Raw genomic sequence first — 130,939 nt, forward strand, 5'->3', positions numbered from 1 at the left:
ACACACAGTGAGTGTCTTCATTCAAACTGCGTACATCATTTTGCCAATACCATCTATAGACATAACCATAAATCTACAAAGACCAAAGACTTTGACATATCACAAAGTCAGGATCATGTGATCCTCTAATGTCTGACATACTTAAAAAATAGAAATTAACATGTTAAAATACCCTTATTTTAGAGACAATAATTGCCTACTTGTGTGCAGATGGCAATGAGTTATGGATTCCATCATGACATGTAGATGGGCCATCTGCTGTACTTGAAGGGAAAACTAAGCTGTTTCTAGAAAGGTTTATAAAGTGGTATCCCCAGACAATTTGTGGAAAATGATAGATATATGAGACTCATGGGTTTTTTTTGAACATTAATTTCTAGCCTTTGAAATTTCTTTTCATCTAGAATATTTGAAGAAAAATGAAGGGTTAATATAGTCCTTTGTCAGCATCACACCAGGTTAAAATCTATATGAATATAATTTTCACTGGTATCAACTCAAAGTTTCAGTTGGATCCCAACTGTTTCATAGATCAGGGCACATGGGGAATACTATACAAATTGACAGTGATGGACCAATAAATAAACTAATTAATTAATACTTTTAAATTACATCCATGATAGTTGCCTCACGCGATTTTTATGTGCCCACCATAAGGTGGAGTTTATTATGTTTTAATGTCTGGCCGTCTGTCTGTTACCATTTTCATTTCTGCACTATAACTAAAGTTGTCCTCCATCTACAATTGCCAAACTCTCTGAATGGATTGCACTTTGGGGTAAGGAAGGATTTTAGGGTCAAAGGTCTTGGACATAGTCAATGCTACAAAAAAAATTAGTTTTCTAACAACTTGAGTTCACCATCATCTACAGTTACCAGACTGGATAAATTGCACTTGGGATAAGAAAAACATTATCAGTTTGGGGGTCAAAATAGAATAGGTTATGGTCACTGAATGAAGAAACCTGTTTTCTTCACAAGAGCATTAATTTTTCTTTACATACTTGTACCAAACTTTGTGATTGAAGAAACCTCTCAATTTTGGGGTCGAAAGACCAAAGATAATGATCCCTTGCTGAGAGAAGAATAATGTTTTTAACATAAAATATTAGTTGTAGACCACATACCTTGGCAAGTTTGTGCAGGCTTGTGTTTGAGATATGGAAGAGGCCTATTTATTTTGAGGTTAAAGATCAAGGTCATTGTTGCTAGAGAAACAGTGGACTTTGCAGAATAATTATTGTTCTTTTATAAGTTCCTTGATCAAACTTTTTGGGTGGCTTGTATATAAGGTAATAATCAAAATTATAGATGCTGGAGTTAAAACGTGAAAGGTCATGATCATTTTTAATAAATATAAGAAAATGATGGTTTCTGCACATTAAATTTAGTGTTAAGTGCCTTCATAGGGTAGGGCACAGTTAGGGGTATGCTATGCCATTTGGTACCTTTATTGTGAATGCTGCGTTTATCATGTTTTGTACAGAATTTTTTTTAAATGTAACATTTCATTAAGTTGAGCTATTGTTAAACTGTAGAGGTGAAACACAGTGTAATTGCATTACTGTATAATAAATAAATATCTTTATTTATTAATTTCTGTACCACAGGCTAAGTCATTTATTTAAGATTTCTTGAAGGGCTTGAAATTATTTACAAAATATAATCAATGTCACAATTCTTGATTGTTTTGAATTCAACTGATTTCAGAGAGTTTGTAGAAATCTTGAGTTATGAAGCAGCAATATTTGCATCAAGAGATAATTTGTTTGATCAAAGATGGTTGAAGAACACAAGAGATAATTTATCTGATCAAAGATATGTTTGAAGTACACAAGAGATAATTTGTTTGATCAAAGATGTGTTGAAGTACACAAGATATAATTTGTCTGATCAAAGATGTGTTGAAGAACACAAGAGATAATTTGATCAAAGGTGTGTTGAAGAACACAAGAGATAATTTGTCTGATCAAAGATGTGTTGAAGAACACAAGAGATAATTTGATCAAAGATGTGTTGAAGAACACAAGAGATACTTTGTCTGATCAAAGATGTGTTGAAGAACACAAGAGATAATAATGCTTTAGATGAGATTTAGATATACAGATTGATTTTAGTGACTTTGAGATAAGTACCAATAAACTTGATAGCAAGATGGTTTAAAATGTATTGTACGAGAATGGAATAAACTGTGTATTTAATGTAAGTTCATGAATTAGTATTAGCATCATTACACTATAAAATCTAGTACATTTTACGAGATAAATTTACAACTTGACTAAACAGATAGAATTGATGGGAAAAAATATCAGCTTGAAGCAGAGTATGGTGACTCAGTTTACAAAGTAGCTGTTTTTGTCCCACCTGCATATTAGTATGGTGAGATATCATAGATAACTTTGTAGGCAGCAGTGGCACCAGCATGAAAAATGCTAGAGTTTAAGTTGCATATTTTCCACATTAGTGGTTGGATTCACCTGAAATTTGAGGGTTTTATTGCTGTGGGGCTAAAGTTTGTGAGCTATAAGTTCCTGTATTGCTTGTCTAACCAGCTTAAGGAGAAACCTTGAATATCATTGTCAACAATGTTCAAGGTTTTCTTACTGTGTCCATGGGTGTGTGGGAAACATATTTGTCAAAATTTTTTATATGAGTTAATTTATTGTAATATGATGTAATTTTTTTGTAATATGATGTAATTTATTGTAATATGATGTAATTTATTGTAATATGATGTAATTTATTGTAATATGATGTAATTTATTCTAATATGTTCATGCCTTATTATGTTTATGGATGGGGAAGAACAACACATGGATGCATTGATGGCTGTTCTAGGTTGATAGTGTTCCTCAAAACATCAAATGACAAAGTCTCCACTGTATTTAGCTGTTTGTGGATGATGCTGATTATATATGTAATGATGACAATGGTTTTCTCTATAAGGAGTACATCATCCATATTTGCTGGCACATCACCATTATTTGCCCAATACTGAAAGTCCTTTATTACCAGATGCTTTCTATCAATGTTGGTCAAATTATGTTGAGCATTTTATTTTGATAAACTTGTTTAAATATTTTATATTTTATTAACAACTACCAGGTCAGCTAAAACTTAAAGCAATCATAAATCACAAGTACCAGTACTGCTAAAATCGAAAAGGACAAATTTGAATGATACATTTATTCCATTCAGTTTATTGTGATGATGATACATTGCTTAAAACGACAAGCTTGAAAATTGTGTTCATTTACTTAGTACATCTGTGAAAAACGTACTGAATAGTTTTTATTCATCTTTTTTTGTGCAATCAAGAAGACAAACAGTAAGACAGAGAAAACCTTTGTCTTTTTGTAAACACCAAATTACTACACTGTCTTTGATCTTTTATCCAGAATCTTTGTTAGATCAGCCACATCTCTCACAGCATGCACATATCGGCAGCACAAGTAAAATTTGGTAGTCATGGTAACAAATGGAATAGGAAACTTGAAATTATGTTAACTATGTAAAATTACATAAATGCCAATAAAAACCAGCTTGCTTAAGAGAAAATTAAAACATTTACAAATCTGCTTGATGTTTTCCCTTGACTTTAAGTAAAAAATCTTGCATGAATTTATGTGAAAATATCGTACTTCATGTTCATTTTTGTTAGGATGAAAAATGATCACATGATTAAATTATTTATGTCAAATGGTTAATTAAAATTATTATAAGTATAAATTTTCTTGATGAAATGAACATGAATATGGAGAACAAAAATTGAAATCTTACCATATTAAGTTACAGTGACCTATATTTGGTGTGAGAGACAGGGACAAAAATGAGGAATTGTATTGATGTAGCTGAAACAAAAGTTACCAGTGTTCTGTATTTGTTTTTGCTACGGTGATATAATACCGTTGAGACTGCATGCATATCATTAAGCCAGATATTTGTAGATGAGGAAGTAAATGCTTAAAATAAGAGGCCTGGGTGGATCTGATATCACTTGCCCTGAATACATTGATGAAACCATACATTTATTGTAATAAGGCAGTTGTATTGGCTTAATTCTAGGTATTTGGTGGAATTTTGTTGCATGTGAAATGTTGTTTAACTGTCCATTGATATATTTTGATTTATTGTACAAGGCAGTGTTTGGAGAAAAAGGCATACTTGTCAACTCTCACACAAGGAGGGTCTTTCCACGCCTACCTCCCAATTTCATAATATCTCCTGAGTTTTGCAGAGAACTCCTGATTATTACATTATGTCTGTTGATTTTCTTTCTCCTAATAAATTCCTACATAAATAGATACATCATATGCAATCCACAGTAGCTATGTTTTATTTTATCACATGTGAATATTGTTGTGATGAAATAATTATTATCACACAACAATGAATTTTTTTCTTAAGTAAATAGAATGCAAAGTATAAACATTGTTCACATAAATTTTTGTTTTTTCTTTACCACTGCAATAATATTAAAGTCTGGAAATAAACCATGACAGTAAAAATGTCAGTAATTAGTTTCATTCCAAAGAATGATCACTGTGAATGTTGTAGCATTTCCATTTCTACTAAAGAAACTTGAAAGAGTAAACACCTGGTTTTACTGTACTGTATATACAAATGTCAATTACCATCATTAAATTAAAAGAAGTAATGAAACCACATACCACACAGCATATTTGTACTAAAAAAAACTAATTCAGAATATATATGTTATTTAGTAAACAATGTTAAATGCCTTATGAGTTGACAATAAGGAAATAAGGTGGGATAAAAAATAGTTACACATAATTGGTAGCCTGAGACTGCATATTTAGGCACTGCTAGTTAAAACAAAATAGGGCATCATTTATTTTCCAATCAGTTAGTGATGCTTACATAACACACACCGTAGAACATGGTTTCTTTGAATTATGTTGGAGGGCCAGTCCATTTCACAAGATAATTTCAGTAATAAGGATTAACTGTTAATTAGTCACACTGGCTTTCTTGCTTGTTTACTAAAGACTAACTTTTAGCTATTGTGCAGTTTGGCCACAACTGATCAGAATATGAAATGGGTGCACATCCAGGGGGAAAATAAGTCACATCACAGGGAGAATCAGCACGTCCAATGAGAATTTCATGCATACTGGACCCAGAAGAGGCCTTAAAAATGCCACAAAAACCTCCAGATTTTAAGTCCCAATCTTCCTATTTTTTATTAAGTCTCCCTTCCTGGAGTTTGAAAAGTTGAGAAGTATGGAAAGGTTGTTTACATATTAATACCAATAGCTGTACCTGATGCAAAGAAAGTATTATTGAAGATTTTCCACCCAACTGCTATGGAAGTCATGACATTTTTAGCAGAGCAATCCTGGATTCAATTTTAGTAGAATGTATCCTAAGATATATTCATTGCAAGTTTGATTTAAAAAAGATATTGGCATAGTCAACTGAGAAATATTCCTACTGTGTTTGATCTAAATTGTCCAAGCTGGTTTTAAGAATTACCTTTACAAACAACACTTGAAGAGCAACACACACTGGACACTGTGCCATACCATGAACTTACTTGGTTTTATTGACAGAGAAGCAAAACACTGTGACCTTCTTTGGTCATTTTTATAATCTTAACTGATTGTGTGCATGTCAGGTTTTATAAAAACGCAGGAATTTGTGAATTAAAAACACAAATGCTAAAGTAATTGTTAAATCTGAATATTAAATGATCCTCAGTTCTGGGACTGGTTGTATGAGTGATCCTCTAATCTGAGACTGGTTGTATGAATGATCCTCTAATCTGAGACTTGTTGTATGAATGATCCTCTAGTCTGAGACTGGTTGTATGAATGATCCTCTAGTCTGAGACTGGTTGTATGAAAAATCCTCTAATCACAGACCAGTTGTATGAATGATCCTCTAATCTGAGACTTGTATGAATGATGCTCTAATCTGAGACTGGTTGTTTGAATGATCCTCTAATCTGAGACTGGTTGTTTGAATGATCCTCTAATCTGGGACTATTTGCTTGAATGCTTCAACTTTTGTCTTGTAATGTCTCTTATTGCTAAAATAGATGATAATTTCAGCAACAAATTGAAGTAATTCTACAATGGTCAGGACAGAAGCCCCAGTGAACAGTCCTAGTGCTCCACCAATATCTGACAGAAAACGTGTAGCCTGGAACATAATAATAATAATAATAATAACAACAACACAAAATAGAAGCCCACATGAACAGCCCTAATGCTCCACCAATATCTGTCAGAAAATGTGTAGCCTGGAACATAATAATAATAATAACACAGGATAGAAGCCCTCATGACAGTCCTTTATCTTCATAGTATAGGAGGACATACATTTTATTTGTACTTAATATTTTTTGTGTATTCACATTTTTCATGATTATTGATTGTAAGGGCCTACCTGACTAATGACATTCATGTTGTAAGCAACATAATGCATAGATAATATTTGTCAATCATTGTAAAGTATTTATTAATATAATTATTAATTGTAAACAAGTTTTACTTCAGTCTGAGTTATTGATAGATTTGATTCTGACCTTAGAAGGTTCCAGAAAGGAATTTTCCATTTTGATGATATTATTTTAGAAAATGGTAATTGTGACCTAGGTCAAGCAGAGGTGTATATAAAGTTGTTTACTTTAGGATTATTCATTCTAACCTTAACATCAGAAGTGGCATTAGTCTTATAGTTGTGTTCAGTCTTTAATTTGGGAGGATTTATTTATTTAAATTACAAAGTGCTCATTAATACATCTTGACCTATATGACTATTTTGGGATTACTGTGAATTTATTCAAGGACATTTTCAAGTAAATCATTGTGATACATCAAGACTGTGAACATGTCACCACATTTCAGGCTATTAGCATATCAGCAAATTTAATATTGGAATTCATTTGGAGCACCACTAGAATTCATTTACAATCCAATACATTTGGACTTGTGATAGAACTGTTAGGACTATTTGGGATTTAATTCACAATGCTGTTAGTTTGTTTTGAATTTTCACTTTGTATTATAGAGAAATTAATTGTTTGTTGAATTTTACAAAATGAATTTTACAAAACCTGTTGGTCTTTGCTCATTTTTGCTACTTAGTTTAAGACCATAGAGTCATAACATGCAACATATAATTGACAGTGTATGAGGATCTGCATTATCTTTGACAGTGTATGAGGATCTGCATTATCTTTGACAGTGTAGGAGGATCTGCATTATCTTTGACAGTGTAGGAGGATCTGCATTATCTTTGACAGTGCAGGAGGTTTTGCAGTATCTTTGACAGTGTAGGAGGTTTTGCATTATCTTTGACAGTGTATGAGGATCTGCATTATCTTTGACATTGTAGGAGGTTTTGCATTATCTTTGACAGTGTAGGAGGTTTTGCATTATCTTTGACAGTGTATGAGGATCTGCATTATCTTTGACAGTGTATGAGGATCTGCATTATCTTTGACAGTGTATGAGGATCTGCATTATCTTTGACATTGTAGGAGGTTTTGCATTAAATGTCTTTAAACAGCTGGGGATGATTTGCATGATATCTTTGACAGTGAAGGACGATATGCATCATATCACAAACTTATATGCTTGTGCAGAGTCATATTAGTCATATTTTTTCCCCCATGAAATGTGCAGAGATGATAATGGTGATAATAGTGGTAGTAATGATAATGATAATTAGTTATGTCAACATGAAATCAGCATCAACAGAAACAATAATATCATGTTCATGTCATTGCCATTGTTACCTGCTATCAAAGCCATAACGCATTAGTCTTTATGACAATAAATAGTATTATAAATTTAAAAAAACAAGTCACACTCTCTTCATGAGAAAAAGGGAAAAAAGTGAAAAAATGCCACAAAATCCTTGAAGATTTTTAACATTATGTTTTATAAAAGGATTCATCTAATGTGGACAAAGTGAAACTATATACTATAAAATTAATTAAAAGCATGGATTGATTCAGAGACATCAAATAAGAGATGTGAAATATCTGCTCTTGCATAAATTTACATAATTGCAACATGTATTTTTACAGTTACAAAATAATAGCAAACAAATGTTTCTTGGGGGTGGGGGTAAATATCATATATGCAGTTATCATTTGAAGGATTAAGAAGCACATCTATGTATCAAAATTACATAAGTTAGATTCAACCCCAAATAACTGACTCGTTATTAAAAATAACCCCAAATAACTGATTAGGTATTGAAAATAACCCCAAATAACAGACTTGGTATTGAAAATAACCCCAAATAACTGACTTGATATTGAAAATAACCCTAAATAACTGACTTGGTATTGAAAATAACCCCAAATAACTGACTTGATATTGAAAATAACCCCAAATAACTGACTTGGTATCGAAAATAACCCTAAATAACTGACTTGGTATTGAAAATAACCCTAAATAACTGACTCGGTATTGAAAATAACCCCAAAACCTGAACTAGTCAGACATAGTATCACATGCTCTGACCTGAAGAACTTTCTATCCCATTTTATACATTTATTTATTAATTTCAATTCCATGGAGTCAAATGCCCTTTGACAGAAATGATAATAAAACTACCATATAACAACACATTATAATTTAGATTTACATCAACATCACGAATCTGTGCATCTATAAATAACATAAGAAAAAAAAACATTGTATTGTTTTGTTTTCCATTCAGGCATCATCAAGTATTTCTTACTGAGATTTTTTAAAAGCTGCAATATTGTTGTTATAATTAACTACAATATGTGTTTCTAACAATGAATTGAAATTACTTTTAAAAGATTGTATTTTCTAAACATCTTACGACTACACCGTATCACCCTCAATGTAACGGGCTGGTCGAACGGTTTAACGGGACATTGAAGAACACGCTCAAGAAGCTGTGCGAAGGCCGCCCTAAAGATTGAGATAGATACATTCCTGCAATGCTTTTCGCATATCGGGAAGTACCCCAAGCAAGTTTAGGATTTTCTCCCTTTGAACTCTTGTACGGGAGGACCGTACGTGGCCCAATCGCCGTACTGAGACAACTGCGGACGGACGATCACGCTGTGGAGGAGGTACGCACTACCTACCAGTACGTCGCGGACTTGCGCAACAAACTGGAGGAAGTTTGTTCCCTTGCACAAGAGAACCTCAAGCGAGTGAAGGCGCGTCAGGCGAAAAATTACAACAAGCGCGCAAAACCACGCCAGTTTGAAGTAGGGGACAAGGTGTTGTTGCTGCTGCCCCAAGAACACAACAAGTTGCAAGTTTCCTGGAGGGGTCCATACGTTGTCACCGAGAAGGTCGGAGGTCAAACCTATCAGATACGGCTACCAACGAAGGAGAAATTGTACCATGCCAATCTCCTTAACAGATACCGGGAAAGAGAGACCATCAGCGATTTTGTTATCGCCACGATAGTCACCGAGGACGCCTAAGGCGATACGGAAGGTGCCAACACTGTTCTGAGCTGACCGTTAACGAGGGCTGAGATACCCTCGGACGTGGAGTGCGACCCCATGTTGACTGCGGTACAGCGGGAAGAGATTGAGATGTTGCTGGCCGGGTATTCCGATGTGCTTACGGAAATACCCGGGAGAACGTCGCTTGTCGAGTTCGGGTTAAAGCTGGTTGACGACCAGCCAGTCCAACGGAAACCCTACCCCTTGCCCCACTCAAAACGACAAGTCGTAAGGAAGGAGATCGAGCAGATGATTGCTCTGGGAGTAATCGAACCCGCCGACTCTCCGTACAGCACTCCGGTAGTCCTAGTGCAGAAGAAGGATGGCACCCATCGGTTTTGTGTCGACTACCGGAAGCTGAATCAGGTGACAGAATTTCAAGTCGAAATGCTACTTGACCCGGAACATATTTTCGCTTCTGTCTCGAAAGCGAAATATTTCTCCAAGCTGGATTTGTCCAAGGGCTATTGGCAAATTCCGGTAAGGGAGGAGAATAGGGCAAAGCTCACTTTTGCTACTCCCGATGGGACCTACCAGTGATTGGTCATGCCGTTCGGGGTACACAACGCGCCCAGCGTCTTTACTAGGATGATGCTGAAGCTGTTGGAACCCTTTTCGCGATAGGGGTGTCCACAACTTCATGGATGACCTCTTGTTAGCCACAGAGACATGGGGTGAACACCTTACTCTGTTAGCTGACGTTTTGGAGCGGCTACGTCAGGCGGGATTGACAGCTCGCCCTTCCAAATGTCACCTTGGGTTCCGGACATTGGACTATTTGGGACATACCCTGAGCCAAGGCACGCTGTCCCCAGAGATTTCGAATGTGGAGCAGCTGAGAAACGCCGCACGGCCCACCACAAAAACTGAGGTGAGGTCATTCCTGGGATTGGCCGGGTATTACCTGAGGTATGTGGCCAATTTCAGTGCGATTGCGGGGCCGTTGTCTGACCTAACCAAGAAACGGGCCCCGAGTAAAGTTATTTGGACTGATTCGTGTGAGCATGCTTTCCAAACGCTAAAGGATAGGCTTACATCCGACGCGGTTGTCCGTCTACCAGACCTGTCCAAAGACTTTGTGCTTCGTACTGACGCTTGTGACACGGGACTTGGAGCAGTACTACTGCAAGAGCACGAGGGTACACTTTTTCCTGTCGCGTACGGCAGTCGGAAACTGTCTGCTGCCGAGAAGAACTACTCCGTATCGGAGAGGGAATGCCTCGGAATCGTGTTCGGAATATCACGGTTCGAGCGGTACTTGTACGGATGCAAGTTCATATTGGAAACTGACCACCAACCTCTCGCCTATCTCGCGCAGGCGAAATTATCGAATGGATGCTTGATGCGATGGTCGCTGTTCTTACAGCAGTACCAGATGCAGATTAGATATGTGAAAGGAACCGAGAATGTAGGCGCTGATTTCATGAGTAGGGGCGCTGAAATGTCATAGATTGCTTCGTAGATAACCGTATGTTGTGTATATATTCGTGTCCGTAGTCAGCGTGTAGTGTCGCTATAATTTTGTTATTTTATTACGCGCAGTAACGCGCATTTGCATTTCAAGTAATTTGTTGAATAAAATCCCGATTTTATTCTCAAGCGTGGGGGGATTGTCACGTTTGCCTGCCCGCGATTACGTAAGTTAGGAACAAAGGAATGGATTAGCGCAATGAGTATGTCGACCCTGCACTGTTGTGGCGATTTTGTTTGTACAAGACCCCCCCCCCGTTAGGTGTTAACACTAGCATATAGATGTTAGAAGCTTTGTTCTGAGAACAAAGGACCCTCAACGCTGTCGTAAATCTCCCCGCTTTGACAGATGGCCTGAGGCTCGTCTGTTAATCTGGAGCGACTGGGGGTAGAATTGATATCCAATCAGAACTGAGGAAAGGTGGGGCCATCAATTCGAACCAGAACTTAACAGTCAGTCGGACTGACAACGAATTAGTGATTTGTAAGCCGTCATACTGGTAAAGCAGAATATACTCACTCCGAGGGAGCCACTCGTGATTTGGCGAGAAAACTCTTAGTACATTCTAAGGACAGAAAGCTTCGTAAAGGAAGCTTTTGGGGACAGACTAGTCAAGTCCCGAGTCTCAGAGAGACAGGATAGAAGTAGGCGGAGAACAAGCTTCGTTGAAGGAGAAATAGAGAACAGAAGTAGGCGGGGAACAAGCCTCGTTGAAGGAGAAAGAGAGAAAGAAAAGGAGGAGGAGAAAAGAAGACAAAAGGGGAAGAGGACAGGAAGAATCAGAGAACGCCGGAAGGAGGAAAGCAATTGGAATAGTAAACACAGATGAGTAGAAACCAAGTACAGGGGAAAGCCATCTCACACTATAATCACGTGATGAAATAGGTTGTCACATGGTCGAGAGGAAGTAGATTGGTTGAGAAATTAATATCGTTTAATTTGTATTAAATTGTTATTCTTTTGGATTTCACCTTTGTGTTCTTAATAATTTAATTGTCGGTATTGCTGACTGGGGGCTCGGAGCTTTACCTCTCTCTATCACTAATTTCACTTCCTACAAAAACGAGCCAGGGCGGGAATTCCACAATAATTCAAATAAATATTGGGAGCACCCCACTCCAACGCATAACAGTGAGTCACATAGAACTTCACACAGACAAAGCATTATAAGATGGTAAATTATAAGATGGTAAACAAGTCCCTTAAACCAGACAAGAGCATTATAAGATGGTAAATTATAAGATGGTAAAGAAGTAACTTGAACAAGACAAAGCATTATAAGATGGTAAATTATAAGATGGTAAACAAGTCCCTTGAACCAGACAAGAGCATTATAAGATGGCAAATTATAAGATGGTAAACAAGTCCCTTGAACCAGACAAACCATTGTAAGATGGTACACTAGCTAGATATTTTTTAACAGAGATGCGGTCAGGTGGGTATATCTTAAGATATAAGCATTTTGTTTTTGCAATGGAAGGTCACTTTTTGGAAGAAAGGATCATTTTGTTGTGTCCAAACAAATGATTACCAAGGACGAAATTTAGGATGCTCTGACTTTTGAAAATACAAAAGGATACAAGATCAATATTAATTAAAAGAAAATAAAACGTTTTTGGAGGTTATTTAGTGACCTAGAGGGTGGAGATGGGAGAATTCTAGATGAGTGGATAGAAAATACATAGAAAGGCAAAGGGAGGACACAAAGGGTGGAGGGAGATCTTTAGAGACTCTGTGTGTGTGTGTGTGTGTGTGTGTGTGTGTGTAGGGATACTCATCTATTTCCATCTGGCTGGTACACAGTATCATTAAAATACACATTACAGTATTGTATACCTCGTACAAAGGCTCCTGTTCTATTGATTCATAATTCAGATCCTCAAAGTAAATGACAACTCTCAGGAAATTATACTGGTACCTGGAAGAGAATAAATGTGACATTTAATTTTGGAATGCATTCAAAACAAGTTTTTAATTACTCTAACTGTATCATTCTGAATAATAGTACAAATTGCAGTCACAGTCTATGTAGATAGAGTGCTGACTCATGACCCAGTGGGTATGGATTTGAATTTTCTGCCCAAGTCAGTCAAATTTAGCCACTGTGGCATGTCTCTGGATATGACACTTTTGTCCACTTGCTTGTGTCCGACATAACCTATCAAGTGTTGATACACCACCAAAACAGTAATTAGCCCTACACAAATTCAAGGAAAAACTTGAAATATCTGGTTATCTCTTAACAAAATATTTCTAAACAAACATATTGTCATGTGTATATAATTTTGTATTGTGTTATTGACCTCTGTCCATAATTGAGGGTAGGAGTTTGGTGTACATGTCTAATATCATGTAGGGTAAACATGTTTACTAAGTTTGAGTTCTGGATACAAGTTTGATTCTGACCTTATAATTTTCTAGAAACAAATACTGTTTACAGTTTGATGGAAATTTCCATTGAGATGACAGAGTAGTGGGGATCTATATAAGACTGTTTATTGCTTATAATGTTCTAGAAATAAACTTTTCACCCTCATCCCTGGTTCTCAAAGTGTGTCTTAGGTTTTTATATTAAAGTGGATTGTATTAGGATTACTCGTTCCTACTTTATCATCCAAAGTGGAATAACTTGTATTGGTATGTTTTAATTTGAGAGGGTTTATTTATTTAAATTATTCACTGGAATTAGAAAGTGTTTTTTTTTTTTTTTACTTTAGGGTTCTATCATTATTTTGAGATTATTGTGATTTCATTCAAGGACATTTTAGATTATACCATCGTTATAGACACTATTCCTGGCTATTGGCACATTGGCTCATTCTAAATTGGAATTTATTTGCAACACCACTGGAGTTCATTAAAAATAATGTATACTTTTGGACTTGTGATAGCACTTTTAGGACAGGATGGAATTTAATTCACAATGCTGTAAGTTATATCTAAATTTTCACTGTATTATAGGAAAACGGATCATTTGTTGAATTTTACAAAACTTGTTGATTTGCACTCTTTTCAGTTACTTAGTTTAAGTCCATAGAGTCCTAACAATATCCAATATCAAAGCTAAATTTACAGACAAAATACCATCACTAGTGATTAGAAAGCAACCCATACTACCTTATGCCATAGAAAATAATTTGTAAAAGAAAAGGGTTTTTTTTTCTTCAATTATGAACATGTGTGATTCTTTTTAATTTTGAAGTGTTAATGAGATGCAGACACTGTTTAACATCAGGATGTTGAATGCTATGCCAAAGCAAATGGAATGGTCAGTTCACTTGAGGTTAGTAGCACGATTTGGATTATTTACCAAATTTTTTTTAACATTTTTTTCCTTTGTCACAGTAAATATTCTGCGTAGAATGTGATGCATATAATATATTAACATTTTGCTGGTAAAATGTTTGTAGCCAAAGAATGCTTGGTGTTTTTAATGTTTGGCTTGATTACATAAGTTGCATTTCAAATATTATATACTTTTGTCTCTATAAGGATGTTATTTTTAAAATGGACGCCCAGATTTTTCGATGATTTGCATGTAGGACTGTGGTCATGATCTCAGTGTGATTTAGTTTGGTGATTTACTGTCAGATAATTAGTCAGGCAAGGAAATAATTGGGTTAAGTCTATATCTGCTCAGGTCTTAATACATGTGGAAAGCACATTTACTAAGTGTTACAATCTTACACACACACACACACACACACACACACACACACAACAACAACAACAACAACAACAACAACGACAATATAAATGAACACTGAAAAAGTAATGAAATTGTTCCTGTTCATGTATTGTATCTACATATGCACACTGATGAACTTTGAATAGGGCAGTTCATAAAAATGAATTAAAAACGTAAAAAGAAACTGTTTAGTTATGAATTAACCCAAACTGCAACATGCATGGATGTGGAAGCATATATGCTGACTAAGGATAATTTAAGAGGCGACGAGTGTTAGGATTATTCACTGGAATTGCAAAGTACTCATTGGACTAAAATATGATTCAGGGACTATTGTGAATTATTCAGAAGAGTTCTGGACAGTGCCATTGTGATACATCAGGACTGTTGGTAGACCAGTACATTCGAGGATCTGAAATTCATTTGGAACATTCTGTAATAGAATTTTGTCAGTTTATTCTGGATTCAATTCGTAATACTGAAAGTTCCTCTTAGATTTTCATTTTCATTTTATAACTTTGATAATTAAATTATTTAAATTTTACAAAACTTACTAGTTTGCTTCTTTATGTTACTTAGGATATGACCCTAGAGTCGTGACGTATGGAAATAAGATATTGTCATTGTTTTAGGTACAAAATAAGGACTTTGGAATTATCGTAGCTGGAAGTTACAGTATTTATTTTCTCTTTAATTTAGTTCATCTTATATGACCATGCCATAGTTCATCTTATATGACCATGCCAGTGAGTGGTCCTCTAAGCTAATCTATCTTATCTAACACTCCACAGTGCTGTCCAATAATATACATTTACTGTACGACTTCTTGTAGTTTTGCTTTATTGGTCAGAGGTAGAAACATAACGACTGTTAAGCAAGATTGACTGACATAGTGTAAGCTGTTGATACTTACTCGTCAGCATGGGCTTCGAATGTTTTATTGTTCAAGTACTGGCAAGGTGTGCTCAAACTTTTGGCCGAAGTTGAATTCGTATTATTTGCCCGCTCACACATTTCCTGAACCAATACATTTGTCTGAAAATGTTAGTAAGTGGATTTTAGTACTATAACAAATGTAAATGTTCTCTTCAGTGACTGCTCTTGCATAGCAGTTATGACAGTAAAGGCGTAAAGTCTACTGAATGATGCATGTACAGTAATATTTTTTATTAACAAAACAATAATAATTACTTTCTTATAACTGCTTCAAAACCATTCAAGAAACTGACTTTAGTGTCTGCAAATCAGATATCAAAGAACAGTCAAACTGAGTTGTGTGTGTGTGTGTCTGTGTGTGTGTGTCTATGTGTGTGTGTGTGTGTGTGTTTGATTTTAATTTTTAACGTAGCTTTAACACTTTTTCAATCATATCGCTACGATGTCTGCAGCGTGGCAGTTTATGGTGATATTTAGCACTGGGGCATCATGCCGCAGACATGTAGCATGAAGTCTCACCCAGTCACATTATCATGACACCAGGCCGGCAAGTCCTAACACTAACCTCTTAATGCTGAGCGCCTAGCCAGGAAGCTGTTAGTACCATTTCTATAAGTCTTTGGTATGACTCGGCCGGGGTTCAAACCCGCGACCTCCCACATCCGAGACGGACGGAGTTAAGTGTCCAATATCGTATATCAAAGGACAGTCAAACTGAATTAATGTCTGATATAAAATATCAAGGTACAGTAATACATTGGTACGTATCTACATCTCAGATAACAGGGAACCATAAAACTGAGTTAAGTCTTTAAGATGACATATCAAAGAACAGTAAACACTGAGTTAAGTTACATATCTGGTATTACAGAACAGGAAATGTTAGTTAAGCGTTTCTGTATTAGATATAAAGAAATAACAGTTAAACTGAGTTAAACGTCTAATTTCAGGTATCAGGGAACAATCAAACTGAGTTAAGTGTCTACATATCATATATCAAAGAACAGTTTAAAAAATAAATTCAGGCATGATCGTACTGGTTAAAATTCATTTGATACATGCAATGTTGTGACACCAGCTGTAGTGAAACATTGGAAGTGCACGTGCTGCATGAATAATTGTCTCTCTTCTGCAAAACAAAAACAACTTTTTTATGTAATTTAATACATAAACTATATACATGTACTTAGTGACTGATCATATTTATCTATTGATCAATTGATTGTGTTGGAATATAGTGTCTCGTCACAGTCCATAATCCGCTACGCTCTTTTATCACCCGTGGCCGTTTGTACTGAAATTTCATCGTTTCTCATGAATATTTATAAACACGCTTAACCAATCACTGTGTGTACAAGTAAATTTTTCTTGTCAATGTGACCCAACATGACCTTTCAAACTGTTTGAATGGGCCTATCAAAATTTCTCCTCTAAGCAGTCGCTTATCAATCGATAAAACTAGCACTTTCATTGACGTGTAGAAGATTATTACACCGTGTTGTTGATGACGTAGTTGTGTTTATGCGTCCTTATGAATAATGAGGAAATCTGAGCACAGACAGCCACCAGTGACGGAGTGTAGCTATCGCCCATGATTACTGTAACAATAGAGATTATACAAAAGTTGCTGTATGCAAACAATTGCCCAAAAAACATCCATGAACGACTTTAAGCCAAGTTTCTCTTGATATTTTTTAAACAAAAGCACCATGATAATGCAAGACCATGATAAACTAGTCATGAAATCCGAAACAATATCATGACCGAAAAAGTAAATAAAGAACAAGATTGGTATATATATATATATATATATATATATATATATATATATATATATATATATATATATATATATATATATATATATATATATATATATATATATCACTTTACTGCAGACAGAAAGTCCGATTCCAAACAGCGCAAACTTATAAAAAAGTTGAAAAAATAATTTTGTAAAAATCTAATCAGGATATCTATAGATGTATATAAATATGCCTTAAAAATGTTCTGTGTTCAACTTAAGTAGTTTTTGCAGTCTTGCTATGGGATTACTGGGATTGATTGATGGACTTACATATGGATGGACAAAATTGTTAACAGACGGACAGAGCCACAAGAAGATGCAAACACCGCAAGAATTTAGTGTAAAAAAACAAAACATTGCAATCTCTGAGCCTATCTATAGAATGAACGGACAGCATTTCTTTGAAATAAGCAAAAACAATATGTATTGTGCTCAAATGAAATTATTAAATACCCTTTTACAATCGTAAAGATTGGAAACAAAATACAATTCAATATAACAAAAAGCCAAACGTTTTGCATTTTCTTCAATCAGGAACAAATTTGTTATAATGCAATTATGTAGAATTTAGTCAATTCTTTACCAAATAGTCTTTATTTGGCCAGCTCCTTCCAGAAATCGTCTTTTCAAAAACACTTTCCCTGCAACAAGAAAATATGTCGTATGCCGGTAGAAGTTTGCATGAAACGTACAATCGACACTTTCCCTTCCAAACCTTATCTTAATTTGATTACGCACCTAACTTGCCGTGAACACTTCCGAAATGCGAAGAGGACTCTGTAAGCTGTGGTATGTTTTAATCTAAAGCCTTTGCTGAACAGGTGAAATTGTCAAAATAAACACCTCCTAATACCCAATACTCAATAACTCTGTCTTTAGAATAGGCCTGGGGCTATAGTTTATTCAGTGGTTAGCATGACACAGTCAGGACTAAAACGGTCCAGGTTTAAATCCTAAATAAAACACTTTTGCTCAGGTCGGATTAAACCCATTGGTTAATAAGGCTATAGCCCTGTCCCTCATATTTTATATGCCTCCTTTCTACCTTCCATTCTTATATATAGTGCATACGCGACTCCCCCCCCCCCCATTAGCCCATCATAACCATAATCCGGTCCTTCTTGTATTGCTGTGTCGTAAAACAAAAAACCAGCCAAATCAGAATAGGCCTCTGTATGATTCCTTGTCCCTGATACCAACAACCTTTACCATGTTCACGTTGGCAATACGATCACTATAGTCTATAGTACTCCGTTGACTTGCTCCGCACTTTAAATTACACTCTACTGTTGAACTGGCTAGCTAGTGATAAAGCAACCAGTTAAAATAGGACAGGAATGAATAGTATGCTATACTGAGCACTGAAGTAACCCCTGCATTATAATAATGTAAAGAACAACATGATAAAAGCTGCATAATTGCGTTCTGAAAGAGATGGGTAGCGATGAAGTCTTCTTAGAATCTGAAAACTTTCATTTTTAGTTGTTTTTCAGTATTCATATTTTTGCCTAATATGTTAAAAGGTTAGAAAATCAACTATATATGTTAGGCGAACCATTGACGCTCAACACACAAGTCTTGACTTCGTTCTGCGATCAGAGTGTGCCGGCAGATCTGAATCTACACTGTTTTTTTTTTCTACCTATAATTTCAAACGAACACAGACCAGTCAAACTTTACTGAATATCTCAACTTGAGTATATACTCGACTCAAAATCGTGACACTACAGTTTTAAAATCTTCACACAGTAAATTTTAAGTCGGAAACCCAGTGTCTAAACCAAAAGGACTAGCTTATTTCCAATGTACTGGTTTCAATTAAGTGTTTGTTATATACAGGTTTTAAAGCATGATGTAGCAGTTAGGTGTATTAATATTCTGATTGTGTTGGAAGAGGAGCACCAACACGGCACACCAGAGTATGATCGATTAATTATTTGGTGTTTAACAGCACAGTAACACGGGTATTATATTGTGCTGCGGCTACTGGAAATGTCTTGAACATAGAGAAACCAGAGGTGAAAAATATCATTTTGCATTTAATGTTATTAAGAAGAAAATGCTTTTAATAGAAACGTGACTTTTTGTGAAAAATTTCAATTTGCGCTTTACAAGTACCCTTCGCTCGTGAAGAAACTTTCTTCATAAAAAAATTGTTTAGCTAATGCTATCAAGTAATTAGAGCGTACCCTAAAGAACATGTAAAAACGATAGATTATTCTTAAAAATCTTGTTCTAATTAATCTTCTTTCATGAAGATTCGTCCAGTATTTACAAAATAAATCACATATGTTCATAAAGATTCTTGTATTATTTATAAAAAGAATCTTTCATCAGAATTGTGTTTTATTACAGAAACAGAACGTTCTTTGCGAAAACCTTTCACCAACATTCAAAAGCATGTTTTTCTTGAAGATAGTTACATTCTTTGTGGAACTGAAGTTTTTTCTCTCACACAAAGTAACTTTAAAAGGCACGTTTGATGAAGAAAGCGACATTCTTCCTAAAAAGTGCACTTTTCACGAAGAAAGTAAACTTTTTCGTGAAAAAAGTAACATTTTTTGTCAATATTTTGTACCAGCTTGAACAGGCACTTTTCGTAAAGAAAATGACATTATTCCTAAATATTTGTGTTTTTTTTCTCTCGCAATAACAACCATTTTCGTCCAATTAGTAAAACAAATTCCCAGCAAGGCCTGCATCGAAGTACAGAAAGCAATTTTTTTCCACATGTAGATCCCTAGGTATATTTTTCATGATCATTACCTATTTTCACGAAAATGTAACTTTTCCACAAAGATTCTAAACACATTTACTGAAACTATGGTCATGCTACTATGCTAGATATATCTACCTATATCGTACCAAATCTGCATGTACTTATCTCATCCCATGTTTACTGAGTAAGTATTAGATTTCCCAAAAACTTGACGAACTACCATCCTATATTTACTGTTAAGTTTCAAAAGAAGAAAACAAATGTTAGTGGCAAGGGCAGACGTAAGTCAAATAATAAATTTAAAGCAGGAGTATGTTGTTCATGTTTAGCAGGCATGATTTAACTTTGTTTTCATAGTGGGAATAATGAGTATACGATTGTCAGAAGAGGAGCGTAAGTATCTTGCTGGTGTGTACACATGGGTGAGGTCGGATAGGTATGTTGGACTGGAGTCCGACAGTGAAATGTAGCACAGAGAACAAATTTTGTGTTTGATTCTGGATCGAATGGATAGCCAGGATAGGGTGCAGAACAGGGTGGGGGATGTGTGCTTTGATCGTGGTACTCTAAGGGTGATCTGAGCAGCTGTGTTGTGAACTTTTTAAAGTTTCTGGAGTAGATATTGAGACGAACCAGACATAACTGAATTTCAATAGTCCAGTCTTGAAAGTACTAATGAACACACAGGTGTTTTAGTGGCATCAACTGAAAGATATGTGCGAATGGAGCTGATGCGTCTCAGCTCAAGATATGCAGCCTTGCATATATTCATGACATGTTGGTGCAATGTGAGAGTACTGTCCAGAGTAACACCTAGGTTTCATACTGATTGTGTGAATTTAATGTTGGTGTTGCTGATATTTATTGTTTGAGGTAAAGGATGTGAATGAGAAATATCAGTGCACTAACTCATTTACATCTGAAAGAGATTATATTGCACAGTAGATGCATATTACAAGTCATACGGGTCATGTAAGCGTTCAGAACTGCTTGGTTTCTTCTGACATTGCCAAGTAAAAGAAGAGCGACGTGAAGCTGGTGCTGGGTTTGCCATCAAATCACAGCTAATAAACAAACTCTCAAATCTCCCAAAGGGCGTGAATGACATGTTAAAGTAAAGGAAACTTCCACTGTCTGGAAATAGACATGCAAGTGTCATCCTCGAATTTGCACCAAGTTTGATCAACCCAGATGAGATTAAGGGCAAATGTTTATGACGATATGGAGACTCTTGTCGCAGAAGTACCAAAGGCAGACAAGCTCCTCATCTATGGTGACTCCAGTGCTAGAACTGACACATACCACCACACACGGATCTGGTGAGATTGCAATAATGGCTATAGCAAATGCAACAACAATGGATTCCACATATTGAGGAAATGCTCTCAATTACCAACACAGTCTTTACCTAATTACCAACACAGTCTTCTGCCTGCCAAACCACAATAAGACGTCTTGGATGCACCCAAGCTCCAAGCACTTGCATCTCATTAACTATATATCATCGTCAGGAGACGAGACGTGCAGGATGTTCGAGTGACGAATACCATGAGAAGTGCAGAATGCAGGACTAAAAACTGGCTCATTGTCTTCAATCTCAATATCCAGGTTCAGCCTAGCAGACGACCACAAGGGAAAAAAAACCCCAAAAACTCAGGATCTCGAAATTGAAACAGGCTAATGTGAAACAAGTATTTGACGAAGAACTGTGCAGCCAACTAGGAACAATTGATGGGAACTCCGATAATGTCAAGAAAAACTGGACATCCCTCAGGTAGTCTGTGCACTCAGCTCCATCCAAATCACTTGATCTCAAGTAAACAACAAGACTGAGTTCATGAAAAAGATGCTGACATACGGAGACTACAATATGAGGAACATCAAATACAAAAGGCCTGTTTAAAAGACAGTGCTTCATCATCTGAGAAGGCAGCCTTCAATAAGCCAGTGCAAACTCAGAAAGTTGCATGACTCTTCGCTGTGCAGCAAAGTAGATGAGATTCAGTACTATGCAGACAAGAATAGCAGTGAGAAATTTGAAGACAAAGCACAGGACCACGGGCCACAGCATCTGGAATATCTCCAATACTGAGAATTGACATTATTGCACTGATTACTGACACAACTCTTGAACAACATCCTCAATCAACAATCGTCTATCAGTGAGGAAAGAAATGATAACTGCCCCAGGTGAAAATGAATACATCTCTTGCCGATCATCGGACGCTGATTGAAACTGAGAAATCAATTGAAATGCTGTCAAATGGCAAAAAATTGTAGCAGATGCTATACCAGCAGATGTCTACAAAACCAGAGGTTCACGCCTGGCACAGAATCTGAGTTAACTCTCCTAGTCAATAGTGGACGCAAGGAATTATGCCCCAGGAGTATATTGTCAACTTGTACAAGCAAAAAGGCAACATACAACCATCGGACATCTCCTTGGTGTCAATAGCCAAACATATCATTGCCAGATCTATGCTGAATCGCCTAGTGCATCACATTAAGGGCTCCTGCATGCGAGTCAATGTGGATTCAAGAAAGAACAAGTGAACACAGAGACGAAGCTTGCAACTCGTCACTTCTAGAAGAAAGGCCAGGAACAGAACTCCAACAGTAGGCGACACATATAGGCGTGACAAAACCGTTGACACTGTCGATCGTGGGGGCTTTTGCTATTTTATGGTAAAACTGGGTTGCACAGATTTAAATTCATCGTGATGGTTCCAAAATTCCATGAAGGCATGCTCGCTCATGTCGTGGAAGACCGTGAGTCATCTAAACCATACCTAGTCACCAATGTAGTCAAGAAATGCTGTGTGGTGGTCCTAACCCTTTTCAGTATGATGTTCTCTGCCATGCCTTCAGTGACTAAGACACTGTGATTTACATCATATACCAAAACATGGCAAGCTTTTCAAACTGAGTAGACTACAGGCAAAGACGAAGTTACAGGAAGTGACTGTTCTTGTTATCCTATTTGCTGACAATTGTTCCCTGAAAGCAAAATCTGAGTCTGACATACAATAGAGTATGGTCTATTTATATTTTGCTTGTGACAATTTTGGTTCCACAATCATTATCAAGCAGGTAGAGATGATGCACCAAACTGCACCATGAAAGCTTTACAGAGATACTAAGATAATACAGTAAGTAGCCAAACAAACCTGGCAGCGACAAGTCCACCTATTTCAGCAATACACTGTCACGTGCAGTCAACATCGAAGATGAAACCAACACGAGAATTGCTAATGTAGGTGTGGCCCTTGGCAGACTACGGTTAAATGCCTGGGGGCGCAAAGGTATTAGTCTGTCAACAAGACAAGGTCTACACAGTCAATTTGTTACCGACCCTGCTGTATGAATTCAAACCCTGAATGGTTTACAGACGAAATTTCAAGAAACTGAACCATTTTCACGTGGGCTGCCTGCGGAAACCGATGAGGAGAAGATGGCCGGACAGGATCCCAGACACCGATGTTCTCACATGGACAGACATTCCAAGCAGTCACACTCACCTGATGAAATCACAGATGAGAAGGGCAAGCCACGTTACCACAATGGCAGAAGAGCGACTAGTAAATGAGATCTTCTCTCTCAATAATCCTGGAAGGTCGTCATACACACGCCCTGAGAAACACATACCGCAAAATCAATGTTAAAGGACGTGAACATTTTTGGACCATGTCAACCTAACAGGGCGATCCTGTACAAAACTGGATTGAGCGCGCCACAATGACACAAAGAAGGCTGTATGTGTTGAAAACAGTTTGTGTTTGTACTATTCAGTTATAATTATTTATTGCGATTAGATCCTAATTCCTCTTTTCTTACTCCAGTATAGTACATTGCCACAACTGCAAAAGTTCATAGCGATCAGTAATTTTCATCTGGATGTTTTTGATGACATTAATAAGTGACGGTGCAGAGGATTCAACAATCAAGATTGAATAGAATTTGGTAAAATTTGGTAAGTATTACATTTTAGAACAACAAAATAATATTTAATTTAAGATAAGTAAATGCGCCTTCATGACCACTTAACAGGCACCTAAGCCTGACTCTGCTCACAAACATACGTTTTTCTAAATAACACAGCCAGTGCAATTGCTGTTTCGTAGTCGTTGTCAAAAGAGAGCTAACAGAAAACAGTATCTAATTGTTGTCGTATATCTCTGTAGCCTTCACAAAGCATATAATGATACCGAATGCGTGCAAATTTTCTTCATAAATATGCATAGATTTTTATGAATTTATTGTGTTACTTGTATCTGAAAGGCTATGAAACTGATGGAAGTGAATTTTATCAAAGTGAGGAGTGAAGGGCACTACAAATGCAATGATTTTTGCACTATGGACCATTATAAGAGGTTGTAACGTTACTGTCAATCATATTTTTTCTTTGTCATTTTATGTGTTATGGAAAACTGGTGAACATAATTAATTTGTATTTTTTTCTATATGCTAATGTTGACATAACTGATATAATAATACCGAATGAATACAAATAGTTATGTGAGACCTCAGCTTGATCAAAAGCCGTCTCCTTTATCCGTCTGTTGCATTTTATCTCTTTTACAGTTCAAAACAAGATTCCTCGATAAGATCCTGTAGATACATGGGAGTTTAAAAAAAAATTAAAATCCAACTTAAATTGACATCCCGTGGTCTTGTAAGTATGCGTGCCAGTACATAAACTTTTTAAGTAGCTTGTACACAAATTACACTTATGTTGTCTCCTTATCGTGTCAAGTAGTGAGGGTTTCCATCAAAGTTTGTAAATTTATTAACATGAGTCGCACGTTATGGAGATTTTATGAAGTTTCATGAACATCAATATCTATGCGAAAAACATTTTCTTCACGTAAAGTGTACAAGTTTAATGAAAAGAAATCAATGCACAAAAGAAATCAGAGCACAAAAAGTAAAACTTTAATGAAAATTAATATATATGCTTTTTATCGGTTCTTTATGAAGAATGTCACTTTCCTAAGGAAAAAGTGTCTTTCATGTCAATTCGCGACTTTAACGAAAACTAAAATTTTTTCATTACTATATATATATATATATATATATATATATATATATATATATATATATATATATATATATATATATAATCAAAACGCCACATTGATTTGGCTCTATCACGAAATTGCCTTTCTTCGCTCATGCATTTTTTAAAAAAATAGGAAAACAATATATCAGCTAATTCTCATGAAATTAACAAAGCATGACGCTATGCATGAGATTAGTCAGACCTGTACTTGTTATACTACGTACAAAATATTTGACAGTTGACTCGTAAGCTTAAGCTCACTTTGTCTAGAAAAAAACACCACCATCCCGAAAAAAAACCCACAAAAAACATGCATACATACTTGCAAGGTGGTGAGCAATCGCACTGCGGGTCTCCTTGATTAAATTCCAGGTTTACTCTCAACATACATGTTTTGTCTGTAAAAAAAAAAGACTGCAAGATATAACGGCTCCTCAACTTCTACTTTGTATATGATGAAAGGTGTTTGCCCATTGGATTAAAAAGAAATATTCGATTGGGCATACCACGTGTCCATAGTATCCTAATGCTATTGCTGACGTCATCCAGAAACTTAGCCAGCTAGAACTGAATATTTGTTCATTTTATATATGTTAAGTAAACGTAATTTTATTTTCTAAAATTATTAAGGCGAAAGAGCCAAAGGCTCGAGAGATATCATTAACGTAAATGACGTCGGCAGCTATAAGTTTTATGGGCCGTAATAGATAACGGATATCCGATTGAGATTCATAAATTTTGTGAAATGTATAGACAATCACCTACTTAGGATTCTATATTTGTTTATTTGATGCTTTTACAAATGTAATTTTCGATTCAGTTTTACTTTCGTGAATTAGATTATTGTATTTAGCTTCTTTTTGACCATTGAATTGAAAATACTTTTCATTAGTTCAATTAAATGTAAGTACGAAAAGAAATGCATCTTTGTCGTTTATCTGACTCTTTCTCTCTCTCTCTCTCTCTCTCTCTCTCTCTCTCTCTCTCTCTCTCTCTCTCTCTGTGCTAGCTCAGGAATGTAGAATAGGCCCGATGCACTTCCCGGTATGTCTACTTAAGTGGCGACTAATAAAGGTAACTGTTTTTGCCGTGTGATGCGTCATGTGATGATGTTTCATCTGAGAAGGTCTTGGAGTTTTTAAAACAGTGCGATTTATATCAAACCTGAATTTGTATTTTAAGGGTTTAACCATTTGCCATTATCTCTGTTTTTTAGATGCAGTTTCTTAAATTCAAACTTTATATAGACAGGGTTGCTGATCTTCAACCCCTCATAGGAGCTTAAAGATGACGCCATTCTAGCTGCACCAGCCAAGAGCATAAATGTTGGTCCAGGTTGGGGTAGCTGCAGTACTTAACAAACTAAAAAGCGGAAAAGGAGCATCACAAGCGAACCTCAGAAAGCCGGAGACGGGGACTGCACAGCGTAGCTAACCAATACTTTTTGTTCTGTGTGTGAGACAGGCGACATCCCTGATGACTTGAAATAAAGCATCATCCTGCCCTTCCACAAAGATAAAGATAAAGGCAGTAAGTGGCACTGAAGTCATTGCTGCAGCATTGCCATGCTATCTGTGAGACCTATTGGTGAAAGACTTTCCCCTGTAGTCTCCTAACCAGAGATTATTGAGACTACGCAGGAAAGAACAGAGTGACTGTACACCATGAAGGTCAACCACTTCTATATATTATACGCATTGACAGAAACCTGCAATAGTCCACCTTTGACTTCTTCTCACGATCAAAGAACACAATAACAAGGTCGTCAACCTAATGAAAACATCATTAGCTGCGTTTGAGTCAATGATGACTGTTCGCAATGGTTTCATATCAACAGCGGCGTTCGAAAGCAATTGCGATCGCCTCGTACGTTTTCTTGCCACCAATTGCCTGGATGCTGGATCGACCGGCACGAACACCACTGTGACACGATTTTGAGATACTAGCCTCGTTTACGTATCTCGTATCTGTCCACTCCAAAGCTCGTACAGCAGCGAATCAGAGATCAGATGCCCATCAAAATCGCTCGTCACTGCATGAAAGCCATGGACTGATAAGTCTGGCTATCAAAGATCAGCTTTGTTTCAAAACTCCAGCTGTATAACGGGTACATTCTACCAGTCTTTCTTTATTGTGTGGGCGCATGTACACTTACAGCAGTGATGGATAAAACGCTTAATACATTTTATCATTCGTGTATTTGCAGTATCCTCCGTTTCACACGCACGCAACATATCACGTCTGGAGAGGTCAGAGACAGAAATAAGTAACCGCCAGTCAGATATATCATCATGTCTAAACGCTTGCAGCTCTTTGGTCACATTGTCTGAGCATCTTCTAATATTGATCACAATCGTACGCTTAAAGCTGCAATTGGAAAACCAGCGCGGTGGTGGCAGTGCCCATTGGGAAGACTGCCCATCACCTTGCTCTCAATGGTGGAGAAGGACCTCTCTGAGTTAAACCTCAGACTTCACACCGGATGACAACAGGCACAAACTCGCATGTAAAGTAACGCTGCTCGGATGGCACGCCACTGACGGCGACCATGATGATATGCCTTTAAACCTCTAAATACATACATACATACATACATACATACATACATACATACTTTCTCCCTCTTTCTCTTTCTCTTTGGAGCCCTCGACTGCTGAATGCAGTGCTAGACTGGAGTGTGAAAACAGAACAATACAATTATTAAAATATAAACTACCATCATTAGCACAAGCAAGTAAATATCCATTGTTAAAAATTAGTTCATAGAGCAATTGTGTCCTATGTAAAGTGATTAGCATATTGCCTGTTCTAGCAGCAGGAAACACTGACATAATTCGCCTTTTATATTTGATAAACAACATGTCTTCCGGAAAGTTTAAAGCTGTTAAACACAAATGCATTATATTATTGGTGACCGGGTTTAATGTTTCCATAAAGCTGACCAAGAAGATCATCTTATCCTGGACTTCGAAAAATTTGTTTACACTGTCCTTCACGATGTTTTAAATAGAAAATTATTTCATTATGGAATTGCAGACAAAACCATGCGCTGGATAGACTGTTTATGTGTTCGAGAATATATGGAATAATCCGAACAGAGGACTGGATTAAATGCTTTCAGTTCTTGATTGGAATTGAATCATAAATTCGCCTCTCGCAGGTAAGTGTGTATACTACATTTGAATTCGAACCATGCATGGTACCAAGGTACTACACAATGGCATTCATGACCTAGTTCAGTGAGCAAGTAGTGTGTGTGTGTGTGTGTGTCTGTCTGTCTATGTGTGTGTGTGATTTGGATCTTTAAGGTAGCTTTAACAATTTTTCAGTCATATCGATACGATATCTGCAGTATTGCAGCTCACAGTGATGTCTTGTACTGGGGCATCATGCCGCAGACATGTAGCATCATGTCCCACCCTGTCACGTTATCCTGACACCAGACCTAACACTAAACTTTTAATGCTGAGCGGCTAGCGAGTCAGCTACTAACTCGCACTAACCATTTATGCCACTGTAACGGTTGTGGACATGAAAATAAACTCGGTATATCGAACTCACTGGAAGGTCGTTCTTCGGAAAATCTCAGGCAAATAAAATAGCTATGAGTCAGTTACTAGTGATTTTTAAATGGAACCTTCAAACTTAAGAAGTATGCCGAAAGCATTGTAAATTATCTTGTAGGACTTAGAAAGATACTGTAAAATATAACATTTAACTTTTTCAATAAATCTCTTATAAACTTAATAATACATATTGCCTTAAGCTACCCGCATAGACACTAAGATAACGTATAATCTTTATATGTCAGTTATATAGGTTGCTGTTAGAAATTATTTTCTAACTTTCCATACCAAAACACCAATTCATGATGTGTGTGTAAAAGATTATCAGCATATTTGACATTAATTATTACGAAGCTAAGGTTTTGGTGAAAGGTTTTTCATTTATTAGTATTTGCTAAATTCATTTATATTGTTACACGCAAGGGGTCTCACTACCGAGCGAAATTAAACATCTGCGCGAGTCTGTCTCTGACAGTCCATGTTTTTCCCTATTTCCAGGAACCTCAAGACAACAGCCGTTGGCTACTGAAAGGTTCTTGAACAAGCAAATACTACAAGAATAAATTTCTAACCACCTAATGACCACACATCACGAAACTCTAATTTCACACTTGAAAGTTTTTTCTTGTTTCACATTTACATGATTCCTCATATAAGCCTTTTCAAGCCGAATATTAGTACTTCACACCCTGAATCCAAAACACAATTCAAACATTAAATACAAAATATTATTCATGTCCCAAAGCACGTAACACGCACACCTAAGGATATCCACATAATTCCCCGTCTGAAGAAAGTAGAGAGGATCCATTTCTCGAAACTAACCCACGCTTTCAATAGTCTATTGAATACTATACATTATGACGTCTGCTCCAAGAAACTGGCAAATTACTAAGGTTGAGAAATATCCCAACACCGACTCCCAATAACGAATAAAAAATCATTAAAATCTTAGAAAGCTTGAAATGGAGACCTAAATAAAAATAGTACATACCCTACATTATATTCTCATCGTACTAGGCATTAAGTATTATGACGCTAAGACAATTCATTCAGTGACATGCACGCTTGTCCCTTTGACCTTAAACTCAAGGCCAAAGTCATAGAAAAGTTGTTTTAAGGTTTTGGTTGGAGTTATTTCGTTTGCATATATAGCCTAGACCTCCTGGTGGATTTTCTTCGTATTTGGAATAAATTATTATGAATCTATGACAATTCATTCTGCAACACGTTTTCTCGATCCTTTCATGTTTGGTTTATGGTCATAGTCAAAGAAAACCTGCCTTAAGTTTTTGAACAAAGCTTCATCAATTGCTTATATTTCTTAACCACTAGATGGGTTTTGTTTGATCGTTGGAAGAATCATTTGGACTTTAGGTTTAATCTTGTCTCGACATGCATGCCATGACCATCTTGTAGACATAAAAAATGCTGAAAAAAGAATACGTTCAAAAAGACGTTATTGTCAGATTGTCAGTAAAGTCAGAAACCAGACAAAAAAGCTGAAGAAGCTGCACTGTGCTCTTGCAGGATCACGAAGAAGTTGCGCAACGGCAGTTGACCGTTTCAGAACCAGGTAAAGGTTTCGAAACGGCCGTGTGCAACCATCGATGCCGTTTTGAAGCAGCACAAGTCGTCTGTGTCACTCATCCTTATAAACTCCACTTTATAGTTAAGAACCTTTACAAACAATAATTTATTAATAACTTCTAGGATATCTTGTTAACTTTTAAACATTTTTAAAATGAAGTTTACAAGTTATCTCAATCAAATATTTTATGAACTTAGTATTATTTATAAAAGAAAAGTAGATATTTATTTTTGTAAATTGTGATCTGTTATACATAACACTCGATCGATACTGATCCATTTTTTAAAAAAATGTTAATGGTTTCGTATGGAAAGCAGTCTTACCTGGTGCATAATGGAATGAGTATTACGAAAATAGCAAGTACGACAATATTTTTTTCTCTGTATATATTTTCACTTAATATTGTCAGGCGGCCTCTTGTACAATCCGGATAGCAGATAGCAATGTCGTACAATATATATATATATATATATATATATATATATATATATATATATATATATATATATATATATATATATATATATATATATAACACGCTCATGACAACAAGTCTGTCAAGTTATATGCACTCTACAATATTTTCTAAGTAACAGGAACAGTTAACAGATAACGTCGGCTACATAGACAGAATGTAGACACTGTAATTGCCTCTAAACAAAACTTAGTTGTGCTGCTTGATGGTGTCGAACTATCATTACTACTACTACTATTACTACTACTACTACTAATAATAATAATAATACCTGCGCCGTTATCGTTACAAACGCGATAATTCCGATCGTCAAAGTTAACTTCAGGGGACTCCGGCGGTGCACAGGCGCACTGATCAACTGTCTTCATTAGGCGGCAAATCTGCATGCATGCCTATAGAAAAATCAGAGACAATATGATCAGGTACTGTGTTAACTATGATTTTAATACCAATCTGTAGAACGAACTAGAATGGCTCAGTTAGGTCGATGAGAAACAAAGTGAATTATTATCTTAAGAGCCACAATGAACTGGCTTGCGCGCTAAATTATTGAAGACGTAAAGCGGGTCACTCTAGTGGGTATCCCATGTTAAACGGTGTAAACAATTCACGATGCAAAGGGTAATTTTAATATTATACAACCATCTTGATTTTGAGTCAATAATAGTGTAATAGATTGCACTGCTTTTGCGGCAAAATGTGGACTTTTATGCCCTATAACTGAAATGTCATGTTATGTTTTGCTTGTTAAATATATTGACCTATCCAGCATCCCGTTGTCTACTATCCAGGTTACTGTCTGTAATGACCAATACTCCTAACAAACTAGCTAACACCCGGTTTATTACTATCCAGCATGCAATGTGTTGTGACCATTACCTCTCACATAGCACAGAACAATCCTGATTAATGTCCCTACCCTCCTCAACCCCTCTTTTCCTCAACAAAACTAACAAAGGAATTCCTATACATCTTAACACAGGAGTTACTCTTTTCGCCAGAAAACAGTACAAAGAGTAACCGAATGTTAATTCCTTCTTGTCATATAATACCAAAACAAAAAATGGTGGCCTAATTTTCTGTCTTTTTTCCCACCACGCTAGTAAAATCATGAGAATAGTAGAAAAGAGAGGGTAGTGAATGGTAGGGACATTATGGACATGTTCTTTAATGTTAAAATCCCCTTATTCTCTCTGTATAATTATTATTATGTTTAACATGGGATAGGCCATTATCCTGGAGTGACTCACCATACTACTTAATTACATTCCGTGCAGAATATTTTCAAAATAGCTCACGCAAGTAACTTATTTATTTTCTGTGCGGTATTTACTTTTTTCGCGCTCACAATTTATTTTTTAGTGTGCAGGAATTATTAATTTACTGCGCGCGAATCAGATATTTGCGCACGCCATTTATTATTGTCAGTGTATGATCTCTAACTTTTGCGTGCAAAGGTTATTAATTAACGTGCGAAAATTGTTGTTTCTCTGCGCCTGACTTATCTATGTCCCGCGCAAGGTTACGTTGCTTATCAACTTAGCGCGTTCGAATATATTTATTTCCACACTGCAATTAATTTTTTCTATGTGTGCTATATGTTGGCTTCATTTTCACTCAATATTTGTCTCCGTCGTCAGACAAAGCTTTTTCAGTGAGAAAAATGCTTTGGTTAAATATTTATCACTGTAATCAGTAAAGGTTTTTCAGTGAGAAAGATGCTTTGCTTCAATGTTTGTCCCTGTAGTCAGGTAAAGGTTTTTCAGTGAGAAAGATGCTTAGGTTAAATATTTGTCTCAGTCGTCAGGTAACGGTTTTTCAATGAGGAAGATGCTTTGTTTGAAATTGTGAAACTTTATAAGTCGCATTCGCAAATTGATAACTTAAGCGCAACTTCTAAGCTCCCCGCTCGGGAAATGAATAGCGGCCGCAATTGACAAACTCGTATCACTTTCTCGCAATGAATAAGTCGCGCGAGAAAATTGATATCCTTCTCTCTGTAATTAATAACTGATGCATGGGTATTCAAGAACTCCCACGGGGAAGATAAATGAAAGGTTATGTGCGTGATTATTGTTCCCACGGAAAAACAAATAATTTGCACGAGCAAATAATTAATTCCCGTGCGTGACAATATTAATTTCCATTTAGGAATTACAATATTCTTGGAGCTTTATATATGAACCACCGTATTAGAACGAAAATAATTTATCAAGTGTCCCAAGTAAGCCATAATACGATATCATAACTACAATAAAGTGAAAGTGTTAAACATTTGTAGCGATACATTTATATTATAGAGCAAATGTATTTCGAACTGAATAGTTTCTACGATTATTATTCATTTGGAGATAATTGGGTTTACAGGGATGGCGAGTATCATTGTTTTTGACATATTTGATCTTACAGTTTGTGGGATTATCGCTGATATGGAGATAATTGATTTCAAAGTCAATGCAATTATCATTGCGTTGGAGATAATTGGTTTCAAAGCTTGCACGAATATCATTCGAGATAATTGATCTCAATGTTTCAAGTAAAATCTCAGTCTAAATATTGAAGGTAGTGTCAAGTAAAAGCTAGCTGTACACAAACAAGCAGACACACAAGACAAAAGAAAACAAAACGAAAACGTCATGTCAATTAAAGATTAATATGTCCTTGCAATCCCAACTACAGCATAAACTACAACACATGACCTTTAACAGCTTTGAATCCCAATTACAGCATAAACTACAACACACCACTTGTATCCGCTTTCAATCCCAATTACAACATAAACTACAACACACCACGTCTAACAGCTTTCAATCCCAATTACAGCATCAACTACCACACAACACTTCTAGACGCTTACACAATTACAGCATCAACTACCACACAACACTTCTAGACGCTTACACAATTACAGCATCAACTACCACACAACACTTCTAGACGCTTACACAATTACAGCATCAACTACCACACAACACTTCTAACGCCTTACATACCTGAATAGTGTAATGATATTGGAACTTCTGCAGAAAATCTCGTCCGTCTGTACACTTGCCATATGGTTCAGAAAGCCGAGAAACGGACACCTATGACATATACAGTTAGTTTCAATATTCACAAGAATTGGGATACTAGTTTAGACGATAGACAACTTGGGAAATGTGATTTTCTTTTTCTATATATTTTAAGATTTGATATGAATACAAAACTATCACAGAGTACCTTACTTCCTGAATTTGCGAGATGGTATAATTAAAGAGACGACAAAATCAGATTATGACCAAAATCTAAGAAATGGAATTATATATTATTGCTGCACAAATTACGTGTTCCCACTCTGGATAAGCAATGCACAGCGTAACATAAATCAATTAAATATATTATGAGCCTAATCGTTATTGTTAATTACTTAGTTTAGACATATTGTTTTGCTTAAATGTTTTAAAAAATGGGACCGGACTTCAATTCTCGCAATTTAGAATAAGTCCTTCGCCTACAATTGATGAGAAATTTTTATGGATAACTGTATTTACTTAATATGATTTCATACAATTACACGTAAACATTTATTATTCAGGTAAATTGGGCATGAGATAATAAACAGACAAAGAAAAATCAATACTTATGATCGTGGCCGATATTTTACAAGATTACAAGATCACATACACCAAAATGAATACAGAGGATAATCAATAGCTAATACTGAAGAACGTTATGTTTACCAATGTGACAATAATTAATTGAGCAGAGAAATCAAATTTGGAATACTTCTTAATTACATAAAGTATTTATTAACTTTAATATAAACTGAGCGCAAGCCAAGTAAGGTAATATTAACATTTGCCGAAACATCAGATGATCCATATAACAAAATGTGTAGTCATTTATACATAGAGCTGATTTAAACTTTAAAGCAATTTCCTAAGCTGTTAATTAAAGTATTTGTAAGTAAATATGTGATTATATGTATTTTCTCTATACTCATACACGAACATACAATGGATTGTATTTCAAATGATTTTGATATAAAACATTATGTACGTCACTACAGCTAATTCCAGTATGCAGAATAGATAATTTGCTGTTACTAATTAATAAATGGACAGGCACTTGTGTTGTCTTAGCTTTTATTTTACATCGGAAGATAGGATAGTTACTATCACCTTTCATTGACTATGAGAGTGAATTTCAAACACGAATAAAAGGTCAATTTATTTCGAGTCTAGCATTAATACTAATAAATGTATTCCTATGTTTAAGATGATGCCTGTTTGTCTCACCAACCAGTGGTGGTAGAAAGTCAACGAGATAAGAAGAGACACAGAATAAATTATTATAAAAGTAACTTAGTTTATGAAACTTCTGTATATCTGTCAAGGTAGGATAACAAATTTCCTTATACATCTTAAGACACGATACTCTTCTAGTAAGACCGGTCACAATTCTCCCTAATTGTAGTTTTTCTACTTTAATCGAGTCTTAAGTGGAACAACCATCCTTCCTTTGCAACGTAAGCGTATTCCAGGAAGGAGCGTATGTATGTAAAATACATCCAAAAGTTTTCGACTATATTTATACTTAAGTCTTATCAAGGCCTCTTATATTTTAGGTCGACATAAATAAGTTGTCAATATGTTTGATCCAGTTGCCTCGACTACTAAAAGTTGCGCCAAAATGTTTATGAAAGTAAGCAAAAGAGAAAAATTCGTTTCTGAACTTTAGTTCAAGAAATGGATTCTAGCTTACGCGGGAATGAAATTGTCGCGTGTGTAGTTGGATTGAAGTCAACCAACCACTGCTTTGACCTATCGCCAGTGGTTCGTAAAGCTGTGCTCAGAACATATTCCATTTCGTAAATAACATTTGATGAATATTCCAGTGAGCAATCATTGGCAAAGAATTTCTTTACACAGAAGGGAGGTCGTCGCGTCACAAAAGCTGTTTGGAGTCTATTAGATTGGTAGTCAGAAAAAGGAATCAATAAGAGAGCTATCAATGCCATTGTAATTTAATTTATACATTAGACCCTTACGCCAAACACGATTAAGTGCTTTAGTAGACTTAGCAAAAGACTACAAACGTTATCCTTGTTATCAAGCGCAGTACATATACTGTAGTACAAATCTATGAGCTGAAATACTGTAAAATTGCCACGAAGAAATCCGAATAATATTATCGGTATTAATGCTAGTTGAATATAAGATCATTTTCTAAAGGTGGTTGTAGAGATGTTTAAAAATTATTCTTTCCATTATTTTCACAACTCAATATGGAAATTGGCCTGTAAATTAAACCATCGCTGGCACGTAATTGCATCACTTGCGCCATTTTCTATCTAAAAAAATGGAGACACTTTTTTGCAACAAGAGACACATTGAATAGGATGCAGAGTGATTTGATAATTTGTTTATTTGCGCATATGGTATTTATTTTATTGGCACCACACGTCTATAATTTGTTGATCACATTAATAACGTCTTGTTGTCTCATTAATATATTAGTAGACTGACATTGGTTTCATCTACCTTCGGTGCAGCAGTCAAAAAGGAATTAAAACATTCTGGACTTTTTGCATTGAAAAATGCTGCAATTAACGAACCATTCGAACTCCTGCTCCTAAACGGAGGCATTGAGGTTGACAACTTTTATATAGCAAAATGAAGCACAGTTCACCAGTGATATTTTACTCGCGCCGCGAAGCCCAAAATAATGCTTTAAAATATTTCATCAATGGACAATTATTTAATATACTTTATTTTGGCTCAAACACTGGACAGGCTTTCAAAATAATAGGTCTATAGATTTTTCAAAGTGAGGTGAACAAAGGTATTTCAGACTGAGGTATACAAAGGTATTGCAGCGCTTGTCCATTTCAGTAGCTTTTGACTACGTCAGAGTCCTGCATAATATAACGAGTTGTATTAATTTATTGAAATTCAAAATGTGACTGAGTTTATGGATCTTTTAAAACTGATAACGTAAAATTGTCAAAATTTACAATTGTATGCCTTTCCTGACATCTATTTCTCCATGACTAAAAGTAACATTTTTTTGGATTGTACTTGAATGAACCACGAGGATGAACGCTTAGTAAATCAACACGTCAGATAAACAAATGTGGATTTCTACACCATGAAAATATTGTAGCAGGCCAAGAACGTAAAAACATGCTTAGATGAATTCTCAAATCAAAACCGTAGGTGCTTCAGAGGAAAATAAATAAATGTCAAATATGTGTGGCTGGTAAATAGGAAGAACGTTTGACAATGAATAAGCCTGAAAATGTTGAATCAGCCTCATGCGTCACAATGGCTGAAATCCTGAAGGGAGTTACTTGGAGAGAATAGACGAAAATGTGTCCACGTGAATTATTAGAGAAAGATAATCAGGACCAGTTGAATTGATGCACATAATTAAGGCAACAGTATTTTATCAAGAGCGTTAAATTAAAACGTAGATGCTATTGTATTTTTCTCTCATGGGGTTTCTTTCTATCAGGAAAACACGACTGACATAAAATTAACTTTCTTTTTGTATTTGCCCTTCGCGATACAATATTGATAACGGATTATAGTGTGGAACTTAATCTACAGATAAGTTCGAAGCAGTGACCCAAAAACTATTCCATTATTTAGTATTCTGTCCTCAAATGCCTTATCAAATGTTAAAATTAACGATTTTACAAAAGGCAATAATGAGAGATCAAATCTCAATAACTGATCGTTTCTATAAAAAAAAATTGGTTTTAATCAACGTTATACTATTTCAGATTTTTGTTTTGAAGCAGAAATGTAAACACATAGGTAACAAAAAAGGTTAAAAAAATTCAAAGATCTTTCATGTTACAACATCACTGAAGTTTAATGGATATCGAAGTTTAATGGATCTCAAAGTTTAATGGTTATCAAAGTTTAACAGATATCGAAGTTTAATGGATAACAAAGTTTAATTGTTATCGAAGTTTCATAGATTACCTCTTTTTCCTAATCCTTATTATGATAAGATTATGATTAGGTGGTAGTAAGTAGAGCCACGAACTATACTGACAAAACAATTTGCATATACTTTTACCAATTTAAGTCCTATACTCGTTTCGTGTCCAGGGTTGAGAGTTATTCCTTCTTCCGAAGGAAAAGGATATGCATCCGGCTCGTGTATGACCATTCGAACACCATAACCCGTCGCAAAATTTTCGATATACTCATCTTTTTCTAGGTTCAGAGTTAACTGAATTCCTGGAAAGAATAAACTATAATTACTGTTTTCTCTTTCTTTTTTCTCTTGATATTTTTCTCTCTGGCATTTATTGACTCCTTCTTTATGTCGTTAAGAGGAATGATAACCAATTTTCAAGAGAGGACTTCCATTTTTTAAAATATATAAATCGATTTTAAAATAGAAAATTCTTATGAATGGTATCGGATATAATGGTTTATTTCATTGTAAGACGCACCTACTCTAAGGCATATGGACAGACATGGGACATCACAATATCCCCGGCGATTAAAAAAAGTGTAGGCATTACAAACAAGCTAAGGAACTACCAAGCAAGGAAAGAAACATGCTAAAAAGATAGCCTAGATGTGAATCCATTATCAGATCGGTAGATGACCTGACGCAGATTTATATTCATTTGGAAGTAATATTTACTGCGTTCCAGAGTGGGTGCCAGCGAACTCTGCATTTCAATACTTACGTTATTTTTCTCTCTCTCTCTCTCTTAATGCTACTACTACTACTACTACTACTAATAATAATAATAATAATGTTCTTATTTTAAGAGGATAAAATTGTTTTTGTGTCTAGTACTAAAGCTAATCTCCCATATGGCATTCCTACAAATGTATACACTCATATGCATATTAGGTACATTAAACCTCGTAATTCTACTTAAACGCTGACAAATATAATGATATTAAAATAATATGGGGCATTACAATTAATTTAAACAATTAAAGAGGAAATTATGTGGACACAATAAAATTGAAATATAATTCATGATGTCATTATCGGTAAGCAACAGGCAGTCATTTTACTAGGACTTGAATCTACTGTAAGAAGCTGCACTTCTAAATTCGATAGAAATAGTATTCCACAATTTTGGCCCGATACAGCAGGGTATTTATCGCAACAGGAAGAGAATATCGTGGAATAAAAATATACTATTTTTGGACAAAAGTAAGTCACGATCGTTTATTAAAGATTTGGCGAGAAAAAATAAAAAATCCGGAACAATACCATTTACTGTTTTTTGTACTTTTTTTTCGGAGCAACGCTTACACATAATGTTAACCAATTTGTTATCGAAACATTTCAGATGACGTGTAAAGATATCAATTAACTCTAGTGTTTTACTCAATATTGTTATAAATGAATGATATCTGGTAAATTTTGTAGAGCATGTAGCTATATAAATAAATATACTTATATATATCGGTCTCTAGATCATGGGTCCGCCTTTGTGAATAAGGGAAACTTTGACGTGCTTTAAAGCACCAGGAAATACATTTGTTTCTGAATTACAATTACTGAAGATATGAGTGAGATAGGAAGCTATACTATGAGCAGAAAGCTTCATTCTTTTGGCATTAATTCCATCTGGCCCAATACATATATTTGTATATAGAATGAAAAGAATGTTAAAAACTTCAAGAACAGAAGATAAATCCAAACAAAAGAAAGAAATTATTGTTAAAAAATCAGAAAAAGACCACCCATCATGTAGAGGAGAAACAACCTTTTCAAGCAAGCGGTTGCTTATGGATACGAAAAATGAATTTACCTATTTGCATGTTCGTATGGACAGTAACGTAATTTGTAATAATTTCATGTGGGATACAGAAAAAATTCGGTGCGTTAGTATCTTTGAAATGGTTCAAGAAATGTTGTATACGTATATCTTTTACCAGAAATTAAACTTTAATAATATTTTCTCTCACATTCATTGATAAGAGACATTGTACTGTTTCGACGAGTTTTATTATACTGTCAATCAATGTTTTGGTGATAAAAATAATGCAATGTGCTGGCTATATTTATATAATCAGTACACCATTCCAGTTGTGTGAATTTTAGTGGAACATAAAGTACGGATAAAAACCTGCCAGACCAAACTTTTAACGCATTAGCATGCGCGAGTTATGAAAATGCCGCATTTTCGAAATCTGAGGATAGTTCGTAAAAAGAGTGAATCATTGTGAAAATGACTTTATGATTAGTATTTCATACTTTTTTGAGTATTTTGTTTGGTTTGGCGAACTAAATTCGCGACGACCAGACATTATAATTGTCATATGGATCTAAACATAATAAAATGGCAGGATGTAAAGAAACGTTTAAGAGACAAATAGTTCTTCTTCAGCTCTGGAGGGGTACGATCGGCGCATAATAAAAGGTTGCAGTCCAGACCAAACTACGTATAAGGGAGTGGTGGTGTGATATGTTTCCCCACCCATCTGTTATGGTGCAATGGTTATCGTTATCTAGGAGATGGTCGACTAATGTGTTATTGCCCGGACTGAGTAAATAATAACATTAAATATGAAATTAATGGATGGAATAACAGAGAGCAACGATATAGAATGAAGCAACACGAACCCTCCATGTAAAATATAACAATTTAATCAATTACATAAAACAAAATGAAATTGAACATGACATTTGAATTATTTGACATATAATTATTTGTATTTGAAATACAATTACAACATTTATGCGAAATGCAATTAGCCGCTCTGTTATACCGATAAACAAATTTCATCTTTGACTCGTGTGACGGATCGAACTCAAATTAACGGCATGTCAGCATAACCTGATTACTTTCGATCATTTTCAAATTACTGTTTTCGACAGGTCGGCGTATCTCTCTCTCTGTCTCTCTATCTACCTCTCTCTCCAACTTCTTCGGGTGTTCAACCATAAATTGGTATAGTCTTCACTTCTTCCCACAATTAGGATATGTAAGGAGCTATTTTTTCTTCAAATTGATAAAACGCAAACTAAATATTTGTCAGGTTTAATTCTTTTCTGTCGTCGAACAATATTCCCACTCTTGTTACGTCAGATACCGTCTTATCGTAACTGAACAGAACTAAGCTAATTTAGTCAGTTTGCAACCCGATACTGATACACAATCGTATTAGCATGAAATTTATTTATTTTTTCTAGCTGCTAGTCGTATTCCTAACTGGAATCACGACATAACAAGACCTCTTTGATAACTATTACCTCCCACCACGACATAACAAGACCTCTTTGATAACTATTATCTCCCACTGTGGGCTGAAAATTACGAGCTGAACGGTCTCGGTCAAAACACACCAATTTGTTCGGTTAAGAAAATTCACGATTTAATTACACAGATGAATTAATGAACCTCACATCTTATTTTACGTACATTACTTGGTGACTAGAGATTCATTGACACAGACATAGTAAAATCAATGCTTAGCATACGTGATGCATATCATTTAAGACGGATATATTCATTCTCACAATTCGTTTCAAAATAATGCATGGCATTCTTTCAATATATGATTTCTATTACATCGGAATTAGGTAATTCGAACAAATTCATATAAATTCGAACAAATTCATATAATGCATAAGTCTTATAACATTCAAGACAAATGCATGCAAACCCATAGCTTCCGAACTCAAGGAAAATTGATGTATGCATTTAAAACGAATAAATCCAACAAATAATTACAAACTTACATCAATGAACATGCTATATACGATTGATACAATACTTTCGTGCCCTTTCGAGATTCGCTCTTTCTATGTAGCAGGTTCTGGGTCTCTCAAATTCTTCCAGACCCCCGTCCCTTGCAAGATTTATTTAACGAGAAAAATTAGTTGTCAATTTCCTCCGTGTCTCTTAGACTTCGCATTTGGCAGAAAACCTAGATTATCGAATTTCGCAAGGGAAGTTACTTAAAAATGGAATTTGTATAGGAAACACAGCCTCGTTTAGTGTAAGATGATCAGGATCGACTCTCTCTAACTGCCAAATATTTCAAACGTCCATCGAAACTGTAGTGATTCTTTATTGTCCGCCTTTATTAAAAACTATTCCTCGAGAATTTCATTTTATCACACCCATGGTCCAAGCTTGTTTCTGGCTTGTCTCAACTTTGTCATTTCCACTACTTGACTATATCTTAACATATCTGTCTGACCGTTTACCAGCAAGTCCTGGTTAAAATCCAATCATCGCCCAAACAGAGCATAGATTAAAAATTGGAAGCTACCAATTTATTGCGAGCTAGCCGATACGTCAGTCCAACTGGTTGCATCTTACGCTAACTTCAAATTATGATGCAAGAAAAATTCTATATAAAAAAATGCACCATTTCAACACCTTAAGGTGGAAAAGAAAGCTAGTGAGTGTGAGTAGGAGTGTGTCATCTCCATGACATCTAGATGCTTAATAAAGCTATAGCTATCGTTGTAGTTCAGCTCACGGGATTTATCATAATTTACTGGAGGGACACCATACGTCACTGAAAGTTTTCTGGCTATCTTAAAGTCGGTAATTTGAGCATTGTCTGCTTCACATGTGATGTAAACATCTACCAGCAAAGTCTCTGTTACGGTCATCAATGTAAGTAGGACTCTGAGGTATGACGCCTCCGCTATGTTTAGGAGATTGCACAGAATGGGATTTAGAAAGGCATGACTTGCGGTATGGTCGCATTTGCACTTGTCTACATACCTCTAGTAGGGTCGAATCAAAAGGTTTCACATCAATAGCAGGTCTAGAAATTAAACGCGATACAATTAACGAATGTGAGGAAAGAAGGTCTAGGAGCAAGATTCGTTATTTGAATCTGAGCTTGCGTACATGGTTGATAACATCGCCTCTACCTACGTGCAAAATGATTATATAATATGGACTCAGGTCCAGTCAACCCAGGTTTTTGAGGGCATAGGGGCTGATTTAGAATAAGGACTTCTGTATTGAATTTCCTCAAGAGAAAGTTGTGGGTGATCAACATGTAGCCTCTTTTGTAATCTGACTTGGTTAAGTATTTTGGCTTGCTGACTTTATTTTTCCAAACACTGATTTGTTTTTGTTGTAGTTGTTGTTGTTGTTGTTGTTGTCGTGCTTGCTATTATTTGGTTTCTGTTATATTTTATTGAAATGTCTTGTTACAAAGGAGTCATTACATCTGATTTTATTTGAAACTGCACTAACTGTATTTTGGTTTCATGCATGCATTTATTCACTTGGAGCTACATTCTTTGGGAAAGAAATATTTTGGGATTTTTGTTTTTATTTTGGTTTTGTGGGTTTAATGCCATATTTTCAGCACTCCATAGCCTATGCATGGCTGCCAGTATATGTCGAGAAGGAAGATCCTGGGAAAAAAACACCAACCCACGAGAAGCTACTGGCATACGTTCTTGCATGCACACATTGACCAAGACTTACACCCACGCGAACAGTGACCTGTAAAGGACGGCATATTTTTCAGTCAGACGGGCTGGCATGTAAAAGAACAACTGTTATTTGCAATACGTTCACCTGTATCACGATGTACAAGAAGTCGACAAACTGACCAGCTCTTCGTATTTAACCAGAGGGTTGGCAAGAATACGCATTGACCGTGCTATTATTGTCCCGTTGTCACTTAAAACGGTAAAATTCCGTGTTTTATAATGAAATTATGCACGGGATTCATGTTTTGAAACATCTCTGACATCAAAATTTTTAAGTCATATGCAAATCTGTTGAAAATTTCTTGGGATACCAAACTTTTTTCCTGTGATTTTTGCCTTGTGCATACAAATCTTGTTGATCAATTGTATTTTTTAGAAGACTATAATTTAAGTAGTAAAACACTCTATGGAATACAAATATGTACCTATGTGGAATAAAAATATGTAGCTATCTTCTAGAACTAAAAATACTTTGAGTGTAAATAAAAACCAAGATACCGAAGAAATAAAGTACCAAGGATAAGATTTCTTCAAAATTTTAGTTCACAAATACTCACCATAATTTGGACCACTCCGCCATGCAATGAATTTCCGAGATGACAGTGTGTAGCAGTTTCCGTAGTCAACGGTATTAAACTGTTTAAACATGCTTCATCGTTCATGAAAATAAAATAGCATGATAATAAAAATGTATAAGATAATTATAAGTAACAATTCATAATTTGAAGAAAGAAAAAAAAAGACTGCACACATCGTGCCCACTCCCCATGAAAAAGAATAAGAGCCAGATGTACTTTTTCCTTTCGAATACTCAGTGAAAAGTTTACTCGGTATTTCAAAACGTTGGACAACGTTTTTTCATTTTGACTTATTATCACAATGTTTATGCATTCTCTCGAAACTTCGGTTTATTATTTCCGAAGTTTTGACTCTCTATTTTCCAAAAATTGCAACCTAATTTCCAAATATCAACTAGCTTTTTCGAAATTTTAATATGCTTTCTTGAACATTTTAGGAAATGTAACGAAAATTTGAGAGTATCTGAGAAACTTTAATATGGAGAGTCGTAAAATCAAAGTGGTGGACGGATGGTAATCCCAGCCGATGTGGCAGAGAGTGTAGGAGGCGAAGTGAAAACGTTTTACAGAGTTATTATTATTATTATTATTATTATTATCATTGCACTGGTTTCTACTTCAACTACAACACCTTTTATTTATGTAAAGCTTGAATATAATAAATATTATCTCTATTTTTAATCACTAATTCTACAGTATAATATCTGTAATCCACACATCAATCAGTCTAATATTCGCCATCACTCGAATTACCTGCTCAGTCCCAGAATATAACCTTATGTTGCCGTTGCTGCAGTCTCGTTGCTAGAAACAACTGAAAACTTGTTTAATAATTACTGGCTCAAAACACTTTTTTTAAATAGATCTACTGTAGCTGTTTCGCATTACAGTTGTGTATGAAAGTTTAAATGCATGTGTCTACCATTTATACTAGAGTGTAAGTCTAGTTCTTCTGCAAGCAATTCGGGCCTTGATCTGCCGTTCGTACGTATTTTTTCTACAGACTTTTCTTAACAAACTGCACAGACCCAAATATGCCAGCGCATTATGCAACGGCCGAGTTTGGTCTATGCAGTTGGCAGCTTAACCCGTCGTATACGCGAGTACGGTAGGATAGATGAATGGATTGGAAGCAACGAACTTATATTAAAATGCTTCGGAGGAATTTCTCTGAAACTCAATGATGTGCTTTCAAACCATAAAAATAAATACAAACGCTTGTGAAACACTAAACGAATACACATGATATATATTTAAAAGGAATATTCACAAGTAGCAAGTTCTTAAAATTGAATATAGCTGTAATAATTACCCATTATCCAGTTTGTTAGCTGAAAATGACGCGGATTGAACAAAATCTTCTAAACGGTGACCCATAGATTCCCTCAACTCTCTGAAATATTAAATGACAAAATGTTTAACTCTCAAGCAAAGCGTGATGTAGTGCATTAATCTACAATATCATACGATGCAATTTTCATACTCTGAAGAAAAAGATATTGTAGCGTGATGCAATATATTCATCAATATCATGTGATATGATTTGCGTACCATGAAGAATACTATATTATAACGTGATGCAACACATTTAACTAAAATATCATATAATCCTAGGCGGCGCAAGTGTTCGAGGCGCCCGGAGTCATTGTTCTTTAGCGGCGCCCCAATTTTGCCACATAGAAGTGTTTATGTCAGTTGCCAACATCTTTTGTCCCCGCCTCCTAAATATAAGTTTTCTCAAGTATTCCCTCCGTTACACGAAGGTGACGTGAAATACTAAGAAAATGTGATCCCCCAGCTCCCTACGAAACCCCCTTCGCATAGCGCGAGAGAAAACGCACCCCTCCCTGAATCCCCCTCGCGCCGCCACTGCATACGATACGATTTCCATCCTCTGAGGTAAAATATGATATTTAAACTGACAAAACATATTCATCTACAATATCACACGATACGATTTCCATATTCTGAAGAATAACAGGAAGTCATAACATGACACAAAGCATTAATTAATATTGTACCATATTATAACACCCTGTCACTTTGTGTGAGAAAATTTTTTAACATTCCTGCTTCGTGTTTATAAATGTCATCTGATAGAATTCGTAATTTAAAGTACTTTGGGTAATGTCATTACTGTGGTAATATACGGCATTAACCTTCTGTTGCTACAAATGGTCTGACAGTTGCAGGTCACCTATTCCAAATATGTCTACAGTGACAGAGCCAATCAGAGCACTTTTGAAAAGTGACACTGAATTTGTTTGGGAAATCGCACAGAAACATGCATTGAAGCGATCAAATAGATTCAAAGCAAAGAACCTATGTTGAAATATTTCGATGTTAAGAAGCCTGACGTTGTTAGCATTTGCCTCAAGGTCTTTGACAGATGCAGAAAAAAGGTATGCACAGATAGAAAAAGAACTGCTTGCTGTGTTATTTGGTCTTGAAAGATTTAATCAGTATACTTATGGTCGTCAAGTACAAGTTGAATCGGATCATACACCCCTGGAATCAATCCTCAAGAAACCTCTATCTGCCGCACCGCCAAGACTTAAGAGAATGCTTTTAAGGACTGCACACGTACAGTTTTGACTTAACGTATTGTCCAGGAAAAAAGTTAATTATAACATATACATTGTCGAGAGCATACAGACAGACGAACATATCTGAGATGAACATGGATAGTGAAATTGAGTGCTATGTGCACATGATCATGTCAAATATACAGATTGCAGATACACAGTTAGAAGCAATAAAGAATGGAACTAAACGTGATAATAAAATGACCAAATTACGAGAAATGATTCAAAAGGGATGGCCAAATGATAAACATCTCGTACCTTTTGAAATCAGAAATTTCTGGAATCGCAGACATGAACTTTCAGAAATGGACGAATTAGTCCTAAAAAAAAGAAGTTAGAAAATACACGAGCAAGCACAGTAATCACACACACAAAGTCAGTTTTTGCAAGACATGGAATACCACGAGAACGAAGGAGTGATAATAGACCACAGTTCTACTCAAAAGAATATGGTCAGTTTGCAAAAACTTGGGGATTCAAACACACTTCGTCAAGTCCCAAGTATCCACAATCTAATAGTTCAGCAGAAGAAAAAAACATTCAAACTGTCAAATGAATTCTTAGTAAGGCAAAGGGAGATGGAAAAGATCCATATTTATCGATATTGGAGTCTCGAAAAACACCAATTCATCCGCGGCACAAATACTAAAGAGTCGAAGACTTCGATCGACTTTACATACTACCAACATTCAGCTGCATCCGCAAGTAATAAAGGAAAGAAACCTAAAGTGGAACCTGCATGAAAGGAAAAATCAGCAAAAGAAACAGTATGATAGAACAGCTAAAGAGCTTCCAAATCTGATTTTTGGAGACAAAGTAAGAAACAGAAAACACGACCTTTGGGAACCAGCTGTAGTCGTCAGAAAAAGGAGCACTCCAAGGTCGTATGACGTGAAAACCCAGGATGGTGCTAGATACAGTACAAACCGAAGACATCTGTTACAAACAAAAGAAACATTACCAGACGTACATAATACATACGAACAAGGAGATCCCTGAACTGAATGACAAGATGCCATTAGTCATCAATGAACCAAACCAGCCAGGAAAGATTCGAACAAGGAGTGGACGTCTAATAAAAAGCTTGCAAGATACATATATTTTGTTATATGAACTTGATAATTTGTTTGAATTATAGTTTGTCTTGTGAATATTAAAAACTGGAAGTAGTCAATGACATTATAATACATCTGTTTTATCGCATCACTTTAGATGCAGTGATAACAACTGGATGAAGAACAAAATATTAGGATCATAGATTTTAGTGGCAATGCCAATATATCATATGGTACTTGTTTTCATGAGTATAAGAATGAGTGTGAATGTCATAGGGCTAGAACTTAATTTTGACTACAATTAGTATAAATTTTACAACTCACCAGAAACTATTTGAAAAATATATTCATGTGCAAAATTGAACTTTGTCAAGTTTGAATATGATTACAAATTACTAAAAAGAAAAGGAGAAATGAATATGTGAATTTAAAAGAAAAGCACAAAATTCATTTTAGGGGGAGTTGTGGTAATATACGGTATTAACATTCTGTTTCTACAAATGGTCTGACAGTTACAGGTCACCTAAGGTCAGCTTCAGACGCTCACTCATTTGTAACCCTATATGCCTTATGATAACATTAGCGTAAGAAACTAGTGTGCTTGTGTTTTCACTGTTATGGTCAGTTGCAATCTAGCCATTAAAGTAGTTAGACCAAACAATGTTTTGTGCTATTTAGCAAAACATAACAATTACGTGTTAAATAATATTACGACTTTAGACCGATTCTGAAACAAAGAAACTACATGTCAGTGGATTAGCCATTGCGATTGGTTCAAATTCGCAGTTACTTCTTTTGAAGAACCTTGATGCGGGACGAGAAACTCTGTTTGCAATTAGCAATGATGTCACCGGTCGGTTTAGGCTTAGAGGCCGGAAACCCGACATTAATAACACCTCAGTGATACTCAGTGATACTACCTCAGACCATTTTCAAAGAGACCACCGGCATTCAGTCAGAACTGAGATGGTCGAATTTTGGGCGGGTTTCTCACGCAGCCAGACATTATTCTGTTAAATCCATCGTAAAAGAATTAGTACATGTCTGGATATTGGCCAGAACAGATCATAGAGAAGTTGGAAACACTAACCTGCGCTTCGAGTGCCAAAGCTGCTCCCTCGTTAAAAGGACGGGAAAGGGAGTTATAGGAACTTCTGACGAGATTGGAAAAAAAGGCTTCTGAGGTAAAATATCTTCACCCGAATCTGTCTCACTTTCTAACTAGGTATCGTAAGATTTATACGTTATTATGTCCATTTAATTTAGTAGAAATTTAGTCTTCCATGTATAGCTGAATTATCAACATGTCGTAATGTAGTGTATAACGAATTAGTAATATTCAAGATTAATGTATGTAGCTGTTAGGATAAAATCGAAGTGGATGGTGTAATCTGCTAATATGTTGCATCGTGGTGCAGATCTGAATTTAATAGGTAGTATTGTTAGACCTCGTACTTGTCTGTGTTTGAATAGATAGTTGTGAATGTGCAGAGTGAGGCTTTGTTGGCCTTGTGCACGTATAATTAGGCAGTTATATTTGTATGTATGTTTTATAATTTGTTAGGTATGTAATGCGTAGGAATATTGTTGATTTTGATAGTTTACTATTTAGAGCATTAGGGATATGTATCAGAAGTCGTGACATTGTTGTTGTTATAGCCTTTATTATAGAACAAGCGTGTGTGGAATATTTAGATGTGAGTGTAGGAGTTGACCTAATGATTTAATTGCCATTATGCTGATGAATGATCTGTGAGAGTTTGTTAATTCTCCTGTGTTCAAACAAGGAGGCACCACTGTACGTCCCTTCTAATCCACATGAAGCTTTCCGGGTGGGATCAGATGTCACCCGAAAATTAGAGAGGAGAAGACGTGGAGGGCACGTAGAGACAGGCTGTTGTACGAGGAAGGAGGGCGAGAGAACGGAAACGAGGGTACCGGAAGTACCGACAAGGATGGCCGAAGACAGAAACTAGGGTACCGGAAGTACCGATAAGGAGGGCCGAAAGAACTGAAACGACGGAAGTACCGACAAGGAGAGCCGGGAAACGGAACAAGGGTACCGTAAGTACCGATAGGAATACAAGGCGGAAGTTACCAATGAATAACATAGAAGGGACACGGGAAGGAAACACTCTCACTCTTTTATTTCGCGGGATGAAATAATTAGCAATTTGGATAGGTCGTGTATTAGTTAGTAATAATTCCGTAAGGGTGCTGACACACCCATACTTTGAAATGTAGCATGATATAGCGGCCTTCAGATATGAAATGTAACAAAATAATATCCTTTGAGATATGAAATAAAACAAGATACGATGCCCTAACCCTTAGGCATAGTAACATGATGCAATACCCAAACTCTTAGTCATAATAACGCCAGATAAAATAAAATAATACAAAACCCAAACTCTAGGCATAATAAAATGATGGAATACATAAACTCTATGCATAATAACATACAATACCCAAACTCCAGGCATAAAGCAGCACAGGGGGCGTACCCTACAAATTTTTGAATGGTCCTTTTTAAAAAACACCTTACAAAAAGATTTTAAAAATGTATAAAAAAAATCAATTTCTAAGTGTCTATTTCTGAAAATGAAATCTAAAATGACGCCAAACTACTGCACTTAACACTACTACAATTTGTGTCGATCGTGTTTACTTTTTTTTGGACATTTCATTGTTGTCACGCCCCCTATGATGCGGTTTCTTTAACCAAAGATTTTATCAAAACCTACACGATATCGCGATCGAGGATCATGATAAATGTATTGTTATAAATCCGTGTGGGGTACGTTGCGTATAAATTAAAATATTAATTAAATCATTAATAATGTGTATTGTATGCCAGCTATGGAATCTCTCACAGCTAAACTAGCTCGACAGCGACTAGAGACAATTAAAAAATATATCCCTGTCTGTAAGTCTGTAAAACAAAAATTACATGAGCGTCAGGAGTCTCAGGTGGAATTTACAGAGGGTACAGAACAGGTATTTAAACCAATTGTCGAACCAAACAAGAAAATTGTTACAGCAACTGAGGCAGCACAAAAGCTCTTGAGACATTACCTGTTGATCTTGCTGGCTGTTTTCAAGCAGCTCAACAACCACCTCAGTAACCTCCTCAACCACAACCTGAAGTTCAACCATTACCTCTGCCAGGAGTTAGAACTGACATCTTGAATAAATTCACGCCTGAAGGTATTTCCGCTATCAGAAACCCCAAACAAGTAGATAATATTAACGCGTAAGGATATCATGATAGAGACAAGTATATCAAGCCCGAGTATGTTAAAACTCCAAGATCTGCTGACTGGGTCAGGGATATAAATATCGTATCGCTACGAATACTCCGAAGATTAAAACTGAACAGATATTAATAGGTTTGACATCTTTGACAGTACTGTAAATGAGTTTGTTGAACAAGTAAAGCAGGAAAGGATACCAAAAAAAAAAAAAGAAATGAAGCAGCAACTTGAAAAACAAAAGCGGAAAGGAAATCAGCCTCAAGAGCATGGAAGTAAAATGCGGATAAAACAACAAGTGAGGAAGAAGGAGCAACTGGAAGTGGTCTTGTCACTCGAGGAAGTGGTACCATCACTTTATGTCCCAATAACGTTCTTGCTGATGTTGAACGATTAAAAATTCTGATTGGTGGAAGACGAGCACGTAATAATTCCCCAGAAATCTTTAATGAAGCATCTAATATTTGTCAACGATTATTTACAGGCGGTATCATGGACATTAATGTTTATCGGTCCCTCATTGATGAAATCGTTGATGATTATCACAGTGATTGAGGGTTTGCAATTAAATACAGTGACTAAAATAAGATGATCATACATAATGCTCAACGTAGACCTGTAATGGTTAGGGTAATAAATTGTAGATTACCAATATCAATAGCAGAGTTGGCTGGTGTACAACTATCAGAAAAAGAAACAAATATAACTGCTAGTCTGATAGCAGGAAGTGGTCTTCGTGTTAGACGATAACAGTTATAATAAAATGTTCAAACGTATATCTGATCCAGCATTTGACATGGATGCGCCAGTTCTCAAAGATGAATCTGTGCGTGATTATCAATATTATTCTAATGACGCACCAGAATTGGATCAACGAGGACGAATCAAACTGCAAGTTCATGACACAAGTAGATATTTTTTACCCGCTGAAGCATTTATTGAAGTAGAAGGTGAAATTTTAAAAGCAGTTAATACTTAATATAATGCAAACATTATGATGTTATTTAACAGCGCTACACACATGATTGACGGAAAAAACATTGAAATATGCCAGAACAACGTCGATGTTGCCAAGACATTATTGGTTCTAGCAAGATATTCAGATGATTATTCAAGATCAGCTTGTCCGTCAATGCTGTTTGCCAAAGATACTCCTTACCACCATAATAACATACAACATAATATAAGACGACCAAGAAACTTCTCCGACTCCGCTGACGCTGATGTATGGCAGGTGGTTCGTGGTTCTAATCCAGAATTTAATTTAGGATTTGCAGCACGTCGATCAATGCTAAAGGATGGAATTAGAAGATTTTCATGCGCAATTCCACTGCCACAAATCTTTGGATTTTGCAGAAATGCCCGAAAAGTCATTTTCTGAGCCAGACATACAGTTGTGCTTGTTAGAAATGCTACTGACGATGATGCAATTTGACGACCTGCTGGTGATGCTGGTAACGTAATGCTGACAAAACTTTCGTTGTGGATGCCAACAATAATAGCATCATTTGCTGACGAACAACGTTTACTCTCCTTTATGGATTCAGGTGGTAAATCAACATAATCATGGTTGATGATGATCACAGATAGTGTTCAAAGTAACACTAATGGTTTCTTCACATGGCAGATATCATGACAGCAAGATGTTTCTGCATCACGACATATATTTGTTGCTTTCCAAAGTACTGAACAAGTAAACTCACAAAGACACATTATAATGATATTTGAAAAACTTGGTATTACTGAGGTTTCACTGAGAATAAATGGACATCAAGAGCCATCTGAAGAAGGGTTGCTAAATTTTGAGAATATTCATATAGCACGTGCATATCATCGTTTGATGACATTCATGGGACGTGATCAAAATATTGATTCTGGTCTACAAATATCACAACTAGATTTTACAACGCTGTATCCGATCTATTACTTTTCGCCGTAACGTCTTGATTTATTAGACATTCATTCGTTGATGTACACTTTCAAGCTCTTGTGGCAAGAGGAGCTACAGCTAATTACAGGGCAATAGCAGTTATACTCTCAGACAAAACAGTGCTACTTGAAGGTGTTGGTGGACGAATGAGAGTTATTGATGCCCCAGTAGAAAACGTTTTCCAAACATGTAATTAAATCGCCCATGATATTATAATACCATATCATCACGTTAATGTTACTCTGACTCCTGATCGACCGCTTCGGTGGTTAGAGTGTCTGCTGTGGATGCGAGAGGTCGTGGGTTCGATCCCTGGCCGAGTCATACCAAAGACATAAAAATGGACCTAACAGCTGCCTCGCTTGGCGCTTAGCATTAACAGGTTAGTGTTAGGACTGGTCGACCAGGTGTCAGGATAATGTGACTGTGTGGGACATCATGCTACATGTCTGCGGCATAATGCCCCAGTGCTAGACATCACTGTAAATTGCCACACTGCAGCCATCGTAATGATATGACTGAAAATTGTTAAAGCCACGTTAAAAATCCAAATCACACACACACACACACACTCCTAATCAGATACAATCAGTATAAAAAAGAATTGTGGAATAAAAATATCACTAAAAAAGAATAAATCACAAGTGGTCCGAATAAACTATCATTGTTCGAACGTCAACTCTGACACTTCAGTGAAGCCAAACGATCAAAGACCGGTGTACGAATTAAACTTTCTGCGGTCGTCATTAAAGACATCGCTAAGACGGGTGGTATATTTTCACTTCTTTCAGCTTTACCAGCGTTAATAGCCATTTCAGCCCCAGCTTTTGCAAAAGCAGATGCACTTGGTGCTGTTGGAACTGCTGCTGGGATGGCATTAAAGAAAGCAACAGGTCACGGAATAGACTCGTGGTATGGAAAAGGTCTAAGACTTCCCGTGACACTTCGTTAGACGTAAAACGTCTCCTTCCAATGTCCAATTTTAATTTACTTGATGCTGATAAAACAAAATTAAATATAAAAAACTTCAGAGGTGTTTTATGCGTAACCAATTACCAGAACAACCAAACCGTGTTGAAACCGGTATTATTAATCTCGATGGAAGTTCTGGTCCAGGTACTCAATGGGTTGCATACGCGATTGATCCATGTGGAATTATTTCTTTTGATTCGTATGGGTTGGAGCCTCCAAAAGATTTTTTAAAATATGTGAACACTGACATACGTAGTATTCCTGCATTCTGGTATTCAACATTACCAACACAGACAATAATCGATCCACCAAAATGTGGCCGTGAAGTAATTTCTGTACTCGACGCTGTGTCAAGGTCACTGACACCACTTTATAAAGTCGTGCTCGAGTATACAAGTAGACGGTATAACCGTCCACGATCGTTTTAAATAGATCTTAAAGTATAATGTTAAATATATACGGAAGATCTCCTCGACTGTGCAAACCTCAAGGCTACTTATCTAAATATGCAACCCTTGACGATATCAAGGATGAACTCGCTAATCTTTTGAGTATCGCAAATGTGGGCCAAAATGAAGTCGTTGTTTTTCGGGATAAACAAGGACGATTAATGACGAATAATATCCCGTTGACAGATATTATTCTGCGGGTTCCAGATGCGACAGAAGATAACTTAGTCGTGTTTGCTAAAGACGGCAAAATTAAAAAATCAGAGAAATCAGTCTTAACACTTATTGAAGAGATTGCTGGACGTATCAGGAGAATTGGGGATATTTTGTATGGCGATCTCAACATGAGTAAAAATACAATTATTATTGTGAGAACCAAAATCAGAAGATGATGTGGCAACAAAACGATACGTAGACAGTAACAACACTACGATCTAATGATCAAAAATACTAACCGCAGGTGATACACTGATTGGTTCTCTCAATATGGCTAATAATAAAATTACTGGTCTTGGAGTACCAGAATCAGACAATGACGCTGCAACGAAAAATTACGTCGACAATAGAAACCTCCAAATGATTAACTCATCAAATTCAATTTATAATGAAATTACCACATTTAAATCTGATTATACTAATCACACAAACACATTTTTGAAATATCGCAAAAGAATAAATGGAGTGGTTGACGATTTCTTTGGAAAACCAACACTTATCGGTTTTAACTCTCCGACATCAAACAGATCATAGACAGTGTAGCATATACAGTAGCGTCTGGATCAGCATTATGGACACCACTTAATAAATCCATCAAAATCGCGCTGAGGTTACCGGTATATACAGGTTCTCAGTACTCGGTACTACGACATTTATGATATCTACCACAATTTCACGGCGTTATCCATTAACTGGATCCAATGGATGTATGTTAGTGATGTTGGAGCAAAACGACGAGGAAACATTTGTTGTGGAACCCAAAGAACAAAATTTTGGTTTGTTATACTACTGGTGCCTTGAATTAGTCGCTAAACTACCACCTACTTAAAATCGAATGAGCCCCCAATCAACGTTCAAATACAATCAAGTATGTGAGTGGCAAACTAAACTGAAAATTATCGTTAATGAGTATACAGTAAATGTGAAAAAATATCGCTAACGTGAAGTTGTCGTTGACATGATATTCGGCGTCCGCTGTTATCGCTGGAACCGGCGTATTACTATCAACAATAACAATGACATCACCAGTAATTATAACAATTTGTGTTTCAGTTGAAAAAGCATTGCTGGTATTCTTAATATCATCGCCAAAAAATATCTAATATACAAATGCAAAATGGCATGAGTATACAATAAAATTACATATCGCTATACTAGCAAACTCCAAACTATCTTCGTTGATATAATCAAGTTTTGAATCTACGTCCAATTTAGAAAATAATAATAATAATATGAATGTTAACGACGAACGAATAACTGCACTATATCGTCCCTAATACAACTCCGTCAAAAACCACAGTGATATCAGCAAGCTCAATCCATCCTGAATTTAGTGTTAGCTTTCCAACTGCAATTCCAGCGAAAGATATATCACTAGCACAATTACGAGTACATCATAGTTAGCCAAATATTAGATTGAATTAATTCAGTCGGTTGCAAGTAAATAATTCACTTGCATTTGGATGAAAAAATAAACCAGATGGAACTCTCGATTGGCATGTTGTTAGTATTCCCACAGGTAATTATCAGACGAACAAATCAACGATGAATTTCAACGCAGAATTAAATCTATAATGAGAAAATAACACTGGACAACAAATTTTTACAAAAGTCATGTTACTGAAATAAAATTAGTCAATTCTTATCAATTTTTATGTGCTGAACACGAATATGACAGTCAAATTGCAAAATTGGCTCTAGTTTTTTTGTAATCTGCAAGAAATTAATGTTTACATAACGAAATGCATTCCAATAGTAAAAGGTCAACTGTAATAGCCTACCTATAAAAAATCAAGTCATTGACTACATCTTAGATTTCTTCGCCTGTCTCTTGTACAGCTGTTCGGGAGCATCTCTGAGGAGTGTCCAGCAGTAGTCAGCCAGCATTGTAGTGGACCATTTTCCCTGGTATCTTTGTTCCATTGTTGCGATATCTTGATGAAAACGTTCGCCGTGTTCATCACTAACAATACCACAGTTGCTAGGAAAGAAATCCAAATGGGAATGAAGGAAGTGAATCTTTAGAGACATATTGCAGCCAAGTTTCTTATACTTCATCAACATGTCTTCTACTAGTTCCTTATAGTTTTCTGCCCTAACATTTCCGAGGAAGTTTGTAGAAACTAGGCGAAAAGCATTCCATGCTTGTTTCGCGTCACCTTCCAGCAAGTTGTTGAACCGGTCATCTTTGAAAAGCTCTCGAATCTGAGGACCCACAAAAACTCCCTCTTTAATCTTTGCTTCGCTGAGTCGAGGGAATTTTTCATGCAGGTATCGGAATGCTGGCAAAGTCCGGTCAATGGCTTTCACGAAGTTCTTCATCAAACCTAGTTTGATGTGAAGGGGTGGTAGCAAGATTTTCTGAGCCTCAACCAGAGCTGGGTGTTGGATATTCTTCTCTCCAATGGCTACATTCTGCCTGTGAGTCCATTCCTTCCTCATGTAGTGCATTTCCCTTGCTCGGCTATCCCACTCGCATAAGAAACACATGTATTTTGTATATCCTTGCTGCAGTCCCATTAAAAGGGCAACTACCTTCAAATCACCACAGAGGTACCAGCTGTACTTGTTATACTCAATGGAATTCAGTAGCTGCCTTAAGTTATCGTATGTCTCTTTCATGTGGACAGCATACGCTACTGGAATAGATGGAAGAATGTTTCCATTGTGCAAAAGCACAGCCTTGAGACTCAGTTTCGAAGAGTCCACAAATAGTCTCCATTCTTGTGGGTCATGAGTGATTTTTAAAGCATTCATGAGGCCCTCAATATCGGAACAGAATATCAGATTACTTTCCTTTCTGAAGAAAGGCTCCAATTGCTGGTGGCGCTTTCGATATGCAGTAATTGTGACATCTTCTTCTAGAAGATTCCATTGTTGGAGTCTTGATCCTAGCAATTCTGCCTTGTTCTTTGATAAGTCCAAATCACGAATCAGGTCATTTAGTTCTTCCTGTGTTATTCTGTGTGGGGTTGATGATGCACCACAGTGAAAATCTGGATCACTGCATGCTGATGGACCAGGAGAAGAACAGGTCGACTCACCTTTGTCTTCGTCAGATGAATCAAGAGAATATTCTGCTGGAGGTTCTGGAATAGGAAGTCCCTCACCATGTGGAACTGGTCTCAATGCAGACGGAATGTTTGGGTAGACTATTCTCGACTTCTTTCGCTTCGTTATTCCGCCGGAAAGAGGAGGAACCAAGCAGAAGTAACAGTCATTTAGGTGGTTGCTTGGCTCTCTCCACACCATTGGGACTGCAAACGGCATTGATGACCTTTTGCAATTCAACCACTGTGAAAGCTGTGTTGTACATGTAGCACAGCATATATGCGGAGCCCAAGGCTTGTCTTGGTCACCAGCCTTGCATCCGAAGTAAAGATGATATGCCTTCTTCACTTGAGAATTGATACTTTTCTTCTGGTTGGCAAATGTCACTTCCCCACAAATATAGCAAAAATTGTCCGCGGTATTAACACACTTTCGAGGCATTACTGTTCTTTATTGTACGTAAATGGATAAAATAATAAGTTTTATGTAACAGTAGCTTGAACTGTCTCGCACAACGTCTAAAATATTTTAAATGCTGAACCTATCTGATTGGGCTTTATATAGTACACTGCTTACGTCAGCTTCAGCAGCCGCCTGGCATTAGTATAATAGGCCTACACATGTATAGTACACTGCTGACGTCAACTTACTTCAGCAGCCGCATGGCATTAGTATTGCATTGCATCAGAAAATGATGCAATCAACTGTGGATGATGTGAGCATGATGGTATTATGCAATGTTACATCATTATTCCGGATGTTGCTGCAGTCCTACTGGAGAAATTTACACAGTGAAACATAGAAAATGAGGTATATGAATATCTTCAAAACGAGAGCCAATACAAATTTTTCACGGTTATATTCGTGTTCGGCACACCAAAATACTACAGATTAGGGCCTTTTCAAGTCAGTAATGATTTCACTGTTGACCAGTGTAATCTAAAATAGCTATCACGGTTCACTAACCAACATTATCATAACGATAGAAATAAACTTGCTAGATTATGCCATTGATATATATCAATCATCGATCCGAACCGTATTAGCAAGGACCGTTAGAACCAAAACTCGCTGATTTTTCCTCTAACAAAAAATATTTTAAAAAATCCAGAATATCGAAAGAGTATATGGAAATACTTTACACATGATATGAGAGAAAATTTATTGTACTGTATATGATAAGATTCCTTCTGATTTAAAAAGAACTTTTTATGCTTTTATACCAGCAACTGGACAATTATATCTTGATGGAGAATATATTAACGCAATTTCTAGAGAGATTAAATCTGAATACATACATGCACTTGATAATCTACAACATATTAATTTTATGGTATAACACAATTTTATTCCGAAGAACAGATCATTGAAACAATAAAACATCTGAACCAGGTTATATCAGATCTTGATCATGTGAATGAAGATATCATCAAAACAATGATTGACCCAAGTAAGGAAGAATTTGTTGCTGCAAATGTTAGTGTATCCAAATGACATACTTAAGGACATTTTTTATACGTTTTAAAATAACCGAAGCAGAATTACCAACATTTGTAATACCAGGATTTTATACCGACGAACTAATAAAATCAATCAACGATCTTCTCAATGAAAATTTTCCTAAAATTATCGAGTCATGGAGAAAAATAACCCCGCCAGCAAATATTCTCAGCCACAACAATAACCCGTACGGCGGTGGCAGACACCAGGAGCTGTAAATATAACATCAACAATCGCAGTCAATCTTGTATGTGATCCAATTCATAGCAGATATCAAGTAGATCTTAAAAAAAACAGTCAGGCCCTACAAGGATATATTTTATATACATTCACACCTGAAGCACCTCCTGGATTTTTTTATTGTATTAGAACCCGTTAATCCAGTTTATCTGCGATGTCATAATCCGCTATTGTCACAGATACATTTCAAGCTTACTAACCAAACCAGACACTTACTTGATTTGAGGTACGAAGTTTTGAATATAAATCTGCATATACGTGATTCATTTTTCACTTTTACTTTTTCCGTATTTTTCTTCTATATTTACCCTTCCATATTTACCTTTTCATGTTTATTTACCATGTTTACCGTCCATATTTACCGTTCAAAGAGGCCTCAATTGGGTAAATACTGTGTTATAACTTCACTTTTCCTACTTTTACTTTTCCACTATGACCTTCACTTTTACCTTCCATTTTCTTTTCCATTTTTAGTTTTGTACATTTGCTTTCTTTTTACTAAATATATGTCGCGAGCTCCCACATACCTATCTCCGAGTGATGAAAAAAAAAAAAATAAGTTTACGTGGAGGTGAATCACCACCAAAAATTGCAAAAACATTTCATATTGGTTTTAATTGTCTATATAAAATTTGGACAAAATCACATAAAAATACAAGGATTCCCGCCGGTAGCACTGGAGTAATTAAAAGTAATGATTTTAAAGCGCAAATTCAAAAGTTGGATGAAGCCATTAATATTATAAAAAGTGAAATTAAGAATGAACAAGATTTATATAATAAACCTGCGCTACAAATAAAAATCTCGAAATAGAATTATCCAAAATCAATACTAAAAATCAAGAGTTGAATGAAACCATTACTCTTGCAGAAAATAAAATTAAGAATGAAATAGATTTATATAATGAAAAATGCGCTACAAATAAAATTCTCAAAAATGTTATTGAAAGTTAATGTTAAAAATCAAAAGTTGGATGAAGCCATTAATTACGTAGAAATGAAAATAAGAATAAAACAGATTTATGTAATCAAATCTGCCATACAAATAAAAATCTCGAAATAAAAGTATCCAATATTAATGCTAAAAATCAAGAGTTGAATGAAGTTATTAATTCCGCAGAACAAAGGAATAAATCATGCAGCAAAACAAAATCGTCTCTGACATCTTTCAAAGATGTCAACGTGTTTCAGTATCTCGAGGAGATTCTTGATAATTCTCTACTGAAGGGGAATTAATCTCATTCATTTCTAAAATATTTCTTAATATAGCTGCACGATTATTAATAATCATTTTTTTCTCGTATTCGTTAGATAATATATCTTTAGCGTGCCTAATCACACGAGCGGGGGGGGGGGCGAATTTAGAAACATCTTTCCCTGATATATAAAGTAATGATTTTAAATTGCATCTTAAAGTAGTTTAATAATACGATATTCATTTTATAATGAACATTTATTATATAGTAGTGATGTCTCTATTGTCCTAAATTCAACTTTGATATATTCAGGATTAAGTATTGTATATGGGGTTTTATCATCTTTATTATTAATGTATATTTAATTTAACAATCCTGTAGATCTTAATTTTTCAATTTCATTTATGATAGCGTTAATATGTTCTTGATTCATATGTTATATTGAAATATCTAATTGAAGGAATATGATAGTAAAATTAAATATAATAAAATGCTATCCAATTATTTTTGTTTTGTTGAAAAAACTAGGTAAGATCTACCGTCCGCAACATATTTTACCAAGCATGATTTATTTAATACCAAAGTATTTAGAGGCTGAGTATATTGATTGAAAATCAAATATAAATAAAAATCTCGAAATAAAAGTATCCAATATTAATGCTAAAAATCAAGAGTTGAATGAAGTTATTAATTCCGCAGAACAAAGGAATAAATCATGCAGCAAAACAAAATCGTCTCTGACATCCGTCAAAGATGTCAACGTGTTTCAGTATCTCGAGGAGATTCTTGATAATTCTCTACTGAAGGGGAATTAATCTCATCCATTTCTAAAATATTTCTTAATATAGGTGCACGATTATTAATAATCGTTTTTTTCTTAGTCTCATATTCGTTAGATAATATATCTTTAGCGTGCCTAATCACACAAGCGAGGGGGGCGAAATTAGAAACATCTTCCGCTGATATATAAAGTAATGATTTTTAATTGCATCTTAAAGTAATTTAATAATACGATATTCATTTTATAATGAATATTTATTATATAGTGGTGATGTCTCTATTGTCCTAAATTCACCTTTGATATATTCAGCATTAAATGTCTCATATGGGGTTTTATCAGCTTTATTGTTAATGGGTATCGATTTTAACAATCCTGTAGATCTTAATTTTTCAATTTCATTTATGATAGCGTTAATATGTTCTTGATTCATATGTTATATTCAAATATATAATTGCTTGAATATGATAGTAAAATTAAATGTAATAAAATGCTATCCACTTTTTTATTTTTTTGAAAATGCTAGGTAAGATCTACCGTCCGCAACATATTTTACCAAGCATGATTTATTTAATACCAAAGTATTTAGAGGCTGCGTATATTGCTTGAAATTCAATTTCACTAATTTCAACGACTGCGATAGCTGGTCTGTTAATTTTCCTAAATTTACCAGTTTTGCCATTTTTACAATTTTGACTCGGAGGAACAGCTCACATATTAGATAGAGTATTATCTCCTGGATTTGAATTATTAATATGATCAATTACAAGACCTTTTTCAATTAGTCCATTAACACATTCAAAAATAAATCTGAGAAAGGTACGCCTTATTTTTAATAATGAGAACAGAATTACCAGTATTACGTATAGCACCAATTTGTCGTTTTAATCTACAATTTCTAATGACTCCATAGCGAGATACTTCAAATTCCATAATAATTGGGAGTTTTACAAATTCCCCTTTTTCCACTGCTACGATAAATAAGATATTCAAATGTATTAGCCAAAAGAAAACCAAATTATTTTTCTCCATTTTTATTTGCGACAATATTTAGTGAATCATAATTTTATTACTGCAGAATAATTTTATTAATGATGTTGATTTTTCCCCCCAAAAATGAATTTTTTTAATGAATTTCGACTAAATTTCATAATTTCTTCACCTAGTTTAGCTGATTTTGCAATGAAAAATCAGTTGACTTTCGTTTTTTCAAAGGGTACAAAATCCCGCAATTCTCTTATTGACTTTAATGATTTATCGATAATTTATATTTTTCTGTTCATTTTTAATCAAAATCAGTCATAAATCAAACAAATAATATCATCTTGTTTTTGTCCTTGTGATAGAACAGTTATTTATTTATTCTGATCCTTCGTTCGTCACTTGCGTAAGTGACACACACACACACACACACACACACACATATATATATATATATATATATATATATATATATATATATATATATATATATATATATATATATATATATATATATATATATATTAATTATGACACTTAGGACAGTCATAAAATATGCACGAAGTAAGTTAAGTTATCTTTTATTTCTGAAGCCTCTATCAATAGTGAAGAAAATACACAGTCATCCACAATATTATCAATTATCCACAGTCATGGAGTTTGTCAGGTATTTTTGTGTGTATAAATGGCATGATGCAATGTCGTGATAGAACAGTTATTTATTTATTCGAAAGACTCTATCGTCACTGGCGTAAGTGTCATTAATATATATATATATATATATATATATATATATATATATATATATATATATATATATATATATATATATATATATATATATATATATATAGTAATTATAACACTTACGCCAGTCATAAAATATGCACGAGCTAACAGATATGTATTCAAACCGAGATCTCTATCGTCAATGACACCCTTCGAAACAAACGAAATTCAACTGATTTTTCTGTCAGGTTAGTAATAATCAAAATTTCATAATTTGCCATTGCTCTGATAATGTATATCTGGAATTTTGTCCATAGAATCCTTGACACTGTTTATAATATCAGTATTATATTTTCTTTTATAATACCGCATTCGTTCTCGACATTTTTACTCCCCCCTCCCCCGCATTTTGCACATTATTGTGTTTTTCTTCGTACCCCACATTTACAATTTACACATGAAATCGGTCCTTTACTTCAGCGTTTTATGTACTGTATGTGAGATGCACAATAATTATTTATACAGTTACGATTACAAAAATCAGTACAGCCAGTTAACAACCATTTACATTTGTGTTTTATTTTTTGCTCGGACATTATAATAATATAAAAGTATTAATTAAATATATACTTGCTTAAGTAATTATATGGATGAATTTTTATTTGAACCTGAAAAGGATCTTTCTAACAAATTAGATCTTGATAAAAAATAAACCCTGACTCACGGAGGCGAGTTCTAGCTAATTAAAAATAATAATAATCTAATTAAATATTTTCGTGACGCCAAAGAAGATTTTCGTAACGATGGTGCAACTCATGTTTGGACAACATTTAGAATTATACGCGATATTGAAGGTGTTATTGATGCTACAATAAATGACCAACGAGCATCGACAATTACTATCTCGACGATCGAACATATTTTATTTTAGAATAAAATATATTGAGAGACTAAACAATACTTGGATTATCCGTGACAAACGTGACCCCATCCTCTTCACAATGGAAGAAAAATTGTTACGTGAAATAAAAATCCCAAACCATTAATATTGACAGGAATTGATAAACTGTATTACAAACGAGCGTTTCCTGTGACCGTAGTTATTTACTCAATATATCCGCTGATATAATAAACCTAACTTTGGTGATCTTATGCCGATAAAATTGTCGTTACTGCAAAATCAAACAAAGATAAATTGTGTTTCGAACGAGTAAAGGAACATTTTACAAATGCGATACGTGGAAAAATGAGTGGGCAGAAATAGTTAAAGATACCGGAGCGTCTATTAAAAATGTTCCTGAACTGGAAAAGAAACTAAGCTTCCCAATAATGGGGAAGACATTAACCGGAGAGATTTTGCACGAATCGAAATATTAAAAAAATGGAGCTCCGATAAATATTATCGATCATACTGAACATGCGTGGACATCTGCGGTGACAATATTTTCGCGAGATCAAACTGTTAAGTTCTATAACGGTGATATGTTCGATTTTATCGTAAATATCAGTAAAAGCGATCCTGTATCTGTGTGGCTGTTTCAAATTTCCGATGATGGAAATCGTGATCAGTTTGTACTACCTAACGGATATATTTATCGTACAGAATGTCTCCGGAAAGAAATGAAAAATCTTGCACTGAAATATACCCATGACGATGTTGAACAATTACTGAGTAATTGTTTTACAGTTCCATCAGTTGCTGCTCATTTTGCTCAGAATGAAAATTCATGGAAACCAACCCAATTGGAATTTCTTGAAGAAATTCAACGCAGTTGTGTGGAATACGGGCAAAGTGGATTGTGGAATACTAAATACGATTATAGTGATGTTATGTCAGTTGATACGGTTGCAAAAGAAATATTCTGATGATGAAAATCCTGATACAACTGATTTTGAGAATAAACTCGCAAAGGATCTCGGTAGAAAGATAATTGGTAAATTTACGCAGGGAGGATCGTATGATCATAAATCACATTGTGCAAGATTAATTATGGACGATGCTGAGTTAGATTTTATAATTGCTGATACAATGAAAAAAATATATTTATAAATCGAGAAAAAGTTTTCATACCGAATGGAACTAAATAATGTACAGCTGAGTTATAATGATAGTGAGTCACCGCAATTTGCTCATTTAAGATCTTCGATGGTAGCGTATGTTGCTGATAATTTATTATCAATGATAAATAGATTTTCTGAATTTGCAGTCAGAGTCGCCACAGATTCATTTATATAAATAAAAAAATATGCAGCATTGTTAGAACAACATGCAGGTGCTTATGCATCATGGGGCGAATGGAGAATAAAACAAGATGATATCCTTGGTTATTCTTAATCTGCCGACTTCGAAATCAAGGATATTTGTTACAAAAATAATAAGAATTATCATCTGTATCATCGATATATGATCCTGTGACTCGGAATAGAACAGTTGATATCACGGGACCGGTTGGTTCTGGTAAAACAACACGTGTGATCGAATTATTTCGTCAGAGTTTGAGGAACTCTGTTGACATGATTTTTTAACACCTGCACATAGACTCGCCAGAGAAATGAACGAACGAGGAGTAAAATCTCGTACTTATCATAGCTTTTTCCGATGTAAGGGAGATACATGGACTTCTGAATGAATGAGTGAAAAATATATTCCAAAAATTATTATTTGGGATGAAATATGTACCGTTTCATTAGAAACGTTAAAAATATATCTTGATTGGTTGTTATTGAAAGATACAGCTGTAATAATGTGCGGCGATCATGGTCAACCTCTACCTTTTGTTGGACTGTCTCCGCATGAATGGTTGAGTTTTGTTGATTATTATGAAGAAATAAATGATGATCATATAGAGCTCAAAATATTAATCAGACTACAATCAAATAAAATTCAGTGTGGTAATACGTAAAATAATTTCAGAAACCCCTATGAACGATTGTTGGAATATGTGGAGACCAGATGATTTGATTGTTTCAAGTAGAAAAATAGTTCATGTTACACTTCAACGACAGTTATTTCAGTTACATAAAGAAAAGTTTCCAGAATTACCTGTACCATTGTGTTATCGATCAGCAGATACGCGACGACAGAACATCGATGTTGAAATTCCAGGTTTCTTGACAGAGTCAATGAAACAAAATCTTGTGTTAAATGATATTGTTTTAGTTCCTGTCAGTATTGTTGAGGATGCATTAACGATGGATAAAACTCCATGGACGCTATGATACCTTATGACAATTCATTCGTCACAAGGATTAACTATTTCGGATACTAATATTTGGATTGTTGATGATCGTATGGAATGGTCATATTTAGTTTATTTCGCAGTGTCTCGAGTCAGAAGAATATCTCAGCTTCGGAGGGTTATCATAGACCTCACAAAAATAATCAAACTCAGGAAACCATTGCTGGTAACAACAACGGAGTTGTTGGCGATGATGTACTAAGCAAAAAATTAGCTAGTTATAATCAATGTGAGAAGGAAAAAAACGTGACTTTGATCTTGAGGCTTAATTTATCGTGACACTAAAACAACGACAGAATAATCATTGTGGGAGCTTTAACACAGTAATGTTGTGGCAATATTTAAATACTAATCCAAGACATTTTACCGTAGATAGGATTAATAGTAGTCTTGGTCACACACACGAAAATATGATGCTGACATGTCTTGAATGTCGTTGTAATGGTATGTTTTTCTTGTGATCCCATATGTAGGTTTCATAGAACTTGCACGAGTAATTTCATTATTTAACGCAGCTATTACACTTGGTAGTCTTGTATTCCATTCAAGAGATCTCTCGTCTTTCTGATTTATTTCATTCGTATATTGATATCCAAAAAATCGCTCAGCAAGCGTTCGATTAAATCGTTCAACAATTGCTTAATCATGATGAATTACGGTATATCTTCGTCTGATTTTGACGTTATGTTTTTTCATCAGAGATGATACTGCACCAAGAAATTCTTTGCCATGATCCATCGTAAGGGTCCTCTTGGATAAATTCGTTCAAAAGTACATACAGCTTCAGCTGCTGTTTTAGTTGACAGTGGTTCTGGTTCTTTATTGCTACTTGCAACGTCAACGACAGTGAACACGTATTTGTATGTGCGTGATTGACGTCTACCAATTTTAGTAGTATCGTGTGGTAAAAACAAAATATCTGCTTGATGCTTGATGAATTTCAGTTTGAGCGCTGACATCAAAATGTGCGTACTGAATTTGTTTAGGTGGTGGTAGTTAAATTTGCCATATTGCCTCTCGTGCTAACCATTTTGCAGCAACAGAACCTGTGACATTTGCTGCATCAGCAAGCTTACTAATCGCTTCTCTGCCCCTCCAATATCCTTTTGGGCTATAATAAATCGATTCCATTATTTTAATACTTGGTTGATTAATTACCGGCCCCAAGCACTAGCTTACCTTTCATCGCAGATTTTACTAGGAAGCTAGCAAGTTTTTCTCTGATATTTATTTATTATGGAATTTAACAAGCGAATTAACTTCACATCTGCAGTATGTCGTTGTTGTAAATTCCGATTTTTATACGCTACATATTAAATGTGGCACGCTTGAGCAATCGCATTTATTGGATACTCTCCAGGTCTTGGGTGATATTGCTCGTCAAATCGGATATCAAGTCGGTTTCAGGACCACAGTAATTATATCCAGGAAGATATTTTTCTCCTGGATACTTAGCCCATGGAGCTACTGTTAATTTTACTAATGAAGCAGCGATATCACCGCCTGGTACTTTGTGTACTGACTGTGTCAGGGAGATAAATTTGTATTTTTTGTACCACATTTCATACACTTACCTGTAAGTGCATGTCTACGATTTTTTTGTCATTATTGTTGTTACTACACTGGTGGGAGTGAATTCTCTGCATAGAAAACAATATAAATTCATATTATTTCTTGTATTTGTACAACATTTATATCCTTGATTTCTCAACGACACGAAAGCAAAAAGCAGTCAAGCATCATCCAGCGCTACCAAATTATATCAGAGCAATTATCATAGGCCCATCTGAATCTGGTAAAACACAAATATTGCTTAACCTGATAATGAGATGGCTCAAGTTGGACAAGTTATATTTAGTAGCAACATCCGCAAATGATCAGAGATGCTACAATATGCTTACAGATTTGAATGAAAATGCAAAATTATTGGACAATGATGGCAACACTGATGGTGTTGTTGATTTTATCACCGATATTGATGAAGCCCCATCTGTAAATGACCTCGATTGATTAATTAATAATTTTGTAGTATATGATGATGTGATGATGGACAATCAAATCCAGCATGGATATTTTCTCGAGGCAAGCACAAAAATACAGATATTACATATGTTGCTCAGCTATATACACAAATACCTAAAGTGATCAGAGATAACTGCAATATTTTAGGTGTGTTTAATGGAGTTGATACACATACTCTGCGAAACATTCATCAGACTTATCGTTCAGGGGATATGGATATGATTAAGTTAAAAAATTTCTTTTCATGTGCGCAATCTACCCCACACGGATTTATAACGATACATTTACATGATCCTCGATCGCGATATCGTGTAGCGTTTTTCAAAATCTTTGGTTAAGGAAACAGCAGCAGACGGGGAGTGACAAAATGGAAGCGTCCAAAATAGTAAACACTATCGACAAAAATGTAGTAGCGTTAAGTGCAGTGGTGTGGCATCATTTTAGACCTCATTTTCCGAAATAGACACTTAGGAATTGTTTTTTTTTCTAAATTTTGTAAAATTCTTTTTGTAAGGTTTATTTTTAAAAATGGACCATTAAAAATGTGTAGGGTTCGCCCCTTCTGCTGCTCATAATAATACGATACAATACCAACACTCCAGGTATACTAACATGATACTAGGTCCTGATAATACTATCTTGGAGTATCGCACCAGGGTTGAGTATGCTTCTTATCAGCTGACTAAGGAGGGGGAGAATGTTGTAAACTCGAACTCTTGATTTCTTTTCAACCACAACACAAGATGATTCATTTATTAAGAAACAGCGAATAAAGTCAGTTTATAACCATGACAATCTTGTTTTTGTACTAAGCCAAAATACTGTCATTGTTTGGAGGTACAGTATGGTATATGATAATTTCAGGCAAGGTCAGGGTACACATTAACACTATACTATTAGTTCATTATATTATTTCTTCTGATGAGTGAATATTATATTAGAGTTACCATATGTGGATTTAGTTGCAATAAAGTTTACTACAGAAGAGAAACTATGACTTGATTGTAATTGTGAAATGTAAAATTCTGCAAGGAAAACACTTGCTCGACTTTACACCTCAACTATAGCGTAATACTTATTTGAAGTGAATTGGTATAAATGGAAGTAAATTGGCTTTCAAGTCAGTGAGGAAAACACTCACAATGACTTAGACAACCAATAAATTATAAAATAGAAACATAACTTACATTGTTTAGATTGCTAGCATAATCAAGTATTCTTGAATTGAATTTAGAATGTCAAGTCGGTGAGGAAAGCACTCAAATGACTTAGACAACTAGTAAATTATAAAATAGACACATAACTTATGTTTTATAGATTGCTAGAATAATCCAGTATTGTTGAATTGAATTTAGAATGTCAAGTCGGTGAGGAAAACACTCACAATGACTTAGACATTTTATTTCCCTAAGAACTTTGTTGGACCTATAATTTAAGAAAAAGGAATTATATATTTGTAATATAGACAAACTTCTCTGTATGTCTTTAGCTTCATAAAACTAATTAAATAAAGAAAATAAATAAAGAAATGAATAAAAGTATTGGTCTGTGAGGACAACACTCACTTGACCATATAAATGAATTTCAAAAAACAAATGATTAAACAATATCTATTTTGCTTGTAAAATAAATTAGAAATGACTAGAATGTGTATACTTTGGAAGAGAGAAAGGAATTAAAAATAATTAAAAAAAATAACTTAAATAAAAATTGATTTGCACTTAAATAAACTTTATAAAAATATTTACTGTCCAAAATATTGCCTAAAGTTACATAATTCTCTAATAAACTAAACAAACGAAAAATAATAAAAAAATTAATAAAATAAAACTCACAATAACTGTGATGTGCCTAGTTTGATGGCTGCTAGCTGACTGAACTCTCTCAAGCAGCACACAAAGCCTTATATGCTCCTGATAAAACCCACAACAACAAAGCCCACAAAACCCACAATACCCACAAAGCCCACAACGCCCACAAAACCCATAACGCCCACAAAACCCACAATTCTTGTTGGAATATTCAAACCAGCATGCGCTAGTATTGCATGTGTATATTTAGTTAATTTTCACAATGATTATTTAGAAATTACCAGCTGGATATTTTACACATTGCTACATTGCGAATGAATTGCCCTAAGTTAAAAAAAGAAGAAAAAATCAGTTTTGTATTTCGCGGCACATACTGTGTTATGCTGTCGCTCATAGCTATTGTTCGGTAACCGTGTTAAGCACTCTTACAATATTACCAAGGTAGACCGCATGACAGGGTGGTCAACATGTATGTGTACCAAGGTGGCGCTATACAGTTTCGCATTTTGCATAGGGTTAGGAATTTAAAGAAAAAGAATGTCCCCGGCTTTCCTCACTGGTTATACTGGCTATTTAAAAAAGACCTTGTATATCTTAGGTATAATGCAAAGAACCTTTAATTCCCTTTATTTTGGTGTATGATTGATGGGTGTACTATGGGTTATAGAGTATACAGCTTGGCCTTACTTCAAATGTGCACCTTTCAAAAAAGTGCTAGCTCTACTTGGTCATTTTCACTTCCTGAACTTCAGAGGTCAATTGTATAAAAAAGAGCCGATAACTTTTTTTACATTTTATATATTTGGTAATTCATTCATTGCACTTTCAGAAGCTGGTATTGTCTAGTCTGGCAAAATTCATTTTCCCTATTTTAATAGCTGCTATGTATAGTGTACTTTAGACTAATTCAGACTGATTTTTTAACACAAGGGAGCAGTCATTTTAGTTAGCAGTGTGCTTAAATCATGTAAAATTTCCAAAAGTACAATATCCAAAAGAAATATCATCCACATTACATTAATGTAGCATAGAGGTATGCAAACATTCTCTCCACTGTGCATGTTTTAAATGCGAACTACTTCACCTTACATACGTCACTCTCTCAAAAGCACATATTATCTGGTGAGCGCCACCCAAAGAAAAAAAGAAGAGGAAAAACAAACTTAAATGCGATGACGTATACAAATGAAACATAGGGACTATAAACACATTGAGTATATAATGTACAGTCTTAAACGGTTAACTAGAAATAGTCATTAATCCCATTATCAAGGATGCCAGCCGCCGGCATGATACTCCCTATTTTCGCTATCACAAAAACATGTAGACTATACCAGCTAACTATTAATCGACAAGTAAACAAACAAAGGATCCTAGAAAATAGTAATGTCAACTCATTTGAGCAATTCACTGCTAATGCACTGATTTATAATTTTAAAAAAATCTATACCGAATTGGACGGCTTGTATGAATAGTGTTTACCGTATATACGCATGCATACCTCACTCCCTAAATGCAGGTTATTACAATACAATACCCAAACTCTTCGTTATAAAAACATGATACAATACCCAAACACCAGTCATACTAACATGATACAATACCCAAACTCTTAGTTAAAAAACATGATACAATACCCAAACACCAGGCATAATAAAATGATACAATACCAACACTCCATGCATACTAATATGATACAATACCCAAACATAAGGCATACTAACATGATACAATACCCAAACACCAGGCATACTAACATGATGCAATACCCAAACACCAGGCATAAAAACATGATACATTACCCAAACACCAGGCATACTAACATGATGCAATACCCAAACACCAGGCATAATAACATGATACATTACCCAAACACCATGCATAATAACAAGATACAATACCCAAACACCAAGCATACTAACATGATACAATACCAAAACTCTAAGTTATAATAACATGATGCAATACCCAAACACCAGGTGTACTAACATGACACAATACCCAAACACCAGGCATAATAACATGATACAATACCCAAACACCAGGCACACTAACATGATACAATACCAACACTCCAGGTATAATAACATGATACAACACCCAAACACCACGCATACTAACATGATACAATACCCAAACTCTAAGTTATAATAACATGATACAATACCCAAACACCAGGCATAATAACATGATACAATACCAACACTCCAGGTATAATAACATGATACAATACCCAAACACCAGGCATACTAACATGATACAATACCCAAACTCTAAGTTATAATAACATGATGCAATATCCAAACAGCAGGCATGCTAACATGATACAATACCCAAACACCAGGCATAATAACATGATACAATACCAACACTCCAGGTATAATAACATGATACAATACCCAAACACCAGGCATACTAACATGATGCAATACCCAAATGCTAGGAATAATAACATGATGCAATACCCAAACATCAGGCATAATAACATGATGCAATACCCAAACACCAGATAATAACATGATGCAATATCCAGACACTAGGAATAATAACATGATGCAATACCCAAACACCAGGAATAATAACATGATGCAATACCCAAACACCAAGCATAATAACATGATACAGTACCCAAACACCAGGCATAATAACATGATGCAATACCCAAATACTGACATGATACAATACCCAAACACCAGGCATACTAACATGATACAATACCCAAACACCAAGCATTCTAACATGATGCAATACCCAAACACCAGGCATAATAACATGTTGCAATACCCAAACACTAGGAATAATAACATGATGCAATACCCAAACACCAGGCATTCTAACATGATGCAATTATTAATTTCTACATACGGACTTCAACAGGCCTGACATCCGCAACAGTTAGGTGAAAACATTTGGTGTCATAATGTCTTGTATTTCATCTTGCCTTACAAGAGACAAGGTGAAATACATGACCTTATGACACCATAAGTTCATGTAACAATTTACATACAGAAAAATTATCAGATTTTTAAAGATCAAAGTGCAGTGATTGATTACTGACATGTCTGAAATGATATCACATTTTATTCAAGCGTAAATCCTCTTGTTTAACCAAATAAGAAATAAAATAAAACAGGAGATGACAAAATCTTGTCTGGTAGGACAGAACTAAACAAATGCACAAATCCATCAAACAGTATAACAAAACCACAATTGCATACCAACATATTTATTACTTTTTTTAAAATCCAGTTTAGGAGAATTTCATTTTGTTGTAGATCTTTTCTTTTGAAAAATAATCTGTTTTATATCATTAACAATAAGTTATTATCAATACATTATATGTATGAGTTACTTTTAAAATAAATAATGTAATTTCTTTCCTCTGAAATGCATGAACTTTTAGTAAAACAAATAAAGCTTTTTAAATAAAGGTTAAAATAAATCCGAGAAATTACCAGGACAACCTTACATTTGGCTTTAAAGTCAGAGTCCATTTATTTTGCAGCAAATCTATGTCCATTAGCCCCAACACCCCAGTTATTTGGTTTGATTAATGAATCTTCTTTCTCAGTACTATCTAAATAATTTATAACGTTACCAGGAAAATTTGCAAACAACAGAACCCTGAGTTCATGTCTATTTTGTGATAGACAATTTGTGAGGTTACTGTAATATCGGATTAAAAGAAAGAAATCTGTGTAAATATTGTTTTAGTAAATACACAAACTAATTTCATTTATGAAATAGAAATATTGAACCAAACTCTTAATAGAAACGTACTGGGTCATTTTTGCAGACGGTAAGTCCTGTTCCGAAAAAAAACGTTTAGCGAGAAACATCAAATATTAACACTTTATTTGAGAAAGATATATTAAATGTTATGTAAAATGAGTCACTACACAAAGTAATTGCATTTGTGAAATAGAAATATTGATTTACACTCATAGAAAAACGTACTGGGTTCTTTTCACAACAGTAAATCCATTTCGCGAAAAGGACCCGTTTAGCGAAAAGGGTCCATTTTTAACACTTTAGGACTATATATATATAAATATATATATTAAATGCTATATAAAATGAGTTACTACACAAAATAATTTAATTTGCGAAATATAAATATTGATTGAAACTGTGAGTAAAAATATCCTAGGTCCTTTTCACAGACGGCAAGTCCATTTCGCGAAAAAGACCGGTCCTTCTCACATATTATACCCACCTCATATATCTCACAAACAAGGAGAACAGCGAATTATGCAGAGTAAAGATTTAAAGGGTGGGATGCCTGGAATGAAAGCATGCACTGGACATCACATGCTTTATATTCCCTGGATAAGATGATAGTAACGAAAGGAAACTCAAAAATAAAAAATAAAAAGCATTGTATTGTAATTTAGCATCATTTTCTGAGTTAGTAGAGCTCTGAGATTACATATAACATTCATACATGATTACATGTGAAATTACTGATGATCCCCGTGCTTGATACTGGCCATCCATCAATCCGCGTGTGTTCATAAATATTGAAATACTCCCCTGACATTGTTCCAGAGACACTGGAATGTGGTTTCGGCTCGTTTGTAGATGTGTACAGCATTGTGATTCATACTCTTCTGGGCGAGAAAATGGGTTGAAGAAAATATGGCAGGGTGTAACGGGTGGTGTAGCTCATCTAACTGAATGAAGTCGAATAAACATTCGGTGATATGCAGATGTACTGCAGAATTCTAGATACAAATGTAACTATTAATCCGTATAGCCATCAGAAGAGTAACTGGTCTCACCAATACCCCCTCCGACCAACCGTACCTTTAAAATATACCTTAACCAAACGGAAGTTCAAGACCCTTAAACTCTCTGTTATTACTGCTTTTACCCAAAGAAACCCCTCTAATAAGATTGGTTTAAAAAGACCAAATATATTGCAATAGAAAAATTGACTTATTGTCCTGTTGCTCCATAGCACATTATATCAAATCGGATTACTACTTATTGAGAGCTCCCCTGCATAATGCAAGAGTGACTAATTTTAATTTGTATAATATTCACATTTTATATCTCATATTCATTTTTATAATAATTTAAGGAATTATTTTTATAATTATGAATCCAATCTGATTACCATCATCACAGAAGCATTTCCTATAGTAAGCTTTCTTTATAATTAGATGGTTAAAATTATGCCCTGAAAATGTTTTAAAGTCTGGAGCTTCTGGGAACTTTGTCCTGCTCCGCAAACAATATATCTGGATCTGTCACTGCATCACTGCTGTCATCAGCATCATCTTGCTATGAATTGCTGTTGTTCTTGTTAACTGATGATGCTAAACACGACATCAAATTACACCAGAGATATGAACATAAATAAATAGAGATTTACAAATAAATTAATACAAATTTTTTACAGACAATTGCTGAAAGCTTTTGTCATTGAATATTTGGTATCATAAACACGTTTTAGAACAAAGTATTTTTAAATCAAATATTTGATATCATTGATTAATTAAAAGATATTTTGAAAATGAAGGGAAGTCAGTGATCTGTCCAAGTATAACATCACGCGGCTGACATAAACGTTAATTAGCATATGCTTTCTGTTTAAAATAGCTTAAAATAATATTTTTAAAAAAAAGTCTTTTCTTATTTAAATTTGGAATGCCTAACATAAAACATATTGATATTCAAAGTATTCTAACGATTATTAGAAGATACAGGTGATTATTGTTTCTAAAGTAAATTGGCCTTGTCTTGATTATTATTAGAATTCTTACTGAATGTTGTATTGTAAAATTCAAATGCACTGCTTTAAAATATTATAAAACATTAAAGGGATCTTGATTACAGGAAAAATCTACTGTCTATAGAATACCAATAGGCAAACTGTTATTGCCATTTACAGGCAAGATTATGAAAATAAAAAATCGTGCAGGGTGTATACATGTGTTTGTAAAGGCATACAGACAAAGAGAGAGATGGGCAAACAGCCACATAGGGAACGACAAGCGCAGAGACACAAATAGACAGGTGGGCAAATGTGAAATAGAACTTGATACTCACTGACTTTCGTTTTTAAAAACTGATTTAAAATTTTCAATCCTCTGTAGCCACTTGTCCTTAGGAGCCAGTAATTCATCGTAATAGTACTCCTCCCAAGAGAAATAGTGATTGTTGTAACTTTCGTAGTAATTGGCCGACTCACTCCATGACCATTCTGCCCACAACGACGAATCCGACCAATTGTAATAATAGGTTGGCCAGGACCAGTCCCAGTAATAGTCTGTGCTTCCACTTCCACCGTAATATTCACTGTAATCTGACGTATAAGCGTCAACATCCGAATTATATTTGGATTCGTAACTGTTCGTCAGATATGAGGTGTCCATGTTTTTGATGCTGGTTGGGGATATGTAAGCCGTTGATTCAAATGGTGACAGCACGTCAGTCTTGTAAGAGGTAAAGTTGCTATACAGCGACACAGATGGATCCACGTCACGCCTTTTGCGTCTTTTAAGACTGATGGTTTGTCTCCTTCTTTGAGTCTGAAATACAGTGCAAGAGGTTGACTTAAAATGGGATTTAGATAAATGCTTTTTTTGGAATCTAGGGCTGGTCTTCCAAACAAATAGAAGGGTTTGTTGGTGGTGGGGTGGGTTGAACACCTTTTATCAACACAGGATAGGCTATACATGGCGGCCAGAGTGTTTTGGTTGAGGACCCCGGGAAAGAACCACCGAACCACGGGAAACTACTGGCAGGTTTTCTATATATTAGTGGTAGATATAGTGGAAAGGATGCAAAAATAACTTTTTAATTTTAAAATTTAACAAATGGAAACCTTTTATACTTTAAAAAAATAGTTTAGAAATTCATCAAATTTAATAAAATCCTACAATTTTCCACCAACATAAGGCAGGACTTCATTACGCAAAATTATAAGATTTTATGACTGAACTTGACTATCTAATTCCTGATTAGCATTCTGTGAGGGAGAAAAAAAAAAGACATGTTATCAACCAAGCAGTAATAAGAATTTTTTAGGAAGATGTTTTTAATTAATCTGAGCCAGGTCAGCATGACACTACCATAAAAATGGTGTCATTGTGCTTCACGTGAAATAATATGAAAACAACGTGGAAGGAAGTAAATATAAAATCATCGGTGGTGACAATTCGTAAAAATGGATCCTTCAGGGTTCATATCATACCATACCGGATCCATTGTCATGAAACTGGCTGAGCAAAAATTCGGGCTCGAATTTAAATTATTTTGATCTTTTATTACTTTCTTCTTTAGTGGGTTTTGGTTGCAATAGATTCGGCACGATACTAGTATTCATTTGCTTTAATACACGCCAGGTTTCAGTGATATTGAAAACTAAGTGTGATTGTTCCATTCTGATATTTTGAGTTCAGTATTTGTGCATAGGCTTTTTGGTTATTAAGCAGCCCAGAAGATGCTCAGGCTGTTTCGTGAGAATGGTGTTCAAGCTGTTTCGTTATTATTACTATACTCGGGATGCTTCGTGACTACGGGCAATGGTGTTCAACCTGTTTCGTTATTATTACTATACTCGGGATGCTTCGTGACTACGGGCAATGGTGTTCAGGCAGTTTCTTTGTTATTATTATACTCTGGCTGTTTCGTGATTACGGGACTGGGTTATTATCAGGCAATACTTAATTAAGGACATTTTTCAAAAACTGTTGATTAAATTTGTAAAATGGTGTTTCACTAAATAGAAAAGTACATGTTGAATGTTGCATTTAAAATATGAAATGTATATTATTCACTTTTGGTATAGATTTTATGAGAATGGTGAGAAATGCCTTTAATGCATGCTGGACTGATACATTTTCGAAAGATATTGAATTACAAAACAAATTTATTGAGGAGGCCTCGGAGGATTTTCTTAAAACTCCAATATGGTTGAACCCTAATATTAAAGTTGGAAATTCTAGTGTTATGTACATGCACTTGGTGAAAAGGGAATTTGCATTTAAATGAATTAGTGAATGAAACCTGTAGGTGGATTAATATAGATGATTTTTGTAATAAGTTTGGAATGCATGTCACTACTCTAGAGTTTCAAGGCATGCTCAAAGCCATCTTTTTCGAACAAGCTTCATATGATCATTCATTTTTTTGACCCTTTTCTTTGCATAAATCTCTAATTCTCTTCATTAGGAAATATAGGGCTGTAAAAGCATACATCACAAATTAAAAGTTAAGACTTCTAGGCCAACATCAGTATTGAAATGGAATCAAGAATATGAGTTTATAGATAAGTGTGATTTTATTGGAATTAATGTTTTTTCTTGCATTTTAAATTAACTATGTGTCCTAGACTGATATGGTTTTAAACTAAGGCAGCAGATAAAATTTTACCAAAAAATAAATTTTTGAACAAATCTGTAAAAGTCCCTTCAATCGTGTGCTCTTTATGTGATGACTCCTTAGAGACTTGATCTAATTTTTTGGAACTGTTCCAAAACTGAGTCGTTACTTAACTAGTTTTATTAGGTGGATAAGGAGTAAGAGTAATCGTCTGCACAACTTTCAAGTTAAATAAATAATAATTTGGTATAATAGACCAAAACAAAAAGAATGGAGTACTCAATCTGCTTTTGTTGCAACTGAAATCGTATATCTATAAATGTAGATTTAACAATGAAATACCGAACATGACCCAATTATAAAAAAAAATTAAACTTTTTTTTTACTGACTCACTACTGGTTAAAACAAATTTATGCACATATCAATTGTACATGGAAATGTTTTGATGACAAATGACACATGTACAACCAATATTTCTTTGAATGACTCGTACTATGTTTTCAAATCACAACTAAAATTTTTAATACGCTAAGATATGTCCATATATGAAATTAAGTATATATACACCGATGAAGATATGGTCTCATTTATTTTATGCTTATGTTGGGCATATTACAAAGGAAAATAAGACAAGTATTATTTGCGTATAAACACCTACATTTAAAGGTGTTAATGCAGTAAATTGTTAAAGTAATATAGTCGCCTAATTTACTGGGGGGATTTTTTAAGGAGATAGGTGATGATGCATTTGTGTGTGTTTGCCTGTATGTGCAATTATATTCAGTTACTTGCCGGGATACCGCTCCGCTGGTCTAGTGGTTGGAGCGTCCGATTCGGATGCGAGAGGTCGCGGGTTCGAACCCCAGCAGAGTCATACCAAAGATATAAAAATGGTACTAGCAACTGCATCGATTGGCTCTCAGAATTAAGAGGTTAGTCAAGATAATGTGATTGGGTGGGACATCATGATACATGACTGCGGCATGATGCCCCAGTGTTAGACAAAACTATAAACTGTCACACTGCAGACATCGTAGCCATATGACTGAAATATTGTTAGAGCTACATTGAAAATCAAAATCACACCCACACCCACACACACACCCACACACACACACAGTTACTGGACGAGCAACTTGATAGACCAAAACAATACATCGATTCCTAGAAGAAGACAAATTATAACTTGTATGATAATATTCTTTAATAATATTCTTATATATATATATATATATATATTATATATATATATATATATATATATATATATATATATATATATATATATATATATATATATATATATATATATATTTCATCACTTTTGGATGAATTACATTGAACCGTTCACTGAGAACAAAACTGTTTGTACTTTTTTTTATATAAATTTGAAATTCTTAATTCATTAACAAAACACCACGTTACGAGCTGAACATTTAAAGACATGTACTGAATGTTTATGACTCTAAATTTTAATTTGTTATTGGACAAAACTATCTTTCGTGAAGAGATTTGTGAATTTTACCTTCATTTACTGTCAGTTTTAATGACAATTTATTTGTCCCGAATTAACAATCCTGTTCAAATTAAGTGTACGCTTAACGAGTCAAATAATTATTTATACATGAACCATTTTACTGAACTATATTTTCATGAAGAATGCTATTAAAATCGAAATGTTTTTTTTTTCTCCATGCATATTCAATGGCAAGATCGTGCATTACAGAAATTATTTGTGGTAGATTTTCTGCAAAAAAACGATACCTCAATCTGTTCGGATTTCCTCAGCTATTTCAACGATGCGATTCACCGTAGGATTGATAAAATAGTTCGATGCATCCGCAACTTCTCGGGCAATTCTTGTTTCGTAAATAAACTAGGTAGTCTGAACGGCAGCTATTGGCATACATTCACGGTATGATTCGTAGGACTAACTGGGAATAAGTCTTAGTATTAAGCTGGCATGCTCTCTCTCTTTCTCTCTCTCTCTCTCTCTCTCAAACGCTTCGTGCTGAACTATAGGATTGTGTGTGTCGCACTAATTTGTTCCTGCTTTGTAACGTTTTCAATAAAATACAAATTGTTTCTCTTTATCAAATCTTCAACGTTTCCAATTTAATGTGACAGTGAATTTATTTAATTAAATAATTATCTTAAGTGCTCAGGTTGTATTGTGCGTTTCGCCATACTGGCCGTATCGTCATGAAAATATCGACATTCGGATACATATGACTGAAAAGTTAGGTCAGTTGGCAAGCCAAACATTCTCACGTTTGATATTCGTAGCCAAACACTACAGTACACCTGAATCTGAAGTAATCAATGCGCATGAAGGATTTTTTAACTACTACATTGCAATCATGGTCTTACCTCTCCAGGATAAATAATGTTCCTCAGTGCATCCGATGCATTCACTAGCATGGACTTTTTGATTGGATTCATGTTGCAAAAGGAGATTGCTGGAAAATGGAGAGCATTAAACTCTAGACTAACTATCGTCTTTATGGGATACGAGTAGTAATCCCTAAAAAGTTCATACAGCTGGAACGAGACAACACCTGTAGTCGCCAGAAGCATGACGGACCATAATAGTTTGATGGCCACCTGCTTCGAGGAGAAGATTTGATTAATTCCAGGCACTGAACTTTTTTCTGCGAGGTTCTTGAGGATGTCTTTTAGCTGCCTCTCGTTGTTCATTCTGTAATCTGCGCCCTGCAATAATACCACGTTCACAGTTAATGTTTTGGCCCCATTGAATATAATTTATTAATCTAAGCAGTTCAGTCATTCTGTGCGACGTAAATGAACCTTAAATTTAAAAAAAATCCGTCAGAGTAACTTAAAAAAATTCCCAGCTTAGAGTCTGAAAACAAGCATGAAGTTTATAACCTAGATCTTGGACAAATCACGTCCGTCTCATATCCAGATCTTAGGATCAAAAGGCCAAATAACACGAGCTCCGGGATATGAGGGTAAGTATACCAAGAGTTGATCTAGTTGTCTTAGGCAATAGAACAAACCCACAAGTGCTTTGCCCCCCCCCCCCCCCCCGGAAAAAAACTATTTTCTCCAAAAGAGCCAAAATCGGAAAAATAGAAGTAGTAGTAGTAGTAGTAGTAGTAATAATAATAATAGGAATAATAATAACAAAACTATTAAACTTCGCTTTGCGCGTATTTCAACATAAAACCTTCAATATTACTCTATAGTTGATTATCATATCCACGTGCAGTTCTTAGCAAATCACCAAGGTCTCTTAAAGTTATCACATTTATTGAAAGCGGAAACAAATTCGGAAATTTAAAAAAATATTTTAGCAGCAGAAGCTTCTAAATCTAGTTACCTATTAAATTTGTTACAATAGCATGTCCTTCCCATTTTATTTATCAATGACCAAGTATCCAAATTCAGAGTTTCGGTGATATCTCTTGGAAACCATGCAGTGCTATTAAAGATACATTCTCAGTTGAAATAAAGAAATATGTTTGACTGATGGACGACGGATAATACGTTATCTCATAAGCTTATCTAATCTATGACAAGTAGAGCTAAAATCAGACAATATAATTACGCTAGATTGGAAAATAAAAAGTACTAAACTTTTATTACTGATATCCTGAAATAATTAAACGCAAGTAATTATAACTATGCAATATGGTTCAGTGGAAAAACATTTAAAAAGTATTAATTTTAGCGTATCTACCTAGCTACACCTATCGTATACCAGTATATGTTACCTCATTAGAAGAAGTGGAGAGAGAGAGAGAACATATGTAAGTTATATACTACAAAATTGCCGAACCTTCTAGAACAAAGATGCTTCGCTGTAACTTTTGCGCATGTTCCCAAACATCCCAACTGTTGACAGTGACTGAGACATTCGCGGGCACTAATGTAAAATATATTGCTATTGATTTTTATACCTTCAGTGATCGCGGTTGTGATATGAACTTGTCCTCACAGGAGAAAACGAGATCTCAAAGCATTCTCTCCAGATTTGACGTTAATGGCATTTAATTATACTTTTTCTATGCAAAATTAATACACCATCCACTATCGCATTTATTCTACATGAACGTATACTTGTACTCTATTCCATGTGGTTGCAGTTTTAGATCACTGTAAATCACATAATTAAAAAAAGATTGTTGTTGAATGGTTGGTACAGTTTTTTTTAAAATCTAATGTTCATATGGGGTGTTGCAAAAGCAAAATATAAATGATCATGTTGGAATTATTTTTGGTATATTAATGTAGTTTTGAACAATGTTTTACGTTCATTCTTTTCTGGAGAAGAGATATGTGGTCAGGTTTTTTGTTATGCACATACTAAATGTCTCCAGACAAAAGGGAAAAAATAAATAAAAGCAAAGAATTTAAGACGGAAAGTTATGTAAGTGTGAATTGTTTATTACGAATGTGGATTCACCAGACATGGACATGTGTGAGAACAGGCTATGTCACCTAAATGTATATGAACCTGCTGTTACTGGGCCTAATTACAAAGAAAGTTCCACTACGTTGTGTGAGGAAAAACTGGAATTGGAAATCTCGTAATCGTCGACTGGACCACACTTGACAAAAAAACCAACCCATCATACAATCCATTCTTGAATCAATTCAAGATCATATTAAATGCCATAGTATGTTATATGAATGAAAATGAATCGTGCACACATCATATTTGTTGATGAATAAAAAAAATCATATATCCCTAATGCTTGTTCATGAACCATAGACGATAGATCCACATGTCAGCCATATTTGTGTCTAGTTCCATTTATAAATCATATTTGGCGTTAATTCGATATGTTGATGACATGCAGTTTACATACGGGATCTTTGTGCTTATTTGTTGAAATTCAATCCTTTAATCGGCGGTTCATTTCAGGAAGGACATCATATGCTTGTATCAATTGTTGAACATTTTTTTTATATATCCATGGTTGGACTTTATGCCTATGAATACGGTGTCAGATTCATTCGTAATTTAAAAAAAAACAACTTATAATAATCATCTAACTCACGTAATTGTATTCATATTTTCGTTTGATCCAGTCCCATTAGCTTCAATCCAGTCACACTCACTATTTTTCAAGACACAGTCTCCATATTCATATACAGTTTTACCAATCATATACACATTGTATACGCATTTATTTAATGTCATACTATATTGGGCTGGTTCGTAGTTGTTACACGATTAATCGTATCTTTTCATTTGACAAGTACATACTTTTTACTGTTTTTTTTTCTCTATTGGTTTTCGAAATCTTTGCAACTTTGTTTATGTCACATATGCTTTATATAGAATGTGTGAAACATACCCTCCACATCATGTATCTACAAGTCTTCGAGTTTGTAAACGACTGGATTGCCAAAAATCACTTGCCTGATTGTGTTATTACTTCCTTAAAGTTAGGAATGTAGCCTTTGATTTGTTTTCTTTTATGTTTGCTCTAATCAGATTCGTGTGTATTGATCTGCTATGAGTGGTATTGCTTCCCCCAATTAGCTTTGGTAAAACGTTTATAAATTCTCTGGTTCAATTTTGATTTAAATTCTTCCACATTACAGTATTTATGCATTTTGTCTAGGTTGTAAAGTATTCTAGGTTTTCCTCTTCAAACTGTATCTTTCAGGACTTTGTCAATTTTGAAGTTGTTTTCTTTTAAATGCACCAAGTATGTCATCTTCCACTTCAGTTTCCGCCTTTTGACTAAACTGCTAAAATGTATATGTATCCATTGTTGTTATTGTAATTGTTTTTTACTGTGCTTGCATGACAACAATATCTGTCAGCCATTGGTCATCCCCGTGATTTAAATAGTCCTTTACAAGAAAGTATTTGTTTCTCTTGTATTACGTATAATTAGATCATTTAGTTGACCATTCCTTCTATTAACTCTTTTATGAAATCTTTTGCCTTGTTAGTTTCTTTGAACAATTGATTGAAAATTGTGTAAGAAATGTGACTTTCATGATCAAAATAAAGATTATTAAATAGTATTCCATGTCTATCAACACTGAAGGAAATGTGTGCTTTGACAGACCATTTAAAATAGTATTAAACATCCTGAAGGATACTTTATATCTGACAAATTGCCTTTAGGTGTTATCAACAGGTTAACATGACGTCCATCTATAACTGCCTTTAGGTGTTATCAACAGGTTAAAATGGCATCTATCTATAACTGCCTTTAGGTGTTATCAACAGGTTAAAATAGCATCCAACTTAGGTGTTATCAACAGGTTAACATGACATCCATCTATAACAGGCATTTTCCATTTTGGCAAATTGCCGTTAGGTGTTATCAACAGGTTAAAATGGCATACATCTATAACAGGCATTTTTCATTCTGACAAATAGCAATTAGGTGTTATCAACAAGTGAACATGACATCCATCTATAACAGGCACTATTCATTCTGACAAATTGTATTTAGGTGTTATCGCCAGGTTAACATGACATCCATCTATAAACGCCACAATTCATTCTGACAAATTGTATTTAGGTATTATCGCCAGGTTAACATGACATACATCTATAACGCATTTTTCATTCTGACAAAAAGCAATTGGGTGTTATCAGCAAGTGAACATGACATCCATCTATAACAGGCACTTTACATGTTAGATCGTTTCGAAATTTAGTACTAATGATTTCAAATTTATGTCACAATTGTACGTTCATATGCTTCTTATAAATTATTATTTATATACTGAGACACCGTGTGCCTGTTTTTACTCCAACTTTGTTCTCTATAATTGTATACCTACTTGTATTGTGGATTGATCTTTAAAAATTTCACGTTGATTTGTGAATTTAGTAGAATAAAAATGCGTGAATATATTCGCATCAAAATAAACAATTTATTCCTTCCTCAACGCAGTACCAAATTGCTATTAATATTGAAGATCTTTATTTCGATGTTGTCATAGTTAAATGCAATATAAAAATCAACAGGTATTAAAGTATATCTGTTTTAGATTATATTTTTGGGGTCTTTTTCCACTTCATAGTATTTTGTAAAACAAGATGCGTTGATCACATTCGTATTCCATCCAAACATTTTCTTGAATTCTGTACCATGCAGTTTTGTGCCATTAGTTATGCTGCGGAGCACATTTTCATATTGGTGTTGTTCTTTGCACAGGCTGTTTCGTTTCTTAGTTGTCGTTAGTTGTCTTCATTATCTGAGTGGTCTAGAAATGTAGTGATTTTAGAATATCCCATGTAATACTGGTCTTGTGATTTTCATTTCATTATTAATATTTTTTTGTATCCCCTGTACGACATTCTAACCGCCAACCCACCCCAAAAATGGTTATCCCACATCTATCCTACTGTCTGTTAACCTTTTTGGCTTTGTACCAGGCGGACACAATATACTTCGCCGAATTACATCTTTTCAGTAAGGAATGCTCTCTGACTCTTTCTCGAAATATAAAGGTCGAACGAAATTCAGACTATGAAACCGTTGGCTGATTGAAGTGGGCATTATTTGTTGTATACATACATAAAAAGCAATATGACCACGATGAACGTCTCATCTGGTTCATTTAAAGGCAAATTTGTTCGATAGCTAATATTCTTAAAACCCAGTCAATCTCAGAAACAAATAAAGCATTTATGGTGCAGGTCAGAGATCACCTTTGTCTTCCTTATACTGATTGTGAGACTAAAACTGTTGCAAGCTGAAGAGAAAAGTTCAAAGCTTCATTACATGTCAGACTAGGATTTGGCATTCAGGGAACATTCATCAGCAAATAGGAGATTATGAACAGGCCCTGCCCCCTTTCCCAAAGTCTCCTTAAGTTGAAGAGCTTGCAGTCAGTGTGGTATCTGATGTCGATCGCAGTTTCACAGTGACGGATGGAACGAAAGTCAGCTGTAAGCATGGTAGAAAATAGAATACTAAAACACGAAGCTTTGGTTGACACCATTGGTGATTCAGAATAGTACAGAGAAGTCATCGTCGTCCACAACACGAGCGTGCCTATCATCATGGTTCTGACGATAGAACCTGCCTTTTTTATCATGGAGTTGATGAGTTGCAAACATTATATGTATGGTCATTCGTCCCTTCCTAAGGACACACTGACTCTCAGCAAGGAGCCCTTGATCAATGTGATAAGGCGATTCAGTGCTAGCCTCCGACTTTGTTGATTTCTTTGAGTATAACATCTGCTTCAGATGCTTTGCCGTTTGAGATCGGTTCAGTTATCTTAGTTTGTCTTCAAAAGATAAATTATTCCTGTCATTCCTGTCTGCGTAAGACTGAAGTTCATCAGCTCTGCTGCTCAGCCATGAGAATTGCCACTCCCTTAGTTTGCATTAGACAGTCTTCTTGATCTTGGTGTAGGCTGCCGTTACAGATGATGAGGTGTTCTCTTCTAAACAAGCCATTTTAATACGATATTTCTCGTTAAGTGTCTCCCTAAGTCAGCATTGTTCTCATCAAACCAGTCTTGATATTTACCTATGGTGGGATGGAGGGGTTTTCATGCAGCCGAGTGTATGGAGTCTTCGAATGATATTAAGTTGTCCTCGAAGTTCTCATAGTTCGTATGATTTATCCTAGCTGACTGCACCAATCTTCAACAAAAACCTGGTTTACATTCTCGTGTTTGGAGATACTGATCTATTTTTGATGGGTGTTGCTTTGTGGTTGCACACTAAGCTGAATCCAAATATTGGGCTTCGCGACTATGGGCTTATGGTCATTCCAGCATTATGCTCTTCTCGTGGCTTTCGTCACTTGGACACTCTGCACGTCTCTTCTCCTGACTATGACGTAGTCATTGGCATGATATTGCTTGGAGCGCGGACAAGACGATTTATAGGGTTTAGCAGCTGAGTGCTGTGTTGGTGATTTGGAGGCCATGCTCAGTACATTGCCTATATAGGAGAAGTCCTTTTGTAGTTGCATCTGCCAAAGCCATTTTTGCCAGTGATATTTGGACATATTTGGTAATCTGTCTCTAACATTTAAATCACCAAGGACGATAAGTTTGTCTGCCTTCGGCAGTTCTGCAGCAAGAGACTCCAGGTCTTCATAAACTGTTATAAATCTCATCTGGGTTGGACATGGTCGGTATAGAGGCAAAGATGACGGTAGTATGTTTCTTTTTTTACCAGATAGTGAGGGAGTCTCATTTGCATTAGACTGCCATTCACACCATACGGAACTTGCTGACGGCTTGTGAGTTGATGGCAACCCAACACCCGCTTCACATCGCTATTCTGTACTTCAGCCGCTCCAGAAGAAAACACTACCAGTTCCTACTTCAGTTAGTTGTCCTTCCTTCGGTCTAGTGTAAAGCGAGCCTATGCAGTGAGACGCCTTTCTGCAGGTCTGCCACTATAGCTACCAAAGTATTAACACTTACTGTTTCGCCGCTCGCCCATTGCCATAAATGTGTTGAATGCAGTGGATGACTAACAGGCCCTACTGTACTTGATCTGATGGCATGCTCTATCTACAGAGCTCTTGCCATCTGTCTTAACAGCCGGGTGGGGTGGTGGTGGTGGTGGGGGTGGAGGGGTAGGACTTCCCAGAGGGAACCAAGTGTAGCTGTCCACTCATGATCAACAGTTTTGCGGACTACTTGCAATCGGAACATAGCTTGGTCATTTTATTTCTGGACTTGACGGAAAAAGTCGAGGATGTTCCGACTGAAAATGACTACTTACCTCCTAATAATAAGTGTTTGACAATTGTAAGACCTACTTACTTGGCAACGGATGAGCACCAATAGACCAAACCGTTTTACTTTTTAGAACAACAAATGCAAACATGTATTCTCAATGCACTTGCTGATATCGTTGGTGGTATCACTTGGCTATTAGTTGGGATATGCGATTTAGCTAGCGAATTTGTGAATTTATGACTCCATTCATATCATTGTATTTTATGGATACACGTATGCACTCCATATATCCACAATGTGTGACCATTTGGATTAAAGCCCTATCTTGCTTACACTGAATGTTTTAAAAGTATTTACCAAAGTTTGGCCCACACTGTGATTACACATGCAAAGTACATGATAAAATGAGCAGGCTAAAGATATTCTACAACGAGCTTTTAGAAATGTTCTCAGGTACATATATACGCACTGCACAAAATATTCCACGACCAGTTGGCGATCCTTTTTCCAGGAGCGTGGAGCGTTTCGGAGCTGACCCACAGACGCCTTCCTGAGGTATTTGGACTGAGCTGATGAGACACAGTGACGAGACTCAGCCAGAAAGCGATCCAATTACATTTCCAGTACTCCTCCCTCCTCCGCCAAATCCAATGTGAGGCTTCCTCGGTCTGTTTGCTGGCCTTGGTAACTTCGTGCAGCTAGGTCATGTAATCGCGATGACTCTCATGGCGCGCCATTATGTCTGTGCTGCAAAGCCATGGTATCCGATTTACACCGGTAGACTCCAGTCCATCCTTCGATTTGATGGCACTCATGGATGAGTGGCTGATACTTTGCCAATTTCTTCTCATGGCCCTCGCTCGAACAGGTATAATTTCAGCAATCAAGTATAGCATTCCGTAGATCAGAGAATCGTTTCACGATAAAGACTATTGTATCCCGGCAAAAATAGGTAATAACATGATGGCATCATGTTAGGAATCATTTGAATGTGTTAAATTAATGACATTGTACATTAAAGTATAACCTTTTGAGCCAGTCATATTTCGGCGTTGACGTGTGTGCCGCATAGTTTACCTATTTTGAAAACAGAGTAGCATGTATAGAATGTATATGCAGTGAAGAAGACGATGTATAATTCTTGCATGGAACATGATTCCTAAAGTTGAATCGAGTAATGGTAAGTAAAAAACCTACTTTTGCATCTACCGCTGTTCTGTAATTCAATAAGGAATGCACAATAGAGTTGAAAACATTGTCGATATAGTTCTTGGCACCGGCTTTCACATGTGCACGGAAGTGTCCACAATGAAAAAATTCGCGAAAATCGCACGTTTTGGAGCCCGTAACTTCAGTTTGTTACAACGCAGAAAAGTCAATTATGGCTTGATGGATAGAAAAATATCTCAGGAGTAAAACAAGCCATATAGTATGCTCGTGTACCTTAAAATACGGAAATAGCAGAAGGAAATCGAGGGTCATGGGTGGAATGAAGTATTTGGAAGTTCCGTACCTTCTCTCTTATATATTATGATAGAGAGCGTCCTATGGCAGAACGGGTCATGGGGGTAATCTAAGGTATTTTTGTCACTCTGTACGATTTTTTCCTTTAGATGATTGTTTTTTTCTTAACATCAAGCTCGCGTCGAGCTCCTGTGTAGCAAAGTGGATATGCGTGCTGTCATATTAGGCGCCGTAGCGGACAAAAGCTGGTCCAATGAGAAAGTAGCAGTTTAAATTTCGATGTCGTATGTCAAGAAATCCAATATCACGTGTTGGACCAAATTTCATATAATTAAATATCCATTTTCAAGATCGAGATTTTAGATTTTATGCGTTGAATTGTACAGTGGTGGTTTAAAGTTCTATTTCCTATGTCGACGTTTTACGGTGTATATTTTGAATTACACAGCGGTGGTTGAAATTTCAAGATCATATGTCAAGAATCCCTAATTCACACGTTGTATGTAACATTTTGTGATGAAAATTCCATTTCATATGTTGAGGATTTAGATTTCATCTGTTGAATTTCACAGCAACGAGAAGCAGCCTCCTGGTTTAAAAGTAATGCGGTCCGTTCAAGAGAGCGACCTCAGTAGTTAAGTGGGATACCCTAGCCTCAATGGGACTTAGCATTAAAAACACCCCTGGGACAATCTAGCCTCAATGGAAATTTAACATGGGGAAAAATCATGGGACAATCTAGCCTCAAGGGGAATTTAACATGGGGAAAAAATCATGGGACACTCTAGCCTCAAGGGGAATTGAACATGGAAAAAAATCAAGTAACACTCTAGCCTCAAGGGGAATTGAACATGGGAAAAAAGTCTTGGGTCACTCTAGCCTCAAGGGGAATTGAACATGGAAAAAACAATCTTGGGTCTGTTGAGAGATAAGGGAAAAATGGAACAGGGTCGGGACCCTATTTTAATACGGTCCCGACCTGATGGGTCTATGGAAATGGAACATACGAAAATTGAAACAGGGAGGGGTCTCTATTTTTTTTTAAACACAATAAATACAAAAATGGGGTAGGCAATTGAAAGTCGATCTCTTTTCGAGAGATGTGGGTGGCCCTGAAAAGGGCCTTTGGTTTTCTTCTTCTTCTAATTTCTTCTATTTCTCCACCAGCTTCTTATTTTCTGTCCTACACTTTTTCTCTTCTTTTCTTTCTTTTCTTCCTCCTTTTTCTTCTTTTTCTCTTCTTTCTGCTTCTCCTCCTCTTCTTTCTTTCTCTTCTCATTTTCTTCTTCTTTTTCAATTTTTTCGTTCCATTCTCTCATCCTTATCCTTTCCTCTTCATCCTCCTTCTCCTCCTTTATTTCTTTCATCAGAGCACTGATCATGTCCTTTACTTTTCTTAAATTGTTGATCTCCATCTTCACTCGATGGGGACTATAAGAATAGTGATCCTCGTTTAGCCTCACTAACATTTGCTCCATCGTATCCAAATTGTCCAGGACGTCTTGCAATGTTTTCATTTTATCAAGTTGGTTTGAAGCCATCTTCTTTTTTATTCTCTGTAGAATGGTTTGAACGACGAACACTGTGGGTTCTTATAGTGAAAGCGCGGACGTGATGGAAAACATCCCCTAAAACAAAATTTATATTACCTAGATCATAACCAAACAACGCGCGGACGTGAAGGAAAACATCCCCTACTTTTCTCATTTCATATGATCTACTATCCACACACGCAAAGCATTAAAATGAAACCCTAATCTACTATTCACACAAACCAACTTAAGCTCTTACATAACCCAATAATCTACTATCCACACAAACGTACGTGAGCGCTTACAAACACACACACACACACACACACACACAAACACAAATAAAAAGCGTCAGTGTTTATATTCACACTACTCTACATACACACATTGGCAAATCGATTACTATTTCTTTTCTAGAGTATTGGTTAGCCCTGAAAAGGGCTGTTTGTTTTTGAACTCCAGTGACACCTGGTTAATGATGGCACCTTCCAGGCCTGGCACCACACACACATCTTCTTCCCCAGTCTCTTTTCACTCTTTTTTCGGAGAGAGCAGAGGCGGGATAAGTGGCTTCAGAACCCCAATCTTCTGTCTCTGGGATTCTGAAATTTCCTCTCTCCTTTTCTTCCTCTTCTTTGTTTCTTCTCTCCTCCTCTTCTTTCTTTTGTCTCTCCTCCTCTTCTTTGTTTCTTCTCTCCTCCTCTTTCATCCTTCCCTCTTCTACGATAGACTCTGCAGCCAGCTCATTCACTATACGCCTGGCATATTCCAGGTGTACATGAAGTTCAAGCAGTTTAGCTAGTCTGGTGTTCATTCTGGTGGTCTTGATCAATCAACAAGGGTAGCTAGACTGCCGAACGATTTTTAATTTATACTGAAAGCGCGGACGTGATGGAAAACATCCCCTAAAACAAAATTGATCTTACCAGGATCATAACCAAATAAACGCGGGGACCTAAAAGAAACACTCACTCACTTTTTATACTTCCCATCACTATTCTAAAAAATTTTATTAAACAAATAATATATTATCCACATACGCAAAGCAATCCAATCAAACCCCAAATCTACTCTCCCCACACGTCAAACAGCAAAAAAACATCATCATAATCTATTATCCACACCAACGTACGTGAGCACTTACAAACACACAATCATATACACAAACACATACACTCACACTATAAAAAAAGAGTCAGTGTTTATATTCACACTACTCTACCTACACACATTGGCAAATGGATTGCTATTTCTTTTCTAGAGTATTGGGTAGCCCTGAGAAGGGCTGTTTTTATTTTTTTTGCTATGGCAATCTTTTAGTTTCTAAGAATGCGATGTCGTCTGACGATAGACTTTCTGACGATAGGTCTGCTTCTTCGGAAAGAGAAGAAGAACTCTTTGGTGTCGATTCGACAATCGACAAAGCCTCTGTCAGGTTCAGGTTGCTGCTGCTGCTGTTGCTGCTCTCTCTGCTGTTTCTGAAGTCTGTACTTCTCTGTCCATTCTTCTTTCTCCTTGTTCACTTCTTCTCTGAAGAGCTCTTCTATCGGGTCTTCAGTGACTTTTAACATTCTCACATTCTCTATCTCTTCTGGCTTCGGTATCAGACTGTGTCTGACCCTGTGCAAATTCACGTAGGCTTCGTTTAGCTTAGCTAGTTTGGAGCACATCTTCGTAGGAGGATGAGTCGACAATGGATGGTTAGACTGGAGGCTACCCACAGCTTTAAAGTCAAAGCGCGGACGTGAAATAAAACATCCCTCCACGGTTTTCGAGCCGGAACGTTCAATGAGTGCCATGAGAGGGATAGTAACAAGTCAAAGAGCATGAATCAAAATTCTTATAGCCAAACAAACCACAAAGACATTTGTTTCAAAACACAACATTTTTTTTATTCAAAATCACTTAACTCTAACATTTTTTAACAATAACCCAACAATATAACATCAAACATTTATTTTCAAATCACAAACTTTTTTTTTTCAACTCACACATTATTTTGGACAGGGTTAACAACGTTGTGAATGAAATTGTGATTTCCACTGTTGGAAGTCATTAGGCCATTGATGGACACTACGTTTCCTAGCTTGAGACAAAAGACCAGTATAATGGTCACAAAACCATTTATCTACTTTCACATCGTTTCTAGAAGAAGAACGAGGATCAAAATGAGTCACTAAATGTTCTAAGGAATAGCCCAGGCTGCGATGATGCAGAAAATACACACAATATTGTCCACACACCAAGGAATCTGTGCCTTGTAATTTCACATTATTGAATCGGATGGTCTGAGCATTTCTTCTCATAAAGTCAATGATATCGTCTTCCAAAGGAAGCAATCCGTAGGAATCGAAATATTCCACACATCCTTCTTGAGGAAAGTAGACGGCTACTCAGTGGGTTCCTGGGAGATGACTGTCGTCCGTGTTGATCACATAAGCTAGGTGGTCTTGAGGTTTGCGATGAGGGAGTTCATCTTTAGCACATACGACAGGATTCCAAGAAGCCGTGTACGAGCTGTGGTTCAAAAGGTAATAAAGTTCCCAGGTATCCATGTTTTGTGTGGTTTTTTTCTTCTTCTTCTTCTTCACAGGTAATGATAAGTCATCAATTCGATCCTGACCTTTTGCTTGAAAATGTCTGACAAGTAAAAGGCGTTTAGCTCCGACTTCTTACTCTGGTCCAAGAGAGATTTGATGCGACGGCGCTCCAGAGACGTTAATGGAGGAGAATAATGTTTATCCAAGCCTTTATACCACTCGTTCAACACGAATTCTATCTCGATGACACCCCAAGCTTTGTCCAGATATTCGTCCAATTTTTCTTCTTGGCTCAACATCAGACATTTGTCGAGTTGAATTTGACTGGGATGATCGTTGTGACATCCATAGCACTCTTCCTTGATCAATTCTTTCATTACATCTGTCAGGAATGTAGCAAAACAGGAGACTAAATGGGCTTCTTGTTCTGGCCATCTTGACTTCATCATGATAACTTCTTCGTCTTGGGATTCTTCTTCTTCTTCTTCTTCCACGGTCTCCTCACATTCCATCTTCAAAGTTTCTTCACTAGGCAAAGAGGGATAACAGTCTTCCATGGCTTCTAATAATCTAGAAAGACTTCTCTCAAACTGTTGATTTCTATGGTATTGTCAAATTCTGCATACAGGAGGAAGTTCACTGTGTGATCTGGAGGTGGATTTGCAAACTGAAGTTCCACACGAATCTGACCCGATTTTATAGGGTGGAAATGTCCCTCGTCGCTGCCTTGGTCTGGAGTCATTGTTATCTTCTGTCAGGACTGTGTCGCTAAACGTGCCTACACCTGCCGTGTCAGGTTTCCATACCACGCAAGCATCGAGATGAGTATTCTTGGCTTCTTTTCCGTACGTCAAGAGAGTTTCCAGGTAGGCACGATATGGGTAAGTATCCATGCTGCTGCTGACCTGTTTGTTATTCAAGTATAAGTCCACTTCGCTGAACAAGGAATGCATGAAATTGTTGACAGGAGCTACTCTAGCATTGCCTCGTGGATTGGTGTTGTCCGTTTTGATCACTTTCATTTTCAAATACAGGTAACTGCTATTCAGATCGATGTAATCTTCGGGTTGTCCTTTGATTTCAAACTCGATGGGAGCGGAATCCGTCAAAGAGGAGACGGGATGAAATTCCACCCACTGGGATTCTTGCATGGTTATCATGGTGGGGGGCATGGCAAACAGATCCAGTTCCGACTTGGAACAGGCGCAAGACTCTCGGTGCATCATTTTGTTCTCTTTCTCAATAATCGAAAACGTCTAAGTCTCGATCGGTTCTTCTTTTCTTTCCCTTTCTAGCTTTAGACGTGTGAAGTCTGGTGAAAGGGTGTTTTCTTCGTCGTCTCTTTCTGCCTTGTCCTTGCTGAATGCTTGACTCGGTAGCGTGCAGGGCATTTATAGGTGTGTCTCGTCGGCCCAAAAGGTCTTTGCCCGTTTGCAGCAAGACATTTTTGCCTGCCCTCATGAAGGATTCTTTAGGATTTTGTTTGTCGATGATAACATTTTGGAGAAATTCTTTGCCTTGTGTCAATGCCGCATCTTTCAAGGCGTGCAATCCGCGTGTCACCATCGGTTTCAACACCGGGGCCACCGAACGAAAGGCCGATTTTAACATATCTCCTAAACAGTGTCCTCGCTGTCGAGCAACCCCTCGGTACACTGGATACATGACTTACGAATCGTGAGAGAACCGTTTTCGAAAATGGAGTTTCACCGTGAATTTTCCTTTGATGAATGGAATATTTTGTCCCAGATCTCCTTTTATAGCAATGTTGACCGTGTCCAAATACGACTTGCTGACAGGCAAATAGTGAGGATGTACAAATTCGCGGTGAAAGTGGTAAGTGTTTCCACCTTCCTAGTCAGTGACCGTGGCAGAATCCACTTTGAAAGGAATGACACGCAGTAACGGCACAGAGGTGTGTCCCACCACGTTGTACTCCACCACATCGGAGAACACAAACATCAAATTCAGTCCTTGGTTCAGTTCTACCGGGGCACGAAATAACTTGGTAAAAGACTCGTTGTCGTAAATGATTGGTAATTCGTTTTTCTTGAGCATGTCCTTTCTCATGTCCATGTCTCCGCCCAACATGTCAAACAATTCAGGACAAAATAAAATGGACACGATTTTACCCCCGTCAAATTTAATCAAGAAGCGACGAGCTGCTTTGTGGTATTCCATGGTGACACTTTTTTTGACACTTTCCAAAGCTTTCAGAAACACGACATTAAACCTGGAGGCTATGGTGCTCACCAAATGTTGACCACTAAAATAATAGCCTGGGGGAACGAACAAGTGATAGGTGGTGTACTTTTGATTTTTTATGCCAGGGGTTTTCTTGTCATATTTGCCATAGGTATCCAAGTACTGTTGCAATTGTTCGTCATGAGCTTCCACATCAAAAAAATTTTGATTTGGAAGGACATTGAGGACTTGGGTCGGGTGAATGATTTCTACTAAAGCCACTTCCAAATGGGCTTCGTGATCTAATGGGATGGTCTGAGGTAATTTGGCCGTGTAACAGCACAACGTGTTGTGGGGAAACACCTCCATGGAACTGTCACTGGGTAAGGTTAAGTAAAATTGGTTTTCGTGACTCATAATTCCAGAGTTCTGTGGCTTTCCGAGGGGTTACTGGACGTCAGAGGCGTGTCTCCGCTCAAAATGGGGTTATTGTTGTTGTTGGAGTGGTGACTGGCACTGGCACTGGACACAAGGTTCCCGTGGTTCCCGTTCGAGGAGAATTTCAGGGAGGGATTGGGAAGCAGGTAACCGATGAAACTGCTCAATAAAATGATCCACAATTGTTTGTCTCCTTGTTGCAAACTCAAATTGGCAATGGCTGCCCCTATGACACAATACACCACGAAGATTTGGCAGAAAAAGACGATTTGCGTTTTAGGCACACGTTCTCCACACCACACCCACAAGGGTTGTTTTTGTAAATCTTGCAGAGAAGAACTAGGTGAAGGAGTGGTCGACGTAACTGCGTCTGTGTGAAAGGGCATGATGGTCACTTCTTTTTATAGTCGATGACTTGCGAAGCGTCGATCCAAGAATCAAAACTGGGTGGATATCCTTTCCAACGTACTTTGACTTCTTTGACACGTTGTTTGCCTACTTTACGGGTTCTGCGTTCGAGAATGCTTTCGATGTCGTACACGTCGTCTTCTTTTTTGGTGACACGTTGTAACTCGGGTAAGTAAAACGTTCCTTTGAGCACTTCTCCGTTCATGTCTTCCAATTTATAGACGGCAGGATGACGGCCATGCACTCGTCCAGTGACACGAAACAATTCGGTGGTCCAGTTAGGTAAGTAACCTTTGTCGAAAGTGCGTTTGGTTTTGCCAATGCGTCCCCAATCTCCTACGGTCAACACTCCACTTTTCTTGGGGGCAGCCCTCGTCGGGGACGTACCAAACAGACGCTCAAACACCAGCACTTCGTTCTCGGGAGTCACTTCTTGCGGGGCACGTCCGATGCTTGGATGGTAAGATTGGTTGTACGCTTGCACTAGGTGCGGTAAGATGTCGATGTACTTCAGAGTGTGGTGATGCGCAAAATATTTCCACATACGTTCTTTCAAAGTGCGTTGAAAACGTTCCACGATGCTGGCTTTGGTTTCGCGATTCTCGGTGGTAAAAAAATGAATGTCACGTTTCTTTCATTCTTTTTGGAAAGCTTGGTTCAGAAATTCGGTGCCTTTGTCCGTTTGCCATCGAAGAGGGTGACGACCGCTTTGTTTCAACACTCGTTGCAGGGCTCGCATTAACTCGCTGCTCGATTTGGAAGTCAAGGGTACGACCCAGGCAAATTTGGAAAAGACGTCGATGACATAAAACAAATATTTGTAGCGACGATTGTAGCTGGCCAAATGAGAGACATCGGCTAAATCGGCTTGCCATTGATGATCGATGCCTTCCACTTGGGTGCGACTTCTGGCAAACTTGCGTCGAATGGGTTTGTGTAAAGTGTAGGTAGCTTGTTCTTGTAACCATCGTTGCACTTGAGGTAAACGGAGACTTTTCAGTCGCATTTTGGCAGCACGATACAATTTTTGAACTCCTGCGTAACCTGCAGGATGCGAGGGATCGTAGTAAATGCTGGCTAAGACTTTTTCCATTTTGTGTTTGTGTGTTAATAAGGCACCCACTCTTGGAAGATGCTACTCTTTTTCTCTTGGGGTACTTTCTTGGATTGCAATGCTTTGCGTGTGCGACCAGCAATAGGTGTCGCAGAGGAGGATCTCGGAACAATGGATATCGGTTCTTGTTTCACTTCTGTCTTCACTTCTGTCTTCACTTTCTTTTTCTCTTGTGATGAAGAAGGGGTGGTCACCATCTTTTTAATCCATCCATTTCTGGAGGTAGGTGGTGTTGTTAACTTGCGTACTTTTTCTGGTGGAGTTTGAAACCCTTCTTCTTCTTCTTCTTTTTCTGTCTTGGTCACTGGTAGTGGTGGTGGTGGTACTGGTGATGGTGCTGGACTTTTCATCAAGGTCTTAAAATCTTTCAGAGTGGGTAGAGCTGTTTCATCTAAAGCTTTCTGGTGAAAGAGTTGTAGTCGTTGCAAGAGTTGATCGTACTTTTGCGATTTTTCTGTTTCGGAGAAATCTTGGCGGTCCATCAAGGACTGCAATTCGTGTTGTAACTGGGACATTTCTCTCAAATGGGGATTAGGAGGTAAATGAGCGGTGCGTTGTTCTTGCCACCGATGGTATTCCATCCATCGTTTGTAAGGCACTAAAGCTAGTTTTCGTCCTTCCATGGGGTTGTCAAGGGTCGATTCTGAGATCTTGGGACTTCAGAGGGCCTTTTTATCTTGCTCCCATCAGTCCTCCTAACATGGTTCCCAAGACTCCTTTCAGCAAGGGGCCTAACAAGAGGGGTAAAATGCCTCCACATTGGACCAACATCTTCTTCTTTTGACGAAGGGGGATTTTCTTTTGAACCATTTGGCGAAGTACGTGACGATGTTTGCCTAAGCATTGTTTCTGGAGTTTGGACAAAGGGATCGTACCTTTCAAGACGTTCAAACAACATTCGCACACGGTATTGATGACCTCTTTGGAAGCTGATTGAATGAGTTTTTTTCGTAGGGGTGGAGAAGCTTTGGACAGGACAGACAACATGTCCCCATGTTTGACTAAACGTGGTGGCAGTCCTATCCTTTTCTTTCCTTGGGGTTGTTTAGAAGAGGGATGTTTTTTTGGAAGGTGACATCATTGAATCTTCAGGAGCACCAAAACACTGATACCCCGACTTGGTCACACACCTTTTCTATACTGGAACGCGTCGCCACTGATTGTCTTTACGTCGTATCAACTTCAGGACAGGCATGACACGTCGTGCAGGGGTACGCAACGGACTAAATCGAGCCAGTTCTTGCTTGGACAAATCCAGTAAACTTTGTAACATGCCCGATCTTTCTTGGACTTTGATTTTGGGAGAAGGTACTTTGTGAGCAGCAGCCACTGCCACTAAATTGGAGGGTCCTGCCACTGGGGAAGTTCTTGGGATCATCAACGGAGAAGTTCTTGGGGTCATCAACGTCTCCAAGTACTCTTCAGTTCTTGGTGTCATCAACGGAGAAGTGGATGAACGTGAGGCTGCCGGAGACGCGGTCACCGCCGTGGCAGGTCCTGGTTTACGAGTGTAAGGTTGCGTCCTGGCCGAAGTGCCTCTCTTGCGACTAGTTTTCTTCTGTGGACTTTTCTTTTTCTGGGAACTTTTTCTCTGTTTCTTTTTCTGGGGGCTTCTTTTCTTTTTCCAGGGTGGTGTCTGGTAAGAGGAGGGTCCCGCCACTGGAGAAGTTCTCCTTGGGGACCTGGTCTTTTTCTTCTTCTTGGAGCTTCGTTTGACTTTTTTCTTGGGGAGAAGTTGGGGGCATTAGGATCCCATCTTAAGAGTGAGCGAATGATGACCCCTCCTAGAGTACCGCTCCCTCCAGGTTTCAAAATGATTTGTTTTTTGGTTTGAGTGTCGATGCAGAGATCGGCCAGTTGGGTCAAAGCGACTTTGTTTCGATCAAAAAAGCGTTTGGTTTGATGAGGAATCTGAATGATCCCTTGGAGTAATTGACGTGCCGTCACCGTGAACCATCGTAAGACTTCTTTGAGACTAGCTTCTAAGACATGAGCTCGTGTTTGTGGATTTTTTTCTCGACTGATGCCATACAAGGCACGAATCAATTTGACGGGAAGATGCGACTGAAGGGACGTCATGTTGACGTTGTGTGAGACAGACGAAAAGGGTCTGAGGTTTTTATAGATTTTTTTGTGGAATGAAGTTAAGTCGAGGAGACGTGTACAGGACAGGCCCTCCGTCTTGGCACCAGTGGTGAAACAAGTGGGTACGAAATCGCAAATCATCGGGGTCGCAGGTTTCAAATCGACATGTAAATAGGCGTGTGGAGTTTGAGTGGCATCGTCGTATGCCTGAGTCAGCCAAGGCGTTCCTAACTGTTTGGCTAAGACTTGCACTTGCGATTTATCTCGAGGGCTTTTAAACAAGACCACGTAATGCGCATTGAGACTGATGGTGCGATGGGCTTTACTTTGTTGAAACAAATTTTGAGTGATGTAAACGACACTGGCATTACGATGATGCCCTTTGCGCGTGAACCACAGTTTAATTTCTTCTTCGTCTTCTCCTAACATGTCGTCGAAAATGACCAAATGGGTTTGACGGGAGTCAGAGACGATGCCGTCGTCTTCTTTAGGAATGCCTTCCACAAACACGATGGAATCGCCTTGACTTTCTCGCAAGAGGTTGTACGCCGATTGCCACTCTTTGTAACACCACATGATGCGCTGAGGTGGTCGATCGATCAAATGATGTTTATGTTCGATCAAACGTTTGACGAATTCGGTTTTGCCTGAACCGCTAGGTCCAGCAATGAGCATGTTAAAGGGATGGCGAAGATACAAAGCCTCCCAACTGGCACGATCTAAGTGTTCGTCCATGACTTTGACAGTGGAGGAAGAGGGAGCAGAGACAGCAGAGGCAGCCATAGTGTGAGGAATGTCACTTGTGACACGAAAACAAACAAGACAAGAGTTTATATACTTTTTTCAGGACACGTTTATTGAATGTTTTAAACATGAACACGAAAGACAAAAATACATAAAAGCCAAAGGCTTAAGTACAACGATAAAAGGCACATGATAACCATCAACGTGGAATAAAAACAAGTGTCTATACAACATGTTTTGGGTAATGTTCTGACCAGTTCTATAGAGGGTAAGGTCACACAAGTGTCCTTCCGAAAGGGTCTTTCAGGGATGTCCACGACAGTCCTGTCCTGGGTGACGGGTTCTTCTGGTACTGTCACTAACACAGGTTGAACAGTCGCTCACAATCTCATTCCACTTCAGAAGCCCCACACTTGAACTGTGCCTGTCTAAACGTGTTTTGTGTTTCTCTGAAAGTATTCATCTTGTTCACTTGGTCTTGGTAGTCACAATGAACTATCCATTTTGCCTAGGGTTCCTTTTTTATATACAGACCAATACCGGCGTGTCCATACGGTAAGGTGAAATGATTGGGAAGTCGCACTCGCTTCTGGTACACGATTTGATAGACTTTTTCCAAGGGTCGACTGACGATGTGGTGAGTGGGTAAACGTACAATCTTGTTGGGTTGATAGGTGGTCACTTTAAAGTGTTCATCCTCTCCCGATTGCAAGGCTTCTTTCAATAGCCCAAAGTTGACCACTCGACTGGTACGATAATTCAGAGTCAATCCTTTCACTTTACACTTCGTGTGCACTTCTCCTTGTGGGTCCCGGTATTCATAGCCGTAATTTTTTGGACCGCCACTGACGAAACTTAGAATCTTGTCTTCGGGATGCTTGTCTGTCCAGGCTCCTAAACGGTCTCCTTCGATGTCAGGGTGCTCTTGACTCGGGTGATGGATGTAAATGCAACTGTCCGTGTCAAAGTACAGGACACGTTCCCCTAACAGTTCTAAAGCTTCGTACAATTTTAAGCGAGCATGAGCTGTCACGTAAGCCGCAATGATGACATTTCCAAAGGGGTCGTCTTGTACAAAGTCCAGATCTTCTTCGTAATTGACCAAGATCAAATCCTCTCGAACGACGTCCACGTGTTTCATGAATTTGGTTTTGTCGTGAATCATCTGGAAGTAGCGGGAAGGTTCTGTCAAATACTCCGTCTTGGGTAAACACGAACGTTGTGCCATTTTACCCCACAAGCAATTTAACATCACTTTGGCAAACGATCGCCTGCCTTCGTTTTTCTCGATGTGATCTAAAGTAATGCCTTCTTGTGCCCGGTATTTCTCTTTCAAATGTATTTGGTCTTCGGGAGTGTGACACCAGGAAGGATAGCCACTGGCTTCTTGCTTCAGTTTGAAAAAGGCATCCACGTAGTCGGCGAAAATGCCTTTCTGAGTGGGGTCACCCTTGTGGTATTGTTGTGTCTTGGGAAAGTGACAAATTTCGTACACTTCTAACAGTTGCTATCCCATGTCCAGAGCTTTGAACAATTCTACGCTGACCCAGGTTCCCGTCAATCCAGTTCTTCCTGTGTGTGCTGACAAGGCTGATCTTGGTTGCACGTTTCGGCACAAGTACGGCACAAAGGAAACATCAGTTTGCCTTGGCAATGGTGAGGTAAGACGGGATGGTACAAGTCCGTGGGAGGCAAAACTTTGCACTTGATCAAGCCTTCGTATTGTCGAATGTTTTTCAGGTCGATGTGTTCCGTGAACAATTGTGGGTGCCCTGCAGGAAAGCGACAATATTTGCACACGTAGGGATACAGCGAACACACGTCCAAGTATTTGATTTCTTCTCCTTTCTCTTCGTCGGCTTGGTACAGCAAACAGGTGGCATTGGTCCTTCCTCCGTCCAAACTATCCCTCGGGTTCAGCGAGTCCATGAACTGGTAACTTTCCACGAGGCGTTTAAACTCGAGATCGGTTTTCAAACGGTGATCGTACTCGTGTTCCCACATTTCCACCACTTGGTATCCTTCCTGTTCTAACTTTAGGCGTCGCTGACAAGTGTCCTGGTACAAGTCTTCCATGGTTCGTTGTAAAAACTGATTTTTAGTGCCACGATCAGGGTAACAGACGGGACATCCGTGAAATAACCAACCGTTAAACTCGTACACGATCTTGGGGTTTTCTAAGTCCCAGCCATCGACCGAATGCGTTCCAATGGTCTTTTCGCCCCCTCCGTTGCGGGCATGCTGAATCCATTTGTCTTCCTTGTCGCACAAGTAATGTAACCAACGTAGGGCTTTGACCGAGTATTGACGTTTGACATAGTGGGTCGTTTGAGGACTGATGACAGCTACGGCGTTTTCAGGCATGAATCGTTGCCGGTACACTAAGGAACACGCTTTGGCAATGGTGCAAGCTTCTTTCAAAGGATGGACCCCTCCGTGTTCCATGAACAGTTCTCGAAATTTTCCACAGCAACGTCGTAAAATGTCCACGTCGGAACGACAATACTTTAACATTTCTTCCTGAAAGTCGAAAGGGTCCGAGGCGTGAGCCTGGTACCAAGGGTAGAAAGCTTCTCGTTGTTCGGTACGCATGTTGTCGGGGTCGTAATAGTGAGCCTCAGGTAAATGGGGTAGAACGGCGTGTTGATTGGCTTCCGTATTGAAAAAGTGTGGAAAGTACCCTTTAGCCATTTCTGTCATTCCAAATGTTTTAGGCATTCGGCTCAAAGGCATGGCCAAGTAACTCATCGAATCTTTAAACTGCACTTGTCCCACTTGCATGAAAATGATTTTGGCTCCGTTCAAAGTCACTTTAGGACGTTCGGTGCCTTGTTCCGTATAGTATCTGAGAAGAAACTGTTCATCGTATCCGGAGAAATTGTGAGCCATCACCGTGGCATGACGATGACAATCTTCGTAACGTTCGATGTCCTCTTGGCTCCACGTCTTGTCGATGGGGTCTAAGACCCATTGGGCAAAATCGGCTAGCGTGTTCGGTCCCCGAAAGATTTTTTCACGTCCTCCAGGAATCTTGCTGCAGTGAGGGCAATGACTGAAGATAGGTTCTTGAATGCACTTCTCGCACGCTCGATGAGCCACGCAGAAATTAGGAACGTGAATGCCAGTCTCTTGCATGCATTCGAAATCGAAAAAGATGAAATTGTCTTTCTTCTTGTGACCGTCCTCTTTCTCTGGTGGGGGTTGGTATTTTTGCGCGTAGCACTGGTGTTCCAAGTTCACGATGTGGTGACAAATGTGACATTTTTTCTTTCCTGAACATACGTGTGCCTTGGCATTATTGGTACGTATGCCTTGTCCACACGTAGGGCACAATCTCAGCAGTTGACAAGCACATTTCTGCTGTGAACCTTGCGTCTTCAAATGTTGTTAGTAACAGGTAGGGCTGACAAACGTGCGCAGACAAGTTGAACAATGCACTGGTCCTTCGCTCTGACAGGGTGGAGAGGCCAAATATCCTGAGCACTTCAATCCACAATGCTTGTGTTGCTCTCGATTGTTATAACCATATTCACATTTCTCACAGTAATAACCGTATCCCAAGAATGCAGTGATACTGGTAATGGTATCGAAATGGTCATCGTGATGATAAAGGTGAATGTATTTTCCATCCTTAAAATATTTGGCCTCGAAACAACAGAGGCCCACGCACTTCTTGAGGGTGCACTTTCAAGGTGTAGAATGGAGCTAGGGCATCTTGCAATTTTTGCATCTCAGGAATGCCACAGGGTTTGTCTTTGGGCAAGACAGCTTGTTGTAACAGGAGTTCTGCTTCGTTTCGTTGTTTGGCTCGGTCCGATTGTCGAATAGTTTTCCAGGCTCTTTTCCATTCTACCGTGTCGTTCTTGTTGACATAGGTTCGTCCCACCACGATGGCCCTGGCTAAACACATTTGGTCTTGAGGGTTGTGAATTCGGACGAGACTTGTTTTGGTGCTGCGAAGCTCGTCCACCAATAACATCTTTTTGCGTCCAGTCCCTTGAGGAGGAGAGACGTGGGTCATGTCCAGTGTGGCTTTACCATCGGTGATGTCAAACTGGTCATTGGATTGTTGTACGTGTTGAATTTTGTCCATGACTTTGGAAGCAGTCAATTCTGCAAGGGTGCTAAACTTGATCCAAACAGGGGATTTCAAACCGTCGTGTTGTATGGAAAGTCTCAAGCGATCGTCTTCTTTGGGTTGAAATTGTCGCTTGAGTGTGGTGAGCAAAGAATCCCACACCCCGGTCATGAACCCTTCTGCTTTCTCTAACGGTTCTTCGGACTTGAAATCTTTAAACTTCACCGTGTATTTGTAAGCCGTGGTTCTAAATTTTCTAGAGGAGCGCTTTTCTGTCTCTCGAATGGAATAGTACTTTTCAGGGTTAACTAAGGGTGGTGAACTTTATTTAGAGGGTTTGGATTCTGGTTCACTCATGTCCTCTTCAAAATCACTGGCATGAATTTGTGCCAAGACTTCAGCTCTGGTACGAGGCGATAGATCACGTTTCTGCCTCTTACTTTCTTCTTTTTCTTTCTTCTCAAATGAATTGGATCGTTTCATCTTGATAGCAAAACGTCAAATGACTCAAGTTTAAACACCATGGACTAATTTATAGTCCTAGCAAACCAGCGTATATAAAAGGATGTGTTTCTTGTCCTTTCACTATTCATTTCACTCTCAAACCGATCACAACGATGGAAGAGACTAGACAGATCGAACGTTTCATCAGAGCTTTGCAAGGGGTCTCCGAAAATTTTCTTCAGACCAGCCGACGGACTACTCTCCTTCCTTTCGAGATAAAAGTGAAGATACTTGCTATATCTGTCATAAGAAAGGGCATTGGTCTTCAGAGTGTCCAGACCGTCAAAAAAGAACAACAGGGGTTAAAAGAGACAAAGTCAAGATACCTGTTATTATTGTCAAGAGAAAGGACATTGGTCTCCAGATTGCCCAAAAAAGAAACAAGAGGAGTCAGAAGAAGAGAGGGATTCTTCAGAGGAAGAAGAGGAGGAAGATAGCAGACAGGTGAAGAAAAAGAAACAGGAGAAGAAAAGAAGGGAAGAAAGTGAGGAGGAAGAGGAGGAAAAGACTGTGACGGTGAAGAAATTTAAAAAACAGAGAGACTAAACAGTGAGACAGAAGAAGTGAATGTACTTTTTAAAGTGCTCTGTTGTGAATTGTGAATTGGATTGTAACTATTGATAAAAGAATAAATTAGGGATAAAAAGGTAAGTGTCTTTGAGTTTTGATTTTAAATAAGAAGCTACACTCACGCACTCATATACACGTACTATAGGGGTAAAATGTTTTGGTTTTTTTTGAGTTATTGGCAATTGGAAGTCTATCTCTTTTCGAGAGAAGTGGGTGGCCCTGAAAAGAGCCTTTGGTTTTTGGTATAGGGGTGAGTTTAAGCAATCAACTTTAACTGCCTTAAGCCTTTGCCACGGCCGAGGCCTACTTCTGATGATGATGATTGGGTTGAAATCACTAAGGGTGGTACGGTAGGCTTAGTCACAGGGTTGGCGTGTTTAGCTCGGGAAGGTCGTATTCTCTTCGGTCGTAATAAAGAAGTCTGATACATTTGTTTCAGACTTCTTAACTCCGCTAAAATGTCTAACAGTACCGTGACCGTTTGATTTTCACCCTCTTGTTTCTTTGCTGCTGCTTCTTGTTGTTGTTGTTGTTTTTTTCTTACCTCTTCTTGCTGTTGTTGCTGTAAAAGAAAAGCTTGTTCCGCTTCATTTTGTCGTTGTATAAATTTCTCCAATTCTTCTTTCTGTCTCTGTCTAAAATTCTCCACGTGTGGTAATGAAGGTGACGAAGGTTCCGGAACAAATTCTTGCGAGGTAAGAAAATCCACAAAATCCCAATGTACCTCTTCTGAAAGTACGTCCGAGTTCCCTTGTGTAGTCTCCACTGCTGGTGCACCCCAATGGATCGTTTTCTGAGTTTCCGTCATGTTGAATCACTGTCTCGCATCGATTGACTGCACACAGGCGGTAGCGAATCTATATAGACCACGTGACGTCACAGACTGTTCTCTTCGGATTGGATGCGAGCTGACTGAATTTTGTAACGCGTGTTTGGATTGGTCAATGAACTCAATCCGTTTCAATCCTTCCTCTACCTATAAATAAGCGCAGTTCACTGCATTGATTTACCTGTTCTCGTCGCCTCAGCATGTGGACTGACGTTGAATCTTCCACCTTTGTGTCAACAATGATGTTCAGGACGGACATACCGATGTATGTCCGATTCGAATGGACAGTTGTCCATAGGACCGCCAGCAACCTATGGATACGTAGGATTTACGTGGAGAGGCAAGGATGCCTCAAAAGAGTCCTGATTTACGGTCCTACAGTGAGACGAAGCCTAGGACAAGAAGAAGTCACAGATGCCCTTCATGTTAAGGGCATATATAAACCCAAAGGCCCTTTTCAGGGCCACCCACATCTCTCGAAAAGAGATCGACTTTCAATTGCCTACCCCATTTTTTTATTTATTGTGTTTAAAAAAAAATAGAGACCCCTCCCTGTTTCAATTTTCGTATGTTCCATTTCCATAGACCCATCAGTAGTGAAAGGGGTGAGATTAGCGTCAATGGGAATTAGCATTAAAAACACCCCCTGGGCGAGATTAGCGTCAATGGAAATTTAACATTAACCACCCTGGGCGAGATTAGCGTCAATGGAAATTTAACATGGGCAAAAATCCCTGGGTAAGATTAGCGTCAATGGAATTTAACATTGGAGAAAGGAAAAAAAAAGGAAATATTGAGATTAGCGTCAAAGGCATTCGAACAATGGAAAAAAAAATCGATTCTAGGGACAAAGGCAATTGAACATGGGGAACAGAGTTTGGGTCTGTCTAGGGACAAGGGGAATTGAACATGGGAATAGAGTTTGGGTTTGTCTAGGGACAAATTGTTAGAGAAAAAAACTACTTTAGGGACAAGGGGAATTGAACATGGGATTTTTTTTTTTAAACTTTTTTATAAAGGGGTAGGCAATCGAAAGGCTATCTCTTTTCGAGAAATGTGGGTGGCCCTGAAAAGGGCCTTTGGGTTTATGTTAATATTAATATTAACATAGACGGCATCTGTCACATCTTCTTCTTAAACTCCTTCTAACTGCAGGTCCATACACAAGTACCCTCTTGAAGCATCCTTGTCTTTCTATGTAAACTCTTCTCATCCATAGACTAGTATCTGTCCTATCAACAACAGTCCACTTGGACCGGACATACATGAGCATGTCCGTCCTAAACATCATGGAAGACACAAGAGTGGATGATTCAACTGTGGTCCACATCGTGAGGCGACGAGAACAGGTGAATCAATGCAGTGAACTGCGCTTATTTATAGGTAGAGGAAGGATTGAAACGGATTGAGTCCATTCACCAATCCGAACACGCAAAGAAACAAGAGGGTGAAAATCAAACGGTCACGGTACTGTTAGACATTTTAGCGGAGTTAAGAAGTCTGAAACAAATGTATCAGACTTCTTTATTACGACCGAGGAGAATACGACCTTCCCGAGCTAAACACGCCAACCCTGTGACTAAGCCTACCGTACCACCCTTAGTGATTTCAACCCAATCATCATCATCAGAAGTAGGCCTCGGCCGTGGCAAAGGCTTAAGGCAGTTAAAGTTGATCGCTTAAACTCACCCCTACACCAAAAAAGGCCCTTTTCAGGGCCACCCACTTCTCTCGAAAAAAGATAGCCTTTCAATTTGCCAATAACTCAAAAATCAACAAAAAAAACCCATTTTACCCTTATAGTACATGTCTGTGTATGAGTGCGTGAGTGTAGCTTCTTATTTTAAAACCAAAACTCAAAGACACTTACCTTATATAATTAATGTATTCTTTTCTCCATAGTTACAATCCAATTCACAATTCACAACAGAACACTTTATAAATTACATTCACTTCTTCTGTTTCTTTTTTTTTACTCTCTCTTTATTTTCAATTTCTTCACCGTCAGTCTTTTCCTCCTCTTCCTCCTCACTTTCTTCCCTTCTTCTTTTCTTCTCCTGTTTCTTTTTCTTCACCTGGCTGCTTTCTTCCTCTGAAGAATCTCTCTCTTCTTCTGAAGAATCCCTCTTTTCTTCCGACTCCTCTTGTTTCTTTTTTGGGCAATCTGGAGACCAATGTCCTTTTTCTTGACAATAATAACAGGTATCTTGACTTTTGTCTTTTCTAGCCCCGGTTTTTGTTCTTTTTTGACGGTCTGGACACTATGAAGACCAATGCCCTTTCTTATGACAGATATAGCAAGTATCTTCACTTTTATCTCGAAAGGAAGGAGAGTAGTCCGTCGGCTGGTCTGAAGAGAATTTTCTAATGACCCCTCGCAAAGCTCTGATGAAACGTTCCATCTGGGTAGTCTCTTCCATCGTTGTGATCGGCTTGAGAGTGAAACGAATAGTGAAAGGACAAGACACACACCCTTATTATATACGCTGGTTTGTCATGACTATAAATTAGTCTATGGTGTTTAAACTTGAGTCATTTGACGTTTTGCTATCAAGATGAAACGATCCTATTCATTCGAGAAGAAAGAAGAAGAAGAAAGTAAGAGGCAGAAACGTGATCTATCGCCTCGTACCAGAGCTGAAGTCTTGGCACAAATTCATGCCAGTGATTTTGAAGAGGACATGAGTGAACCAGAATCCGAACCCTCTAAACAAAGTTCACCACCCTTAGTTAACCCTGAAAAGTACTATTCCATTCGAGAGACGGAAAAGCGCTCCTCTAGAAAATTTAGAACCACGGCTTACACCTACATAGTGAAGTTTAAAGATTTCAAGTCCGACGTACCATTGGAGAAAGCAGAAGGGTTTATCACCGAGATGTGGGGATTCTTTGCTCACCACACTCAAGCGACAATGTCAACCCAAAGAAGACGATCGCTTGACACTATCCATAGATCACGACAGCTTGAAATCCCCTGTTTGGATCGAGTTTAGCAGACCCGCAGAACTAACCCCTTCCAAACTCATGGACAAGATTCAACACGTACAATAATCTAATGACCAGTTTGACATCACCGATGGTAAAGCCACACTGAAAATGGCCCACGTCTCTCCTCCTCAAGGGACCGGACAACGCAATAAGGTGTTATTGGTGAACGACCTTCGCAGCACCAAAAAGAGTCTCGTCCAAATTAACAACCCTCAAGACCAGATGTGCTTAGCCCGAGCCATCGTGGTGGGACGAACCTATGCCAACAAGAACGACACGGCAGAATGGAAAAGAGCCTGGAAAACTATTCAACAATCGGACCGAGCCAAACAACGAAACGAAGCAGAACTCCTGTTGCAACAAGCTGGCCTGTCCAAAGACACACCCTGTGGCATTCCTGAAATGCAAAAATTGCAAGATGTCCTAGCTCCACGCTACACCTTGAAAGTGCACCCTCAAGAAGTGCGTGGGCCTCTGTTGTTTCGAGGGAAAGACTTTAAGGACGGAAAATACATTCATGTCTATTATCACGATGACCATTTCGATACCATTACCAGTATCACTGGATTCCTGGGATACAGTTATTACTGTGAGAAATGTGACTATGGCTATAACAATCGAGAGCAACACAAACATTGCGGATGGAAATGCCCAGGATGTTTGGCCTCTCCACCCTGTCTGAGCGAAGGACAAGAAAGAGTACATTGTCCTGCTTGTCTGCGCACGTTTGTCAGCCCTGCCTGTTACCAACAACATCTGAAGACGCAAGGTTCACAGCAGAAATGTGCTTGTCAACTGCTGAGACTGTGCCCTACGTGTCGACAAGGTCTACGTACCAATAATGCCAAGGCACACGTATGTTCAAGAAAGAAAAAATGTCACATTTGTCACCACATCGTGGACTTGAAACACGAATGCTACGTGCAAAAATACCAACCCCCACCAGAGAAAGAGGACGGTCACAAGAAGAAAGGCAATTTCATCTTTTTCGATTTCGAATGCATGCAAGAGACTGGCATTCGCATTCCTAATTTCTGCGTGGCTCATCGAGCGTGCGAGAAGTGCATTCAAGAACCTATCTTCAGTCATTGCCCTCACTGCAGCAAGATTCCTGGAGGGCGTGAAAAAATCTTTCGAGGACCGAACACGTTAGCCGATTTTGCCCAATGGGTCTTAGATCCCATCGACAAGACGTGGAGCCAAGAGGACATCGAACGTTACAGAGATTGTCATCGTCATGCCACAGTGATGGCTCACAATTTCTCCGGATACGATGGACAGTTTCTTCTCAGATACTATACGGAACAAGGCACCGAACGTCCTAAAGTGACTTTGAACGGAACCAAAATCATTTTCATGCAAGTGGGACAAGTGCAGTTTAAAGATTCGATGAGCTATTTGGCCATGCCTTTGAGTCGAATGCCTAAAACGTTTGGAATGACAGAAATGGCTAAAGGGTACTTTCCACACTTTTTCAATACGGAAGCCAATCAACACGCCGTTCTACCCCATTTACCTGAGGCTCACTATTACAACCCCGACAACATGCGTACCGAACAACGAGAAGCTTTCTACGCTTGGTACCAGACTCAGGCCTCCGACCCTTTCGACTTTCAGGAAGAAATGCTAAAGTATTGTCGTTCTGACGTGGACATTTTACGACGTTGCTGTGGAAAATTTCGAGAACTGTTCATGGAACACGGAGGGGTCCATCTTTTGAAAGAAGCTTGCACCATTGCCAAAGCGTGTTCCTTAGTGTATCGACAACGATTCATGCCTAAAAACACCGTGGCTGTCATCAGTCCTCAAACGACCCACTATGTCAAACGTCAATACTCGGTCAAAGCCCTACGTTGGTTACATTACTTGTGCGACAAGGAAGACAAATGGATTCAGCATGCCCGCAACGGAGGGGGCGAAAAGACCATTGGAACGCATTCGGTCGATGGCTGGGACTTAGAAAACCCCAAGATCGTGTACGAGTTTAACGGTTGCTTATTTCACGGATGTCCCGTCTGTTACCCTGATCGTAGCACTAAAAATCAGTTTTTACAACGAACCATGGAAGACTTGTACCAGGACACTTGTCAGCGACGCCTAAAGTTAGAACAGGAAGGATACCAAGTGGTGGAAATGTGGGAACACGAGTACGATCACCGTATGAAAACCGATCCCGAGTTTAAACGTGCCGTGGAAAGCTGATGGACCCCCTAAACCCGAGGGATAGTTTGGACGGAGGAAGGACCAATGCCACCTGTTTGCTGTACCAAGCCGACGAAGAGAAAGGAGAAGAAATCAAATACTTGGACGTGTGTTCGCTGTATCCCTACGTGTGCAAATATTGTCGCTTTCCTGCAGGGCACCCACAATTGTTCACGGAACACATCGACCTGAAAAACATACGACAATACGAAGGCTTGATCAAGTGTAAAGTTTTGCCTCCCACGAACCTATACCATCCCGTCTTACCTCACCATTGTCAAGGCAAACTGATGTTTCCATTGTGCCGTACTTGTGCCGAAACGTGCAACCAAGACCAACCTTGTCAGCACACCCAGGAAGAACGGACCTTGACGGGAACCTGGGTCAGCGTAGAATTGTTCAAAGCTCTGGACATGGGATGGCAACTGTTAGAAGTGTACGAAATTTGCCACTTTCCCAAGACACAACAATACCACAAGGGTGACCCCAGTCAGAAAGGGGTTTTCGCCGACTACGTGGATGCCTTTTTGAAACTGAAGCAAGAAGCCAGTGGCTATCCTTCCTGGTGTCACACTTCCGAAGACGAAAAGACATTCAAAGAGAAATACTATGAACAAGAAGGCATCTCTTTAGACCACATCGAGAAAAACGAAGGCAGGCGGTCGTTTGCCAAAGTGATGTTAAATTGCTTGTGGGGTAAAATGACACAACGACCGTGTTTACCCAAGACGGAATATTTGACAGAACCTTCCCGCTACTTTCAGATGATTCACGACAAAACCAAATACATGAAACACGTGGACGTCGTTCGAGAGGATTTGATCTTGGTCAATTACGAAGAAGATCTGGACTTTGTACAAGACGACCCCTTTGGAAATGTCATCATTGCGGCTTACGTGACAGCTCATGCTCGCTTAAAATTGTACGAAGCTTTAGAACTGTTAGGGGAACGTGTCCTGTACTTTGACACGGACAGTTGCATTTACATCCATCACCCGAGTCAAGAGCACCCTGACATCGAAGGAGACCGTTTAGGAGCCTGGACAGACAAGCATCCCGAAGACAAGATTCTAAGTTTCGTCAGTGGCGGTCCAAAAAATTACGGCTATGAATACCGGGACCCACAAGGAGAAGTGCACACGAAGTGTAAAGTGAAAGGATTGACTCTGAATTATCGTACCAGTCGAGTGGTCAACTTTGGGGTATTGAAAGAAGCCTTGCAATCGGGAGAGGATGAACACTTTAAAGTGACCACCTATCAACCCAACAAGATTGTACGTTTACCCACTCACCACATCGTCAGTCGACCCTTGGAAAAAGTCTATCAAATCGTGTACCAGAAGCGAGTGCGACTTCCCAATCATTTCACCTTACCGTATGGACACGTCGGTATTGGTCTGTATATAAAAAGGAACCCTAGGCAAGATCGATAGTTCATTGTGACTACCAAGACCGAGCGAACAAGATGAATACTTTCAGAGAGACACAAAACAAGTTTAGACAGGCACAATTCAAGTGTGGGGCTTCTGAAGTGGAATGCGATTGTGAGCCTTGCGACTTTTCAACCTGTGTTAGTGACGGTGCCAGAAGAACCCGTCACCCAGGACGGGACTGTCGTAGACAGGCCTGAAAGACCCTTTCGGGAGGACACTTGTGTGACCTTACCCCCAACTATAGAACTTGTTAGAACATTACCCAAAACATGTTGTACAGACACTTGTGTTTATTCCACGTTAATGGTTATCATGTGCCTTTTATCCTTATACTTAAGCCTTTGGCTTTTATGTATTTTTGTCTTTCGTATTCATGTTTGAAACATTCAATAAACGTGTTCTGAAAAAAAAGTATATAAACTCTTGTCTTGTTTGTTTTCGTGTCACAAGTGACATTTCTCACACTATGGCTACCTCTGCTGTCTCTGCTCCCTCTTCCTCCACTGTCAAAGTCATCGACGAACAGTTAGATCGTGCCAGTTGGGAGGCTTTGTATCTTCGCCATCCCTTTAACATGCTCATTGCTGGACCTAGCGGTTCAGGCAAAACCGAATTCGTCAAACGCTTGATCGAACATAAACATCATTTGATCGATCGACCACCTCAGCGGATCGTGTGGTGTTACAAAGAGTGGCAATCGGCGTACAGCCTCTTGCGAGAAAGTCAAGGCGATTCCATCGTGTTTGTGGAAGGCATTCCTAAAGAAGACGACGGCATCGTCTCTGACTCCCGTCAAACCCATTTGGTCATTTTTGACGACATGTTAGGAGAAGACGAAGAAGAAATTAAACTGTGGTTTACGCGCAAAGGGCATCACCGTAATGCCAGTGTCGTTTACATCACCCAAAATTTGTTTCAACAAAGTAAAGCCCATCGCACCATCAGTCTCAATGCGCATTACGTGGTCTTGTTTAAAAGCCCTCGAGATAAATCGCAAGTGCAAGTCTTAGCCAAACAGTTAGGAACGCCTTGGCTGACTCAGGCGTACGACGATGCCACTCAAACACCACACGCCTATTTACTCGTCGATTTGAAACCTACGACCCCCGAGGATTTGCGATTTCGTACCCACTTGTTTCACCACTGGTGCCAAGACGGAGGGCCTGTCCTGTACACGTCTCCGTCCTCGACTTCATTTCACTCCACATAAAAAATCTATAAAAACCTCAGACCCTTTTCGTCTGTCTCACTCACAGTGTGAACATGACGTTCCTTCAGTCGCATCTTCCCGTCAAATTGATTCGTGCCTTGTATGGCATCAGTCGAGAAAAAAATCCACAAATACGAGCTCGTGTCTTAGAAGCTAGTCTCAAAGAAGTCTTACGATGGTTCACGGTGACGGCACGTCAATTACTCCAAGGAATCATTCAGATTCCTCATCAAACCAAACGCTTTTTCGATCGAAACAAAGTCGCTTTGGTCCAACTGGCCTATCCCCGCATCGACACTCAAACCAAAAAGCAAATCATTTTGAAACCTGGAGGGAGTGGTACTCTAGGAGGGGTCATCATTCGCTCACTCTTAAGATGGGATCCTAATGCCCCCAAAGTTATCCCCAAGAAAAAAGTCCAACGAAGCCCCAAGAAGAAAAAGAAAAAAGACCAGGTCCCCAAGAAGAACTTCTCCAGTGGCGGGACCCTCCTCTTACCAGACACCACCCCGGGAAAAGAAAAGAAGCCCCCAGAAAAAGAAAAGTCCACAGAAGAAAACTAGTCGCAAGAGAGGCATTTCGGCCAGGACGCAACCTTACACTCGCAAACCACGACCTGCCACGGCGGTGACCGCATCTCCGGCAGCCTCACGTTCATCCACTTCTCCGTTGATGACACCAAGAACAGAAGAGTACTTGGAGACGTTGATCACACCAAGAACTTCTCCGTTGATGACCCCAAAAAGAACTTCCCCAGTGGCAGGACCCTCCAATTTAGTGGCAGTGGCTGCTGCTCACAAAGTACCTTCTCCCAAAATCAAAGTCCATGAAAGATCGGGTATGTTACAAAGTTTACTGGATTTGTCCAAGCAAGAACTGGCTCGATTTAGTCCGTTGCGTACCCCTCCACGACGTGTCATGCCTGTCCTCAAACTGATACGCCGTAAAGACAATCAGTGGCGACGCGTTCCAGTATAAAAAAAGACCTGTGACCAAGTCGGGGATATCAGTGTTTTTTTTGGTGCTCCTGAAGACTCAAAGATGTCACCCTCCAGAAAACCCCAAGGAAAGAAAAGAAAAGGACTACCACCACGTTTAGTCAAACATGGGGACATGTTATCTGTCCTGTCCAAAGCTTCTCCACCTCTACGAAAAAAACTCATTCAATCGGCCTCCAAAGAGGTCATCGATACCGTGTGCGAAGATTGTTTGAACGTTTTGAAAGGCACGATCCCTTTGTCCAAACACCAGAAGCAATGCTTAAGCAAACATCGTCACGTTCTTCGCCAAATGGTTCAAAAGAAAATTCCCATTCGTCAAAAGAAGAAGATGTTAGTCCAACGTGGAGGCATTTTGCCCCTCTTGTTAGGCCCCATACTGAAAGGAGTCTTGGGAACCATGTTGGGAGGACTGGTGGGAGCAAGATAAAAAGGCCCTCTGAAGTCCCAAGATCTCAGAATCGACCCCTGACAACCCTATGGAAGGACGAAAACTAGCTTTAGTGCCTTACAAACGATGGATGGAATACCATCGGTGGCAAGAACAACGCACCCCGCATTTACCTCCCAATCCCAATTTGAGCGAGATGTCCCAGTTACAACACGAATTGCAGTCCTTAATAGATCGCCAAGATTTGTCCGAAACAGAAAAATCGCAAAAGTACGGTCAACTCTTGCAAGACTGCAACTCTTTCACCAGAAAGCTTTAGACGAAACAGCTCTACCCACTCTGAAAGATTTTAAGACCTTGATGAAAAGTCCGGCACCATCACCAGTACCAGTACCAGTCCCACCACTACCAGTGACGAAGACAGAAAAAGGAGAAGAAGAAGAAGAAGGGTTTCAAACTCCACCAGAAAAAGTACGCAAGTTAACAACACCACCTACCTCCAGAATTGGATGGATTAAAAAGACGATGGCCACCCCTTCTTCATCACAAGAGAAAAAGAAAGTGAAGACAGAAGTGAAGACAGAAGTGAAACAAGAACCGATATCCCCCGCTCAGATATCCTCGTCTTCAACACCTATTGCCGGTCGCACACGCAAAGCATTGCAATCCAAGAAAGTACCCCAAGAGAAAAAGAGTAGCATCCTCCAAGAGTGGGTGTCTTATTAACACACAAACACAAAAAAAAAATGGAAAAAGTCTTAGCCAGCATTTACTACGATCCCTCTCATCCTGCAGGTTACGCAGGAGTTCAAAAATTGTATCGTGCTGCCAAAACGCGACTGAAACGTCTCCGTTTACCTCAAGTGCAACGATGGTTACAAGAACAAGCTACCTACACTTTACACAAACCCATTCGACGCAAGTTTGCCAGAAGTCGCACCCAAGTGGAAGGCATCGATCATCAATGGCAAGCCGATTTAGCCGATGTCTCTCATTTGGCCAGCTACAATCGTGGCTACAAATATTTGTTTTGTGTCATCGACGTCTTTTCCAAATTTGCCTGGGTCGTGCCCTTGACTTCCAAATCGAGCAGCGAGTTAGTGCGAGCCCTGCAACGGGTGTTGAAACAAAGCGGTCGTCACCCTCTTCGATGGCAAACGGACAAAGGCACCGAATTTCTGAACCAAGCTTTCCAAAAAGAATTAAAGATACGTGACGTTCATTTTTTTACCACCGAGAATCCCGAAACCAAAGCCAGCATCGTGGAACGTTTTCAACGCACTTTGAAAGAACGCATGTGGAAATATTTTACGCATCACCACACTCTGAAGTACATCGACATCTTACCGCACCTGGTGCAAGCGTACAACCAATCTTACCATCGAAGCATCGGACGTGCCCCGCAAGACGTGACTCCCGACAACGAAGTGTTGGTGTTTGAGCGTCTGTTCGGTACGTCCCCGACGAGGGCTGTCCCCAAGAAAAGTGGAGAGTTGGCCGTAGGAGATTGGGTGCGCATTGGCAAAACCAAACGCACTTTCGACAAAGGTTACTTACCTAACTGGACCACCGAATTGTTTCGCGTCACTGGACGAGTGCATGGCCGTCATCCTACCGTCTATAAATTGGAAGACATGAACGGAGAAGTGCTCAAAGGAACGTTTAATTTGCCAGAGTTACAACGTGTGACCAAAAAAGAAGACGACGTGTACGACATCGAAAGCATTCTCGAACGCAGAACCCGTAAAGTGGGCAAACGACGTGTCAGAGAAGTCAAAGTACGTTGGAAAGGATATCCACCCAGTTTTGATTCTTGGATCGACGCTTCGCAAGTCATCGACTATAAAAAGAAGTGACCATCATGCCCTTTCACACAGACGCAGCTACGTCAACCACTCCTCCTTCACCTAGTTCTTCTGTGCAAGATTTACAAAAACAACCCTTGTGGGTGTGGTGTGGAGAACGTGTGCCTAAAACGCAAATCGTCTTTTTCTGCCAAATCTTCGTGGTGTATTGTGTCATCGGGGCAGCCATTGCCAATTTGAGTTTGCAACAAGGAGACAAACAATTGTGGACCATTTTATTGAGCAGTTGCATCGGTTACCTTCTTCCCAATCCCTCCCTGAAATTCTCCTCGAACGGGAACCACGGGAACCTTGTGTCCAGTGCCAGTGCCAGTCACCACTCCAACAACAACCACAACCAGAACCCCATTTTGGGCGGAGACACGCGTCTGACATCCACTAACCTTTCGGACAGCCACAGAACTCTGGAATTATGAGTCACGAAAACCAATTTTACTTAACCTTACCCAGTGACAGTTCCATGGAGGTGTTTCCCCACAACACGTTGTGCTGTTACACGGCTAAATTACCTCAAGCCATCCAGTTAGATCACGAAGCCCATTGGGAAGTGGCTTTAGTAGAAATGATTCACCCTACACAAATCCAAAACATCACCGAAAAGCAAAACACTTTTGAGGTCGAAATCCTGAACCAACAATTACAAGAAGCCATGAATGACATCGGGTTTTCAGGGGACACAAGACCATCCAACAATTCACCCTTCAATATCTACACCTTGAAAATTTCGGCAGGGTTTTATTTTAGTGGCCAACATTTGGTGGACACCATTACTTCCAGGTTCGAGTTAGCCTTTGGCAAAGCCCTGAACCGAGTCAAAAAAAGTGTCACCCTGTAGTACCATAAAGTGGCTCGTCGCTTACTGATGAAATTTCAGGATACCCAAACGTTGTCCATCAGTTTTAATCGTGACTTGTTTGATATTTTAGGTGAAGACACAAAAATGGCTCCAAATTTTAAACCGAAGATCAACAGCAATACGGAATTTTACAAGTTTTTTCGATTCCCAGTAGAACTGAACCAAGGACTGAATTTGATGTTCGTGTACTCCGATGTGGTGATGTATAACGTGGTGGGACACACCTCTGTACCGTTACTGCGTGTCATTCCTTTCAAAGTGGATAGTACCACGACCAGTGACCAGGAAGGTGGAAACACCTATCACGTCCACCGGGAATTTGTGCATCCTCATTATTTGCCTGTCAGCAAGTCGTATTTGGACACTGTGAACATTGCTATAAAAGGAGATTTGGGACAAAATATTCCATTCACCAAAGGAAAATTCACGGTGAAACTCCATTTTCGAAAACGGTTCTCTCACGACTCGTAAGTCATGTATCCAGTGTATCGAGGGGTTGCACGACAGCGAGGACACGGTTTAGGAGATATGTTAAAATCGGCCTTTCGTTCGGTGGCCCCGGTGTTGAAACCGATGGTGACACGCGGATTGCACGCCTTGAAAGATGCGGCACTGACACAAGGCAAAGAATTTCTCCAAAATGTCATCATCGACAAAAAAAACCCTAAAGAAGCCTTCATGAGGGCAGGCAAAAATGTCTTGCTGCAAACGGGTAAAGACCTTTTGGGCCGACAAGACACACCTATAAATGCCCTGCACGCTACCGAGTCAAGCATTCAGCAAGGACAAGGCAGAAAGAGACGACGAAGAAAACACCCTTTCACCAGACTTCAAGCTAGAAAGGCCAAGAAAAGAAGAACCGTTCGAGACTTAGACGTTTTCGATTATTGAGACACTGCAACAAAAAATGATGCACCGAGAGTCTTGCGCCTGTTCCAAGACGGAACTGGATCTGTTTGCCATGCCCCCCACCATGATGACCATGCAAGAATCCCAATGGGTGGAATTTCATCCCGTCTCCTCATTGACCGATTCCGCTCCCATCGAGTTTGAAATCAAGGGACAGCCCGAAGATTACATCGATCTGAATAGCAGTTACTTGTACCTGAAAGTCAAAGTTCTAGATAAGGATGGAAATACTATAGACACTGAGCCAGTAGCTCCCGTCAACAATTTCATGCATTCCTTGTTCAGCTCAGTGGACTTGTACTTGAACAACAAACTGGTTAGCAGCAGCATGGATACTTACCCTTACCGTGCCTACCTGGAAAATCTCTTGACGTACGGAATAGACGCCAAGAACACTCATCTCAATGCCTGCGTGTTATGGGAACCTGACAAAGCGGGCGAATTTGATAAAACAGGTCTTGAAGCTGACCCCAAATCAAAAACAACTACCAATGAGGGATTTGTAGAACGAAGAAAGAGAATCATAGGACCCAACCAAAGTTTAGAACTGATGGATCGTTTGCATTTGGACATGTCGTTGCAAGAAAAATATTTGCTGAACGGGGTGGATGTCCGCCTGAGACTGAATCGGAGCAGTACCGCTTTTCATTTATTGGCTGATGCTGGCGAGTACAAAACCAAAATCCAAGAAGCCAGACTCTACGTACGTCGTGTGGAAGTGTTACCTGAAGTAGGTAGCGACATCAGTCAGACGTTGAGCAGAACGACTGCCAAGTATCCGATCCGACGCGTAGAAGTGAAAACTTTCACCATTCCTAGGGGACAGCGATCCATGATCGAAGATCATCTGTTCCAAGGACAGCTACCCAAACGTTTGATCCTTGGTATGGTCTCGAATGAAGCCTTCAACGGAGCTATCACTAAAAATCCTTTTAACTTTCATCACTTCAACGTGTCCAAAATTGAAGTCAGTCGCGATGGCAAGATCTTGTGTACCCGACCTTTCGAACCTGACTTTGAGAAGAAGAATTACTTGAGATCGTACTTGTCCTTGTACGAAGCCACGGGACAGTTAGGAACCAACACCAGTCACGGCATTACGTACGACGATTATGACGGAGGCTATGCTTTGTGGGCTTTTGATTTCACTCCAGACCAAGGCAGCGACGAGGGACATTTCCACCCTATAAAATCCGGCCAGATTCGTGTGGAAATTCAGTTCGGAAACAGAATCGGTGATGATGATGTAACGTTGAACGTCATCCTGTATGCAGAATTCGATAATACCATAGAAGTCAACAGTTTGAGAGAAGTCATTCTAGATTACTAGAAGCCATGGAAGACTGTTATCCCTCTTTACCTAGTGAAGAAGCTTTGAAGATGGAATGTGAGGAGACCGTGGAAGGAGAATCCCAACACAAAGACGAAAAGGACATCGTGATCAAGTCGAGATGGCCAGAACAAGAACAGCAATTGGTCTCCTACTGTGCTACATACCTGGCAGACACAATTACGACATGGATGAAGCATGATTACTATGGATGTCAAAACATCAGTCAAGAAGAAAAATTCAACGAATATCTGGACGAAGCTTGGAGTCTGTTTAAAAAAGACGTGTTACGTTGGTGGCATAAAGACTTGCGTGAACATTTCTGACCTCCATTAACGACTTGAGACATCCATTACATCAAAACCCTCTTTGACAAATTCAAAGAGAAAGTCGAGATCGAAATTGATCACTTATTATTAGCAAAAGAACATTTAGTGACTTATTTTGATCGTGATTTTTCTAGAAACGATGAGAAAGTAAATCGTTGATTTTGTGACTAGTATGCTTATTTTGTTGTCTTAAGCTAGGAAACGTAGTGTCCATCCATGACTCAATGACTTGCAACAGTGGAAATCACAATTTCATTCACAACTTTGCCAACCCTGTTTAAAGTAGAGTGTAAATTGAAAAAAAATGTTTGATGTTATATTGTTGGATTATTGTTAAAAAATGTTAGAGTTGTTGGTTAGTGTTAAGTGATTTTTGAATAAAAAATGATGTGTTTTGAAAAAAATGCCTTTGTGATTTGTTTGGTTATAAGAATGTTTGATTCATGCTCTTTGACTTCTTACTATCCCTCTCATGACACTCATTGAACATTGCGGCTCGAAAACCGTGGAGGGATGTTTTCCTTCACGTCCGCGCTTTGACTTTAAGAACCGGGTTGTTTCCAGTCTAACCATCCATTGTCGACTCATCCTCCTACGAAGATGTGCTCCAAACTAGCTAAGCTCAACGAAGCCTACGTGAATTTGCACAGGGTCAGACACAGTCTGATACCGAAGCCAGAAGAGATAGAGAATGTGAGAATGCTAAAAGTCACTGAAGACTTGATAGAAGAACTCTTCAGAGAAGAAGTGAACAGGGAGAAAGAAGAATGGACAGAGAAGTACAGACTTCAGAGACAGCAGCAACAACAACAACAGCAGCAGCAACAGCAGCAGGAACCTGAACCTGAGAGAGGCTTTGTCGATTGTCGTATTGACACCAAAGAGTTCTTCTTCTCTTTCCGAAGAAGCAGACCTATCGCCAGAAAGTCTATCCTCAGAGGACATCGCATTCTTAGAAACTAAAAGATTGCCATAGGAAACAAAAAAAACCAGCCCTTTTCAGGGCTACCCCAATACTCTAGAAAAGAAATAACAATCAATTTGCCAATGTGTGTAGGTAGAGTAGTGTGAATATAAACACTAACTCTTTTTTATAGTGTGAGGGTATGTGTTTGTGTGTTTGTGTTTGTAACATCTCACGTACGTTGGTGTGGATAGTAGATTCAGATCATGTTTTTTTTGGCTGTTTGAGGTGTGGGGAGAGTAGATTTGGGGGGTTTGATTGAATTGCTTTGCGTATGTGAATAGTATATTGGAGTGATTAATGAAAACATTTTTTAGAATAGGAATGGGTAGTATAAAAAAGTGAGTGAGTGTTTCTTTTAGGTCCGCGCGTTGGTTTTTGGTCATGATCTAGGTAAGATCAATTTTATGTTTTTTAGGGGGATGTTTTCCTTCACGTCCGCAGTTTTAGTATAAATTGAAACTCGTTCGGCAGTCCAGCTACCCTTGTTGATTGATCAACACCAGAATGAACACGAGACTGGCGAAACTGTTGGAACTTCATGTGCATCTGGAATATGCCAGGCGCCTGTTGAACGAACTGGCCGCGGAGGCCATTGTGGAAGAAGGAAGGATGAGAGAGGAGGAGGAAAGAAGAAATAAAGAAGAGGAGGAGAGAAGATACAAAGAAGAGGAGGAAAGAAGATACAAAGAAGAGGAGAGAAGATACAAAGAAGAGGAGGAGGAAAAGGAGAAAAGAAAAAGAAATTTCAGAATCCCAGAAACCGAAAATTGGGATTCTGAAGCCACATATCCTGCCTCTGCTCTCTTCCCCAAAAAAGTAAAAGCAACTGGGGAACAAGATGTGTATGTGGCGCCAGGCCTGGAAGGTGCCACCATTAACCAGGTGTCCATGAAGTTCCAAAAAAAACCAGCCCTTTTCAGGGCTACCCAATACTCTAGAAAAGAAATAACCATCAATTTGCCAATGTGTGTGTGTGTGTGTGTGTGTGTGTGTGTGTAGGTAGAGTAGTGTGAATATAAACACTAACTCTTTTTTCATAGTGCGAGTGTATGTGTTTGTGTGTTTGTGTTTGTAACTGCTCACGTAAGTTTGTGTGAATGGTAGATTATGGGTTTCTTTATTGTTTCTTAGCGTATGTGAAGAGTATAGTTTGGGTTTTGTAACCGCTCACGTACGATTGTGTGGATAGTAGATTATGGATTTTGTTTATTGTTTCTTAGCGTATGTGGAGAGTATAGTTAGGGTTTTGTAACAGCTCACGTACGATTGTGTGGATAGTAGATTTGGGTTTGTTTTAATGATTTGCGTGTGTAAATAGTAGATTTGGGGTTAGTTTATTGTTGCTTCACTTATGTGGATAGTATATTACATGAAATGAGAAAAGTAGGGGATGTTTTCTTTCACGTCCGCACGATGTTAGGTCATGATCTAGGTAATATCAATTTTATGTTTTAGGGGGATGTTTTCCTTCACGTCCACGCTTTTCGTATAAGAACCCACAGTATTCGTCGTTCAAACCATTCTACAGAGAAGATGGCTTCGAACCACCTCGATAAATTTCAAACATTGCAAGACGTCCTTGACAATTTGGGCATGATAGAACAAATGCTAGTACGACTCAATGAAGACCACTATTCTTATAGTCCGCATAGAGTAAAAATGGAGATTAACAACTTAAGAAAAGCAAAGGACATGATAAGTGGTGTGATGAAGGAAATAAAGGAGGAGAAGGAGGATGAAGAGGAAAGGATAAGAATAAGAAAATGGAATGAAAAAATTGAAAAAGAAGAAGAAAATGAGAAGAGGAAGAAAGAAGAGGAGGAGGAAGAGAAGAAAGAAGAGGAGGAAAAAAAAAGAAGAAAAAGAGTGTAGGTGAGAAAATAAGAAGTTGGTGGAGAAAAAGAAGAAATTAGAAGCAGAAGAAGAAGAAGAAGAAACCAAAGGCCCTTTTCAGGGCCAGCCATATTTCTCGAAAAGAGAATGACTTTTCAATTGCCTACCCCTTTATAAAATTTTTTTCAAAAACAAAAATCCCATGTTCAATTCCCCTTGTCCCTAAAGTAGTTTTTTTTTCTAACATGTTCAATTCCCCTTTGTCCCTAGACAAACCCAAACTCTAATCCCATGTTCAATTCCCCTTGTCCCTAGACAGACCCAAACTCTATTCCCCATGTTCAATTGCCTTTGTCCCTAGAATCGATATTTTTTTTCCATTGTTCGAATGCCTTTGACGCTAATCTCAATATTTCCTTTTTTTCCTTTCTCCAATGTTAAATTCCATTGACGCTAATCTTACCCAGGGTTTTTTGCCCATGTTAAATTTCCATTGACGTTAATCTCGCTCAGGGTGGTTAATGTTAAATTTCCATTGACGCTAATCTCGCCCAGGGGGTGTTTTTAATGCTAATTCCCATTGACGCTAATCTCACCCCTTTCACTACTCCCATCAGGTCGGGACCATATTAAAATAGGGTCCCGACCCTGTTCCATTTTTCCCTTATCTCTCAACAGACCCAAGATTTTTTTTTCCATGTTCAATTCCCCTTGAGGCTAGAGTGACCCAAGACTTTTTTCCCATGTTCAATTCCCCTTGAGGCTAGAGTGTCCCATGATTTTTTTCCATGTTCAATTCCCCTTGAGGCTAGTGTCACATGATTTTTTCCCCATGTTAAATTCCCCTTGAGGCTAGATTGTCCCATGATTTTTCCCCATGTTAAATTTCCATTGAGGTTAGATTGTCCCAGGGGTGTTTTTAATGCTAAGTCCCATTGAGGATAGGGTATCCCACTTAACTACTGACCTCAGCGAAGAAATTCATAGTAATTCTCGACCTGTGAATGGTAACTTTCAAACTGTACATGCATGACATGTAATGGCGCCTTATAATTGAATACACGAAATGATGTATCTTAATACTCGATATTATTTTGAATTGTTAAAGTTGACATTTTGTAATGTTGTTGTTGTTGCTGTTTTAGGGTTTAACGCCATTTTTCAGCACACGATAGGCTATACATGGCAGCCAGTATTAATGTTTTGTAATGTTATTTTTAACACTAACACATCATTTCACCATATAAAAATAGCAAGTCTGATAAGCACAATGAAATGTCCAACCACCACTGTGTAACTCAAAAGATGCAATCCAAAATCTAAACATACGAAATGGAACTTTCAGCACAATCAATGTGATTCAACATGTTAAATTGAAACTCTCGACATATAACATTAAAAGTGCAACAACCGCCATGTAATACAGAAGATACAATCTAAAATCTCGACATTGGACATCGAATTTTCAATCAGCGCTGTGTAATTCAAAGATGAAATCTAAATACTCAACATAGGAAATGGAACTTTCAACGTAAATTCTTTGAACCCATACGTAAACCAAAAATTCTCGACTTATGATATTGAAATTGCAACCGCCACCATGTAATTCAAAGGACTCAATCTAAAACCTCGACATGAAAATATAACTTTCAACCAGTACTGTTTAATTCAACAGATACATTCCTTTCTTTAACAAATGGATATCATCTTCCATGACAATAGAAAATGTTTTATTTATAGCCTAATAGAAGTCCTTTCATTCTTATCACAAATGCTAACATGATCGATGTATATCGCCTTAATCTATTATGCCTATATATTAAAGTATAATTGCAAAATTGTAATGGTAATGTAAATGTGATAATAGGTATGTGAACAACTGTTTAGTAGCAGTCAAATTTCATTCCATTCGTGGTGTGGCATACACGGCATTATTTGTACAGAAAACAGGTGCATATTACTTTGAAGGGTTGAAAAACAAATTAATATATTAATTATTTCACCCTTGAAAGTGTCGATATAGATTGCAAGTTTGCTTGAAAGGAGACGATTACACCATTTGCAGCATTTTCACTTAGAACATGTTTGCCAGAGATATGTTTAATGAGCATATTTTTCTTCACATATAATAATTAGTCATGTATTGTGACTTCCAACTACGACGGGCTTATTTAGAAATTTATTTACTTTTAGGTGTGAAAGCAGTTCAAAATGATGCCATATCTAATCCAATAGGACAAATTGCCCTATATTTACAAAGAGATTCAACTTATGTTAACAAGAGAACATTTACGTTGCATTTATAATTTAAAGACGTGGTATGTGTTGTAATATTAATAAGAAGTGTGTGTGTGTGTGTGTGTGTGTGTGTGTGTGATTTGGATTTTTAACGTAGCTTTAACAATGTTTCAGTCATATCGCTCCGATGTCTGCAGTGTGACAGTTTATAATGATGTCTAGCACTGGGGCATTATGCCGCAGACATGTAGCATGATGTTCCACCCAGTCACATTATCCTGACACTAGGCCCACCAGTCCTAACACTAACCTCTTAATGCTGAGCGCCAAGCGAGGAAGCTGTTAGTGCCATTTTTGTAAGTCTTTGGTATGACTCGGCCGGGGATCGAACCCACGACCTCCCGTATCCGAGGAAGACGCTGCAACCACTAGACAACCGGAGCGGTGGCAAAGAGAGAGCAAAGGCGGGCAAAAGACATGGCAAAGACGGCACATAAACATTTAAAAAGACAATAGTGGAAAATGTTTACTGTTGATATCAAATTTGTAAAAAAATAATTACATGTATATAAGAATTAGAAATGTTTGTTTTTTGTGTGTTGACTGTTCTTTTCTTTAAGTATATTTAGTGAATTATGTTAAATATTCAATAATACATTTTCTCACAACAATGGAATCTTCTCGTCATTATTTATAAGATATTTTGTCTCCTTGAAAACTGATGCAGAAAGTTCCACGTTAGTATTTATTTTATATTTGCATATAGTAACCACTCGTAAAAGAGAACGTGTAAAGACGGTGCAGAGACGTTATGTACTTACAATGCTGGAAAGTAATTATGTTGATGTATTTATTTAAATAAACATATAACAATTAGAAATGTGTTCTCGTCTATGTGTTGATCGTTCATTTCTTTAAATAATAAAATATTTCACATATGAAAGTTACTTCTACTCTCCCCTTTAATATTGACCATAAAATATACTCTTATAATTCTCAGAGTGCTGAGAGAAGGAATAAGAAACGCAAAGACAGTACAAGGAGGATGTTATAAAGCTACAATACTGGGAAATAATTACTGTTGGTACAAAATTTATGTAAATAAGTGTGCAAGAATTAGAAATGCTTGTTTTTCTGTTTTAATCGTTTTTTTTTCTTTATATGATTAAATATTTTGACAAGTGGAGGTTGAATTTTTGTTCAACTTTAATTGTCACTTCCACTCTTTCTCTTTCTGAAAGTGAACTGTCCTCGTGCATATTTCTAAATATAAGTGTTGGGAGAAGAACTAAAATGGGCAAATACCAATAATATTGGAAAACATTAACTGTTGATACAAAATGTACATTAATAAATATATAAGAGTGAACAACAAATTTTGCTTTGTCTATGTGTTGATCGTTCCTTTATTAATATATATTTAACTCAATTGAACATTACGTCAGTACAACGGCAGAAACGTTTTTATACGTACACCACTGAAAAATATTTACTGTTGATAAACAAATTATGATAGTAAAGTGCTACTGTAATCCGATTAACACGCGTCAACACGTGTTACAATCACAAGTTGCATAGTAGATACGCGCTATCTTTAACTCAGTTAACACAATGACAGTTAAACGGCAATTTATTAATCTGTGATTATGATTTCCCCTTTATTTGTGTTACATTCGTAACTGTTCTTTTACAAAGTAAAGTCAGATTTAAGGTGTATTCGAGTATAACATACTCTTTAAATTGACTTAATATTAAATAATATTCATACGTATGTATTAATATTTCGACAAGTAAGGCTATATATTAATACTTGCATCAATATTCCACGTTATACTGGCTTAACATAAAAAACAGTATTGTAGGCTGCCGAGAACGGTTTTGACCAGCAGAAGGGCATGGCACAAAGAGAAGAAAAGAAAAAGCCAGGACGACGAAGAATTCTTATTTCCGTTGGTTGGTTGGACTGTTACACACAATCTGCTTTGCAATTTTCCATGTTAACTTTGTTGATACAATGTTTCGGATTTAGGATAGCGATAGAGCCATACTGGTCACAACATAGCTAGGCCCCTACAAAGAGAATGGTGAAAGTATGAACGTAACATATTTCAACAGATCAAACTTAAGCATTGACTTAACTTTCTCACGTACTTGGAATGTTCTGAAGTTGACTTGGATCTTCAACCAATTCTGTCGACAGGTACCGGTAATTGTCTCCTTAATGGGCTGTCAATAGCGTTATGCAGAGATGAACATATTGTTAAGAACAAAAATGCGCACACGCGCGTGCATACAAATTGGTTATGAATAAAAATTTCCACAAAAAACAGACATACTCAAAGGACTTTCTTTTGTGTTCGCCTAGTTTGGAAGAAGCTGGCACTGTCTGTGCGAAGTCCGGTAGATATTCTTGCACTTGGAAATTTCCAGAGGCACACGATGTACCCAGTAAAGAAATAACTGTGTATCCAAAAGTCAACGGAAGGCATGGCCATTTAGCGCAATTGTTGACTCGCTCTCACGTGCATTATGAAACAAAACAGCAAGAAGATAAAACGTTATTGAATCTCATGTGGACAAAGATGGGTATTCATTGCGTCAATACATGGAAACAAAATCATTTCGCTTCATTGATCGGAGTGAATGACAACACAAAAATATACTCCGACAGTATTGTTTATTGATCGGATTACAAATTTTGAATCTCAAATGACAAAAGATAGAATCTATAGTCTGAATATACCTCCCCGTTTGTTTGCACCCTCTACCGATTTAAAAAACGAAAAGCAAAGATGAGATTTTAAAAAATGCACAGAACTTAGTTCCTTCATTGACTAATTTCAAACCCGATTATAACCAGAAGACATCTAACACCGTCATTGTCTGCGAGTTTCATACCAAACGGAAGTTTTCAGTGTCAAAGACGACCTTGCTCGCCAGTCATTTCCAGTTCCTGGACAAGTCCATTTTCACAGAAGGGGTGGATGGATAACATGTATGTACATAGTCCGATACCCCCCCCCCCCAATATGTGTTGATAACGATGGACGATACATGGGTATAATGTCACCTATTCAATAAAATGTGCAATCTTGATGCATGCAAATCTTTCCGGAACAAACATGCGTACACTTTAGACACTGGTATTTAGTAACAGTCATATCTAGCGCGAAATTCAAAATGGCCACAGAACAGATGGTTATGCTATTCCAGGTGGATTTCCAAGTCAACAAACATGGGAATTGCTCTGGACATATAATGTACATGTAACCAAAAGAACATTTCAGCTGATCGTAGCTCCATAGCGCGAGAAATATCGATAAGCGTATAAAATATACAAAACTGTAGTTTGTGCAGCTTTTAATGAATAGGTGATATTAGCCCCATAACCGAAAATCTATATCATCGCGGGTGAGGGCCTGATTTATCTGCCTAGTATTCACATAGAAGGTAAAAACTACGTCACCTGTTTCCGATATTTACAATGTCGAATCAAGCAAAGGAAAAGAATGACAACTACAGATTTGCCTTTCACGTCGTACAAATTTGTCTTTCACGTCGATTTAACAAGCGGTGTAATTTCTATGTACACGAGTGCGAAGGGATATAACTCTCAACTCTCAACCGTATGGTAATTTACGGAATTATCCAGCAGTTACCGAATAGGATGAACTGCATCACTCTATTGTCTGTGGAAAATAGATTCGCCCATAGTGTACGCAATATTGCGCCTTGTTAGTATGAAAACTCCGTTAAGCATGAAACGCGCAGACGATGAGAGTGTTAGGGACATGAAACTTTTCTAGTTTTATAACATTAGAATTAACATTCAGGATTTACGTGCATTGTCAGATTAAACATTTTGTGCCGTCTTTATCATGAATTTGCATGTCTTTGCTGTGTTTTCTAACTATTAAACTATTAACACATATATACTTTACATATTTCTTTTACTTCTCTTGATGAAACTCTTACGAGTCTAAGCTCTTAAAACAAATAAAGAAAAGACTGAAAGACAATAAGCTTTATAAAATATAACAAATAATTTATTTGCCTAGGATACAAACTCAAAAAGATAAAAAATAGAACTGTCAGTATTGCGAATTAAATCCCAAAATATCCAAGAATTACAGACACAAGTCCTAATAAGTTAAAGTCCGGAAAAAAACCCAGTGCAAGTCCCGAATAAATCCAAAAACTGACGGCGATGATGAGTCTCTTATAGCTCATAGTTTGTTTATGTAGCAACAGTCTTTTGTTGAATCACATAAATATAATTCAAGGTTTGAATACACTATAAATTCCAGTGAATGTTTATATTCAAGAATTTTATCAGATCACGTTTGTATTTCCAGAGAAAATAATCACTTGAATTCAATAATTTGAAGAAATAAAATTCATCCCAACTGGACACAATATAATGCAACTTGAAAGTGTTAGATGTTAAAGCACGAATGATAAAATCCTCTCAGTTACAATATATATAGCTCTCTACTAGACCTCAGGTCACAATTAGCATTTTCTATATATAACAAATTACTTAATGGAAAATGACCTTCTAGAATGATCGTGATGTTTACAAAATAAAAATAAAAACCTGTAAAATTCACTTTGGAAATTCCAAAAACCTTGACTCAAGTAAACATATTTACTTCTTCTATTAATAATAATATAGATTTTAAAACCACACATATCGAGAATAATTTAGCTATGTATTAGTTGTTTGCAGTGAATAAAATAAAAAAGTAAATTTGGGTCGAACAGAAATGAAATCAGTTGTGGACAAGGTCAAGTCAAACATACAATGTTACATTATAAAGGCATTTAATGGAATAAAATAAAATAAAATAAAACAAAGTAACAAATAAAACAAATTAAATATACATTACAGAAACATTCACCAATAACAGGATATGTTCAGTTTGTAAAGTTTTAGAACTTCCTTGGACGCTTCTCTTTTCTCAATGCTTTCTCCATGTATATTAAGAATATGCGCCCTCACGGAATTTACTGCATAATTATTAGATAAGATAGAATATGTTACAGATAATGATAAGATGACACCATTGTTTTGTTAACAAAAGACATGTCTGAATATTTACAATAG

The 130,939-nt window shown here is 37.6% G+C and overlaps 1 protein-coding gene across 1 annotated transcript; it reads right to left on the minus strand.

The window, feature by feature from the left end:
- Positions 1–358: 358 nt before the first annotated feature.
- LOC149802588 (degenerin unc-8-like) lies at positions 359–80,731 on the minus strand. Its single transcript, XM_089953798.1, has 12 exons — positions 80,510–80,731; positions 75,862–76,343; positions 45,116–45,196; positions 43,783–43,874; positions 37,853–38,016; positions 33,778–33,867; positions 31,078–31,176; positions 25,475–25,593; positions 17,958–18,015; positions 15,545–15,666; positions 12,780–12,861; positions 359–6,165 (listed from the first exon to the last, which is right to left on the minus strand). Exons 1-12 carry the CDS (start codon positions 80,714–80,716, stop codon positions 5,995–5,997), a joined length of 1,767 nt encoding a protein of 588 aa, XP_089809924.1. The 5' UTR covers positions 80,717–80,731; the 3' UTR covers positions 359–5,994.
- Between the last annotated feature and the right edge of the window lie 50,208 nt (positions 80,732–130,939).

The sequence above is a fragment of the Sinohyriopsis cumingii genome, chromosome 3 (assembly GCF_028554795.1).
Source record: "Sinohyriopsis cumingii isolate HCF-2022 chromosome 3, ASM2855479v2, whole genome shotgun sequence".
NCBI lineage: Eukaryota > Metazoa > Mollusca > Bivalvia > Unionida > Unionidae > Sinohyriopsis > Sinohyriopsis cumingii.

What these genes read in the sequence shown, in the direction of transcription:
- LOC149802588 (XM_089953798.1), bottom strand. Translation starts at nt 80,716, where the DNA reads ATGCTTCTGGCGACTACAGGTGTTGTCTCGTTCCAGCTGTATGAACTT. An exon ending in GTTTTTAAAAACGAAAGTCA is followed by an intron (nt 45,197 to 75,861) that starts GTGAGTATCAAG and finishes TTAATATTTCAG; the next exon opens with AGAGTTGAGGGAATCTATGG. An exon ending in GCTAACAAACTGGATAATGG is followed by an intron (nt 43,875 to 45,115) that starts GTAATTATTACA and finishes TGAACGATGAAG; the next exon opens with CATGTTTAAACAGTTTAATA.